At 45.2% G+C, this 144,179-nt stretch overlaps 3 protein-coding genes and 1 long non-coding RNA gene across 9 annotated transcripts; 1 reads left to right on the forward strand and 3 right to left on the reverse strand.

The window, feature by feature from the left end:
- Positions 1-4,800: 4,800 nt before the first annotated feature.
- Positions 4,801-17,846, reverse strand: LOC139225882 (uncharacterized). Its single transcript, XM_070856744.1, has 6 exons — positions 17,700-17,846; positions 16,242-16,410; positions 14,005-14,098; positions 8,895-9,054; positions 8,647-8,799; positions 4,801-6,962 (listed from the first exon to the last, which is right to left on the reverse strand). Exons 2-6 carry the CDS (start codon positions 16,382-16,384, stop codon positions 6,787-6,789), a joined length of 726 nt encoding a protein of 241 aa, XP_070712845.1. The 5' UTR covers positions 16,385-16,410; positions 17,700-17,846; the 3' UTR covers positions 4,801-6,786.
- Positions 17,847-18,114: 268 nt separating this feature from the next.
- Positions 18,115-56,747, forward strand: stub1 (STIP1 homology and U-Box containing protein 1). 2 transcript variants are annotated; one of them, XM_070901007.1, is made up of 8 exons: positions 18,194-18,393; positions 21,016-21,066; positions 36,925-37,123; positions 39,162-39,327; positions 44,990-45,080; positions 49,164-49,220; positions 51,612-51,728; positions 51,819-56,747. In XM_070901007.1, the coding sequence occupies exons 1-8, from the start codon at positions 18,280-18,282 to the stop codon at positions 51,942-51,944; spliced, it is 921 nt and encodes a 306-aa protein (XP_070757108.1). In that variant the 5' UTR covers positions 18,194-18,279; the 3' UTR covers positions 51,945-56,747. The 2 variants fall into 2 exon arrangements, with proteins under 2 accessions (XP_070757109.1, XP_070757108.1); XM_070901008.1 differs by lacking the exon at positions 21,016-21,066 and having other exon boundaries at positions 18,115-18,393.
- Positions 45,506-57,933, reverse strand: LOC139281080 (uncharacterized). Its single transcript, XR_011596818.1, has 4 exons — positions 56,258-57,933; positions 50,818-51,192; positions 46,478-46,594; positions 45,506-45,844 (listed from the first exon to the last, which is right to left on the reverse strand). It is a non-coding gene; the product is annotated as an uncharacterized lncRNA (long non-coding RNA).
- A 36-nt stretch (positions 57,934-57,969) lies between these two features.
- Positions 57,970-87,181, reverse strand: jmjd8 (jumonji domain containing 8). 5 transcript variants are annotated; one of them, XM_070856747.1, is made up of 10 exons: positions 87,037-87,074; positions 80,688-80,945; positions 78,810-78,899; positions 77,390-77,438; positions 75,379-75,475; positions 73,939-74,007; positions 67,888-68,007; positions 64,922-64,989; positions 61,293-61,427; positions 57,970-59,854 (listed from the first exon to the last, which is right to left on the reverse strand). In XM_070856747.1, the coding sequence occupies exons 2-10, from the start codon at positions 80,705-80,707 to the stop codon at positions 59,774-59,776; spliced, it is 729 nt and encodes a 242-aa protein (XP_070712848.1). In that variant the 5' UTR covers positions 80,708-80,945; positions 87,037-87,074; the 3' UTR covers positions 57,970-59,773. The 5 variants fall into 5 exon arrangements, with proteins under 5 accessions (XP_070712848.1, XP_070712846.1, XP_070712847.1 ...); XM_070856745.1 differs by lacking the exon at positions 80,688-80,945 and having other exon boundaries at positions 87,037-87,181; XM_070856746.1 differs by lacking the exon at positions 87,037-87,074 and having other exon boundaries at positions 80,688-81,109.
- Positions 87,182-144,179: the final 56,998 nt, after the last annotated feature.

Consider the following 144,179-nt stretch of genomic DNA (forward strand, 5'->3'; position numbering starts at 1 on the left):
GGCACCATGGAGCAAAAACCTGCTCTCCTCTCCTCAGGATGACAGCATTTGTCCTCCCACCCTGCCACTCTGCCAGGCGGATTGCAGTTGCCTGTCAGCCAGCCTATCCTTCTAGGCCCAGAGCTGCTCTAGGTCCCTCCTGCAAAGCCATCTGCAGTCTCCCCCGCTGAAAATCAGCAGCCTTCCACCAGCCATGCTGCAGCTGCTGGGGGAGCACTGCATAGAAGCACTAAATTAAGCAAAGGAACATGCAAGAGATACACTAAGGGAATGCACAAAGGCGACGTGGATGAAGGGACCGGTGTATTGTCAAATTTGTTGACAATACTCATAATATGATTGGGCAGAGTCAACATGGTTTTATGAAAGGAAAATCGTTTTTGACAAATCTATTAGATTTTTTTGAGGATGTAACTAGCAGGGTAGATAAAGGGGAACCTGTGAATGTAGTATATTTGGATTTTGAAAAGCTATTCGATAAGATGCCATATAAAAGATTATTACACAAGTTAAGGGCTCATGGGGTTGAGGATAATATATTTGCAAGGATAAAGAATTGGTTAACGGATAGAAAACAGAAAGTAGGAATAAACATGTCATTTTCAAGTTGGTAGGCTGTTACTAGTGGGGTGCCACAAGGATCAGTGCTGCAGCCTCAGCTATTTACAATCTATATTAATTACTTAGATGAAGGGACCGAGTGTAATGTATCCAAGTTTTCTGGCTGGAATTTTGCCTACTTTGGTGGGTCCAGTATGGGCGATGGCTATGGCAGGTCGTGACCCCGTTGCTGGTTCCATCCTGCTGCTGAAAATGATTTTCCCTTGAAAGGGCCTATTAAGCCTACCCTGCCCAATTAAATGGAGTGGGTCTGGTGGCATCATTCATGATGTGTTTTCAGCCAGGATCATTAAAGGGACCATGGCCACATTAGATTTGACATTTAACCTAACATAGTGCTATCAGCGTACTACAGCATTGGAGTGCTGCAAACACTGAAGAGACCTCCCCAGGTGACCAAATCAGCTTGGCTGCAGATTGCAGAGGAGGTCACAGCAGGGATGTAGTCAGAAGGATCTGGGTGTAGCGCCGCAAACATTTCAATTATCTTATTAGAGCAGAAAATATTAGTACAAAGCTGCACTCAACTTCATCCTGCTGTGCCACTCATTACATCCCCATCACTCTGCCTTCCCCTCCTGCACATCCTTACTCACACCACAGAGGGCTTTAAACTAATTAGTAGGGGGGAGGAGGGTTCAGGTTAGTGAAAATTTAAAAAGTCAAAGAACAAGGAGAAGGCAATAGAGCAGGGTAGCACTAGGGGAAATGAAAACCAGAGCGTGACAGGAAGGGATAGAATGGATAAGCATAAAAGTGAATCAAAAAGTGGGATCAAAGCAGAAAAAAATGGTAACAAAACAAATTTAAAAGCTCTTTATCTGAATGCACGCAGCATTCATAACAAAATAGATGAGTTGACGGCACAAATAGATACAAATGGGTATGATCTGATAGTCATTACAGAGACGTGGTTGCAAGGCAACCAAGGCTGGGAACTAAATATTCAGGGGTATTTGACAATTTGGAAGGATAGACAGAAAGGAAAAGGAGGTGGGGTAGCTCTGTTAATAAAGGATGAGCTCAATGCGTTAGTGAGAAACGACATTGGCTCAGAAGATCAAGATGTTTAAACAGTTTGGATGGAGATAAGGAATAATAAGGTGAAAAAGTTGCTGGTGGGCATAGTCTATAGGCCCCCTAACAGTAGCTACTCCGTTGGACGGAGTATAAATCAAGAAATAATGGAAGCTTGTAAAAAAGGAACATCAATAATCATGGGCGATTTTAACCTTCATATTGATTAGACAAAGCAAATTGGCCAGGGTAGCCTTGAGGAAGAGTTCATAGAGTGTATCCGGGATAGTTTCCTTGAACAGGACTGAGATGAAGAGAAATGTCTTCAAAGGGTTGTGGATCTTTGGAATTCTCTAACCCAGAGGGCTGTGGATGCTCAGTCATTGAGTATATTAAGGCGGAGATCGATAGATTTTTAGATTCTAAGGGAATCAAGGAATAGGGGAGAAAGTGATGTTGAGGTCAAAGATCAGCCATGATCTTATTGAATGGCTGAGCAGGTCCGAGGAGTGATATAGCCTACTCCTGCTCCTAATTCTGATGTTCCCTTGCAGAAGGGTGTGAAATAGTGGAAAAATTCAGGCTAATTAACAGTCATAAATGGCCATAACCATCTTGATACCAGCCAATAGTGTTAGGGTTTTATGGGCTCGCACAGCTCATCATCATCATAGGCAGTCCCTCGGAATCGAGGAAGACTTGCTTCCACTCTAAAAATGAGTCCTTAGGTGGCTGAACAGTCCAATACGAGACCCACAGTCACTGTCACAGGTGGGACAGTCGTTGTAGGAAAGGGTGGGTGGGACTGGTTTACTGCACGCTCTTTCCACTGCCTGCGCTTGATTTCTGCATGATCTCACTGATGGGACTTGAGGTACTCAGCGCCCTCCCGGATGCACTTCTTCCACTTAGGGCGGTCTTTGGCCAGGGACTCCCAGCTGTCAGTGGGGATGTTGCACTTTATCAAGGAGGCTTTGAGGGTGTCCTTGTAACGTTTCCTCTGCCCACCTTTGCTAGTTTGTCGTGAAAGAGTTCAGAGTTGAGCGCTTGCTTTGGGAGTCTCGTGTCTGGCATGTGAACAATGTAGCCTGCCCAGCGGAACTGATCAAGTGTGGTCAGTGCTTCAATGCTGGGGATGTTGGCCTGGTCGAGGACGCTAACGTTGGTGCGTCTGTCCTCCCAGGGGATTTGCAGGATCTTGCGGAGACATCGTTGGTGGTATTTCTCCAGCGACTTGAGGTGTCTGCTGTACAAGGTCCATGTCTCTGAGCCATACAGGAGGGCAGGTATTACTACAACTCTGTAGACCATGAGCTTGGTGGCAGATTTGAGGACCTGGTCTTCAAATACTCTTTTCATCAGGCGGCCAAAGGCTGCACTCGAGGCTCACAGCTCATACAATGAAGGGGGCCACACATACCCACTGAAGGAGAGTATCTCTCTGGATGTCAACCTAGACTTGAGAGCTGGATTGTACTGCGACAATCTGGAGCAGGATTAGAACTTTGCACCCTCTGACTCAGACGGGAATCATACCAACAAGTTAAAAGGCTTTCTCCTGCTGATTACAGTAGATTTGGATTGAAAATGACCAGTTACTATTAATTTCAAATTAATATTCATTTAAGCACAATCAGCTGTATCGTATTCTTTAGTTAACGTGTCAGTTTTTGTCTGATCGCACTCCTGCGATGCCCCTTGGGATGTTTCACTATATTAAAAGTGTTATATAAATGCAAGTTGCTGTCATTGTTGTTGAAAGCTCTGCTACAAGGCATTCGATAAGGTGCCACACAAAAGGTTACTGCAGAAGATAAAGGAACGCGGAGTCAAAGGAAATGTATTAGCATGGATAGAGAATTGACTAACTAACAAAGCAGAGAGTCGGGATAAATGGGTCCTTTTCGGGTTGGCAATCGGTGGTTAGTGGTGTGCCACAGGGATCGGTGCTGGGACCACGACTGTTTACAATATACATAAATGACCTGGAAGAGGGGACAGAGTGTAGTGTAACAAAATTTGCAGATGACACAAAGATTAGTGGGAAAGCGGGTTGTGTAGAGACACAGAGGCTGCAAAGAGATTTAGATAGGTTAAGTGAATGGGCTAAGGTTTGGCAGATGGAATACAATGTCAGAAAATGTGAGGTCATCCACCTTGGGGAAAAAAAAACAGTAAAAGGGAATATTATTTGAATGGGGAGAAATTACAACATGCTGTGGTGCAGAGGGACCTGGGGGTCCTTGTGCATGAATCCCAAAAAGTTAGTTTACAGTTGCAGCAGGTAATCAGGAAGGCGAATGGAATGTTGGCCTTCATTGCGAGAGGGATGGAGAACAAAAGCAGGGAGGTCCGGCTGCAACTGTACAGGGTATTGGTGAGGCCGCAACTGGAGTACTGCGTGCAGTTTTGGTCATCTTACTTAAGGAAGGATATACTAGCTTTGGAGGGGGTACAGAGACGATTCACTAGGCTGATTCCGGAGATGAGGGGGTTACCTTATGATGATAGATTGAGTCGACTGGGTCTTTACTCGTTGGAGTTCAGAAGGATGAGGGGTGATCTTATAGAAACATTTAAAATAATGAAAGGAATAGACAAGATAGAGGCAGAGAGGTTGTTTCCACTGGTCGGGGAGACTAGAACTAAGGGGCACAGCCTCAAAATACAGGGGCGCCAATTTAAAACCGAGTTGAGAAGGAATTTCTTCTCCCAGAGGGTTGTGACTCTCTGGAATTCTCTGCCCAAGGAAGCAGTTGAGGCTAGCTCATTGAATGTATTCAAATCACAGATAGATTTTTAACCAATAAGGGAATTGAGGGTTATGGGGAGCGGGCGGGTAAGTGGAACTTAGTCCACAGCCAGATCAGCCATGATCTTGTTGAATGGCGGAGTAGGCTCGAGGGGCTAGATGGCCTACTCCTGTTCCTAATTCTTATGTTCTTATGTAATAGGCTATGCCACCATCTGACATTGATCCTTCAAAATGCTCTCTCTGCATGCTTCGCTTTGGATGACTCTCACATTTAATGAAGTTGGTGGACATGACTGACCCTGTAAACGTTCCACTGGTCTCTGGCTGTGGGTGCTTGTTTTTAAAAATCAGAGATACACATTTGTACTTTCTATTCAATTATATTTTATTAGAAACGAATGCATACATTCTCCCAATTTCATTTTGAAAATACTGCAAAGCAAGTGAGATGATGAGGCCAGTAGTTTAAAAAAAAAATCACTTTCAAAGAGTCCAGCTAAAAAAGTATGATCTACAATTCACTGTTACTAAAAGTCACAATTAATTACGGTATTTACAGTACTTGTATATAACTTCATTACAGACAGAGTGCATCGATGGTGGCAGTGTAGCTCAGGTACATGGAGCAATAGCAATTTGCACCTAATTTAATTGACAGATGGCAGGCATGAAATGGTCATACAATGGACTAAACAACAAGGGGAAAAAGTGTTACAAAGCAAAGCAGGAGTAACAGGAGGATTGTAGAATTCGGAATGGCAAAATGTTCCCAAAATGGTCAGGAATTTGGATAAAATAGCAAATTCAGTCTCAGTAAACAGCTCACCTCTAAACTGCTCAATGCTCAGAGAGTGATTCTAATGGCAGTGAATTTTCACAGGGTTTCTCTCACTTGCTGTAACTTTGGTGGAAGAGCCACGGAAATCTCAGGAAAACGGCATAAACACAACTGGGAGAACTCCTGGAAATCCATCCCAAAGAGTATAATCCAAAGAAAATGATGCAGTCTTCACTTCTTCAGATTACATGCTTCACCTGAAACTGAGCATGCACTTGAGGAAAACCAATCACACCCTCCAGACCTCAGGTTTCGGATTGTTTCACTGAAGTGAAATCTTTTTAAAAATCTAAAATCAGTGGACAGATATTTACGCCAGGAATTGCCTCCGGGGTTCTCCCGATTGGTGGCCATGACTGTGACAGAAAGCCTGGATAGACACATAAATGGGGTTTCCGCCAAAGTATTAATAGAACTGCCGAGGAAATTCCTGGCGGAAAGAAAGATCTTGTGAATGGGGCGATCAGTTTTCACAATTCACTGCTCTATAAAGCAGAATGTTCGCTCCCATTATAAGCAGGCTCTGCTGAGTTTAATATATAAAACTGGCCAAAATTATCTGTTTTCATCAAGTTGTATTGATGACACTTCTGATCAAAATCTATAGCCTGGCAAAAGCTCAAAATTTTCATGGGCACGTTTTGTGTCCTCCAGTTCAGAATCTGAACTTTATTTGTAGCTGTTTATTTTTCAACCAGAAATTAGTGCCAATATCATCTCAGCAACATTTGTTGTGAAATTATTATTTTTATTTTGCACACAAACTTGCAGTATCCATAGAATGGAAGCAGTGGGAAACAGGAAATGATTCAACTCATGATGTTGGAAATGTAATTCACCCATCTTCCAATCATTGCCTGTGATTCACTTTTGTGTGCTGCTATTTCATCTGATTTTTTTAAAAACCTGTACAAGCATTATTTTAGGTAAGCTGGAGGACAGACATGAGCACATACCATGTAACATGCAATGTATTATTCTCTGCCAAGGTGCAGCTGTTTTTAACCTGGCCTGTCCCTTTAAGAGCATAAGCAAAATTGCTCAAAAAGCATATTGAGGGGTTAGTTAGTGGCTACACATTGTTGGTGAACAAAGTTTCTGTGTAGTTGGTTATACATCTCCAAAAACACCCATTAAGGATAGGCCAGGTTATCAAGGTCAGAAGAAACCTTGATAAGAAATGACTGGGCTTCTTTAAACTGCTCCTTGCTCATTGGTAGGGCAGGCTATATGTTCAGTTGGAATTTGTTTGCCATTTTATGAGCCAATCAGGTACACATGTTACACAAACTTTGCACATTTAACACGTTCAAGCGTGACAGATATGCTAGATGCAAGAATACATAAATGGCATGAATACTTTTTATGCCGCATGATGCTGAGGGATGACAACATTGCTTGCCCTTCCTCTAGGCCCAATATCACTCCCTAGTGTCTGCCTTTACTGAAAGGGTTGAAACCCTCAGTAGTATTTGTTGCACCATCCTAATGTGTGAAGCTGCAACATATCTCTCACTCATGATGTGGCTGTTTTCATAAGGGACTGACTGACTCATCATTGTGTTTTCTGCCTTTTCACAGGTCTTGTTGCCATGACTTTTTCTTTATTCACTGTTTTGTTTTGATGCAGCACGATGTCCTTCAGCAACAAGGGTTTGATACTTTGGGCCACAGCCCAGGTCCAGAGACACTGTTCGATTCTGTGAGGGGTCCAGTCCTTCACCAAGTCATCTGTAAAAGGGGAATGCACCATTACCTCATGGCAAAACCAAGTTAATGTCATAGTACATCACTACATAATGCATTCCCTTCAACGGCAATAGCTAATAGGATTGCACCGCTGGGCACAGCCACTAAATGTCTCATAGTGGAAGGTATAAAATCGCACCGAGAGATGAATTTCAAAATTAACTGAATCTCATCAAAACTACAGCTACAGTACATATAGCGCAACCTCTCATTTACTTAGGATTATTCTGTAGAGTTTTGGTACCTGCACATTTGAAGAACAGCGTTGTAATCATCACCAATTACTACCACTACTTACACTGTAAATCTATAGCTGGGAGAAAACTTATTCTTGTTGAAATTTCTCCCATCATTTTTTTCCAAGGTATCAACTCTCGGTGAGCTGTCTCAGTGAAAGAAACTGACAGGACAGTGTGCTTGGTCAAACTAGTCCCTGAACACATGTGTAATTGATAATTGTATGATCGGAGCCTACAGCATTGGTAGAGCCCAAGCTTCGTCCTGCTTTTCCCAAATAGACCACATCATCCAATAAAACCGTATCATCATATCTGGGCAGGTCGGACTGTCAGAGATGTGGCTAAAGAAAGACAGAACTTGTATTCATAGAGCACCTCTCACAACCTCAGGACATTCCGGCCCTGAATTCGCAGTCCCTACGGGCATGTATGATGTGCGCCCATAGGGGCCCCGCAAGTTCCGGGTTTAGGCATGCAAAGCGCATCCTCTTGACAGATCGCACACAGCCGGAAATAAAGGGCCTCTGCAGATGGAGAGTTGGGCTACATGCCCAACGAATGCCCGTGAAATTCTTATGACTAATAAAAAGCAGGCACAAGGCCTACTTCCATCAGCGCAAGACTTTGAGGACACAAAAATAATTTTTTTTCAATAATTTAAACATTTAAAATTCTGTTAAATAAGGTAAGTTTATTTTTAGACTTTAAAATATGTAAATTGTTTTCAAAAAATTTCATTTTTGTTTTCAATAATTAAATTCCATTTTGATTAATTTCAAATGTGATGTTTTTAAAAATTAATTATTTTGTGTGTTTTGTGGGATATTCATAACTTATGGTGATTCTGTACACACAAAACTATGAATGGGAATACCCCTAATTTGATTAGTTGGGCCGGCCCACGTGCCTCCCAGGGACGTGTACAAAGCGCCTATGTCCCCGGAATACGTGGGCCTCTACACAGGACTTGCCCAGGACCACAAGTCTCCGAACCTCCTGGACCACCAGGAAATGGTCAACATTTTTCAGGTCGGAGGCATCTGCCCGCGGGAAGACTCTGACCGCAATTTGTGAGCCTCCAAAAAGTGTTTCACAGCCAATGTACAGCATAGACCCTGTTGTCATATAGAACAAAACTCAAAACAAGAGACCCACAATTTCAGCACCATACAGTTTGACTTCAAGTAAGGCTTCCTTACTTATCTGATCACAGCACAACAGTCTGCTGATAAGCCTCATTCAATCATCAACCGCTTCCTCTAGTCCCTGCATTCACCTTGTGCATTATACATACAGAGTAGGGCCGTTGCAAGAGAATCCTTTTAATACATTTCTGTTAAGACCAGTATATACAACGTTAACTTTTGGCATGTGCTCAGTATAATTATATTAACACACCAGCAGGAGTGAAAATGGGAGAAACTTACTCTGGTTGAGTTGCCTTGCACACACCCTCACTTTCTCCAGGTATAGGATATAATGTTTAAGCGTGTACTTGATGGGAACCAAGCCTGGGATTGACTCCACCGCTTCATCAGCCATGAATGCAGCATCCTGTGAAGCACCAGTCACCAGCACAGCTAAGCATGAGCAAGAGAAAAGCTTCCATTAGAATACAAATGTACTGCGTGAATAAGTAGCCCAAGTAATCTGACAAAAGTGTTTTCTTTCCTACCTGAGGCAGTGGCAGGTCCTACTGCTTTCAGCTTACTGATCTCTGTGATTGCAGCTGATATGTCGGGAAGGAGCTTGAAAGCTTTCCGTGTGCATGACTCCACACTATCCGTGGAATTACTCATTACCATCTGCTGCAGTCTTGGGCGGAACTTGCCTCGCTACAGGTAGTGGGGCGGAGGGAAGGGAAAGAAAAGTCGAATTAAAATGGAGTCAAGTTGAATGAATTCTAAGCTTAAAGATTTGAAGGTCAATAGAGTTAGTAAATAACTGGGTCATCTCATAAAATGAGTTCAAATCTGCACTTGCCTACGATGGCCATGCTCAAATATACAGCACAGTGTCTTCGACCATAGCATCTTGTCAGCTACTTCTACAGACATTGCAGGTTCCCACCCTGGTGTTTTTATACCCAGAGATCCTTCAAGACAAATTGACATCCCAAGACACTATGTTCCTTCAGCCCACAGTGTCCTCCCATATTTACATACATAGAAGAAAAAACAATGTATCCTAAGTATCCTAGCACAACCGGATTATCTATTTTACTAAAGTATGCTGGCATACCTACAAGAATGGTAGGCCTAATTGCAATGGTATAATATCTGAATGTAAAGATATTGCAGGGCTCTTGCACATTTTTATATTGTGGAGGAGAATAACATTCTGGAAGCTGAGTTCGATGTGTTGGGGGAAATGGGACAAACTCTGGCACATAGTATTCAACCAAGATGAGTTTACATGGAACAGAACTGAAATCGGTTGAGAGAAAAGGACCTTAGCGTTATAGTACACAATCTTCTAAAGGTTCATGACCAATACCAAGAAGCCATAGCCAAAGCAAACAGGGTATTTGGTTGTAATAACAGGGCTATTCAATATAAAACAAAGCAAACCATTTTGTCATTGTACAAGACTTTGGTAAAGACAACATTTAAAATATTGCATCCAGTTTTGATCCCCTCATATGTCCGCATGCCAGACATGAGACTCCCAAAGCAAATGCTCTACTCGGAGCTCCTTCATGGCAAACGAGCCAAAGGTGGGCAGTGGAAACGCTACAAGGACACCCTCAAAGCCTCTCTGATAAAGTGCAACATCCCCACTGGCACCTGGGAGTCCCTGGCCCAAGACTGCCCTACGTGGAGGAAGTGCATCCGAGAGGATGCTGAGCACCTCAAGTCTCAACGCCGAGAGCATGCAGAAATCAAGCGCAGACAGTGGAAAGAGCGTGTGGCAAACCAGTCTCACCCACCCCTTCCCTCAACGACTATCTGTCCCACCTGTGACAGAGTCTGTGGCTCTCGTATTGGTTCTGCCACCAAAGAACAGCCTATGATGATGATGTTGGATGATATGGAGGCTATAGAAAAGGTTCAGCGGAGGGTCACAAGAATGATTCTCAGCTTCAAAAAACCTTAGTTACTAAGTTCAAAAAGCTGGGTCTATTCACTTAGTGATAGGTAGACTTATGGGTAATTTGATTGAGGTATATAAAACAGTTAAAATACTAGATTGTGCTCCTATTGATATATTAGGGAAGACCAGCAGTCATCTATACAAGTTATGCAAGGGTAGGGCCAGATTAGGTTAGGCAGTTTCACTTTTCCCTGAAGACCTATGGAACAAATTGCTGACTTTCTGCAAACCTTCAAAAGAGCTGGACCAGTTCCTGGCTGGGATGGAGATGACATCTTATAAAAAGGTAGGTGAAATATCAAGTAATACAAGAATGGTCAATGTGGTCTCTTGGACTTGTTTTTAACAGCCAAAGGAATTTTTCAGATTTTGTTTCTCCCTTATTGGCCTGGGGTTTTGATTTGGTCTCTCCTTGGAGATGACATGGCTGCTGGTGGGTAAGGGGTATCTAATAACGATACTTCATGCATCACGCATCTGTGGGGCATGTTAGTTGGATCAGAAGTTTTTTTCTGCCCGTCATTTTTGTATATTTGTAGTACCAGGAGTGACTCCAATGAGCAAACTCTGGATATTCCCACATGGTCTTTAACCTTTACATAGCTGCGACTGTGGGCTTTTGAAATCTCGAAACGCAATGGGAAGTCAGTTTTGTTACTGCACAGACAGAAGGTAAGTCAATAGGGAAACATTATCCATACAGTAATAGAAACATAGAAAATAGCAATAGTAGGCCATTCGGCCCTTTGAGTCTGCACCGCCATTCAACACCATATTCCCACTTTTCCCCCATGCCCTTTGATGTCTTTTGTTTCTAGAAATCTATTTATCGATCTCCCGTTTAAATATATTCAGTGACTTGGCCTCCACAGCCTTCTGTGGTAGAGAATTCCACAGGTTCACGACCCTCTGAGTGAAAAGATTTCTCTTCATCTTGGTCCTAAATTTCCTACCCCATATCCTGAGACTGTGACCCCTTGTTCTAGACTTCCCACCAGGGGAAACATCCTCCCCGCATCCAGTCTATCCAACCCAGTCAGAATTTTATACGTTTCAATGAGATCCCCTCTCATTCTTCTAAACTTTAGTGAATACAGGCTAAGTCGACCCAATCTCTCCTCCTACGACAGTCTTGCCATCCCAGGAGTCAGTCTGGTGAACCTTCACTGCACTCCCTCTATGGCAAGTATATCCTTTCTTGGGTAAGGAGACCAAAACTGCACACAATACTCCAGATGCGGTCTCACCAAGGCCTTGTATAACTGTAGTAAGACATCCTTGCTCCTGTACTCAAATCCTCTTGCAATGAAGGCCAACATACCATTTGCCTTCCTAACTGCTTGCTGCACCTGCATGTTTGCTTTCAATGACTGGTGTACAAGGGCACCCAGATCCCTCTGTATGTCGACACTTCCCAAATCATCACCATTTAAATAATACTTTGTCCTTATGTTTTTCCTATCAAAGTGGATAACTTCACATTTATCCACGATATACTGCATCTGTCATGTGTTTGCCCACTATCTAAATCACCTTGCAGCGTCTTTGCATCCTCCTCACAACTCAGAATCCCACCTAGTTTTGTGCCATAATATTAATATTTCCAAGTTTGCTGACATTTGGTTCCCTCATCCAAATCATTTATTTTTTTGTGAATAGCTGGGGTCCAAGCACTGGTCCCTGTGGTACCCCACTAGTCGCTACCTGCCACCCCGAAAAAGACCTGTTTATTCCTACTCTCTGTTTCCTGTCAGTTAACCAATTTTCAATCCATGCCAATACATTACCCCCAATCCTATGTGCTTTAATTTTGTACACTAACCTCTTATGTGGGACTTTATCAAAGGCCTTCTGAAAATCCAAATACACTACATCCACTGGTTTGCCCTTATCTATTCTATCAGTTACATCCTCAAAAAACTCCAGTAAGTTTGTTAAACATGATTTTCCTTTCATAAATTCATGTTGACTTTGTTTAATCCCGTTGATATTATCTAAGTGTACCGTTATCACATCCTTTATAATGGACCCCAGCATTTTCCCTACTACTGATGTTCGGCTAACCAGTCTGTAGTTCCCTGTTTTCTCTCTCCCTCCTTTTTAAAATAGTGGGGTTACATTTGCCACCCTCCAATCTGCAGGAACTGTTCCATAATCTATAGAATTTTGGAAGATGACAACCAATGCATCTATTATTTCCATGGCTACCTCTTTTAGTATTTTGGGATGCAGATCATCAGGCCCTGGGGATTTATCTGCCTTCAGTCCCATTAGTTTCTCCAGCACTATTTTCTTACTAATAATCATTTCCTTTAATTCCTCTTGCTCACTAGATCCTTGGTTCCCTAGAATTTCTGGGATGTTATTTGTGTTCTCTTCCGATGGTAATACAGCACATTAACCCAGGCAAAATGCTGTTGGTTACAGTTTTCCTCGGGATTGTGAGGTTTAGAGCCTCCCAGTCTAAATGCAAGTTTTGTAATTATATAGCACCTTATGACGTCCTCAGGACATCCCTGTTGAGGGAGAACACAGATAAAGATTTCCTCGTGTCAATAAAGAGCCTGAAGGCATGAAACAAGTTACATCAGATTTTAATCCCACCACAGAGCATTAGTGATGATTAAAATGCAGGATTTTCTCTGCTACTGTATTGTGCTGTGTCTTAGGAGGAGGAGTACTTTTCCAGGATTTTAACATGAAAATAGAGCTCCTCCAAAGGCCTGGTCAGAGGGCAATACCTTGGCGTAACACTAAGCTACAGACCCAAATGGGTCAAGTTTGATCCTAGTCTGTGTGGATTGCAGCCCAGGGACCACGACTACCCTGTGTTTCCCTAGGTATGGAGGAGGGAACAAATAGCAGAGTCCTCACTCCCAAATGTCATGTAGTGATACACAAACATCCTGAAACATTTAGGGACTGAAATTGCCCACCGCCCAAAACAAGGCGCACCTACCGCTCTTGAAGTGTCCTGGCCGACATCAGAGAAATTCAGCAATGTGTTTTTTTTGGAGCGGGATGGAAGTGGTCTCATCATCGGGGCGGAGTGGCCGTCACTAGTGAGGCGGAAGTGCGGGTGAGATGGAGTAGCCGACGCTTGCACTGATGACGTCACCGCACTGGTGCATCACAACGTCCCTCTCCATCAGTTAAAGGGGACGGCCGCTGCGAACTCTGTAACCACTTTAGTGGCAGACATTGGGCCACCAGTAAGGGTTTCAGCTGGGCCAGCAGCCTGGCACTCAAGAGGGGGTATCAGGCTGCCCGTTGGCAGCCCAGCCGAACCCATGGCCATAATTGTAGGCCCAATCTGGCAGTCAGCCAACAAAAAAAACACACGTCAGTGCCACCTCCCCTTTAAGGGCAGCCATGCTGCCAAGCCACACAAAGGGTACCAACAGCCAAAGCAGTCAGTGGCACCAACGCTGCTCCTGCAGGGCAATTCCAGGAAAGGGACAATTTTCCACAGAGCAACTTCGGGAAGGGGTCGCCGCTGGTCGGTAAGGGGTCGGTGCATTCACGCCGCAGCGGGAAAATGTGCGGAGCGGTTCCAGACACCGCTCCAAACCTGTGGAAGGACAATTTAAAAATGCTGGCCCCTCTGCTGCTTTCAGGCGACCACGAGCCTTATAGCAAGGGGCAATTTCAGCCCCTTAACATACAAACCTGACCATGCTCACCACACTTACTGTCAGTTTCCACTCCATCAATTGAACCAGCTCGGCATGAGTCAGGAATTTCTCTACGCGACTACAGACAGCTTCTGGTAACTCTTCTTGATACCTGAATTAGAACAATAAGTATTGGCTAGATTACCCGTAATTCCATGTCACAGCAAGTATTTTAATTAACCTGCCCCTTTCCCTACCATCGGTCACACACCATTCCTAAATACATTAAAACGAGGCCCTATCTTTTTAGGATGATGTAAAATATCTCATGGAAATAAGAGTAGGGAGTTCTGCTGGTGTGCTGGCTAACAATCTTCCCTTAACCAACACCATCAAAATAGATTTATTGGTCATTTATTGGGGGTAATTTAAACCCCCAAGATTACCTGGGAAATATAGATTTGTTAAATTTTATACCCGACCCCCAACCCACCCACCTTTGGCTTAATGGAGACAGGTTGGGGAGCAGCCCGCGCTCAGGAAGTGGGTTTTTAAGGGGGCTATGTGCCTTCACTTTAACAGGTTTTTTATTTTTAAACCAACGATGGCCGGGTTTCCCGGGGCTCAGGAATTCTGACAGGTAACAGGAGGCGGGAAGGGTCAGATCCATGAGGTAAGGGCATTTACAGCACTGATTGTGGGCCAGGAGGAGCAGGAGTGTTTCCTCCAGGCCCAACAAGCTTACCTCTGTAACTCCCCATCCTCCCAACAATTTCCAACCCCCCTTCATCCTCCACCATGATCTCTGATCCCCATTTAGAAATCAGGTTCAAATGAGTGAGTTGCAGCTTTCTGAATATAAAAGTCGTAATCTCAGGCCCGAGTGCATAAATTCGAGTAATTACAGGCCAGTCAGCCTAACCTCGGTGGTGAGAAAATTATTGGAAAAATTCTGAGGGACAGGATAAATCTTCATTTAGAAAGACATGGCTTAATCAACGACAGACAGCATGAATTTGTTAAGGGAAAGTCATGTCTGACTAATTTATATAATTTTTTGAGGAGGTAATAAGGAGGGTCAATGAGGGTGCAATTGATGTAGTGTATATGAATTTTAGCAAGGCTTTTGATAAGGTCCCACATGGCAGACTGGTCATGAAAGTAAAAGCCCATGGGATCCAAGGCAAAGTGGCAAGTTGGATCCAAAATTGGCTCAAAGGCAAAAACCAAAGGATAATGGGTGTTTTTGTGACTGGAAGGTTGTTTCCAGTGGGGTTCCATAGGGCTCAGTATTAGGTCCCTTGCATTTTGTGGTATATATCAATTATTTGGATTTGAATGTAGGGGTTATGATTAAGAAATTTGCAGATGATACAAAAATTGGCCGTTTGGTTGATAATGAAGAAGAAAGCTGTAGACTGCAGGAAGATATCAATCAACTGGTCATGTGGGCAGAACATTGGCAAATGGAATTCAATCCGGAGAAGTGTGAGGTAATGAATTTGGGGAGGGTTAACAAGGCAAGAGACTACACAATAAATGGTAGGACACTGAGAATAGAAGAACAAAGGGAGTGCATGTTCACAGATCCCTGAAGGTAGCAGGCCAGATGGATAAGGTGGTTAAGAAGGCATACGGAATACTTGCCTTTATTAGCCAAGGCATGGAATACAAGAGCAGGGAGGTTATGCTTGAACTGTATAAAACACTGGTTAGGCCACAGCTAGTGTACTGCGTGCAGTTCTGGTCATCACATTACAGGAAAGATGTGAATACACTACAGAAGAGATTTACGAGGATGTTGCCTGGTCTGGAAAATTTTAGCTATGAGGAAAGATTGGATAGGCTGGTGTATAAAATTATGAGGGGTCTGGACAAGAGTAGATAGCAAGGACCTATTTCCCTTTGCAGAGGGGTCAACAACCAGGGGGCATAGATTTAAAGTAATTGGTCAGAGGTTTAGAGGGGGTTTGAGGGGAAATGAGGGGTGGTGGGGGTCTGGAACTCACTGCCTGAAAAAGGGAGGTACTGGCAGAAACCCTTGCCACATTTAAAACGTACTTGGATGTGCACATGAAGTGCCGAAACCTACAAGGCTACGGACCAAGAGCTGAATAGTGGAATTAGGCCGGATAGCTCTTTGTTGGCCGGCATGAACACGATGGGCCAAAATGGCTTCCTTCTGTGCTGTTAATTTCTATGATTTGGCAGAATAGAAAAAAAGAATAAACCAGAGACAGTTGTCTCCCTCGGCAGATGTTGTCTCTTTGCCTTAGCTGTCCTCCCTTCTAAATTATACAAGATCTACCTCTCACCATTTATCCAGCGCAGCCAATTTGCCTGCCTTCGCTCCTTTGGCAGCTGTTGTCTTTGCTTCAACCACATCCCAATAAAGAGCAAACACAGACCTCCATACAGCAGGATCCTTACAGTTATATAGTCCTCCATTTCCAGACATTGCTGCACTCACTTCACAGCTTCAACCTGTAGCATCACAGAAATTTGTCATTTAAATTCATGCTGATCCAAATTTACATGCTTAAAATATTGCTGTACTAATACCCATTAAGACTAGAACTTTAAAGATTTGCCTGGGATGAAAGAAAAACTCAGGAATTTTTTTCCCCCCTTAAACGTACAATGTGGGATCTGCATAGTGACAGAAGATGACTTAAGCAATCCTGTTCAACCTGCTCATCCATGCCTTCGTTACCTCTAGATTTGACTATTCCACGTACTCCTGGTCAGCCTCCCATGTTCAACCCTCCGTAAACTTGAGCTCATCCAAAACTCTGCTGCCCATGTCCTAACTTGCACCAAGTTCCGATCATCCATCATCCCTGTGCTCGCTAACCTAAATTGGCTCCTTCTTTTCAAATCCCTCCAGGCCTCACTCCTCCCTATCTCTGTAATCTCCTCCAACCCCACCCCAACACCCCAGAAATCTCTATGCTCCTCGAACTCTGCCCTCTTGAGCATCTCTGATCTCATTTTCTCCACCATGCCTTCAGATGCCTAAGCTCTGGTTACCTTCCTAAACCTCCTTTGTGGCAGTGTCAAATTGTGTTTGATAACACTCCTGTGAAGCGCCTTGGGATGTTTTACAAATCCCTCCATGGCGGCACCCCTCCCTATCTCTGTAATCTCCTTCAGCCTCACACCTCCACTACCCAACCTAGATATCTGCACTCCTCAAATTCTGCCCTCTTGACCATCCCTGATTTTAATCGCTCCACCAGCCTTCAGCTGAGTAGACCCTAAGCTCTGGAACTCCCTCCCTAAACCTCTCCCCCTCTCTTTCCTCCTTCAAGACACTCCTTAAAACCTAACTTTTTGACCAAGCTTTTGGTCATCTGCCATAATTTGTTCTAGGTGGCGAATTAATTTTTTTGTCTTATAACAATGCTGCAAAGCACCTTGGGACGTTTTACTACATTAAAGGCACTCTATAAATGCAGGTTGTTGTTAAAGGCGCTATATAAATACAAATTGTTGTTCTGTATGTTCGAAACTTGCACCAACGCCCAGGAAACAAAATTAGACCTCAGGTAAAACCAAATTCTGATGTTGGATGGACGTTTGAGTCGCTACACTGCAGAGTGTTCACTTTACCACAAAACTGCGTCAGATCCAAAGTCGCTGACAAACTCAAAACTTCCAAATTTCGGGCGCCAAACCGAGCATCGGCCCGGCTCCCTCTTTGTGCCAGTCATTCGCAGTTTCATACCATTGACTATTTCTGTTACTAAATGCAAGTATATAATTCATTTTACCTGTATAATTTAATTTAATTCACGAAACACGTCCACATCTACACCTGCATTCATTTGACTGAGTCTCTGATGCTGGGAAGCCGTCACATCCATTAGCAAAATGGCGGCGCTCCAGCTTCACCGGGCGGTCGCGCCCGCTTTGTGCGTTAAATCGTTTGCTCTTGTTGACGCATAGAGATTACGTCACTGTACCCGAACTGGATATCTCATCTTGAGGCGGCACATAGAGGTGACGTCACCGACTTTAAGACGTCACTCGTGGGTGGCGATGGAAGACGTCATTGAACGCGGCTGTTTACGTGATTCTTGTACACAAACAGCGCTCGCGGCTTTGGACTTTGTGAAAGCAGTTCCAATCGGCAGGGACAGCCGGGCCCAGACCCCAGGCCTTCCGCCTCTGAAGTCTGGTTAGCGAAAGAGAGTAAATCATCAGAGAGACCGCCTCCTAACGCGGCCCGTCCCCGGCCTGGGCTCGCTGCAGAGCCTTGGAGTGTACGCCTGCTGCAGGCCCGTCAGCAGCGGCAGGAAGCCGGCTTCTTCCCGCGCGTGTGCTGACTCGTCAGGGATCCGGGGAAACAGCATGTCCGGGAGCCCCGAGAAGAGCCTGACTGCCCAGGAGCTGAAGGAGCAAGGGAACCGCCTCTTTCTCAGCAGAAAGTATCAAGAAGCCGCGGCCTCCTACAGCAAGGCCATAGTGAGTATCTCGGCCAGTGTCAGAGTGCGAATACCTCCACCGAACAAACTCCCCAATAACCAACCGCTCAAAGCACAATCGCACCCTGTCACCCTCTCATTCATTCTGCTTTGTCATCCCTGCTTTTAGTATTTAGGATTTATGAATATCAAACACCAGAATAAAAGGGCAGTGGTTCATGTGACTTGTTCCGGATTAACAATCGTAGTCAGGCTTTCGCTAATTCCACATACAGTCCTCCAGTTTGTTCCTCTGCCATATTCAATGCTGCTGCAACGTAAACCTCTGATGACTCAAAATCTAGCGTGTATAGCATTTATTCTGTGCATATATATATATTTCCCAATGTATTTTCCATATGTACCCTGTACTATAAATTGCAACAGAAATTACAAAACTGGTCCTCAGTTGATGACAATCTAAAGATATGTTTTTAAACTTGTTGCATAATTATAGGGCCTGTGATAGAAGACTGAGTGTTTTTGGAGATCATCTATGAAATGTGTATGTTGGGGTTTGTGTGATCATAAGCTACCTAAGATTTGTTCTTCGTTGTTTAAAATGTCATCAGAATCATTGTGTCACACTGTTGTAACAGGCTCCAAATTCTCTATCTGTCTAGTTTCCCTCAGCCATTTTAAGACTGTAGCCTTAGTATATGATCTATGAATGTACACTGCTATTTGTGACTCCAGTCTGGTTTTAGTCTATAGTTAATTAGCTGGCCAGTTGGTGTGTATATGTGTTGGACCACAATAATGTCGAAGAGAGATGATTCATTTTGCATCATTTCCACATGTGGCTGGGTATCTGGGTCTTTTTTTTACAGTGATGCATGTTAATCAGTAATTGACAGAATGCCAAAATCATGGGTGAAGTCTTAAAGATATGCACTTAAGGGGCACAATGTCATGACGTTGTTGATAAATCTTTTAGGCTATGTGAACATTAGATGCAAATTGTGCTCGATTTGTTTTTTTTTTTACAAACAATACATGGTCATTCTACCTGAAACACAGTACATAGCATTTTTTGATGAAGACCTCATTATTTCTGCATACAAGCTAATGATTCTTATTAGCACAGATTGAATAACAAAAATCAATTCTTTGTTGACTATTTTTTCACGATGCAACGTTTCCACCACTTGTTCAAGTTTGAAAATGCTCTGTGATGTTTCGACTCTTTAATTGAAGTGTTGGACATCTCCCTCCCTTTGCTTTGTCCACGATATCGCGAAACAGGGTACTACTATGTTTTAACATACAGAATTTGAACTTTTTCTTTAGATTATTTTGCACTGTCCAGAGATTACTGTTAAAACGTTAGTCTATTTTTTTAAGATGCTCCTGTCACCCTCTGGATTATCTGCACTGAGGGGATAGTAAGCCACTTGTATATTTTATTGCCCCATAGAAACCTGTGGAATAGGATTAGGTTTGAGGTGGGTATGAATGTGCTACTACCATTTGCTGAGGAACAGGACTAAGACATTCAACCCCATGATCCTCAACCCTCCAACTTCTAAACTCAAAGGAGTACAAACTAAATTTATGCAACCTATCTTCATAATTTTATCCTTAAAAAGAAAGGCTTGCATTTATATAGCACTTTTCACGACCAGCGGACGTTTCAAAGCGCTTTACAGCCAATTAAGTACTTTTGGAGTGTAGTCACTGTTGTAATGTGGGAAACATTTTATAAATCATTCTGGTGAATCTGCGCTTTACCCCCTCCAAGGCTGTCCTGAAGTGCTGTGCCCAAAACTGAATGTAGTACTCCAGATAGGCTCTGACCAAAGCTGTCAGCTGAAGCATCACCATCACTTTTGTATTCCAACCCTCTTGAGATAAAGCCCAACATTCCATTACCTTTTTTGATTGCTCTTTGTACCTGTGCACTAGCTTTTTACTGATTTGTGTGCATGGACACCCAAGTCCCTTTGTTCTCCACAGCTCCAAGTCTTCCCATCAACAAAATATTCTGATTTATCTTGCTCAGATTCAAAGTGGATGACCTCACATTGAACTGCATCCGCCATAGTTTTACCCATTCACTTAGTCTGTTTATGCCCCTTTGTAACCTCCTGCTCCCAACTACATAACTCACTGTGCCTCCTATCATAATGTTGTCCCACACTAAAAGTGGCAGCCCAGGTTTTCACAATTCTTCCTTTTTTATAAATTTTTTTTTTAAAGCTATAGTTAGAGCCTATTTTAATTAGATTGTGTCCTAAAGTCTAACCAATTTGTCTCCTAAACTTGGCAGCCAAATACCGTGTGAACTCCTTAGAATCTCTTGGCTGGGGAAGGAACAAAAATGTGATGTTTTGATAAAATGTCTTGCTAATCCTGCTCTGGTGCGATTTTAGACTGTATGGTCTGTATCTGAATAAATAGCATACAGTGTGTCAACTTTTATAGCACATGTGTGGACCATTGAATTGTTATTCAGTGGTATTTCATTTGTATAATCTAGGTATGAAGATTAGGTCTTCTTCCCTATGCTGTCTCATCAGTGTTCCCAAACTGTGCGTTGAATGATTTGTCATGGAGCCAGTCTAAGCTTCTATCTCCGTGGCTCACTGGCACTATAAATATAAATATTTTTTAAAATCGGCAGGTCAGGAAGGAACTGAAGCGGAGAGAGTGCCCCTGTTGCTGGTGGAGATCGGTAAGGTTGCATGCTGGCACTGATGAAATCTTACTTATATTCTGGTAATATTTAGAGTGGAGAGTGACAGCTAGAAACACAATTATATATTCTGAAAATATACAGCAAGACTTTGCGTCTGTGTGCCTAATATTCATCCTAGCTATGATGTTTTCAATGTGATGGACAAAATCTTCTGGCGAGAGAGGCAAACGATGGTTCACACAAAGATGTGGGTGGTATGAAATCAGCCATCACATTAACAGCACAAGACGGAAAGTGATACAGCTATAAATTTTTCTATTTAATTTACACTACCCACATGGCTGATGACAATCTTTGATTATGGATTTATCACACGTGCTAGCAGGATTTGCACAAGTTGCCGTGATCTCCTTGGATACATTCCATATCGGGCAACTTTCCATGAAGTATCCTTGGTGATTCCTTTCACAGGTAGTACCTGTATCACCAATAGCACTGGGTTGCATGATAATTATAGCAGATATAGTTTCAGAATAAAAATGATATACATTGATTGGCCAGTATAAACTCCGAAAAGAAGATTTTCTATAAAAGTTTACATTCATTCTGTTGAATTAAATGTACCCCCAGTTAAAATTTATTATCTTAATTTTTGTTAGGTAAGGGTATTAAGGGTTATGGAACGAAGGTGGATTGACGGAGTTAAGATACAGATCACCCATGATCTAATTGAATTGCGGGACAGGCTCGAGGGGCTGAATGGCCTATTCCTGTTCCTATTAAACATAGAAACATAGAAAATAGCTGCAGGAGTAGGCCATTCGGCCCTTCGAGTCTGCACCACCATTCAATAAGATCATGGCTGATCATTCACCTCAGTACCCCTTTCCTGCTTTCTCTCCATACCCCTTGTTCCCTTTAGCTGTAAGGGCCATATCTAACTCCCTCTTGAATATATCCAAAGAACTGGCATCAACAACTCTCTGCGGTAGGGAATTCCACAGGTTAACAACTCTCTGAGTGAAGAAGTTTCTCCTCATCTCAGTCCTAAATGGCTTACCCCTTATCCTTGGACTGTGCCCACTGGTTCTGGACTTCCCCCAACTTCGGGAACATTCTTCCTGCATCTAACCTGTCCAGTCCCATCAGAATTTTATATGTTTCTATGAGATCCCCTCTCATCCTTCTAAACTCCAGTGAATACAGGCCCAGTCCTCATATGTCAGTCCTGCTATCCCGGGAATCAGTCTGGTGAACCTTCGCTGCACTCCCTCAAAAGCAAGAATGCCCTTCCTCAGATTAGGAGACCAAAATTGAACATAGTATTCCAGGTGAGGCTTCACCAAGGCCCTGTACAACTGCAGTAAGACCTCCTTGGTCCTATACTCCAATCCCCTAGCTATGAAGGCTAACATACCATTTGTCTTCTTCACTGCCTGCTGTACCTGCATGCCAACTTTCAATGACTGATGTACCATGACACCCAGGTCTCGTTGCACCTCCCCTTTTCCTAATCTTCTGCCATTCAGATAATCTGCCTTCATGTTTTTGCCACCAAAATGGTTAACCTCACATTTATCCACATTATACTGCATCTGCCATGCATTTGGCCACTCACCTCACCTGTCCAAGTCATCCTGCAGCCTCTTAGCATCCTCCTCACAGCTCACACTGCCACCCAGCTTAGTGTCATCTGCAAACTTGGAGATATTACACTCAATTCCTTCATCTAAATCATTGATGTATATTGTAAAGAGCTGGGGTCCCAGCACTGAGCCCTGCAGCACCCTACTAGTCACTGCCTGCCATTCTGAAACGGACCCGTTAATCCCGACTCTTTGCTTCCTGTCTGCCGACCAGTTCTCTATCCACGTCAGTACATTACCCCCAATACCATGTGCTTTGATTTTGAACACCAATCTCTTGTGTGGGACCTTGTCAAAAGCCTTTTGAAAGTCCAAATGCACCACATCCACTGGTTCTCCCTTGTTCACTCTACTAGTTGCATCCTCAAAAAATTCTAGAAGATTTGTCAAGCATGATTTTCCTTTCATAAATCCATGCTGACTTGGACCGATCCTGTCACTGCTTTCCAAATGCGCTGCTATTTCATCTTTAATAATTTATTCCAACATTTTCCCCACTACTGATGTCAGGCTAACCGGTCTATAATTACCCGTTTTCTCTCCCTCCTTTTTTAAAAAATGGTGTTACATTAGCTACCCTCCAGTCCATAGGAACTAATCCAGAATTGACAGACTGTTGGAAAATGATCACCAATGCATCCACTATTTCTAGGGCCACTTCCTTAAGTACTCTGGGATGCAGACTATCAGGCTCCAGGGATTTATCGGCCTTCAATCCCATCAATTTCCCTAACATAAATTCCCACCTAATAACGATTTCCTTCAGTTCCTCCTTCTCACTAGACCCTCGGTCCCCTAGTATTTCCGGAAGGTTATTTGTGTCTACCTTCATGAAGACAAAACCAAAGTATTTGTTCAACTAGTCTGCCATTTCTTTGTTCCCCATTATAAATTCACCTGAATCTAAAGAAGGAAAGTATAGAGGGAGGATATTGGAAAATAATCCCCTTGCCTGAAATTTCTTTGGTGTGTTTTATTTTAAAATGCCAATTTTTCTTTTGATATGGGGACCTCCAAGCACTATCTCCCTCCTTGCCAGGCTGCTCCCCTGACATCTGTTACACAGATAATTCAGCCAGTAATGTGGTGTTCCAGGGTCTGGTGGATTAGGAGAACCTCAAACTGCTTTAAACTTGCACCCTGTCTTCCCTGTCATTTGCAATGGAGCTGCCTGGCGATCCACCCATAATTAACATCTCGAGGATCACCATGTCAGTGATTAAACAAAAATATCTCGGAAGAGTATTTTCTATAAAGAGGAAGTACTTTGAGCAAGATGTGCCTCCCAATAAACTTTCCCTGCTGTTTACATTTATAGAGCCTTGGGAGGTTTAAATACATTTCTGATCACCCTTGTTTGAACTAATATAACCAAGACATTACTTGGTAGAAGCAGTTATAGAATACAGGGAGACAGGTAAATCATATGTGGATTGTGTCATGCGTGTGAATATAGCAGATTTTGTTGCATTTAATATCAGCTGTTATTTAGTTGAAGCAAGCAGTTGTGCCCTTTGAACAAAAGCCAGATGTGTTTTGTATAACAACTAGCCTCCTTGTTTGACATGATTCAGCATAACCACCTGCTACTGTCATGAGCTGGATCCAGTGCCGAAGATCCCGCTGGGATAGTGCTCTGTTCTGTTTTTTTTTACTCCCAGGTGCCTATTATTAATATTACAGTATTACCATATTCAGTAATTGGTTGACAGATGCTCTAGTTTTTGTAATGAAAGCCTCAAAATATAAATTGTAGAATCTGCTCAAAAAGGATGTGAAGTGTACGTCATGCATGGAAGATATGAATGAAAAGTCATTTATCCAAATTTGCTGATGACACAAAGATAGGCGGCATTGTAGGCAGTGTAGATGAAAGCATAAAATTACAAAGGGATATCGACAGATTAAGTGAATGGGCAAAACGTGTAGGAAAATGTGAAGTCATCCACTTCTGGTTAAAAGCTAAAAACAGTGGAGGTCCAATGAGACTTTGGGGGGGCAGTCAGCTACATAAACACATACAAAAGATAATTTAAAAGGCTAATGGAATACTGGCCTTTATATCTATAGGATTAGAGTACAAGGGGTAGAAGTTATGGTGAAGCTATACAAAACTTTGGTTAGAACACACCTGGAGTACTGTGAGCAATTCTGGGCACCACACCTTAGGAAGGATACATTGGCCTCGGAGGGAGTGCAGTGTAGGTTTATCAGAATATATCCGGACCTCAATGGTTAAGTTACGAGGAGAGATTACAAAATTAAGATTGTATTCCCTAGAATTTTTAGACGGTTAAGGGGTGATCTGATCCAAGTTTTCAAGATATTAAGGAGAACAGATAGGGTAGATAGAGAATTCTAGGACTTGGGAGCATAGTCTAAAAATTGGAGCCAGACCTTTCAGGAGTGAATTAGGAAACACTTCTACACACAAAGGGCCCAAGTTTCGAGCCGCGCCTAAAACGGCGCAGTCCCGACCTGGACGCCCGTTTTTCGTGCCGCAAAGTGCGCCTAAAAAAAACTTTCAGATTCTGCAGGTCGTTTGAAGCTCGGCGCAGCGCAGCACGAGCTGTAGGGGGCGGAGCCAGGTCCCTGCGCTGAAAACAGTGCCGGGACCTCTGCACATGCGCGCTACAGTGGGCGCGCATGTGCAGTAGCTCCAGGCGGCCAAAACTGTGTGGGAGGGGCCGAAGCACGCAGCCCCTAGCCCTGGCCGAATGGCCTCACTGGGGCTGCGTGAATAAGACTCCTCCCACGGCCAGCTCCTGCTTCCTCCCGACTCGACTCAACTCCCGCTTCCCGCCCCCCGCCTCCGGACCAGACCTGACCGACCTGACTCCCGCCCCTGGACCAGACCCGACACCGACACCGACCCGACCTGACCTCCCTCCCCCCGACCCGAACCGACCTCCCTCCCACCACCCCCCCGACCCCGACCCGCGCTCTCCCCGACCCGACCCGCGATCCCAACCCGACACAACGCCACCTACCTGTAAATCTGGTGCTGGGGACGGGCCCTGCCCGAAATCTTGGGCCATGCCCAAAGTCTCGGGCCCGGCCCGTTCAGCCTCCCTCCCCCTTCTCCTTCCCCCCCCCCATCTCCTTCCCCCCCCCATCTCCTCCCCCCCCCCATCTCCTGTCCACCTCCTTTACCCCTCCTTCCCCCCCATCTCCCTTCCCCCCCATCTCCCTTCCCCCCCCATCTCCCTTCCCCCCCCATCTCCCTTCCCCCCCATCTCCCTTCCCCCCCCATCTCCCTTCCCCCCCATCTCCCTTCCCCCCCCCATCTCCCTTCCCCCCCCATCTCCCTTCCCCCCCATCTCCCTTCCCCCCCATCTCCCTTCCCCCCCATCTCCCTTCCCCCCCCATCTCCCTTCCCCCCCCATCTCCCTTCCCCCCCCATCTCCCTTCCCCCCCCCATCTCCCTTCCCCCCCCATCTCCCTTCCCCCCCATCTCCCTTCCCCCCCCATCTCCCTTCCCCCCCCATCTCCCTTCCCCCCCCATCTCCCTTCCCCCCCCATCTCCCTTCCCCCCCCATCTCCCTTCCCCCCCCATCTCCCTTCCCCCCCCATCTCCCTTCCCCCCCCATCTCCCTTCCCCCCCCATCTCCCTTCCCCCCCCATCTCCCTTCCCCCCCCATCTCCCTTCCCCCCCCCATCTCCCTTCCCCCCCCATCTCCCTTCCCCCCCCATCTCCTTTCCCCCCCCCCCATCTCCTTTCCCCCCCCCCATCTCCTTTCCCCCCCCCATCTCCTTTCCCCCCCCCATCTCCTTTCCCCCCCCCCCATCTCCTTTTCCCCCCCCATCTCCTTTTCCCCCCCCATCTCCTTTCCCCCCCCCCATCTCCTTTCCCCCCCCCCATCTCCTTTCCCCCTCCATCTCCTTTCCCCCTCCATCTCCTTTCCCCCCTTTCTCCCCCCCCTTCTCCTCCTCCCCCTTCTTCCCATCCCTCCCCTTCCCTCCCTCTGCTCCCCCCCTCTCTCCCTCTACCCCACTTCTCCCCCTCCCCTCGCTGTCAGAAACACAGACACTGACAGACAGAGAGTGAGAGACACACACAGACAGACAAAGAGATAGAGACACTGACAGAGACACAAGGAGGGTGGGGCATCCCAGCACGCTGTTGGAGCGCTCCCGGTGCTGCAGTCGGTAAGTAGAAAATGTTTTATTTATTGATGTTTTAAAAAATTATTTCTTATTAATTTTTTTTGATTTTATTGGTTGATTTATTGATGTTTTTATCATTTATTGTTGATGATGGCTCTTTATTTGTAAAACTGAAGTGTTTAATGTTTGTAAACTTCCCTTTAAACCCCCCCCCCCCCCATTCCCTACGCCTGATTTGTAACCTACGCCTGATTTTCTAAATGTAGACAAGGTTTTTTCGAGCGTACAAAAATCTTCACTTACTCCATTCTAAGTTAGTTTGGAGTAAGTTTTCACTGCCGAAACTTTGAAAACAGGCGTAAGTGGCCGGACACGCCCCCTTTTGGGAAAAAAAATTCTGTTCCAAAGTGAAACTGTTCTAACTGACTAGAACTGGAGCAAACTAAATGGTGAGAATTCCGATTTCTAAGATACTCCATTCTACACCAGTTGCTCCTAAAAATCAGGAGCAAATCATGGTGAAACTTGGGGCCAAAGGGTGGTAAAAGTTTGGAACTCTCTTCTGCAAATGGTAATTGATGCTAGATCAATTGTTTCATTTAAAATCTGAGATTGATGGCTTTTTGTTAACTAAAGGCATTAAGTGATATGGGCCAAAGACGGGTATATGGAGTTAGGTCGCAGATCAGCCATGATCTCATTGAATGTTGGAACAGACTCGAGGGGCTGAATGGCCTACTCCTGTTCCTGTGTTCCTAATTATACCTAGCAGATGTCCTGTAGTGCTGCATGTGGGGATTCGTGGGCTGCCAATCAAGCGGACTGCTTTGTCCTGGATGGTGTTGAGCATATTGAGTATTGTTGGAGCTGCACTCATCCAGGCAAGTGGAGAGTATTTCATCACCAGCCTGACTTGTGCCTTGAAGGTGGTGGAGAGGTTTTGGGAAGTCGGGAGGTGAGCCACTCGCTCCAGAATATCCAGCCTCTGGCCTGCACTAGTAACCACAACATTTATGTGGCAGGTCCAGTTCAGACTTTGGTCAATAGTGACCCCCAGGATATTGATGGTGGGGGACTTGGTGATGGTAATACCATTGAATTGATTAGCATTTTTACTACACCCCATTTACCACACCTTGTGCTGCTCCTGATTTAAAAAATGTTTTTAATAACCTTGATATTTAAAAATGTTACTCCTTTAGATTTATTCCTCCTTTTGCAACTGTCGAATTTTAACTTATCTGTTTTTAAGCACCTTTTTGCTGCTAGGAAGTTTATTTTTGTTTTGTGCTGCTGATGTCTCTAAATCTCTGGGTGTGATTTTTTTTTTACAAGGCATAACTACCCTGATTTTTAGAGCGAATTACTGGCCTCAGTTTTTTTTGGAGAGATTGATTTACTTTACTTTTATAAAACTCTTTCTGCGCCTATCCTGCTCATCTAAAGATATAGTTTGTGCGTGTGTGTGTGCGCAATGTAACATTTGGTCACAAGTAGAAGGTTATACATTGAAAACTTTTATCACAGTACCTCTGGTGTAGTAGGTGTAGTAGCTATTGCAGGTAAATTGCAAAAAAAACTATTATAAATAGGATAGCGAGGCACTAGAAGATGCAAAAAGGATTTGCAATGATATTGCAAGAACGGAAATGTTATAACCATCAGGAAAGACTGAACAAGCTCGGGTTCGTTTCTCTAGAAAACAGAAGGCTCTGGGGTGATCTAATAGAGGGCCGTTTAAAATTATGAAGTGGCTTCATAGCTAGACGTAACGAAGGCGTTTCCATTTGAGTCATAAATATAAAATAGTCATCAATAAATCCAATACGGAATTCAGGAGGAAGTTCTTTACCTAAGAACATAAGAAAAAGGAACTGGAGTAGATCATTTGGCCCTTCGAGCCTGCTCCGCCATTCAACAAGATCATGGCTGATCTTACACCTCAACTCCACCTTCCCGCACTATCCCATATCGCTTAATTCCCTTTGTTTCCCAAAATTTATTGACCTCAGTTTTGAATATACTCAGTGATTGAGCATCCACAGCTCTCTGGGGTAGAGAATTCCAAAGCTTCATAATCCTTTGAGTGAAGAAGTTTCTCCTCATCTCATGGCCGACCCCGTATTCTGAGATTGTGACCCTGTGTTCTAGATTCCCCAGCCAGGGGGGACATTTTCCCAGTATTAACCCTGTCAGGCCCCTTAAGAATTTTATATATTTCAATCAGATCACCTCTCATTCATCTAAACTCTAGGGAATATAGGCATAATCTATGCAATCTCTCCTCACAGGGCAATCCCCTTATCCCAGGAACCAGTCTAGTGAACTTTTGTTTCACTCTTTCCTTAAGTAAGGAGACCAGAACTGTACACAGTACTCCAGGTGTGGCCTTACCAATGCCCTGCATAAATGTAGTAAGACTTCTTTACTCTTTGTAACAAAAGCTAACATACCATTTGCTTTCCTAATTGCTTGCTGTACCTGCATGCTAATTTTCTGTGATTCATGTACAAGTGCACTAGATCCCTCGGAGTGCAAACATTTTCCAGTCTCTCTCAATTCAAAAAATATTCAGCTTTTTTTGTTTTTCCTACCAAAGTGGATAACTTCACACATCCCCACACTGTATTCCATTTGCCTACTCAGTCAACCTGTCTATATCACCCTGTAGCCTCTTTGCGTCCTCCTCACAGCTTGCTTTCCCACCTTACTTTGTATCATCAGCAAATTTGGATACATTACACTCAATCCCTTTATCTAAGTCATTAATATAAGCACTGATCATAGAAACATAGAAAATAGGTGCAGGAGTAGGCCATTTGGCCCTTCACCACCATTCAGTAAGATCATAGCTGATCATTCACCTCAGTACCCCTTTCCTGCTTTCTCTCCATACCCCTTGATCCCTTTAACCATAAGGACCATATCTAACTCGCTCTTGAATATATCTAACGAACTGGCATCAACAACTCTCTGCGGTAGAGAATTCCACAGGTTAACAACTCTGAGTGAAGAAGTTTCTCCTCATCTCAGTCCTAAATGGCTTACCCCTTATCCTTAGACTGTGACCCCTGGTTCTGGACTTTCCCCAACTTCGGGAACATTCTTCCTGCATCTAACCTGTCCAGTCCCGTCAGAATTTTATATGTTTCTATGAGATCCCCTCTCATTCTTCTAAACTCCAGTGAATACAGGCCCAGTCGATCCAGTCTCTCATCTGTCAGTCCTGCCATACGGGAGTCAGTCTGGTGAATCTTCGCTGCACTCCTTCAATAGCAAGAACGTCCTTCCTCAGATTAGGAGACCAAAACTGAACACGATATTCCAGGTAAGGCCTCACCAAGGCCCTGTACAGCTGCAGTAAGACCTCCCTGCTCCTATACTCAAATCCCCTAGCTATGAAGGCCAACATGCCATTTGCCACCTTCATCGCCTGCTGCACCTGCATGCCAACCTTCAATGACTGATGAACCATGACACCCAGGTCTCGTTGCACCTTCCCTTTTCCTAATCTGCCACCATTCAGATAATATTCTGTCTTCATGTTTTTGCCACCAAAGTGGATAACCTCACATTTATTCACATTATACTGCATCTGCCATGCATTTGCCCATTTACCTAACCTGTCCAAGTCACCCTGCAGCCTCTTAGCATTCTCCTCACAGCTCACACTGCCACCCAGCTTAGTGTCATCTCCAAACTTGGAGATATTACTCTTAATTCCTTCATCTAAATCATTGATGTATATTGTAAATCATTGATGTATATTGTAAATCCTTGCGGTACCCCACTAGTTATAGCCTGCTAACCCGAAAAAGTCCCGTTTATTCCTACTCTCTGTTTTCTGTCCATTAACTAATCCTCAATCCATGCTAATATATTATCCCCAATACCATGAGTCCTAATTTTGTTTAATAACCTCTTGTGTGGCACCCTATCGAATGCATTTTGAAAATCCAAATACACTACATCCACTGGTTTAGGTGGGTGGCCACTGCATCTGGGCATTGGCTTAGACGCCAATGATGCTCCCATGTGCGAGGGATGGAGTCAGAGAGATTTGGTTGGTGGCTACCTCTCGGTGGCCGGGCTGCTCATTCTCCAGCTCAGCCTTTTGAGAACCAGCGTCATTCAGTTGACCCAAACTAGGCTATTGTCCCATTTCTGCACCCAACAGAGAGCCACAGATGGGGGAAGTGAGCAATATTAATGAAAAGCGCTCAATCCTGCAAAATCCACTAGGAGAAACAACTGATCTGTTGGTAGGTTCGTGGGAATTTAAAAAAAATCACAGGCAGTGCCAGCAACATTTGTCAGCAGAAGTGCACTGGATTAATGGGCAGCTTCAACTCCCTGCAGTACTGCCTTCCTCCTTCAGTAGGGACCTGTCGTATTGTAGATTCCTGAGGTGGGACTCAACCAAAGCAAGAAAACAGCACTGCTGTGAGTAGGAGCTGCCTGTTCCTACGGTCCCGGCAAAGCTGGTAACACTGCTGGTAATTTTGTTTCATTGCCAGAAACCCATTGGCAGATCATCTGTTTCCATTGGTGGGAAGGGTTAAAAGGAAGGACTCTGTGGAGAGCGTGCCTGATTTGGACTGTGTTGGACATTCCCAGATTACAGTACCTACCTTAGCCGGTACTTTAGTTCTCTGGAGATCATTCCAAAATTTGGACTGCAGTCTTTTTCTGAGGCCATCTACTTCAACTGAAGTACTCTGTTGATTTTCTCTTGCATCAAGACATAATGGGCTGAAGTTTAGGCTTTTTGATTTTCAGGGCGAAAACGGAGACTGGGTGGAAAAGTTACCTGCCGGGAATAGTTTGCGCTTTGGTAAGGAAGTTTCGGCATCTGGGCCCTGCGTCAGGGGATGCAATGTGAAGGGGGGAGTTGTACAATTTTCGTGACGCAAGGATGGGAAACTTGCGAACTAAACTGTGTGCGCTCCGAGAGAGACCTGAGAGGGGGGGGAGCTTTCCACAGAAACATTGCCCATACCACCACAGCACAAATCGCTAAAAAAATTGAGAAAGCAAACACTGGCACTTACCTTTGGAGTACTTTACCATAGTCGCCGGCTATGCTGGACCACTCTGATTTCCCAGGTGGTCATTGAGGGCGGACGGATCGGGCAAAATCCCAAAGTACTGATGGTGTTGCAATGAGAGGCGTTGCACACCTGGCACCGCTCTTCCCGGCAGTGCTGCTCAGCACCGTCGCAAAACGGGACCAGAGGATCGCGACGTGGCGCAGGAGACCTGAACGCTGCCTTTCACGCCGCTCCGGGGCGAAATCCGGAGCGAAAATCCACCCCAATGTCTCAGTATCCTCAGAATGCTGACACATTTCTGACATTCGGTTTGTGGAAGGAATTGTTCAGATGAATGCTGTCATCAAATGATTTTCTATGTGGAAACTTGATGCACCAACTATTATTGTGGCACTGACGGGCCCAGTCAACCCACCTCACCTTCCAGCTCCATTGGCTTTCTTTGCGACCATCATTGAAGCACCGGCAAAAAAATACGTCTGGTATGAAAATGGAGGAATTATCAGCTGCAGATCTAGATCTAGATCCAGAGATCTGTACCAAATGTTATTTGACCAGCTTAACATGTAGTTGGCATGTTGAGCATCACAAAGGGTGAAATAACCAATGGCCTTTTGATCAGATGACATTTCCATGACCCTGGGATTAACAGCTTACTGTTGCATGGAGTTTTTAATAATTTCAGTCTTCATTATCTTTATAATTCACAATCCATTTCATAACTAAGATATTATCCAGCTCTGTTTTAAGGAATTGATCAATGAATCATTACCTATTTCTAATTGCAATCTGTATGTCTATTACTCTTGTTTTTGATTGGATAATTGTACAGTCATGTATTCTAATCCTATGATCGCAGCTTAAGCTAAATAACCTGATTGCATTCACATCATTCATTTTAAAGACCTGGATCATATCTTCTCAGTCTTTTCTCCAAGGAAATAAATTCTGCCACATTATCATCATAATCATTTGAGTACTGGGATCATCCTTGTTATTCTTTTGAGAATTCTCTCCAAAACATCAATGGGGTCAAATTTTGGCCTGAGTTGCTCCTATTTTTTGGAGCAACTAGTTTAGAATGGAGTATCTTAGAAATTGCAATGCTCGGCATTTAGTTTGCTCCAGTTCTAGTCAGTTAGAACAGTTTCATTTTAGAACAGATATTTTTTTCCGAATGGGGAGTGTCCGGCCACTTACACCTTTTGCAAGTTTAGGCAGTGAAAATTTACTCCAAACGAACTTAGAATGGAGTAAGTGTAGATTTTTGTACACTCAGAAAAACCTTGCCTACACTTAGAAAATCAGGTGTAAGGAAGAGAGATGGGGGGGTGGGGGAAGGGAAGTTTACAAACATGAAACACATCACTTTTACAAATAAAGAGCTATCATCAATAATAAATGATAAATAAATTAATCAATAAATCAAACAAAAAAATGAAAAAAATTAAAAAATCAATAAATAAAAAATTAAGTTTTTACTCACCGACTGCAGCACCGAGAGCTCTCCAACAGCGTGCTGGGACAGGGACCCCCCCAGTGTGTGTGTCTCTCTGTCTTTGTCAGTGTCTCTCTCTCTGTCAGTGTCTCTGTGTTTCTGACAGCGAGGAGGGAGAGGAGAGGAGAGGGGGGAGGCTGAACGGGCCCAGCCGACGAGAAGAAGCCGGGCCGAAGACTTCGGGAGCTGGGGGGGGTGGGTGGGTGCGGGAGAGAGCGGGAGCTGGGGGGGGTGGGTGGGTGCGGGAGAGAGCGGGAGCTAGGGGTGGGGGGGAGGGGGGAGAGTGCGGGGGCGGGAGCTGGGGGTGGGGGGGAGGGGGGAGAGTGCGGGGGCGGGAGCTGAACTGGGGGGGAGGTGGAGGAGCCAGAGCAGCAGCTCGAGGGAGGTGCAGTCCGATCTTCGCCACCCCAGTGAGCCCATTCGGCCAGGGCTAGGGGCTGCGTGCTTCGGGCCCCTCCCATACAGTTTCGGGCGCCTGGAGCTACTGCACATGCACGCACACTTTAGCGCGCATGTGCAGAGGTCCCGGCACTGTTTTCAGCGCCAGGACCTGGCTCCGCCCCCCTCAGCTTGTGCTGCGCTGTGCCAAGGGCCTGGATCGACCTGAGAGAGTGGAGAATACCGAAGTAAGTTTTCGGCGTGGTTTTGAGCGCGGAAATCAGACGTGGCTTGCGGGGCTGCGCTGTTCTAGGCGCGACCCGAAACTTGACCTCACTGTCTTTTTTGAAGATAATGTGCTCAAAACGCCAAGCAATACTATAAATCTGTCCTTGCTGATTGATTATATAGGGTTTTAAAAAAAACTTTTCTGTATCTAGTCAAATGCCCTTGCATTGTTTGCCAGGGTTTGAGTAGCCTTTCTGATAGTGATTATGTATTGCCGACATGCATTTAGTGAATGATTAATAATCACCCACAGATCTTTATTCTGTTCCATCTTTCCAATTCTAAGAAACATTTGTTGCCAGATCTTTGTGCAAATGGGCTTCACCCAATTCTATACCTTGTTGGCCTATTTCAAAACTATGACAACCAACAGGAAGCTTAAAAAAAATCCCACTAGAACTGTGCATGCGCAACTACTTCTGGCTCATTGGTAGTAGTCGCGTCCTAACTTTAATTATGTCTTCAATTTATGATCAGTCTGCTAAACGGGAAGTTGATATCTGGGGAGGGGAGGGGAGGGGGGGTGGCAGCAGAGGAAGGAGAGGGAAGATGTCTGAAAGATGGAATCAGGTCCTGTCCATTTGAACTTTTTTTTAAATTAAACATTTTGGAGAATATCTGAGATGGTTTCACATGATGAGCATGGGTAGCCATGGATACAGAACCTTAGCAAATGCCCTATGATGATCCAAGTATAATACATGCACTTGTTACTGGTCACTTGCCAATTTTAGGTTGGATTTATACAGTAACTGTTGGAAACTCAGACTGACCTCCTTTGGAAGGTTTAACACTTAGAATCATAGAATGATACAGCACAGAAGGAGGCCATTTGGCCCATTGTGCCTGTGACGGCTCTTTGGTAGAATTATCTCATCAATCCAACTGCCCTGTGTTTCCCTATAGCCCTGTTAAATTTTATCCAAGTATTAATCCAGTTCTATTTTTGAATGGTGCTATTGAATCTGCTTCCACCACCCTTTCAGGCAATACAATCCAGATCACAACAATTTGTGTAAAAAAAATGCCTCCTTAAATCGCCTCTAGTTCCTTTGCCAATGACCTTAAATCTGGGTCCTGGGGTTACTGACCCTCCTGCCATTGGAAACAGTTTCTCCTTATTTACTCTATTAAAACCATTCATTATTTTGAACGCCTCTCTTAAATCTCCTCTTAGCATTCTCTTCTAATACCTCAGTGCTTTAATACACTGCCATCTTTGAGCTATACATCTACTTTTGAATTTATATATACTAAAAACTACTTTTTATGGACGTAAAAGCAACTGTATGTGTAAATTTGTGGGACCAATCCTTGTATATCTTGTACTATACATTCTAAATGAACATTAATGGTGTCATATAAAATTCTTCTAAGCATTTCCCTACAACCCTCCGAGATCTTTGCGCTCCTCCAATTTTGGGCCCTTGATCATCTCTGATTTTCTTCGCTCCACCATTGACAGCCGTGTCTTCAGCTGCCTTGGCCCTAAGCTCTGGTATTCCCTCCCTAAACCTTTCCACCTCTCTCACCTTCTTTAAGATGTTCCTTAAAACTTACGTCTTTGACCAAGCTTTTGATCATCTGCCCTAAAATCTCCTTGTGTGGCTCGGTGTCAAATTGTGTTTGATAATTGCTCCTGTGATATGCCTTGAGACCTTTTACTATGTCAAAGGCGCTATATAAATGCAAGTTGTTGTTGATAGACCAGTTGTATAATTTCCTGACTTATGCATTGTTCCTTTTTATGAATGTTGGGATTATTGTGCTTGAGCCATCCTACTGTTATCGGGTATAGTCTCAGATACTTGCAGCACTACTAAAATACTAAAGGAAATATAAATCTAGACTTATCCCAATGACTACATGAATGGGATTCGATTGGAATTTTTGATATCACAATGAATGTCCAACACAATATCTGGTCCTAGCCTGTATCTGCCTAGCAGTTCTAAAGCACAAATGATTGTGACAGGGGCTGACACAGGGGCATCAGTGAGTGTATACATCTCTTCCTTTATAACATAGCAGATTGTGACAGGTCAGTAGAAGACATCTGTTTACTGGAGCCTAACGTATTTTTCAAGAATTTCAGGTTGTATCATGTCTAGTACAGATGCCCAGTGGTTGTAGACTTCAGTCCTTGGATTGACTTTGTCACTCCAGAACAATGTCATCGGGAAGGATCCGATTGTAAACTTCTTCTCACTAACTTCTTTGAAACTCCATCAAAATAGAATTACACATGGGACTCAGGTTATCAGCCTGTTTCCTAATGCCATGACTTTTCTTGCACATTTTACAACAGTCAAGCACTTTGGGAAATTATCTTTACAAATTTTCAATGCTGTCAAGAGACGACATCATTGGATGATTGGGTCAAATTCCTGGGATATATCTAAAAAGAATGCATTCTTGACAGAAAATTCCTGGATGGAAATGGAAGGTTTTCATTTATAAGCCACACAGGAAGGAATCTTGAACCCAGGTAAAAAAGGCTTCTTTCCCATACCATTTTTCTTTCTTCTCCTTTCCCAAAACAAAAATTCAGAGAAAACATACTGATCTGGGACCCAATGATTTGGAGGGGGTTCCACGATGCTGTAAGACACCAGCTTGTCAGTCATTGGAACCTAGATTGCCGTCTAATCCTTTGTTACCCATACAACATTTTCCTATGCTTTGATTTAAAAAAAATTATACTTTCTGCCATTGCCTGAAAAAGCAACATGTGAAATGGTAGAACCTGGTAATCGGTGATTTCTGATTAAGATTTCAAGGGAATTCACTGTCTTTTATTATAATATAATGATCTTTCTGTGTGAAGCACTGATTTCATTTTTTGGTACTGTTTAGTTTGCAAATTGGAGCTGTAACTTTCCAGTTTACCTCATATTTGCTTCCATGTCTTGGCTTTGTTTTTCAGAACCGTAACCCATCTGTGGCTGTGTACTACACAAACAGAGCTCTGTGTTATGTGAAGATGCAGCAGTTTGACAAGGCCGTGGCAGACTGTAAACATGCCCTGGAGTTAGACAGCCAGTCTGTCAAAGCCCACTTCTTTCTGGGACAGTGCCAACTGGAAATGGAAAATTATGATGAAGCTATCGGCAACCTGCAGCGAGGTCAGGGGTCCTGCTTTTGGTCTTCATAGCCAATCATTGCACAAGTGTTTACTGAACTGAGTCAATAAAAATAATGAGGGAGCTAATCTTTGTAGTCCTATGGTTAAGAGCTGCTAGAGATTGGGAACTCAGCATGTGGATGATTACGGGTGCAAATCGTGCCACTGTAAAGAGCTGGTCATGTGACTTGAATCTGTGTCCTTGATTGTTGACCTAGCAACAATTTCAGTGCTTTAAAGTTTTCAATGAAACTTTTTATGTTTGCCATTTAAGTGCTGCAATGACCTTAGAAAGTGATTTCCATTTATTTTCTTGAGATTAGCTTTCCACAATGCAAGAACATACCAATGCTTCCTTAAAACTACATTTTTAAATTAATTGGGCCTCCACTGTTGCACTTAAGACTTTTATATAAGTACATTGGCTTTTTGTAATGAATATTTCTACTGTGTCCTTTGATTAAGTAAGATAATCAAAACTCAGTTCTGCTTGAGATATTTGCAGTCTGTTAGCTGTGCTCAACAAGGATAAGGATATCAGTGTTGGGGAGTGAAACACTTTATCACGCCAATGTCCAGCATTTCCAAGATCAGGTATTGTACAGGCTAGCTGCAGTGTAGGGCTCGTTGTGATCTGTCTCAGCAATGTGCTCATCCTCAGAAGACCAACTCTAATACACCACCATGACATTTTCTATCCCAACCATCAGTGGGTGTCTCTGAATGACACTACCAGATGTGTGTAATTTTGATTTATGGTTAATTGCTTAATGGAGCCGTGTTGAGATTGCTTCTAAATAATTTCATAAAGGACCTAATAGCTACGCTCCGAGAGGAGAGACCTTTATCCCATCAGTCTGGTAGATGAGAATAAGAAAGGAATGAAAGCATAACTTACTTCACTATGAGCACTCCTCAGGGCCACTGGCAAGTTACCTCATCAGGACCTTTTGCACTCGTGAAGGGTAGTTCCAAAGACATGTCACTCAGTGATGTGACCAAGTCAAATGTTAATCCCCTGATTAGTTGGAAAATGGTTTCAAAGACCAATTTTCCAACCAGTCAGTTCCCAGGTCCAGGAATGAGTGTGGAATGATGAGAGAGAAAAACAAATACGTTTTAAAAAAAAAATGATGTAAGATTTAAAACAAATGTTGAAGCAAAGAAAATACAGAGCAAAATCTAATAAAATGGAAGTAAACTTTAAACATTTTATAATGAAATTACTTTGGAAACTTTAATACTATTCTTAGTGTAATAGAGTTGTATCTGCCTCTGTGTGCATGTGTGTGTGTGTATGTGTCTGTGTGTGTGAACTGAAGCTTTAAATTAGGTCACTGTGCCAAGTAGCACAAGTGGTTTAAGGGTTAAATTTATTATCTTTGCAAATCCTTTTTCACCGACAGTTGGGTGTTCTGTACAAGCTTAGAAAAAGTCATATTTATGCCAAGACACTGGTGCTGTAATCTGGTCGACATATGGAGCCACATCATTGTTGGGCTGGTGAAGAGATTTACTAAATATGTTTTTTTTTTAAAGTACATAGGTGCGTATATGTTGCGTGCGTAAATGTGCACTGATTTTTTCCTTATTTAGATATTCCATGGCATGAGCCCATATGAAAGGGTAAGTGAATAGAAAAGAGGAGGAACTTGTAACCATTCTGCAAGTATTCAATTTGAGACACTATTGTTAGGTTACAATTTTTTTTAAAACCCTTCTAAATTGACACACTTGTAAATTCTGTTCCTGAGATTTTAAAGGGGATATTGAGTGATCTTTAACGGGCTGTTGTTCTTGATGAAAATTAAAGAGATCATGGGGTGAGATGCTGTTGGTCACAGAGTAGTTGTTCTGAACAGACCTTTATCTTAGTAAAGTTGGATTCAGTTCCTTAGTTCATAGTATGTTAAAGTATGAAAAATGTAAAATCTGTTAAGTAATGGCTGCCCTTATTTAAGCCCTGCTCATTCTTGGGAAGTTAAGGTAATTTGTTGCTTTCTGTTTTTATAGCTTGTATACAAACTCCCTTTTTTCAGCTTATAATTTAGCAAAAGAACAAAGGCTGAATTTTGGGGATGACATTCCAAGTGCTCTGAGGATAGCGAAGAAGAAGCGATGGAACAGCATTGAAGACCGAAGAATTCAGCAGGAAAATGACCTCCATGACTACCTCACCAAACTGATCCTCTCAGAAAAGGAAAGGTATGTAGTGGTTAATTTTGAGTGCCTCAGTTCACAGGCCATAGAACAACTAAATAGGCTTAATTTCTAAATATTTTGAAAAAGCATGCTAAATTTTATGCACACTGTTAGGGATATTACTGGGAAGGGGGTGGGATGCAGTACAACACTTTTACCACCTGTTGCCAGCAGTGTGCACTCTCAGGGCAGGTACGTTGGTGGTTCCATGCATGGAAAAGCTTGCTCTACACTGATAACCCCAAATATAGCACTTTGTGACAATTCCACTTCCTATGCAACACGTTCCTCAGATTGTTTGCGATGAAATCAGATAAGCAATTCTGCTGCCAAAGGCATGCCACTACAATACCGTAGTATTAACCTACAGCCAGTGGAAGTATCCATCTCGGCAATCCCAAACTGCATTTGATTGATGTGATTTGCAGATTAATGGTAGGCATTTTATTTCAATCGTACCATTGCTACCAGACCACAACCATGTGCGATTCAAATTCACACTAACAGCATTTTGTTTTTTTCCCTTCAGATTTCTAAGATTTCAGTTAGGTTTCCTACTGCTCTTTTGGTATTAATTCCACACATTCTGTTGGTGCCTTATGCACTATGAATTGTTGCCGGGAATGTACTTGCACTAGTAGATCATATCATTGTACCTTGTTTAAGCAACTCAACAACATGTATCTATATAGCACCTTACAGGAGAGCTCGGACATGTGTTATGCTCCTCCTGTACCATGTGGGAAGTCAGGGACGCTTCCGGTCCTGATGACTATGTGTGCGGGAAGTGTATCCATCTCCAGCTCCTGACAGACCTCATTGCGGAACTGGACTGCGGGTGGATTCACTCTGGAGCATGCACGATGTTGAGAATGATGTGAATAGCACATTTAGTGCGTTGGTTTACCGCAGGTAAAGAGTCCACAGCCAGATAGGGAATGGAAGACCAGCAGGAAGAGCAGTGCAAGGAAGGTAGTGCAGGGATCCCCTGTGGTAATTCCCCCTGCAAAACAGATACACTGCTTTGAGTACTGTTGAGGGGGATGACTCATCAGGGGAGAGCAGCAGCAGCCAAGTTCATGTCACCGTGGCTGGCTCTGCTGCACAGGAGGGCAGGAAAAAGAGTGGGAGAGCGATAGTGATAGGGGATTCAATTGTAAGGGGAATAGATGGGTGTTTCTGCGGCCGCAACCGAGACTCCAGGATGGTATGTTTCCTCCCTGGTGCAAGGGTCAAGGATGTCTCGGAGCGGGTGCAGAACATTCTGAAAAGGGAGGGTGAACAGCCAGTTGTCGTGGTGCATATAGGTTCTAACGATATAGGTAAAAAACGGGATGAGGTCCGATGAGATGAATTTAGGGAGTTAGGAGTTAAATTAAAAAGTAGGACCTCAAAAGTAGTAATCTCAGGATTGCTACCAGTGCCACGTGCTAGTCAGAGTAGGAATTGCAGGATAGCTCTGATGAATACGTGGCTTGAGCAGTGGTGAGGAAGGGAGGGATTCAAATTTCTGGGGCATTGGAACTGGTACTGGGGGAGGTGGGACCAGTACAAACCGGATGGTCTGCACCTGGGCAGGACCGGAACCAATGTCCCAGGAGGAGTGTTTGCTAGTGCTGTTGGGGAGGAGTTAAACTAATATGGCAGGAGGATGGGAACCTATGCAGGGAGACAGAGGGAAATAAAATGGAGTCAGAAGCAAAAGATAGAAAGGAGAATAGTAAAAGTGGAGGACTGAGAAACCCAAGGCAAAAAACAAAAAAGGCCACATTACAGCAAAATTCTAAAGGGGCAAAGTGTTAAAAAAACAAGCCTGAAGGCTTTGTGCCTCAGTGTGAGGGGTATTCGGAATAAGGTGGACGAATTAACTGCGCAGATAGCAGTTAATGGATATGATGTAATTGGCATCATGGAGACATGGCTCCAGGGTGACCAAGGCTGGGAACTCAAGGATATTCAGCATTTAGGAAGGATAGACAGAAAGGAAAAGGAGGCGGTGTGGCGTTGCTGGTTAAAGAAGAAATTAATGTAAGGAGGGACATTAGCTTGGATGATGTGGAATCGGTATGGGTGGAGCTGCGAAATTCCAAAGGGCAGAAAACGCTAGTGGGAGTTGTGTACAGACCACCAAACAGTAGTAATGAGGTTGTGGACAGCATCAAACAAGAAATAAGGGATGTGTGCAATAAAGGTACAGCAGTTATCATGGGCGACTTTAATTTACATATTGATTGGGCTAACCAAACTGGTAGCAATGCGGTAGAGGAGGATTTCCTGGAGTGTATTAGGGATGGTTTTCTAGACCAATATGTCAAGGAACCAACTAGAGAGCAGGCCATCCTAGATTGGGTGATCTGTAATGAGAAGGGACTAATTAGCAATCTTGTTGTGCGAGGCCCCTTGGGGAAGAGTGACCATAATATGGTGGAATTCTTTATTAAGATGGAGAGTGACACAGTTAATTCAGAAACTAGGGTCCTGAACTTAAGGAAAGGTAACTTCGACGTTATGAGGCGTGAATTGGCTAGAATAGACTGGCAAAGGATACTTAAAGGGTTGACTGTGGATAAGCAATGGCAAACATTTAAAGATCACATGGATGAACTTTAGCAATTTTCATCCCTGTCTGGAGTAAAAGTATAATGGGGAAGGTGGCTCAACCATGGCTAACAAGGGAAATTAAGGATAGTGTTAAAGCCAAGAAAGAGGCATATAATTTGGCTAGAAAAAGCAACAAACCTGAGGACTGGGAGAAATTTAGAATTCAACAGAGGAAGACTAAGGGTTTAATTAAGAGGGGGAAAATAGAGTACGAGAGGAAGCTTGCAGGAAACATAAAAACTGACTGCAAAAGCTTCTATAAATATGTGAAGAGAAAAAGATTAGTGAAGACAAACGTAGGTCCCTTGCAGCCGGATTCAGGTGAATTTATAATGGGGAACAAAGAAATGGCAGACCAATTGAACAAATACTTCGCTTCTGTCTTCACGAAGGAAGACACAAATAACCTTCCGATTGTACTAGGGGACAGTAGGTCTAGTGAGAAGGAGGAACTGAAGGATATCCTTATTAGGCGGGAAATTGTGTTGGGGAAATTGATGGGATTGAAGGCCGATAAATCCCCGGGGCCTGATAGTCTGCATCCCAGAGTACTTAAGGAAGTGGCCCTAGAAATAGTGGATGCATTGGTGATCATTTTCCAACAGTCTATCGACTCTAGATCAGTTCCTATGGACTGGAGGGTAGCTAATGGAACACCACTTTTTAAAAAAGGAGGGAGAGAGAAAACGGGTAATTATAGACCGGTTAGCCTGACATCAGTAGTGGGGAAAATGTTGGATTCAATCATTAAGGATGAAATAGCAGCGCATTTGGAAAGCAGTAACAGGATCGGACCAATTCAGCATGGATTTATGAAAGGGAAATCATGCTTGACAAATCTTCTGGAATTTTTTGAGGATGTAACTAGCAGAGTGGACAAGGGAGAACCAGTGGATGTGGTGTATTTGCACTTTCAAAAGGCTTTTGACAAGGTCCCACACAAGAGATTGGTGTGCAAAACCAAAGCGCTGGTATTGGGGGTAATGTACTGACGTGGATAGAGAACTGGTTGGCAGACAGGAAGCAGAGAGTTGGGATAAAGGGATCCTTTTCAGAATGGCAAGCAGTGACTAGTGGAGTGCCGCAGGGTTCAGTGCTGGGACCCCAGCTCTTTACAACATACACTCAACTCCTTCATCTAAATCGTTAATGTAATAGCTCCAAGTTTGCGGATGACACTAAACTGGGTGGCGGTGTGAGCTGTGAGGAGGACGCTAAGAGGCTGCAGGATGACTTCGACAGGTTAGGTGAGTGGGCAAATGCATGGCAGATGCAGTATAATGTGGATAAATGTGAGGTTATCCATTTTGGCGGCAAAAATGCGAAGGCAGAATATGATCTGGATGGCGACAGACTAGGAAAAGGGGAGGTGCAACGAGACCTGGGTGTCATAGTTCATCAGTCACTGAAAGTGGGCATGCGGGTACAGCAGGTGGTGAAGAAGGCAAATGGTATGTTGGCCTTCATAGCTAAGGGATTTGAGTACAGGAGCAGGGAGGTCTTACAGCAGTTGTACAGGGCCTTAGTGAGGCCTCACCTGGAATATTGTGTTCAGTTTTGGTCTCCTAATCTGAGGAAGGACGTTTTTGCTATTGAGGGAGTGCAGCGAAGGTTCACCAGACTGATTCCAGGGATGGCTGGACTGTCATATGAGGAGAGACTGGATTAACTGGGCCTTTATTCACTGGAGTTTAGAAGGATGAGAGGGGATCTCATAGAAAGGTATAAGATTCTGACGGGAAGAATGTTCCCGATGTTGGGGAAGTCCAGAACCAGGGGGCATAGTCTTAGGATAAGGGGTAGGCCATTTAGGACTGAAATGAGGAGAAACTTCTTCACTCAGAGTTGTTAACCTATGGAATTCCCTGCCGCAGAGAGTTGTTGATGCCAGTTCATTGGATATATTCAAGAGGGAGTTCGATATGGCCTTACGGCTAAGGGAATCAAGGGGTATGGAGAGAAAGCAGGAAAGGGGTACTGAGGTAATGATCAGCCATGATCTTATTGAATGGCGGTGCAGGCTCGAAGGGCCGAATGGCCTACTCCTGCACCTATTTTCTATGTTTCTAGTTAATGTAGAAAGTACTTCCCAAGACACTTCACAGACATAATCAGACAAAAATAGAGACAGCTGAAAAAAGTGATATTAGGAAGGGTGAGCAAAAACTTGGGTCAGTTTTGAAGAAGGTCTTGCAGGAGGAGAGGGGGTGAAGGGGTTTAGGAAGAGAATTCCAGAGCGTTGGGTCTAGGTGGCTGAAGTCATGGCAGCTAATGATGGCAGAAATGGAGAGAGAATGCATAAGGCAATATATTTTGGTGGGGTGGGGGGGTCTGTTAGGGTTGTGGTGCTGGAGGAGGTTACAGAGATGGGAAGAGTGAGGTCATGAGGGGTTTAAACTAGGTTGCCTGCCTTTTCCTCTGAAGGCCACAAACTGCAGAGATGTGGGAAGGGTGAGATCACGGAGGGGTTTTAGCTAGGTTGCCTGCCTGTTGCTCTGAAAGCCACAAGCTGCACCGTACTGTGCCAGATTAAGAGCAGGTGGTTCACAACCAGTGATGTGTAAAGTGACAACTCCTCTGATCCCTTTTTAAGGGAGCATTTTAAAAAAAAAATTTCCAGAAAAGCGGCAGAGTAAAATCTTCACGGGTCCAAGCCATAACCCTAACCTGGACACTCGGGTTCCTGATCGGCCTGGCGTACTACTGCCGATGATGTGCCAGCTGATAGGAGGCTCAGATTTTGTGAACTCCTTGCATTAGGAGTCCTTGATCCGACCTCACCTTACATAGCTAATCTTGCAAGTAGTGGGTAGGGGCTTTGCTACCTTTACAAGCTCATGTAGAATCTCCACCTGAAGTGTCTTAATACACTCCCGGTGGCATTATGGTAAGAGTACGCAGGAAGGGCCCTGGATCTTTGACCTCATTGACTTGGGACCCTACCAAAATCAAAGCCGTTTTGCTGCCCTGGTGATCGGAAGTAAACTCTTGCAGTAGATTACTAGGACAGGTTCTAGTGTGTGGGGATTTGCTGGTAGTTATAGTATTTTTTTTCATCCAACAGAGAAGTGGAGCAATGTAAACGAAAACTCCATGAAGAAAACATGGATGAGTCCCGAACAAGAATGGAAATTGCAAAGATAGAAGCCAGACATGTAAGGTCTGCTTTTCCTTCTTGTTGGTGTTTACTGTTCGAGCACTAAAATGGTACAATCTTGGGTCTTCATGAATCCGGTGAAGGAATGTTGTGGTTCATAGTTGAGATTATTTGAATGGTTTCGGGCCAAACACTTGGCCCCTTTTATTCTATACAGATCCATACCTTGTTTCATAGCTTGGGAAATTATTTTTTCTCTTTTATATTAATAAATAGAAAACTGGACATGTGCATTACAGTTCAGTTTTCTTGTGTTAATGGCTTCACGACAGGTTCTGTAACCAGACAGTACCTGCAATGAACTGAGTCAAGGTGCCCCAGGTCTAACAATTAACCCTAATCATGGCAAACTGCTTCTTGGAAAATATATATGATGTCCACTATGTTCAAGTGTCAGTAAAAATCACATTTAGATAATTTTATACAGGCTAAATATTTAGATTTATTTACAATTAAAATTATTCACAGGGTCAAAAACAGACACAATATTGGATGAGAGGACCTGAATTAGTCCATGAAGTGTTATTATATCCTTTTTGGAATGTTCCCGTTAATTGCTTTTCTTGGGTTGTTAGAATGGAGCAGCTTTTTCGATGAATGAGATGCACTTTCATATGTTCCTTGGTAAATTGAATACAGTCTTGAACTGTATCTTGTGGGATAAGATGTTACACGTGAGCTTCAAATGCTGACAGAGCCGGATGTCCTCGTGCTCGAACTAGGACATTCACCCAATGGATCCACTTTGATGTAAAGACATTTCTTTTAAGAAGTCAAACAAACAAAATATTAAATCTTGACAAGCAATGGGATAATGTCCAGTAACGCATGAGTTTACTTCATTTTAACAAAGCGAGCAACACCCTAAAGCTACGTATCAGTATAATGAATGCTGCATCCATCAATATTTTAATCATGATAACTCTTCAGAGAATCCTGTCGTCAAATAATTTGCAATCATTAACCTTGCCTGCTTCATGCAGACTGACTGTCTTGAGCTCACTAACTTGTATTTGGCAAAGGAGCAGTTTTTATTTTAACCCCTTGCTATTTAAACTAATAGAAAACCAAAGGCAGAGATTCCTATTTTATATGATATGTACAGGACTAAAGTATACAACTTTAGCCATGAGATTAAAGAAAGAAATTGCTTCCATTTATATAGCACATGTCACGTCCTTGGGACATCCCAAAGCACTTTACAGCCAATTAAGTACTTTTGTAGTGTAGTTACTGTTGTAATGTAGGAAACTGAGTGACCAGTGCATTTGAATCTTTGTTTCTTCATCAATATCTAAAATATAATTCAGTCCTTAAGGGAGTTAATATTGAATGTTATATTGCAGTAATACTGCATTTAGTGTTGGAAGATGGTGTGTTTTGGGGTTCGTTTACCTGTTTTCTACTTGTAGATATTTTTGACTTTTGTGCTTCAGACGATTCTCCAAGGTAAACCCTAGCTCTCTACTTCCCAGAGAATGTTTTCACTTGCTCTGATATGTTGTAGCATCCCTGGGATAACAAACAGAAAACCATTTTCTGATGCTTAACAGGCTGGTTTTATCCCAGTCTTTGAAAGGCAGCAGAATGGTGCTGCACTAGACTTTGTTTTAGGCTTTAGCTGTCAAACAAATGTTAAACAGTACAGTAATACAAGAAGTAAGACAAAGGTCCTCCACCAGCCTGTCCTCGCGGCACAGTACTGCCCCCCAGTCATCAAGATCCACGGTGTGGCCCTGGACACCGTGGACCACTTCCCATATCTCGGGAGCCTCCTATCAACGAGCAGGCATCGACGACCAGATCCAACACTGCCTCCAGTGCGCCAGTTTAGCTTTCGGCCGACTGAGGAAGAGAGTGTTTGAAGACCAGGCCCTCAATACTGCCACCAAGCTCATGGTCTACAGGGCTGTAGCAATACCTGCCATCCTGTATGGCTCAGAGACATGGACCATGTACAGTATACACCTCAAGTCGCTGGAAAAATACCACCAACGATGACTCTGCAAGATCTTACAAATCCCCTGGGAGGACAGACGCACCAACATCAGCGTCCTCGTCCAGGCCAACATCCCCAGTATTGAAGCACTGACCACACTCGATCAGCTCCGCTGGGCAGGCCACATAGTTCACATGCCAGACATGAGACTCCCAAAGCAAGCGCTCTACTCGAAGCTCCTTCATGGCAAACAAGCCAAATGTAGGCAGCAGAAACGTTACAAGGACACCCTCAAAACCTCCCTGATAAAGTGCGACAACCCCACTGACACCTGGGAGTCCCTGGCCAAAGACTGCCTGCCCCAAGTGGAGGAAGTGCATCCGGGAGGGCCTGAGCACCTCGAGTCTCGTCGCTGAGAGCATGCAGAAATCCAGTGCAAGCAGCGGAAAGAGCGTGTGGCAAACCAGTCCCACCCACCCCTTCCCTCAACGACTATCTGTCCCACCTGTGACCAAGTCTGTGGCTCTCGTATTGAACTGTTCAGCCACCAAAGAACTCACTTCAGGAGTGGAAGCAAGTCCTCCTCAATTCTGAGGGACTGCCTATGATGATGATGAAGAATACAAGAAGTGAATAGTAGCAGTAACAAAACATATATGTTTATAGTGGTTAAACTTTGTTAATTTGTATAATGATAAATAATTTGCAATTACTTTGCTAAAGCTACAGAAATTATCTGGGATAGCTAATTCTCTTCAGATGTTCTCTCTCCAAAGGTTCTAGATCAGTGTCAGTGATTTGCTAAAGGTAGTTGTGGGAGTGAGGGTTCACATTACCTGACCTCGCTTTTCGTTCTGGGCTATCTGTGAGACTAGCACATGATGAGTTTAAAGTTAAAACCGCTTTCTGCTGAGCAAGGGTTATAAATTGTGTAAGGGGATTTTAAAGCCAATGTATCTGTACAGATCAGAAGTCTGACCTGCGTGCCTATCGGGTCACTTGTGTATACGGTAATAAATGATGGGAAGAGTTTATGACGGTGATAAAATGAAGAGTTAAGTATCTGTTTAGTTTATGTTGTTCTGTTGTCATTTGAATGTATATTTGATGTTACATGATTTATTGGTGGTATGCATGGAATGTAGTGATCAAAGATGAAATTTGAGGGAATGATTGTTTAACAGCTTGCTCTCATACTGGAATGGTGCAGTATGAAAGGACCTGAGCGCTCATATTGGTTTTGTGAAGTATGAAAAGACCTGTGGATCTCACTGATTGTGGATAGTGTGAGGTTTCAATGAAGTCCTAATCCTACATTGCTACAACTGAGCATGTGTGTAATCTGGAGTTTAAAGTAACGAGACGAAAAAGAACAAGAAAGCAGTCAACGTCAGCCTGATAAATACCCCTGAAACAGTAACTGGAGCTTCATAAATTTTAAATACAGTCTACTTGTTTTAAAGTTCCTTAATTCAAATCTGATAATTCCCATTTTTTGTTAATGAACATTACTTAATTCAAATTATTGGATAATTCAAATTTTTTTGTGCAGAAAACCCACTTCCAGTTATCCAATGTAGACTGTGCCCGTAACACGCAATCAGACACACGACATTGCACAGCCTATATTTAATTTAATCCTTGGTTCCTCCCTCAAGCAAACTGTCTGGTGACCAACTGAACAATCATTGTATATTATATGATTTCTGTGGTGAAGCTGGATTTAGCCCTTTAGTTTGTGACAGAATAAAGAAGCCGAAACTAAATTAGTGCTTGATTTTTGCCGGCAACTTCATTGGCTTCTTTACCACTGGCTTTCAAATCTGCCCTTCTGCCTCCCTGCCTGTCATTTTCCCCTCGTAGTTGGATTTTTTCATTGTTTGCTTGACCACTGTGCAGAGAACAAATGAAAGAAAAACAAACCTAAGATTTGCTGCACAAGCAGATGAGTATATCACTTACGAATATGTAGCAATTTATTTTCATCCCTTTTGTGTGTAATCACAGAAATACATGGCATTTTCTGTTTTGTCTTGCAAATCTATCCTGCATCTGTGCCTTGTATGGTAATGCATAGCTGACAATTATGATTTGCTGTGCTTATGTTCATGCTTAACTACTGATTTTGCTTGTATTTCACAGGACAAGTACATGAATGAAATGGATGACTTATTCTCCCAGGTAGATGAAAAGAGAAAGGTAGGTTGCTGAATGGGGAAATTAGAGATTGATGGATGCTTCCAACCACTATGTATCCAGGACACGCTGATGCTAATTTTTATTGGCATCAAACATTCATTATTAATAGAACCCAATTCCCCAAATGCATTCATACTGTACAAAGTAGGGTCCAGGAGCTTGTATGATCAGCATGAGCGGTAAAGAGCAGTCAAGACATTCTGTGTACCACCAACCAGGTAGATTAAAAGAGAATTGGTTGATGTTTTTTTCTCAATTTATGTTTGCCTCTCCTAGGGGGCGGGGGTAGTTGATAATGCATGTTGGTTGCACCATGTCGGGTTGGAACAGTCTTGATGGACCTTAACGGTCTTTTCCTGTTCTTTTTCATATGTTTGTATGCATTTAATAATATGCTTTTAAGTTTTTCTTTGTTTCCCCTTCTAACCTCAAAAGGTAGAGAAAGAAAACAAAGCAGGCAGGCAACAGATGTAGCAATGGGGCAGTGAAGAGGGAAAAATAAAGTGGGGGAATCTAGGTGACAAATGAAAGGAAACCTAAAATGAAAGAACATAATATGGTAATTCATTATTGGTGGTGGTGCTTCACCATATAACTAATTCCTTATCTTGTTCATGCTTGTGCTTTTGAGGAAGATGTGGTTTGCTGTCTGTTGGCTAGGCCGTGATTAAAATTCACAAATTGGAGGATGAATTGACCAATGTTGCTCTACACCCCCAACAGCCAGATCAGCACCTGCATTGCTAGACACCTGGAAATGGGTTGCCTATTAATACTTGCAACTGGAGACTGATTAAAGGCCCAGAATCCTGACGGAGATTTTGTAACTTAAAGCAATGGTAGAGTAGCAGCTTCTGAAAACTCTATTCCATCCCCATTTTCTGAACTTTGGATGAGCAAAATAATTAGAAATTGCAGCTACAGATTTTTATTTGCAAATATGCAAATGTCACTACCAGCCACTAATCTATAAAAGACCAAATTTGAGCTACTGTGTACCAGTGGAAGTGCATCATTATTTGATCTGAGTGCATCAAGCTAGCTTTCAGGTATTAAACTTTGTCTAAAACATGATCTTCCATTTTCTGTGCTATTCAATCTAGCAGCAGGTACATGAAAATCCAATTAGATATAATTCAACTGCCACTGATAGTATGAAGTTCTTGTGACTGCACTAGTTTAAAATTATCTGATCTTAAATGTGCTTCTAACACCAAGATTTTGAGCCCTTTCTAAATTCGGTATAATTTGACCAGATTTGAGATGCCAATCATAGATGTGTCTATTGTAGCCTTGCCAAATTTTGTCAATTGCTAAATTTTACCTATACATTTCTGTCAGACTCACTATTTAATTGTGTACAATTTAAGATGGTTCTCGAGTGACTGTTATGACTGAGACCATAATATGCGACCATATTAAATCATAATTGTTCTGATGAAAACAAATGAATCCAGCCACATCATTTTTTTTTTCAGTTCCCTCTATTTGCATACGTGACTCACAGATGACCTTCTGATAGGTCTTTGCTGATGGTGATTTTATTTTTAAAAACCCATTCTCTAGTCCCAACATTTTCTGTCAGGAAGCATCTTACCTGTGCAAGCCACCTTGCTTTAATAAACTGAGATTGGCAGCCTCATGATGTTGAAAATTATGGGCGTGAACCAATTGCTGTGGATTTTTTTGTGCTAGATACACTACTTGACTTCAGTGTTAATGACCACTCCTGTAAGTAGACCTGATGTTGACCAGCACTGAGGGAGTTCCACATCGTTGGAATTGCTGCTTTTTGGATGAGATGTTAAAAGGCCCCATCTGTATGTTCAGGTGGACATAAAAGATCAGATGGCTCTATTTTAACACAGAGCATGGAATCTTTCTGGTTTCCTGGCCAACATTTATCCCTCAACTGATATCACCAAAACAGATTAACTGTTCACTCGTCTCGATGTTGTTTGTGGGCATTTGCCTATAAAATAATATTGACTATACGTCAAAAGCAATTCATTGACTGTTAAGCACTTTGGAAGTGAAAGCTGTTAAATAAATTCAAGTCCATCCATCCAGTCTCTTTTTTAAAAAAAAAATAGTTGTTTTCAGAGTGAAATAGACAGAATAATATACAATTGGAGTTATTACATAGGTGATTTAATCAAAGGATTTTGTTTATACAGTAAATAATGGGAACTTGGGATGAATTTAAAAGCTGTAAACTAATCTCAGTTTGCTACATATAGTTGCAACAATACCTGCACTGACATTAATTATGACAATCACTGTTTATTGAGTGATTAACAGCTCACTAGGAAATAATATATATTGTATTTAACAGAAATTGCTCTGTTATTGCTATACTGTGCCTAATGTGATCCACTCTGTTCTGTGTAGAAGCGAGATATTCCCGACTACCTTTGTGGAAAGATCAGCTTTGAGTTGATGAGGGAGCCATGTATCACACCCAGTGGGATCACATATGACAGGAAAGATATAGAGGAACACCTTCAGGTAGGGAAAATTGATAAACTGTGACATTTGTGGCCATTTACTGTACGTTAAACACATGCATTTAATCTATATATATATTCCCTTTTTCAGCGGGTTGGCCACTTTGATCCTGTGACTCGAAGCCCTTTGACCCAAGAACAACTGATTCCAAATCTGGCCATGAAGGAGGTAATTGATGCATTTATATCAGAAAATGGCTGGGTGGAAGAATACTGAACTGGATTTGACACCATCAGGACTTGCACATTTGCACTGCAGCAGTAACTCGATGACTTGTACTAACCAGATGAGTGAGAGTGAGCAAGCCACGGAGACCGAGTGAGGGAGAGGAAAGGGATGTGCAGGGGACGCTTGTGGCTCTGTACCTGAGGGGACACTTATAATTTTGCTTGTATTTAAATTTCTTTACGTGCATGTATATAAATCTCATTTGCCACACAAAATCTGAACCTCGAACAATTATTAAAGTGTTACTGGCTCTTTAATAATGCTTGGTGCAGTGGGGGTAGTCTCTTTCACACAGTTTTTGGTTTCTTTGTCTATTTTTGTCTTTGCGTATGAAGGACGAATGAATTGAGTTCTTCTCTGGGAGCTATTGAGATGTGTTTTTTGATTGCGAAATATTCAGAAATGAAAGTCCCTCACGTCAAGGGCACTTGAGCAGCCTGTATGACTGAACATGTAATTTGTGTCCTGTATTTACATTTCAGAGGGCAGATTTAAACTTGTTTTATGCACAGTTCATATTTAATTTCTCTTCTCCCCCCCCCCCCCCCCCCCCCATTAGATTACCTTGCTGCCGTAATGCTTTGCCTTTCAGCTGGTACAACCAGCAGGAACCCAGATCCACACTGCAGAGTTCTCCATGGTTGCTGTCAATACTACACTCATCAGCTGTTGTATCTCAAGATTGCAGTGTAGGATCCGGTTAGAATTTATGAATGATTTTAGTACTGGTCTTGGGTTCGCTCTAGACAGGTGGTATGCGTCTACAGGGAGTGCGGGATGGGTGTGAGCCAAAGACTTTTCTGGAGCTGCTATTCGTGGCCGCATCCTAATCTCTGACTAGTCAACTGCGGATTGGACATGTGGTTTGTTTCCCTCTTTCCTGAAATTTCTATGGGTCCCTAATTAATCAGTGTACGCCTGCATGGCATGCCTATAATAAGATTAGGAGCCCCAGGGACAAGAGCTAGTAGCCTGTGAATTGGGGACCATGCCTGTGTTTAAGTTCCTAGAAGTTGTGACTAGACATTGGAGACTTTTTCTTGCAAGTATTCATGGATCATTTTAGATTAGCAACTAAAGCAACACTCACCTGTCTGTGCCTACAGTAACGTGCCCAGTATAAGCCATTCAGCGTAGCTTGTCCATTAAGGACAAACTAATCACTTGCAGCAAATGTGAATACAATGCCTGCACATGAATACTGAAGCAAAACTTGGAATTCCAAGGTGTGTAACTTATTCTATAGATCTTTGGAGTTTTCTCATCCCTCTTTTAAATAGGAAGATAACTGTTGGTGAAAACTACAAATCTTAATCATTTGCCCATGTATTATTTTTTTTCTATCTTAAAAAGTTTCTCAAAAAAGTGTGCTATTAGCCCAGGCGATCCCTGACTTGGGCGTCTTTATATCAGTATTTCATTTATTAAACCGATGATTCCTGACAATTTTATTTCCTTTTGATACAATTTAGAAAATCAGAATATATTTAGAATACCTGAATGCAAATATTGAAATATTCGTGCTTCTAGGGTGTTAAATTCCTTTAAAGAGAGTATTGGTAATACAATTATAAATAATGGGAATTTTGATTATGTAAATTATTCAGCTCTGTAACTGCCAATATTGATATCTCTTATTCCACCCCCCCCCCCCCCCCCCCCCAATTGCTTATCTGTGATGTTGTAAACGGAGATAGTTGTGCCACACCACAGCAAAACAATTGTTTCAGCACTGGTGGCATCCAGCTGCTTTGAAGCATTGATGGGGTGGAGGCAGATGACCTACACGCATACCCCCTGGGGGTGTAATGGCTTTGGTTTACTTCCGCTTCCACTGGAAGTTTGATCCCTGATTAATCTATGGCCAGTGTATGTCTGTATGGTATCCTGAATACGATCAGAACTCTAGTATAAGAAATTACTTTTGTCTTGTGTACCTGCTTTGGGTTGCATGGGATATTCTAACTTCATATACAGTTGCTCTATTAGCTTCGTGTATTATTTGGTTTTAGTTGATCATTGTATATAGTAAATGTACACTTTTCATTTTAATTCATATAGTGGGGGTAAAAATGACTGGAGACTGCAACTGTTATGATTTCTGTTCAGTTCCACTTTGAAGATTAAATGGTTGATCTATTGGTTTCCAGCCAGCTGAGAGGTCTTCTTTGTGTTTTGCTTATGCTTTATTAAATAGTCACAGTATTAAACAGTTCAGTTCACATTGCACTGTGCTAGTTCATACTGTATGTAAATTGGGTTGGGATGCAATCTAAAACATGGCTCAAATTACTCGTGTACCTCAAACTGTACAGAGAATACTTCACTGCACCAATGTTAACTCAAAAAATGTGTGTCATTTCTTTGCGGTCCTCTTGCAGTCAGAGAATGTAACTGGTCTGACTTGCTGATTTATTCTGTACCATGGAAGGGCAGGTTTTCAAAACCAGAACAGGCTGCCTCACTTTTATAAAAAAAAAGAAATTCCCTCTTATCCACCTCCCATCACCTCATTTCATCAACACTATATATAGTCCAGAAAGGAGGATGGCCTAACCTACAGCGCGTTTTCTGAATGCTGTCCTGATTGCTGATCACTGTCTGAGGATAGTGATCCTCAGAAGACTTGGCCAAGACCAGGAAACTTGGCCGGAAAAGGAATTCGAGTGTGAATCCCAGCCACGTATGGAACAAACTAATTAAGTCCTTGCTCTACTGTTGTAGCTTCTCAAACATGCCCAAATGTAATCTTTCATGAACTGTATTCTAGACTTGTAAACTTTCTGAATGAGACATTTTAAGTCACTTTTGCTGTGGATTAGAGACTTCTATCTAATTAGCTGACTGCGAGGGAAAACTTTCTCTTATTCTGGATTGGATTTAATACCATGTCTGTAAGACTTGAAGAGTCAATGTTTGTTTGACAATGTGTTGACTAGTCATACTGGTTGGAAAGTTTTACATTCTGTAATGAATTCCAGAAGTTATTAATTGACGATGTTACCTGATCAGTATCTGACTAGGAGCAAAACCACGTGATCTAATAAAGTAACACAAGTTTCTTCTACACATCCATGGGAGGTATTAATTTGTGTTTAATATTCTGTGATTTTCTCTTTGTGCTTGTATGTGAAGAATGTATTTGGAATCAGAAGTACTAAAATTTTTTTAAAGTTACTCCCTTTTGGGTTTGCTTTCATCTCTTCTGTCTCTTCCGCCATCCCCAGCCAGAGGCAGGCACATCACCTCCCAGACTTCTGATAACGCTGACCCATTCACTAAGGTGTTTAAGAGTGATCTGGAGGGAGGTGTTCTTCAGTTCTCTTCCTATCCAAGGCTGTCCATTTCAATTGTGAATCAGGAGTGATGTAGGAGTTACATTGGATTTAATAAGTATTAAATTGGGTTCTTCAAGTCTTGTCTGTGTTCATTGCGTTTGTTGTGACGTAGTTTTGAGTGGGGTGAATAGTGTATATATTGTGATACACAAGGTATCACAATTGTGTGGGACAGGCTGAGGGTCTTTTTCTGTCTCATTATTTGTATGAAAGAACTCTGTCCTCAGGGTGACCAAACTGCTGAAACTCCACCTTGAGTCTGCACTGAGGCGCAAGGCCCAAATCTGCAGACATGTTTTGGCACATGTAGTGGTATCAAGCAGACAAATGTTGATCTGTATGAATTAGAAATGGAGTAACGTGATTTTAATCTTCCATATGAAAGGAATATTGAGATAGGGTGCTAGAAAACCTTGGTGAAATACTATTTGTGTGGTCGTGGAGGTTAAATGTTTAGATACGAAGGTCTGGATTTCATTCATATCAGTTTTTTTCTAGTGAGATTTATTACCTCACTTGTACTCTTCTTGAAGAACAGCAATTCTATTTGGAGTTAATTACTGTACATTTGTTCAATAAGTTGTCTTAATCCAGTACTGTCCCAATGTGATGACATGAGGTGCTGCCCATGATTTCCTCGGTTCATGTTACTGTGATACAGAAAATGCAGAATAAAGACTATACCCTTGTGGCAGGAGTGGTATGCTTATGGGTGGTTACTGAGAACCGGATTTGAAGTTATTTGAAGGTAGGAGTCTGGACTCAAGTTCAGTAGTAAAGAGGAAACTTTAGAGAAGAAATTAACTTAATCTTCCTGCTCAGGCCACTTTATGACACCTTGGTTTTGACTCTTAGTTTCCTCTGAGTCACACAGCTCTACATGCTGAGAATGAGGCTTCTTACTAGGTTTACAAACATTCTTCACTGGAGTGGTCCAATGCATTTTTAAAATAACATTCTTACCTTTTCCTGCGATCTTTCTCTTGAGAAAGTGATTGTAGATCACGTGAATGTCTGACAACTGGCTCAATGGTCTATCAGAGTCTGCTTGGTTCACTATTGTACCCATCCTTGTGTCTCTGAAGTACGTGAAATTGAAATGCAAAAGCAGTAGATAAAAGCAACACAGTAAAGCCTTTGAAAAGAACCATGGATATTTTTCACTTGTAGCTAAGTATTAGTACAGGACAATAAGATTCATAACTAATAAGTAGGGGAAAGAAACATTTTAAACACTCAGAACATGCGTCTCAAAACTGCATAGTAACAATTTGCCATCTAATATTTTCACTGGTCCACGGTTACATTGGTTGGAAGAGGAAGCTATGTTGTAATAATACATTGTTATTTGAAGGCGTAAAGGAAGCATGTATTGTAGACCATTCATTAACTTTTTTTCAAGAGGTTGCTCACTTGTAAAAGAGTGCCTAGCAAATAAATTGTTGCAATGACAGTAGTGTTGGAATTTTACTTTCTCCCAAGAGCTTCTGCTTAAGTTAAACTTTTACACAGATTAATTTGTATAAAGCATACACCTGCGGCTTTTTAGGCATATTTGCACAATGCTGGGATCATAGATTAGGGACAAATGACTTAACACATAGTGACTTCTTCCCACCCTCACCATCTGTTATTAGGAGCTGAGCATTTAATTTTGATTCTTCCTGGAATGAGGTATTAACTTGTGAACAATACAATATGCTGTCATTTATTCACTCCAGATGGGATTTAATGCCAAAATGGGTTTAGGTCAGAACCTGTGCTAGAGTAGACTTATCTCCAATCTGTGCTCCATTCAATTGCAGTAGGATTAGTAAATGATTCCTTGGTGTAGATATGATTTCCTCCAGAGATTACTTTTAATAAGAAGACTTTGATTTGATGAACTACTGATATTTCAGTCACCTGTCTGGCAGATAAATAAATTAATTATTTGCAACTGTTTATCCCATGGTGTCCAAACTTTTTGTCTTAGTGGGTCACTTAATTGCTTGCCCTGGAGCTCCATATAAACAATTACAATTCAAAACACTAATTCATGGTAATAAGGGTGTGAACTTAGTAGTCAACATAGGGGTTGGTTCAGTTTGAGAATTTATTAAAAGTTAATTGTGTTGAATACTATTGGGAAGGTGAGGTGTGCCAAGTGCAGTGTTCTGGAATATGATTGGGGGCAGGTTTTGGATAGTTGAAAAATTTGTGTATAGTTGTATTTCATGGAATTTGGCAAGGTCAGGGGTCATTTTTATTAGTAAAAGGCGGTAATAACATGACTGATTCAATGATTTCTTCTTGGGCCATCCCTTGAATCGAGGATGACTTACTTCCACCCCAAAAAGGGATGAGTTCCATGAGTTCACAGGTGTTTCAATGAAGGACCTAATATTCCAGGTCCCGAACTACAGGTAGAAGGGTGGAAGATGTCTGTGAGGATTTTTTTTAATGTGTGGTGACCGTTGCACAACAGCCACCATACGGACTTGACAAGAGCTTGGTCTTGGTCCAGTGGTAAGGATTAACCAAGATGATCGGAGACCAGCTCTGCTGCACGGACCTAGTGCGCACACATATCGCAGTGTGGACTGGCCTATGCTGCCCTTGGGGCCCACCCCTCTTCTGGGGTCTTTTTTTAAAAACCCACCCCCTCCCCCCCCCCCCCCCCCCGCAGTTCGCCGATTTTCTCCTCTCTCCCGAGATGCAGTCTCCTTTGCTGGGCTGAGGTTTCTCGGGTACCGGCTGTTGTGCTGCACCTCACCCAAGAGGCTGATCTTCGTGTATAATAAGAACATAAGAATTAGGAACAGGAGTAGGCCATCCAGCCCATCGAGCCTGCTCCGCCATTCAACAAGATCGTGGCTGATCTGGCCGTGGACTCGGCTCCAATTACCCGCCCGCTCCCCATAGCCCTTAATTCCTTGAAACCCTTAATGAGCCTTGAAAGCTTATTTACTGATACTTCAGTCAGTCACTTGCATTTCTATTTCTCATCTACATACTACCCCTCGATGGCATCAGAAAACATGTCTAGTTCCACATGTATGTTGGCAACACTCCACTCTATCCCACCATCACCTCTCTTGACCTCTCCAATGTCTCTGCTTTGTCAGAATGCTTGTCCAAGATCCAGTATTGGCTGCGCAGAAATTTCCTCAAACAAATATTGGGAAGACTGAAGCCATGTCAGGTCCCTGCCACAAACTCCATTCCCTGGCCACCATTTCCATCCTTCTCCCTGGCAACCGTCTGAAGCTGAGCCAGACCGTTCGCAATCTTGGTACTGTGGTTAACCCCAAGATGAGTTTCCGACCACATAGCCGCTCCATCACCAAGGCTGCCTGCTTCCACCTTTGTAACACCACTTGACTTCAACTCTGCCTCAGCTCATCTGCTGCTGAAATACTCATCCATGCTTTTGTTACCTCTAGACTTGGCCTCTCATCTTCCATCCTACATAAACTTATCATCCAAAACTCTGCTGCTCATATCTTAACTCGCACTAAGTCCCGTTCACCCACCACCCTTGTGCTTGCTGACCTACCCTGGCTTCCAGTTCGGCAACGCCTCAATTTTAAAATTCCCATCCTTGTCTTCAAATCCCTCTTTGGCCTTGCCCCTCCATATCTCTAACCTCCTCTAGCCCTACAAGCCTTTGAGATCTTTGCGCTGCTCCAATTCTGGCATCTTGCGTATCCCCAATTTTAATCGCTTCACTGCAGCCAGCGGTGCTTTCAGCTGCCTTGGTCCTAAGCTCTGGAACACCTGCCTAAACCTCTCATCCTTTCTCCTTAAAGCCTACCTCTTTGACCAAGCTTTTGGTCATCTGTTCTGATATTTCCTTCTGTGGCTCAATGTCAAATTTTGATTGATAACACTATTGTGAAGCGTCTTGGGACATTTGGCTACGTGAAAGGTGCTATATAAATGCAAGTTGTTAACAAATGCAATGCACTAGAACAGCTTGTCTTCTAACCTTTGTTGGAAGTACATTATCAGGATCATGCATCTAGCCTTGTTGCTAACTAAAGGCATGTTTTATTTTATGTCTTATTTTAAATGCTTCCCTATAATGGATCCCCCCCAAGTGGCCCTGTTCACGACCTTCTCAGGAAGTGATGCAAGGGGTAACTACGCCAACAGCAAGCGGATGCATTTCATTTCCTAAAAGGCAAAGGATATGCTGCCAGGAAATATTCATAAATTAGGAGACGGCATAATATCTGCAACAATCCTAGTTACAGTGGAATCATTTAGTTAGCATGTACACGGCTTGCAGTAATTACTCATGATTTTGTGGGAGGGAAAAGCAGAGCTGGTCGGCCATAGTTTGGACACCTCTGGTTTACCATTTTGAATTCTAGCATTGAAATAGTAATCTAACATCAATAGAGATGGGTATTTTCTTCAGTCAATCTGGATGTATATTGCTGACATCTCTTAAAAGTCTCTGGTGAACAACAATCATATGAATTTTCTTTGCGTTCATCCTAAAAATGTGGAAATGAAGACACTGGTGTCAATATTAAGGGTTGCATGCCACCAGCGATCTGGAAAATACAGCACCTGCAACAGGAAGAACAAGTGTCAATGAACATTGAAAAGGTCTCAATGCAGGTAGAATATGACACAAACTAAATGAAATGTGCTTTAGACCCAGTGCACTACCGGATACAAGATAGCAGAGATGTCAACCTTTAAGAATTGAAATCAGTAAAATCTGTTATCTCACCTACATGGTCATTATTCTTATTATAAGAATGCCTTAACATTGAGTTTTGAGAAGATATTTGACTCTGTAATCATCACAACCAACCCCATATTTTTTTCTTTCCTCAGCTGCCTAGCCCCACACTCTGGAGTACCATCCTTTAAGTCTCTTAGAGCCCACCTCTGTGACCAAGCTTTGGGTCACCCCTCTTAATATCTCCTCCTTTGACTCGGCGTCCATTTTTTCCCCCTTAAATCTCGTAAAACATCTTGATGTCTTTTTTCTACAAGAACAACTTGTATTTATATAGCACCTTTAACGTGGTAAAATGTCCCCAAGGCACTTCCCAGGAGCATTATCAAACAAAATTTGACACCGAGCCACATAAGGAGATAATGGGGCAGATGAAGTAGGTTTTTCAGGAGCGTATTAAAAGGAGGAAAAAGGTAGAGAGACTGAGGTAAAGAAACCAGAGCTTAGGGCCTTGGGTAGCTGACGGCACAGCCACTAATGGTGGAGTAATTAAAATCAGGGATGCTCACTGGAATTTAGAAGAATGAGAGGGGATCTCTTAGAAACTTATAAAAATCTGACGGGACTGGACAGGTTAGATGCAGGAAGAATGTTCCCGATGTTGGGGAAGTCCAGAATCAGGGGTCACAGTCTAAAGATAACGGGTAAGCCATATAGGACTGATGAGGAGAAACTTTTTCACCAGAGAGTTGTGAACCTGTGGAATTCTCTGCCACAGAAAGTTGTTGAGGCCAGTTCGTTGGACATTCAAAATGGAGTTAGATGTGGCCCTTACGGCTAAAGGGATCAGTGGGTATGGAGAGAAGGCAGGGGTGGGGTACTGAGATTGCATGATCAGCCATGATCATATTGAATGGCGGTGCAGACTCGAAGGGCCGAATGGCCTGCTCATGCACCTACTTTCTATGTTTCAAGAGGCCAGAATTAGAGGAGCGCAGATATTTTGGAAGGTTGTGGGGCTGGAGGAGATTAGAGATAGGGAGGGGCGAGGCCATGGAGGGATTTGAAAATGAGCAGAATTTTAAAATCGAGGCGTTTCTTAACCGGTAGCCGATGTAGATCAGTGAGCACAGGTGTGATGGGTGAACGAGACATGGTGAGAGTTAAGACATGGATATCAGAATTTTGGATGACCTTAAGTTTACGGAAGGTAGAAAGTGGGAGGCCTACATTAAAGGCTCTCTTATAAATTCAAGTTTTTGTTGTCCTTGCTAATTGCCCGTAACTGCATTGTATAAAATGTACATTGTTTTAGCTCACCTCTCCTGGGTATATAGTGCACTCCATTGGTTTGTCCCCTTCTGATAAATGTGGGTACGTGTCAAACATCCATGAGAGGGTAGTCATATTTGGGTGAAACTCTGGTGTTTTTTCCGGTGGGTAAAGAAACCAGCGCTGTCCAAAATATTTAAGAAGTAATTAGAACAAATGGATTGACCCAGAACATGAGTATTTATAAATCAGTATTCAGGTACAATTCACTAACACTAACGGACTAATAGTCAAAAAGTGTACAACTTTCTGAAAAACAAAATCACAAATATCTTGTACAAGCTCATATCAGTAAAATCTACTGACATTTACTAGTGTTTATTTAATAATCTACTAGCTTATCACAAAAACTGATCAATACAAGACGACTGTCTCATTAGCCCATTGGCCAACTGCCTCCCAATAAAGGTGACAAACCTGAATAAGTAATAAGGAATGCTGGGAGCAGACGCTGAGATACAATTGGCCGCGATTTCGCCAACAGTGGCGAGAGAGGTCCAGCTGGCATTGGTGGCGTATGGGGAACGCATTCTCGGCTCCGTCCTGCCCTCTAAACACAATCTTCTGTTGATGGAGCTTGTTAAGCCCGCCCTGTGAGTTTCCGGCCTATTAACAGGAAGCCAGTCTGATGACGTTTCCTTAAAGGCACCGTGGCCAACTTTTTTTTTGACACTTCTGTCAAGCGTTGTACAGGAATGAGGTGCTGCAAACACTGATAAGCACTGCACAAAGGTGTACAACTGCGCCCAGGCTCTCCCATGACTTCCTCCAGATGTTTATGGAGGGAGTGGCAGCACGCAGGGAGGTTCTCTTCCCTTCCAATGAACAGAAGATACCTTCCCAGTACACCAACTTAGCTCGGTTACACATTGCACAGGAGGGCACAAGCAGGGATGTAGTCAGAAGGACCTGGCTGCAGTGATGCAAACATTTCAATAATCTCAGTAGATCACAAAACGTTACTGCAAAGCCACACTCAACCTCATCCTGCTGTGCCACGCATCACATCCCCATCACTCTGCATTCCCTACCCTACTCCTGCAAATCCGTACTCACACCAACTGACCTTGCACCTCCACCCATCCCTCTTTATCTACATTATCACTTCCTCATCTCACTAGCCCCTTTCATCCTTGTCCAATCATACTAACTAACAACACACAAGAGTAGGCATTTGGGTGTTTAAGCCAATGTTCAGTACAGTTTCTGCTAATGTGTTGTCAAACACTGAAATCTTTACTTTGAACACTTTGTGTTCTTGAACAGATTTGTGTGCACCTTTGGAAGTGGCTTAGTGAGTTGTAGTGAATGGTCAGATATAGGAGTATCTTGCACAATGGTGATGAGTGTGAAAGGAATGGCTTGGACACTGCAGAGATGCTTTATGGAGCTGGTGTGGGGTGGTGCCAACCTGGCGCATCATGTGGCAGCCAGCGTGTACAGAGTCAAGTTAAGTAAATGTGGCCATGGTGAGGCCGTCCCTGGCCTCCTGGGCAGCAATGTGGTCAGGTGCTGATGCCCTATGTCCTGTGCAGCAGCAGGTGATTGCGGAGAAGGTTGGTGATGCTGGTGTGTTTAGTGATGTTGGTGTTAGGGCTGATTGTGGTGGGATTCTGAGGACCAAGGTGAGATTTTTTCAAGGGCACCGTTGCTGCTGGATTAGATGGCAGGTGAGGTTGAGATGACAGAAGCGATCGGTCAATGGTGAGAGGTTTCTCCAAGGAGGTGATAGTGAATAGAGAGTTCACTGCAAACACTTCCAAGCTGCATATAGCTCAAAAGTTTCTTCCAAATCCTGAAGGCTTCAGCTTCTGACATTGGAAAGTGAACAGCTGTGAAATGGTAGCTTTTATACTACTACAGCAGCTGTCAACTAGCCAAAGCAATGGAGAGTCACTGAGAACCCAACACACTTACCTGGCATGAAACCCAAGAGACGGGAAACTCGTTGAAAACTTGATAAAATAATTAAGATCTGAATAAAATCCTTTTAAATACCTTTAAATGACCTCTTAAGCTTCTTAATTGACTGGTCGCCGCCTGGTGTCGAGTCTGCGATCCGCACGCAGAGCCAACAGTTGAGAAACTGACACGGAAGTCTGATCAGAACGGACTTCCGCTCCTCTGTCAATCAGGGCCATTTTGACAGGGGGCCCGCCTCCAAACCTGCACTCGCAGGGCTGGGACGATTCCGGCCAATGTGTGAGCCTCAGAAACACCAACATTGCAGTTTATGATCAGCAGGCCATGTTTATCTAAAAGCTGCAGTTGTCTCTGCCTCCAGTGTTCCCTGTAGCAAAGCATTCCATCCTCAGACAACTCTGTGCGCAAGGAAATTTCTCCTAACCTCTACTTTTTAAACTGGTGACTCCTTGTCACCATCTCCCCAACCAGAATAAATGGTCTTTCCCCATTCAGTCCATCAAAACCCTTCATAATTGTTAAATCCTCTGCTCTAGTGGAAACATTTTAAGTATCTTGAGGCTCATCTCATTACTACAGATTTTCAACCTTGATATCATAGAATCATAGAAATTTACAGCACGGAAGGAGGCCATTTCAGCCCATTGTGTCCACGCCAGCCGACCAAGAGCTATCCAGCCTAATCTCACTTTCCAGCTATAGTCCATTGCCCTGTAGGTTACGGCACTTTAAGTGCACATCCAAGTATTTTTTAAATGTGGTGAGGCTTTCTGCCTTTACCACCCTTTCAGGCAGTGAGTTCCAGATCCCCACCACCTTCTGGGTGAAGAAATTTCCCCTCGTATCTCCTCTAAACCTCCCCCCAATTACTTTAAATCTATGCCCCCTGGTTGTTGATCTCAAGGGAAACAGGTCCTTCCTATCCACTTTATCCAGGCCCCTGAATTTTATACACTTCAATCAGGTCCCCCCTCAGCCTCCTTTGTTCCAAAGAAAACAGACTCAGCATCTCCAATCTTTCCTCATAGTCAAAATTCTCCAGTCCAGGATATCATCCTGTTGAAACTATGCTGTACACTCTCTGTGACTTTAATGTCCTTTCTTTTATGGGGTACACAAAACTGCATACAGTTCTCCAAACTGTGGCCTAACCATTGCCTTGTACATATTTATCATAGCCTCTTTGCTCTTGTACTCTATATGTAAAACCCAAATGCTATTAGCCTTTTTTATGGTGCACATACCTGCACAGGCACTTTTAAGAAATTATACATTTGAACTCCTAGGTCATTCTGTTCTTTCACACCCTTCAGCATCTTTCCATTGAGTGTATGCTCCCAATCCTTGTTTATCCTCTTAAAATGCATCATCTTACACTTCTCCGTAATAAGTTGCATCTGTCACCTGTCTTCCTAACGAGTTATGACAGTTTGAAAGGTACTGGCTGAAAGGGTGGTGGAAGCAGATTTAATAGTAACTTTTCAAAAGATAATTGGATATATACTTAAAAAGGAAAAATTTGCTGGGCTATGGGGAAAGAGTGAGACCTAATTTGATAGCTCTTTCAAAGAGCCGGCATAAGCATGATGGGTCGAATGACCGCTTTCTGTGCTGCATGATTCTATTTCTAATAATGTTTACAACGATTCTGCTTCTGCAGGTACTGAATTCCATTGAGGACTTGAAATTCTCACCTTTCGTCCGTATATAACTTCGGAATATCCTGCTCCGTGCCAGTGGAATGGCACTCCTGTACCTGCATCTGAAAGCCAATCCCCAACCCCAAAAAACACTTTTTAATTTCTTCTTCATTCCATTCCAAATTATATACAATCAAGAGAATGAGAACAAATTCATCAACAAGTCCATGTGTGCTGACCCCGATAACATAGATTTTAACATGCTTTCTTCATACCCTTTATGGATATGCTTGTTTGAAACAGCAGAATATTACTGAAAATGAAGATCCCCCCACTCCCAGGATTAAATCAGTGCTTTAATAGAGGCTAGGATTGGCATAGCAAATAATTTTCACAAATAATGAGGCCTCTCCCAGATTAAAGCCTCACCACGTTTTTTGTCATGAAGATACGCCCTCTTTATTAATTTCTCCCAGTGACTCCCTGGTTTCCACATACCACTTGCGTGCAGACAAGCAACTTTCTACCTGCAACTCTCTGAAACCAGCCAGCATTTGAGCAAGAGCAGCCAGAGGGAATACAACCCCTTGATTTTCCCATCCTCCCTTTCTGGAGGTATTGAGTCTCCACTACACAGAAACAGGCCATTCAGCTCAACCAGTCCATGCTGGTGTTTATGCTCCAATCGAGCCTCCTCTCAATCGTTTCAACCAATTCCTGTAGTAGCGAGTTCCACATTCTCCCCACTCTGGGTAATGGAGCTTCTTCTGAATTCGCTATTTGATTTCTTGGTGACTATCTTATATTGATGGTCTCTAATTATGCTCTTCCCACAAGTGAAAACACCCTTTCTGTATCTACTCTATCAAAACTTTTCATAATTTTAAAGATCTCTATTAGGTCACCCCTCAGTCTTCTCTGTTCAAGAGAAAAGAGACCCAGCCTGTTCATCCTTTCCCAATAAGTAAACCCTCGCATTTCTGGTATCATCCTTGTGTATCTTCTCTGCGCCCTCTCCAATGCCTCTATATCGTTTTTATAATATGACGACCAGAATTGTACGCAGTACTCCAAGTGTGGTCTAACTAAGGCTCGATACAAGTTTAGCATAACTTCACTACTTTTCAATTCTAGTCCTCTAGAAATAAACCCTAGTGCTTGCTTTGCTTTTTTATGGCCTAGTTAACCTGTGTTGCTACTTTTAGTGATTTATGTATTTGTACTCCAGTCACTTTGCTCCTCTACCCCATCAGACTCTCACTCGCCAAGTAGTGTGACCTCCATATTCTTCCTACCAAAATGTAATACCTTACATTTATCTGTGTTGAAAATGTTATAATTTGCCAATTATATGTCCATTCTGCAAGATTATTAATCTCCTCCTGTAATTTGTTGCAGTCCTCCTCTGTATTGACTATCCCCCCTCAATTTGGTGTCATCTGCAAATTTAGAAATTGTGTTTTTGATTCCAAAGTCTAAATTGTTAATATAAATTGTGAACAACAGTGGCCCCAGCAGTGATTCTTGTGGAATACCACTTCTCACCTTCTGCCACTGTGAATAGCTACCTTTACCCCTATTCTCTGCTTTCTGTCTTAAAGCCAGCTAGCTATCCATTCTGCTACTTGTCCCAACGACTCATTCTCTGACCGTATTCATTAGTTTATTATGTGGTACCTTATCAAAAGCCTTTTGAAAATCTAGATAAATTGCATCTACTGCAGTGTGCTTGTCTACTCTCTGTTACCTCTTCAAAAAATTGAATGAGGTTGGTCAAGGAAGACTCTCCCTTTTGAAATCCATGCTGCCTATTCATTATTATATTTTTGTTTTCTAGATGTTCTATTTTCTCCTTTAGTAGGGATTCCAAAATTTTACATAGCAAAGATTGGCCTTCCAGATATGTGGTATCCCAGACAAGACTACTACAGGTTGAACCTCCCTTATCCAGAACCACCCTTCATCCAGAACCATTCCCGCCCACCAGGTGGCGCATGCGCAGAACTCCGACATGAACAAATTGAAGTCCTTCCTCGCTGCCGATTGCCGCAATCGCTGGCCTGACCCCGTGATCTACTGCCCCCTTCACCCCCCCCATGATCTCTCTGCCACATTCCCAGCCCCAAGCCAGCGAGCCCTGATATCCCCTTGCTCAGTACCTGTAACATGACCACCTCTCGTCCAGAAAAATTCCTTATCCAGAACAGGCCAGGTCCTGAAGGTTCCAGATCGAGGTTGAAGTTCAACCTGTACCAGAGGTTAAAGCAGGCTGGAACTGTCTGGTAGGCCATTCGGTTCTTGTTTCAACCAGTCCTTGTAGCATTGCCTCTTGTAATCAGCTACGTGGTCATTGGCCACTCCTGATCTCTCGAGATTAGCAAAAGACTGAATTATATCTATTGATTATTGAGATGGTCCAATCTTGTGAACATCCCTGCTTCAATTCATGTTCCATTGTTGGATACGTGCTCCCAGCTTTGCTTTCTGTAAGCTGCTTCATTTTAAATTTTAAAATTTCATATTTGAACCTCTTTTCTAATATTATCAGCCTTGCTGCTTTACTGCTCCTATTACCAGCCCAGGCCTCAGTCTTCCTGTGTCCAATGGCTCAGACTCAGTGGTCTCACTGTTCTTGCTCCCACAATTGGCTCTGATCAAGTGGCTTTGGGCTCACTTCTTCACCATTGGTTTGATCCCCAGGGCTTTGCTGCACCCATTCCTGCCAACTTGAATCTCGCAGCCTTGCTGCTCCCTTTCATGTTGGACCTGTGGCCTTCTCAAGAAAAAGTTAGTTTCATACTTGAATCAGTTTGAAGTCAGTCCTTTATAAATTATATCCAGATTTACTACTCCATCCAAGTCATTCTCTGCTTGCCACATCCATGTGTTCTGGCCACGACATTAAAAAGTGTTTTATTTTTTGGCTTGAACATATGCAATATTACACATGGCATAAAAATGATCTATCGTTAATGGGTTTATCTTGTTCAGAACCAACAGTTCAGAAGCTGTGGACTAACCTGCTATCCCAAAGCTGTAAGCTCCTCTGGCCCCAGGTAGCTGGTATGGAGGCTGGATGTATGTTCTGAAGAGCGAGTCCCACTCTGTGAAATTGTTATCTCCAAAGAAGTAGAATGTATCTGTTCAATCAGGAAACATCACAAATACCATTTAAACAGTTCGTGAAGGCAGGCCTCGATCACCAGACTTACAGCTGCCCCACTGTAACTGTACGTTCAGCTCAGTGACTTATGATAAGTGGATTCGTGGGAAACACGCTTATAGTTTAGTCAACACTATGCTCGTCTTTAGTAGGCGGTGCGGTGTGCTGGAGACCTATCTGATGTAACACAATACTGGTGGCATGCAGCTCCAGTTCCCCCGTGCCAATAAGTTTTTGATCTTGGCCACATTGCCTCGGGGAACGCAAGTGCCTCCCCACAGACGCAAGAATAAGCTCAGGCTGCTCTCCTGCTGATCAGAGCAGAGTGGTATTGATGGAGGCTCGGAGGCAGATAACCAGACGACGAGTTATGCATGGCCCATTGTGATACAAAAATATACGTTACATCTTCATTTGAAATGATTCTTGTTAAAAGTGAGTTGTGAGGCAAGTTGTTATGGTATCAGATGTGAACTCTCTTTTAGAAACATAGAAATTTACAGCGTGGAAGGAGGCCATTTTGGCCCATCGTGTCCGCGCCGACCGACAAAGAGCCACACGGCCCTTGGTCAGCAGCCCTGAAGGTTACATATAAACCCATGAACAATGAACAATGGCAGACAGGTAAAGAGCATCCGGCCCAACCAGTCCCCCTCACATAACTGCGATATCACATGTATCGCAACATTTTACACTCCACCCCAGCCGGAGCCATGCAATCTCCTGGGAGAGGCAAAAAAAAGATAAAAACACAGGCCAATTGGGGAAAAAAAATCTGTGAAAATTCCTCTCCAACTCATCCAGGCAATCTAAACTAGTCCAGGAGATTACCCTGGCCATATTTGATTCCCTGCAGTAATTACCACCGTATCTATGCCAGCCAACAAGAGGTTATCCAGTCTAATCCCACTTACCAGCTCGAGGTCCATAACCCTGCAGGTTACGGCACTTCAAGTGCCCATCCAACCACCTTTTAAACATGGTGAGGGTTTCTGCCTTTACCATCTTTCCAGGCAGTGAATTCCAGACCTCCACAACCCTCTGCATGAAGAAGCTTCCCCTCAAATCCCCTCTATACCTTCCACCAACCACCTTAAACCTATGCCCCCTCATAAATGACCCCTCCACCAAGGGAAATAGGCCCTTACTATCCACTAAATCCAGGCCCCTCAAAATTTTATACACCTCAATGAGGTCTCCCCTCAGCCTCCTCTGTTCCAAGGAGAACAAACCCAACCTATTCATTCTGTCCTCATAGCTAAGATTCTCCATTCCATGCAGCATCCTCATAAATCTCCTCTGCACCCTCTCCAATGCAATCATGTCCTTCTGGCGACCAGAACTGCATGCAGTATTGCAGCTGTGGCCTAACCAGTGTATTATACAATTTAAGCATAACTTCCCTGCTCTTGGGCCGAAATTGATGGCCTTACCGCCCAGCCGCCGAGATCCGCCGACATTCCCCTCCGGCTTGTGCCCAGTGCCAGTTTACACTTGGGCCTGGAGCGGGTGGGAGGGGAGAACTGCCCACTGACGTCAGCGGACGGTCAAGTGGCGCAAGTGATCTACCGCCCGCCGAGATGCCAGATTGGTGCGGGTGGGAGTCGGCGCGAGGAGGGTGGTCTAACCCCCAAGGTAAGTTTACAAAACTGAAAAAAAAGGTTAGTGAACTTTTTAATAAATTTTTTTTCATAGCGACTTACCTTAATGGGTTCCCCTGAAGGTCATCCGGGTAATTAAAAAAAAAAAATTCCAATCATTTTTATTTGAACGTTTTCGACCCTCCGTGGGCCCCGAGTCCATCCTTGGCGGCACTTTGGCCGCAAGAGCCTTTGCCACCGAGATTGGGAGCTGCCGCCCACTCCAGCCCAGTTTGATGGCGTACGTCGCTCATTTGCCGCCTGCCCAACATTTAAATTATTTTTCATCAATTTCCCGCCCAGTCTCTCGGCGGCCTTTTGGGTGGGACTTGGCCTTCAAGTTCGGCCCCCTTGTATCCTATGCCTCGGCCAATAAAGGCAAGCATTCCATATGCCTTAACTACCGTATCCACCTGGCCTGCTACTTTCAGGCATCTGTGGACAAGCACTCCAAGGTCCCTTTGTTCATCAACACTTAATGTATATACCCTTATTAGCCCTCTCCAAATGCATTACCTCACACTCCTCCAAATTAAATTCCATTTGACACTGTTCTGCCCACCTGACCAGTAGATTGATATCCTCATGCAGTCCATGAGTTTCCTCTTCATTATCAACCACGCAGCCAATTTTAGTGTCATCTGTAAACTTTTTAATCATACTCCCTATATTCAAATCTTGAATGCCTCCCATTGTTCCGACACTAATTTACCTTCAAGTAGCTGTTTCCAGTCCACTGTGGTCAAATCACTTCTCAACTTAGCCAAGTTAGCTTTTCCCCAATTTGGGACTTTTATTCCTTGTCTATCCTTGTCCTTATCCAGAACTACCTTGAATCTGACTGAATTATGGTCACTGGCACCCAAGTGCTCTCCCACTGATACCCCTTCCACCTGCCCAACCTCAGTCCCCAAAACTAAATCCAGAACCGCCCCCTCCCGTGTTAGACTTGTTACATACTGACTAAAAAAGTTCTCTTGAATGCATTTTAGGAATTCTGCACCCTCTGTACCTTTCACACTATATTTGTCCGAATCAATATTAGCATAGTTGAAATCCCCTACTATTACTGCCCTATGGTTTTTGGACTTAACAGAAATTTGCCTACATATTTACTCTTCTATCTCCCTTCCACTGTTTGGAGGTCTATAATACACGCCCAGCAGTGTGATTGCCGTTTTTTTATTTTTCAATTCGACCCATATGGCCTCATTTGATGATCCCTCCTCACAGCTGTAATAGTTTCTTTAATCAATACTGCGACAGCCCCACCCCCCGCCTTTTTACCCCCTCTCTGTCCAGGAATATTGAGCTGACAAACCTGCCCCTCTTCCAGCCATGTCTCTGTAATGGCTATAATGTCATACTCCCAAGTGTCTACCTGTGCTCTCAGCTCATCCGCCTTATTCGCCATACTCCTTACATTGAAGTATATACCATTTAGCACAGGAAGACCTCTTTGATTACTACTTACTAACCCTTGTTTCCTCTGTCTTGCAGATTCACTTTCTACATTCTTGCTATCCAATTTCAGCTTTACTTCCTTCCCTATTGAATTTGTTCTCAGGTTCCCATCCCCCTGCCAAGCTAGTTTAAACTCTCCCCAACAGCACTCGCAAAACTCCCCGCGAGGATATTGGTCCCAGCGCTGTTGAGGTGCAACCCGTCCCATCTCCCCCAGAAGCCATCCCAATGCCTCAGGAATTTAAAGTCTTCCCACCTGCACAAACTCTCCAGCCACGCATTCATCCTCTCTGTCCTTCTATTCTTGTACTCATTAGCACGTGTCACCGGTAGTAACCCGGAGATTACCACCTTTCAGTTTCAACCCTTTAATTTTTCTCCTAGCTCCCTAAATTCTGCCTGCAGGACCTCATCCCACTTTCTACCTATATCATTGGTCTCGTTATGGATCATGACCGGTGGTTGTTTACCCTCTCCCCCCAGAATGCCCTGCATCCGCTCTGTGACATCCTTGACCCTGGCACCAGGGAGGCACCACACCATCCTGGAGTCACGTCAACGGCTGCAGAAACGTCTCTCTACTCCCCTAACTATTGAATCCTCTACCACTAAAGCTCTTTTGTTCTTTGTCCCTCCCCCCTGTCCAGTTGACTGACCCATGGTGCCTTGGACTTGGCTTTGGTTGCACTCCCCAGAGGCACCATCACCCTCACCGGTGCTCAGAAGAGAATATCGGTTGGAAAGCGAGAAGGATTTGGGGGTGGGGGGGAAAGACGACAACAAACTCCTGCACTACCTGCCTCGCATTCTTCCTCCATCTGGTGGTCACCCACTTCCCCTCTGCCTGCATGCTTTTAAGCTGCGGGTGACCACATCCTGAAATGTGCTATCCACGTAGCTCTCAGCCTCGCGGATGCACCGTAGTGACTCCAGCTGCTGCTCAAGCTCTGAAACGCGGAGCTGGAGACACCTCCTGCACACATGGCTGTCTAGGCTGCGCGAAGCGTCCAGGACTTTCCACATGCCGCAGGATGTGCACTCTACAGGACTGAGCTGCCCTGCCATCCCTCTAATTAGACTTATCTGTTATAAAAGTGAAAGAGAGATACTTATCAATCAACCAGTCAATCATACCTGCCCGGACGAGGGCTGAGAGCGGGCAGAGGTTGGAAACGCAGTTTGGAGCCGAATCTGAAATCAGGGGCGCAGGGCGTAACGCACTCGGCAGCGGGAGGCCCGGAGGTCGGCGAGGAGCGGGAGGCCCGGAGGTCGGCGAGGAGCGGGAGGCCCGGAGGTCGGCGAGGAGCGGGAGGCCTGGAGGTCGGCGAGGAGCGGGAGGCCTGGAGGTCGGCGAGGAGCGGGAGGCCGGCGAGGAGCGGGAGGCCCGGAGGTTGGCGAGGAGCGGGAGGCCGGCGAGGAGCGGGAGGCCCGGAGGTCGGCGAGGAGCGGGAGGCCCGGAGGTCGGCGAGGAGCGGGAGGCCGGCGAGGAGCGGGAGGCCGGCGAGGAGCGGGAGGCCCGGAGGTCGGCGAGGAGCGGGAGGCCCGGAGGTCGGCGAGGAGCGGGAGGCCCGGAGGTCGGCGAGGAGCGGGAGGCCTGGAGGTCGGCGAGGAGCGGGAGGCTCGGAGGTCGGCGAGGAGCGGGAGGCCCGGAGGTCGGCGAGGAGCGGGAGGCCTGGAGGTCGGCGAGGAGCGGGAGGTCGGCGAGGAGCGGGAGGCCGGCGAGGAGCGGGAGGCCCGGAGGTCGGCGAGGAGCGGGAGGCTCGGAGGTCAGCGAGGAGCGGGAGGCCCGGAGGCCGGCGAGGAGCGGGAGGTCGGCGAGGAGCGGGAGGCCCGGAGGTCGGCGAGGAGCGGGAGGCCGGCGAGGAGCGGGAGGCCCGGAGGTCGGCGAGGAGCGGGAGGCCCGGAGGTCGGCGAGGAGCGGGAGGCCCGGAGGTCGGCGAGGAGCGGGAGGCCCGGAGGCCGGCGAGGAGCGGGAGGCCCGGAGGTCGGCGAGGAGCGGGAGGCCCGGAGGTCGGCGAGGAGCGGGAGGCCCGGAGGTCGGCGAGGAGCGGGAGGCCCGGAGGCCGGCGAGGAGCGGGAGGCCCGGAGGTCGGCGAGGAGCGGGAGGTCGGCGAGGAGCGGGAGGCCCGGAGGTCGGCGAGGAGCGGGAGGCCCGGAGGTCGGCGAGGAGCGGGAGGCCTGGAGGTCGGCGAGGAGCGGGAGTCCTGGAGGTCGGCGAGGAGCGGGAGGCCTGGAGGTCGGCGAGGAGCGGGAGGCCTGGAGGTCGGCGAGGAGCGGGAGGCCTGGAGGTCGGCGAGGAGCGGGAGGCCTGGAGGTCGGCGAGGAGCGGGAGGCCGGCGAGGAGCGGGAGGCCCGGAGGTCGGCGAGGAGCGGGAGGCCTGGAGGTAGGCGAGGAGCGGGAGGCCCGGAGGTTGGCGAGGAGCGGGAGGCCGGCGAGGAGCGGGAGGCCCGGAGGTCGGCGAGGAGCGGGAGGCCCGGAGGTTGGCAAGGAACGGGAGTAAATCTGCTTTGCACCCTCTCCAATGCAATTACTGCCTTCCTGTAATAGAATATCTGCATTTACACGTGTTATTGATTCACTTAATGTCCCAAGTTTGAACGATAATTCTGGAACTGGCAACTGATGTGATGTATTCATTTCAAAATATGACTTGAGTCAAAGTGCAGGAACTTCCTGTTGACCTATTATTCTTTCTTTGTCTGTTATGTCCTCTGTATCCTACTTGGTCGTAGTGTGTATAAAGGTACGGCTTTTGGAATCAATAATGTTTTAGTCAGAGTTACATGATCAAAGAAAAACTTACCACTACCCAAAGAATCTAAAGACTGAGGCTTCATCATGTGCTCAACATATTCTTTAAAAGGAACATCAACTGTGAGGAAGAGAAGGGAAACTATTTAGTTACAGACATGCCAGAGCAGAGAAAGAACAGTTAGAGAGGACAGTGCACTGCTTCACCTGGAGAACCAATGTACATACCCTGAGTGGTGGGCACTTGGCGTCATTCCCCCCACTCTGCTTCAATTAGCTAAGCTCTGTGCTCAGGACAGGATGAAAGTTGGGAAATAAAGCAGGTCTATCAGACACTTTGAGTGGGGAGGGCGAGAGCTTGTGTTTATATTTAATTTCATGACAAATGCAGATACTCTATTGATCCACAATGTTTTACACTTACATTTTGGGGGGAGGAAGTTAAGAAAAGAAAATACTAGAACAAGTATTGCATAGTGCTGGTTTGGTTCACATTTAATTCATAGTAGCCCCTTGACTCACTGGTGACTGAAACACTCTTTATGGAGTCCTAATAGGCCCACATATTATAGTGGTCAGACAAGAATGTGATGGACCCCTGGAGAGGTAACAAAATATTGTTCTAGCCATGATGTTTCGCACATACACTTTCAATAAATTCAGTGAGAAAACGGTGTGTATTAACAAGGGTCTACTGACAAAAACTATCACAATGATTGTAACAGTGAGAAAGACTGGTCATCCAGCGGGACACTGAATGGAGAGTGAGCCAACCAACACTATTCTTGAACCTTCCAGAACACTGGCAGGGAACTGTGAATAGGTCACTTGCTCACACCTTGCATAGAGGAATTGATGTATGGAATTGGCGGGGAAGGGGAGGAAGAGAAAAATACGTCACAGTACAGATTATGGACAAAGAGGCATTAAGCATCTCAATGTACACATATATTTATACATATATGATTTAGATTTGGACATAGGGAGCACGAGATCAAAATTTGCTGACAACACAAAAAAAGTAGGGAGTTTGCCAAAGAATGAGGTAATACATTTTGGAAGGAAAAACAAGGAATGAGAGTATGCACTTAATGGAAAAAATGCTGAAGGGTGTGAATAAAGAGACACTTAGGAGTTCAAATTCATAATTCCCTGAAAATGCAGGCAGATAAAGGTCATAAAAATGACCAAAAGCATTGTGTTTTTTTTAAAAAAGAGACCATTGTATCTTTCAAAGGAAACATGGATAAATATTTGAAGTAGAGCAATATACAGGTCTATGGGGAGGGAGTGAGGCTGTGGGATCAGTTTTAGATTGCTTTAGCAAACAGCTGATGCAAGCATGATGGGCCAAAAACGTCTAGATACAAAAAAGGGAGATGCAAGCAAAATATATTGAACTAATTCATTGGAGAAACTGTAAGGGCACAAGGTTAGAATTATATTTAGCCTACAAAGGGATATGGAATGTGTGTACTTAAAGCATATGTACCTTTCTGATAGGAGTAGGTGTTTGCTGTGCTCAGTCTCACCAGCCGATTTCCAAACTCCCGCATAAGATTTTGCTTTGAGCAGAGAGCCCGGAATTGCTGCAAAATACAAACACACAAAATGCCAGGTCACAGTACAGCTTTCAGAAAGGGTTTGACATTTCACTGTTTCCAGTCGGGGTATCTGACACTAATAACTGCTGTTGGTTTAATAATGACATCCCCACATGATGTGTGGAATAATGGATTGGCTTGGGAGTGAATAATAAGACTATAATTTAAAAGATGAAAGCAAATTACATCATGCACCATATAACAGAAGCTTGAGTACGAGATTAAAACTTGAACATGAGATTAAATTACAGCCCTGGTGTTAAGTGTGCAACTGTGCATCCACTCAACAGCAGACTACAATTATATATGTTTCTGTTTAGCACAGCAACAGTTAGCAAGTGGCTGATGTATTAGGCTGGCTTTGACTGCATCTTGAAGGGAGTCCCAGAAAACAAACTGGAGGCCATTTTCTTGAAAACACAAGAAAAAAAGAGCTGTCTTTAGTGTTTCAAGAAACCAACCTTGCAAGATTGCATTGTCTTCACTGGAGTGGGGGGGGGGGGGGGGGGAGGGGGGAAGGGATGGGGAGCTGCTCCCGTTTCTTCTGATCCCAGTAGTTCTAGTAGATGTTAAAGATTCCATAGAATGTCCAGGACAACATCTGTCCCTCAAGCCACACCACCAAGAACAGTTTAACGGGTCAATCATCTTATTGACATTTGTGGGAGCTTGTTGTACACAAAGTGGTTGCCATGTTCACTTACAAAACTGTGACTGTACTTCAAAAATACTTTGTAGTATGTGAAGTGCTTTGGGATGTTTAAGAGATGTGATATTGGCGCTATTTAAATACGGTTTCTTTTGTCTCTTGAGAGTGCAGCCTGGGTAGGATGGCATTGTTGTGGTCATTATGTGCCCATTTGTTTTATTTAAATCCCCAATATACAAGCCAGAATCCGACAGCAAGTTGTATAGTACACTTAACCAGCACAGGGTGACCACACCGATATAAAACCTAATGCTGAGAGGTAACCATTACTTATCAATTATGCTATTAGTGTGACATTTCTACTTCTCAAACTCTCTGAATTTTTGAGTCAATGCTGAATTAGATGGCAGTTTAATGCTGGGAATTCATACCCTCCAGATACCACTTTAGATACTAACATAAAAGCGGGACGAGCATTGCTTGAATGGGCTCCAAAAAGCCCCCTGAACTGAAAGAATGCTATTCAAGCCCAGTAGATCATCCAGTTCCAAAAGAAGGGATTTTCACCCCATATGGCTGGCCAGGTACCAGAAGTACATTACAAAACACTGATGAGGCCTCAGCTGGAGTACTGTTTTCAATTCTAGGCACCACACTTCAGGAAGGATGGCAAGGCCTTTGAGTGGGTGCAGAAGAGATTTACTAGAATGGTACCAGCGATGAAGGACTTCAGTTATGTAGAGAGACTGGAGAAGTTGGGGTTGTTCTCCTTAGAGCAGAGAAGGTTAGGAAATTTGATAGAGGTGTTTAAAATCAAGCATGGTTTCGAGAGAGTAAGCAAGGAGAAGCTGTTTCCAGTGGCAGAAGGGTCATTAACCAGAGGACACAGACTTAAGGTAATTGGCAAAGTAACCAGAAGCGAGTTGTTGTGATCAGGAATGCAATGCCTGATTCAATAGCAACATTCAAAAGAAAATTGGCTAAATACTTGAAAGGAAAAAATGTGCAGGGCTATGGGGATAGCTTTACCCAAGAGCAGGCACAGGCAGGATGGGCTGAATGACGTCCATCTGTGCTGTATTATTTTATGATTCTAAGTGATAGTACAGAATATATGCTCCAACACTTATTTGCTTTGAACACACACTTCTATCAAACATGAACTATACTGAGTACTTCAAGATGCAGCAAGATTTCTTCTCACTCAGTTACATTTGGACAGAAAACAGCCAAGTTCAAAGGTCACTCACCTCATTGTGTGTGATTCCTCGGATAATCACTGGCTTAGAATATGCATACCTGTAAAACATGACATTTTTACATTTTACCTTCACTTTAGGATTGGAACCATCCAAACATTTTATCTTCATTGGCTACTAAATATGAGAAAGGGGGGCACATATAAAGTTTAAATCAATACTCCCATTAATTTGCATTTTTTTTTAAAGTTGTTGGTATGAACTGAGCTTGGTCTCATTTAGGATTTACCCATCAATGAGACAACAATTCTAAGAACAATCATTTTCAAACGTATAGGCCACAAAATTCAAACATGAGAAACTAGGACACGAGAAATACAAACACAAATAGCCCATGGACGCCACTTGGGCCTTTCACCCATTTCACATATAAAACTGATTCTCCTCAGTTTAATTCCTCGTCCTTATTGTTCGTTTCCCAAGTGTTCAGAGAGCACACGTTTGCTGCAGTGGTGACTTTGGCAATGATTGCCATAAGTTAGATCATTGTGTGCCCCGGCCCTCCAGTGGCGAATTTAGACCAACATTTTCTGGAGAACTAATTGGAATATCGCAGCGAGCATAGCAACAAATCAGAAGCAACGCGGTCAATGGCCAATGCATTGATCTCGTCGCTGAAGGTGCAGCAGAAACATTTCTCATTTTATTTATTTCTCATTTTAATTTCAGGTCGGCGTGCAACAAAAGGCCACGGACTCTTTAAGGGCAGCTTTTAAGTGGCGCTGTAATAAAAATAACTGTCTGTGATCAGGGTTTTGCTTGCATTCATGGTTAGTAGATATGAATATCTCTTGCAAAGCACCAGGCTATGTCCCAAGTCAACAGCTCTGTATGGGTCAGGGGAAACATCCAGCTTGTAAATGCTTAGATTGATTCCCGATAATTACATGCTAATTTGGATCAATAGGTAAGAATTGTACGTGGCATGTGCAGAGCTCCACAAAGACTGCCAACCCCTGGGAAATAAACCAGCTTGCTTTCTCAAACACGATTCCATAAATCACGCTACTGCCAAGTCTCCAGCGCTATCCATTTTCAGTTTAAGTGGCAGCGGCGTGAAGGATTGCTTATATGCGCCAACATGGTGATTGCCAGAGGTTTCAATGAAGGCAGAGCTATGATAATCGCTTTCTATCTGTTTTCGGCGAGAGGTAACGGCAAAGCAGAGCGGCGCAAAAGTCCCAAGAAATTATTGAGTGACGCAAGTCGCTCACGCCATAATTTTCTGGAACATCTGCGCTAGAATAATGGTGTCCACCCTAGTTTCAGCAAATTCCAGGACAATCAGATGGAGGTGCCTGAAGCAGATGACACTGATTTGGAAATGGGGCCGTGCTCAGATGAGATGTACTTCAAACTCCAAGAGGGGAGTGGATTGCTAGGTGTGCTTTACTTAGCTCTAAAAACATACCGGTGAAAAAATTCAGAATAAGTCAAAGAGTCTCTCACTTCCATGTTGCAGGGCCCTTTGCCAACTATCTGCGTGGAGTGGTCAGTCTGCCTGCAAAAGTGAAGTGCAAAAATGTTGGATCCAAGTTATTGGACATTACAGTTGGCAAACCTGATTAAATCATTCAGTATGATAAATTGGCAACAGATATCCAGAAGTCTGTAATGTGACCTGGGTTTGCCTACAAAACAACAATGACTTCAAAAGTAATTGATTGATTGTGAAGCACTTTGGGACATCCTCAGGACATGAAAGAAATTGCAAGTTTCTCTTTCTTTTGTTAGATACTCAAGACCCTCAAAGCATGACTGGTTTCCAAGTGACATCTGCACCTCAAAACCAAATTTGGGCCACTTAACTCACTGGCAAATATTTAATTATATACACCATATATTTAAAATAGTTATACCATTCACATGGATATACCTGTACAGACCACTGTTATTTTACAGAACTGTGGGCCTAAGTTTCGGCTCGAGTTGCTCCTATTTTTTTGGAGCAACTAGTTTAGTTTGGAGTATCTTAGAAATCGCAATTCTCGGCATTTAGTTTGCTCCAGTTCTAGTTAGTTACAATAGTTTAGTTTTAGTACAGTTTTTTTTCAAAAGGGGGCGTTACCAGCCACTTATGCCTGTTTTGCAAGTTTAGGCAGCGAAAAGTTACTCCAAACTAACTTAGAACGGAGTAAGGGTCGATTTTTGTACGCTCAGAAAAACCTTGCCTACACTTTATAAATTAGGCACAGGTAGCGAGAGATAGGAGGGGGAAAAGGGAAGTTCGGGGATTTTACAAAGCATTAAACACTTCACTTTTACCAATAAAGAGCCATCATCAATACTAAATGATAATTAAATCAATAAATCAATCAAAAAAACATTTTTAAAATTAAAATTAAAAATCAATCAATAAATAAAAAATTAAAAGTTTCTACTCACCTACTGCAGCACCAAGAGCCCTCCAACAGCCTGCCGAAGAGCTAGTCGGGTGGGCCCCGCTGCCGAAGAGGTGCTGCTCGGGCGGGGCCCGCCGCCGAGGTGGTAAGGGCAGGCAGGCCACTCGGCCCAGGATAGGGGCGACGTCCCTTCGGCCAGGGATAGGGTCGTCCAGAGACAGGATGCGCTGGAAGGGCCAGGAGCTACTGCGCACGCGCGCAGCCGCCAGCACTCTTTTTGGCACAGGGCTGTAGCTCCGCCCCCAGCTGCTTGTGCTGCGCTGCGTTGGCTGTGAAACAGGCCTGCTGGACTCGGAGAATCGCGAGGTAAGTTTTAGGCGCTTTTTTAATTCTAAAAAATAGGCGGGCCTCTCAGAGTGCGCCATTCTGGGAGGACATCCGAAACTTGGGCCCTATATGTGTATAATTTATTCAGCCTTGGGGCCTGGGAATATTTTCCTATAATCAATTCAGATTCCTGAAATGCCACAGGCAAAGTTCCCAAAGCACTATTATATAATAATCTGCCAGAGCACTCATCTACATTTCTAGCATTGTGACTCACAGGTACTGTAAAAAGAAATCTTTAAAATTAACAGTTCAGAAAGAAACCAAAACAGTTTGTTCCTGAAATGGAAAGACATTAGCAACGCCAGTGCTAGCAAACCAATAATCACAAGAACACAACAGTTCAAACACCCGAACTAATTTCAAGATTCCAATCAAAATACACAGTAATTAGGGTTACACTTGCTCATCATTTCTAACTGTAAATCATTGTTAATGGCAGGATAAAGCAGCCCACTTGATTGACACCCCATCCACCACCTTCAACGTTCACTCCCTCCACCACCGGCGCACCGTGGCTGCAGTGTGTACCATCTACAGGATGCATTGCAGCAACTCACCAAGGCTTCTTTGGCAGCATCTCCCAAACCCGCGACCTCTACCACCAAGAAGGACAAGGGAGGCAGGCAAGTCACACAACATCCTGACTTGGAAATATAACGCCGTTCCTTCATCGTTGCTGGGTCAAAATCCTGGAACTCCCTCCCCAACAGCAGTGGTGGAGTACCTTCACCACACGGACTACAGCAGTTCAAGGTGGCGGCTCACCACCACCTTCTCAAGGGCAGTTAGGGATAGCCAATAAATGCTGGCCTTGCCTACATCCCGCAACGAATAAAAAAAAATTCAAAGTGACAGACAAATTCTTCTGGAGAGGTGAAAACTGCTTCATATAGTCTTAGGGCATTAAAGTTCACTCTACAACTACAATATACTAAAATTAATTAACATAATAAATCTAAACTTGCCTCTATTGTGTTTATGCAACACATGATTGGAAGAGAATATGCAATAGCAAATTGATAAATATGAATATTTACTACATTAGTGAGCATGATGTAGCCATGGGGTTGTGAGATATTTGGTAACACCAATCACAACATAGAAACATAAACTGTACATTAAATGCTTTGCCATCATGTAGCACACATATATAACTTAAATATACTTGTGCAAAATTTGGCTTACCGACCATTGTCTGAATACTGCATGGAAGCTTTCATTACAAAACTCAGAAAGGAACTAATCACTGATTGTGATATAGGACCCAAAACTCTATGACATCAAGGAAGCTGGTCGATCATAGAGTGGGGCTTTTAGCAACATGTTTCTGGTTTATCAAATCTTTAGTATTTATTACACAATTGCACAATAGACAACTGGCCAAGGAATTACAGGCCGTAATTCAATCAAATAGTTCAGACAATTTTGTAAAGCATGAGAGTGAAGCATTTAATATTTGCAGAACCTATCATGAAAAACAGCTCCTGGGGATTTGGAAGGTATATTCGCAGTAGGTGGCTGTAGCTTGAGAACAGAAAACACAAATGGAAGAAGTTTATAGTGATGTACAAACAAACAAAAAGTGGAGATAAGAAAGTCTTCTGCAGAGAATCTGTTTTGTTGACACTAGAGCCACAGTAGGCAAACCACTGTGCATTCTTTGCATCCTTAGCTCAGTGGTAGCACTCTTGCCTCCGAGTCAGGTTGTAGGTTCAAGTTCCACTCCAGAGACCTGAGCACATAATCGAAGTAATCATTGCCCTCTCCGAGCTCATTACATGCATAAAACCCACCTCCTGCTACATTAACCCCATTCCCACTAAACTGCTGACCATCCAACTTCCTTCCCAGCCCCCATGCTAGCTGCAATTGTAAGTACTTCCCTCTCCTCACCTACTGTCCTACTCCCTTTCAAAACCACAATTATCTCCCTCAAAAAACATACCGTTGCACTTTCTGTTCTTGTACCCCATCTCCAATTTCCCTCTCCACTACTAAGTCCTCCACCTCGACATCACCCGCCTCTGCCCCATTTCATCTGCTGCTGAAATGCTCATCTATGCGTTTGTCACCTCCAGTTTTGACTATTCCAATGCTCTTCTGGCCAGCTTCCCATCTTCCAACCTCCATAAACTTCAGCTCATCCAAGCCTCCTCCCGTCCCACAAACACCCCCGCCTAGCAAGCGAACTTTCTCTGGCCTCTTGCACATCCCCTACCTTCACCAATCAATGGTGGCCGTGACTTCAGCCACATGGCTTCACACTGGAATTCCCTCCCTAAACCTCTCCATCCTCCTTGAAGACTCTCTTTAAAACCCACCTACTTTAAAGGTGTTATATAAATGCAGGTTGTTGGAAAGCTTTTCCTACATTGACTTGAGTTTTCCCCCACTTCCAGGAGATTGCATGATGTGAGGTAAAGGGCAGGGCAGGGGGTAGGGGATGTCCCTGGTCTATGTGTCTGCACTGTGTAGATGGAGCTGCCATGCAGACCGGATGTTTTTTTTCCCCATCCTTTGTTTCACATGTTATTTGTCTTCCAACACCTGGATTCCTCTGCCAACAGGACCACGTTGCTCTACTGACTACACTGTTTGATTCAGTTGCTGTGACTTTGCTCTGCTTTTCAGTTGCTTCAAGTCTTAAGCTGCTGAATTCTTTTCACCAATTGGTTTCCAATCTCCTGGACTTTTCTGGGCATCAAGACTACGTTTCCGCTTTGATCGACGGTGACCTCCAACTTGCGTCAATTTCGCCATCATCTTTCTGCACCGCTACCGACTCTCATTCTTACGACAACAACCTCCATTCTTGAACTCGCTACCCTTCAAATAGCTTCTGGACTTCACTCGCCTGCTTTGGACGGCGGTTCGTCAATGCTCCGCGCTGGCTCCAGCTTGCTTACATCAGCTTCATCCATCCACAGGACCTCTGATTTTTACCCTGGTCACCCTACTATTGTCTCCAACTTATTCCCGGCTACATAATTACTACATAACCAAGCCTATGTAACCTGAGCTTTTCCCAGTGTGCATTCACGTGCGCACTTTGGCTGCCGCTCCGGACCCGACCCATTCATTGCTTTTTCTACTTTTTTTTCCTCTTTTCCTTTTCTCTCTATCTCTCCCTGACCGCTCGCTCCTGTCGTCATGCCTCCTTTCATCTTTCCTCTCTCAGATACTCTGCCCTCCCAAATCCCTACCCTAACCCTTCATTACTCTTTGATTTTCCTACTCTCCTGTCACTGTTCCAGGCTTGACTCCCTCCTTGATAAACCTACAGCTTCCTTTAGTGCCGCTCTTGGCATCCTACGAAGGCCCCTTCGAGGCACTCGACGCTGCCTCCATATGGGCAGCAACCCTAACTATCCCATCCTACTCTTTTGCCGACCTTCCCATTCAGTTGGGGGCTAATCTCGCCAATCTCCTCACCGTCCAACTCACCACCCACCCTGTGGACGCTGGCAGTGGTCAACCCTCACCGTCCCTCTCCCTCCAGACTGTCCGTTCACTTGTGACCAAGGCCCTTGCCATCCATGAGCTTATCGTGGATAATTGCATCGACATCATGGCCCTGACGGTTGAGGAGCAATGACACCTTACCCTTAAATGAAGCTTCCCTGCCTGGCTATACCTTCCACCACTTACCTCGCTCAGACTGCTGTGGTGACGATGTGGCTCTCATCAGCAAATCACACCTTGGTCTATCCCCCTACTTCTCCGGCACTTCCTCTTCCTTCGAGCATCTCACCTTATTCCACCCCTCTCACCTCTTATTTAAAATTCCTGTTCTCTATGCTCACCCAAGTACCATAACATTTTTGATATCTTCACTGCTTTCCTCATTCAGCCTCCCCACCGAGTTACTTCTCATCCTCGGTGATTTCAACCTCCATCTCAATTCTTCATGCTCTCTCTCCTCTGAGTTCACTACCCTCCTATCCTCCCTTAATCTCTCCCTTCATGTGAACTCCCCAACCCATATTCACGGCTTGACATTGCCATCTCTTGTGGTCTTGCTATTCTCACCATGTCAATTGCAGATAAGGCCATCTCTGACCACTTCCTTGTATCGCTCTCCACCCACATCCCCTTTCTCTCACCCAACCCTACTTCCTTCACTGTCCACCCTTGGAAAAAACTCTCTCCAAACTCTCTTACAACTATTCCAGGATCATTCTGGCATGCAAAGATAATCCCTCTCAACTGCTAACCGTCTTCGTAAACCCCTCTCCCCTGTCTCCTCCACCCTCACCTCCGACAACAAGTGTGAGGAGCTCATGGACTTCTTTGTCTCCAAGACGGAGATCATCCGTTCTGCTGCCTCTGCCACTTCCCTTCCCTCCCCTAGCCCACCGGGCCAAACTTCCTCTAAGGAAGCCCTGAAGTCGCAACTTTGTCCAGTTTCTCTCCGATCTCCCCCTTTGACCTCTCCACACTCATCTTGTCCATGAGACACACTTCCTGCTCCCTCGACCCTATTTCCACCAAACTGCTGACTACCCAACTTCCTTTTCTGGCTCCCAAGTTAGCTGACTTTGTTAACTGTTCGCTCTCCTCAGATACTGTCCTCCTCTCCTTCAAATCTGCCGTCATCACCCCTCTCTTCCAAAAAACAACCCTTGGCCTCACTGTCCTTGCAAACCACCGCCCCATTTCCAATCTCCCTTTCCTCTCCAAAGTCCTTGAACATGTTGTCGCCTCCCAAATGCATGCCCATCTTTCCCGGAACTCCATGTTTGAATCCCTCCAACCGATCTCCGCCCCTGCCACACTATTGAAATGCCTCTCATCAAAGTCACAAATGACGTCCTTTGTGATTGTGACAAAGATAAACTATCCCTCCTCGTCCTTCCAACCTGTTTGCAGCCTTTGACACAGTTGACCACGCCATCCTCCTCCAATGCCTCTCCACCATTCCACCATCGTCCAGCTGGGTGGGACAGCACTCGCCAGGTTCCATTATCTATCTAACTGTAGTCAGAAAATCACCAGCAATGGCTTCTCTTCCCACTCCCGCATCGTTACTTCTGGAATCCCCCAAGGATCTATCCTTAGCCCCCTCCTATTTCTCATCTACATACTGCCCCTTGGCGACGTCATTCGAAAACACAATGTCAGTTTCCACATGTACGGCGACGACACCCAGCTCTACCTCACCACCCCCACCCTCACCCTTACCCTTCTCAACCTCTCTACAGGCTCTAAATTGTCAGACTGCTTGTCCGACATCCAGTACTGGATGAGCAGAAATGTTCTCCAATTAAATATTGGGAAGATAGAAGCCATTATCTTTGATCCCCGCCACAAACTCCGTTCCCTAGCCACTGACTCCATCCCTCTCCTAGCATCTGTCTGAGGTAGAACCACACTGTTTGCAATCTAGGTGTCATATTTGACCCTGAAATTAGATTCCGACCACATATCCGCAGCATAACCAAGACCGCCTATTTCCACCTCTGTAACATCGCCCGTCTCCGCTCTTAACTCAGTTCATCCGCTGCTGAAACCCTCATCCGTGCCTTTGCTACTCTAGACTTGACTATACCAATGCGCTCCTAGCTGTCCTCCCACATTCTATCCTACGTAAAGTTGAGGTCATCCATTGGTGCCCGTGCCTTCTGTTGCGTAGGCCCTAAGCTCTGGAATTACCTGCCTAAACCTCTCTGCCTCTCTAGCTCTCTTCCATCCTTTTAGACTCTCCTTAAAACCTTGGTGTGCTGATATACCGATTCATAAAGGTGACGCAAGTGGATAAGACCATAAACAATAACAACTTGTATTTATATAGTGCCTTTAACGTAGTAAAATATTCCAAGGTGCTGCACAGGAGTAATACAAGACAAAAATGACACCGAGCCACAAAAGGAGAAATTAGGGCAGGTGACCAAAAGCTTGACCAAAAGAGGAGTGTCATAAAGGCAAAGAAAGAGAGGTAGAGAAGTGGAGAGGTTTAAGGAGGAAATTCCAGAGCTTAGAGCCTAGGCAGCTGAAGGCACTTCTGCCAATGGTCAAGTGATGAAAATCAGGGATGCACAAGAGGCTAGAATAGAAGGAGCGCAAAGATCTCGGAGTGTTGTAGGACAGGAGGAGGTTACAGAGGTAGGGAGGGGTGAGGCCATGGAGACATTTGAAAACAAGGATGAGAATTTTCAAAAATTGAGGTGTTGCCAGACTGGCAGCCAACGTAGGTCAGCGAACGTAGGTGTGATGGGTGAACAGGACTTGGTGCAAGTTGGGATACGGGCAGTAGAGTTTTGGATGAACTAAAGTTTACAATGTAAGGTGGTAGGCTGAAAAAAAATGTGCATTGGAATAGTCAAGTCTAGAGGTAAGAAAGGCATGGATGAGGGCTTTAGCAGCAAATGAGCTGAGGCAGGGACAGAGGTGGAGATGTTATGGAGGTGGAAGTAGGCAGTCTTGGTGATGGAGCGGATATGGGGGTTGGTAGCTCAGCTCAGGGTCAAATAAGACATCGAGGTTGCGAACAGTGTGGTTCAACCTCAGGCAGTTGCCAGGGAGAGGGATCGAATCGTTGCTGGGGAACAGTGTTTGTGGCGAAGACCGAAGACAATGTCTTCCCGATAATTAGTTGGAGGTAATTTCTGCTCATCCAGTACTGGATGTCGGACAAGCAGTCTGACAATTTGGAGATCGCGGAGGGGTGGGGAGGTAGAGCTGGGTGTCGTCAGCGTACATGTGGAAAGTGACGCCGTGTTTTCGAATGATGTCGCCAAGTGGCAGCATGTAGTTGAGAAATAGGAGAGGGGCCAAGGGCTAGATCCTTGGTGGGGGGAACAGCTCCTTACAACTTTATCATTGATGCTTCCATGCCTTGGGCTATAACTAATTTCCGGGATCGAGTAACGCTCCACCCCACATGATCAGAGGAGGAAGTTCTCTCACCAGCCTCCGTCCGTCTCCAGCTCTCCGGGTGTAGCCGCGGCCAGCAGTGCCACTGCGAGCAGGGCCCTAGGCGCGCAGCGCTCCATCTGCCGCGCTCAGCACAGCCCGCCGCTCTCACCCGGCGCCGCCACTTTCAGGAGAGACAGCACCCGCCCGCCACTCAACCACCGCACGCACGCACGTAGCACGCACGGCGCCGCCCCAAGAGGAGGGGCAACGTGCCCGCAAAGCATCACGGGAGCTGTAGTTCACCCCCCGCCCCAGCGTGCGTACACTTCCCATCGCACACCGCGCGGGGCGGGATCACACCGTGCATCATGGGAGCTGTAGTTCATTCCTCCCGTCCCTTCTACAAGCAGACGCTTCCAAGTATTTTTGCCATAGTTTTGCAGAACTCCATGAGGATTTGCTGTTGCACATTTCATTTGCATTTCATATAATCATCCTTCGTACTAGAGTCGAAGTATTTAGGCATGATTTATATCATAAGTTAGATGGAAGTGAACATTTGGCCCCTCATAGTTCATCCATTCAAAAATACCCCATAGTTCCCTGATCACTGCATCCATCTATAATTTTTTAAATCTCAACCACCATACTCAGAAGTCTGTTCTATGTGTTCATTAATCTTTGCACTGTCCCTGTCCCCTTCAAAATCACCACCCGAGAGCAGAAAAGGTTAAGAGGAGATCTAACAGGTATTCAAAATGATTAGGGAGTTCGATAGAGCAAACAGAGAAACTATTTCGTCTGCCAGGTGGTTCAGTAACCAAAGGTCACAGATTTAAAATAATTGACAAAAGAACTAGAGGGGAATGAGGAGAAATTTCTTAACACAGGGGTTGCCAAGATCTGGAACACACTACCTGCAAGGATGTGGAATCAGATTCCATAGGAACTTTTAAAAGGCAATCAGACATAATTGAAGAGGACTAATTATGGGAAAAAAGCTGGGGAGTGGGACTAATTTGAACAGCTCTTTCAAAGCGCCAACACAGGCATGGCAGGCTGAATGGCCTTCTGTGCTGTAACATTCTATGATTCTATCCTATAAGTCATCACCCACTACCAAGAACACCCACATTTGACACACCCTGGCCCCCCTAATCTCCCTTTCCTCTCTCAGGTCCTTGGGCATGCTATTGCCGCTCAACTCTATGCCCATCTCTCTCAAAACTCCTTGTTTGAATCCCTTTACTCTGGCTCCCACCCATCATATAGCACTGAAGCAATCCGAGCCAAATTCATGAATGACATCTTCTGTGACTAACCATGGTACTGAAGGATTTTGTACTTTTCAATACCAGTTTTAAGGAAACTAAAGGATTAGCTAGAAATCTGGATTAATTACCTGTAAAGGGAGCTGAGTTTGGTTAAAGTATTAATTGAACAAAGGAACTGTTAAACTGACCACAGTGGCACGCTGGAAAGGTTGGCCAGATTTGTGAAGTGTTATTCAGGCTGTCTGGAAGGCTACGAATAAAGAGGCCTTGAAAGACTGGGAAACGGTCCTAAACAGCAGGTGCTGTTTGGTAGCATCAGTCTTGTATCACCATGAGAGAGAGAGAATGGACAGTTACTGAAAAGTTTGTTTTTGTCAGCAAGAATGTTATAAAAGCTGCCATTGTAAAGTGAATGAAGGAGTCAGTCCACGAAACAGACCAGAGGAACACTACGTAGGATGTCGATGGATTATTAATCGCTCAGTCTTCCGAAGCAGAAGAATTAGCCATTCTGAGCTGCACTTCTGATTTAAAGGTTGTATGAATCTCCATCTGTAAAACTTGTATTTTAATTGTAATAAAATCAATTGTTAGAAAAGTTTAAAGCCTTGGTTGATTTTGTCTCTGATTACCCTAAAGAGCAAAGAGAGTTAAAACAAAAACACTACAGCATGTTATCCCTCCTTGCTAAGATTTGGCAGATGGAATACAATGTCAGAAAATGTGAGGTCATCCACCTTGGGGGAAAAAAAACAGTAAAAGGGAATATTATTTGAATGGGGAGAAATTACAACATGCTGCAGTGCAGAGCGACCTGGGGGTCCTTGTGCATGAAACTCTTTCCCAAAAAGTTAGTTTGCAGGTGCAGCAGGTAATCAGGAAGGCGAATGGAATGTTGGCCTTCATTGTGAGAGGGATGGAGTACAAAAGCAGGGAGGTCCTGCTGCAACTGTACAGGGTATTGGTGAGGCCGCACCTGGAGTACTGTGTGCAGTTTTGGTCACCTTACTTAAGGAAGGATATACAAGCTTTGGAGGGGGTACAGAGACGATTCACTAGGCTGATTCTGGAGATGAGCGGGTTACCTTATGATGATAGATTGAGTAGACTTGGTCTTTACTCGTTGGAGTTCAGAAGGATGAGGGGTGATCTTATAGAAACATTTAAAATAATGAAGTGGATAGACAGGATAGAGGCAGAGAGGTTGTTTCCACTGGTTGGGGAGACTAGAACTAGGGGGCATAGCCTCAAAATACGGGGGAGCCAATTTAAAACCGAGTTGAGAAGGAATTTCTTCTCCCAGAGGGTTGTGAATCTGTGGAATTTTCTGCCCAAGGAAGCAGTTGAGGCTAGCTCATTGAATATATTCAAATCACAGATAGATAGATTTTTAATCAATAAGGGAATTAAGGGTTATGGGGAGCTGGCGGGTAAGTGGAGCCGAGTCCATGGCCAGATCAGCCATGATCTTGTTGGGTGGCGGAGCAGGCTCGAGGGGCTAGATGGTCTACTCCTGTTCCTAATTCTTATGTTCTTATGTTCTTATGTTCTTATTAATGTTGGGGAAGTCCAGAACCAGGGGTCACAGTCTAAGGATAAGGGGTAAGCCATTTAGGACCGAGATGAGGAGAAACTTCTTCACCCAGAGAGTGGTGAACCTGTGGAATTCTCTACCACAGAAAGTTGTTGAGGCCAATTCATTAAATATATTCAAAAAGGAGTTAGATGTAGTCCTTACTACAAGGGGGATTAAGGGGTATGGCGAGAAAGCAGGAATGGGGTACTGAAGTTGCATGTTCAGCCATGAACTCATTGAATGGCGGTGCAGGCTCGAAGGGCTGAATGGCCTACTCCTGCACCTATTTTCTATGTTTCTATGTTTCTATTGCCCTCTTCACAAAATTGACTTTCTTTTCTCCCCAGATCTGTGGTTCTGCTCCTATCAAGATGAAGCAATAGCTTCTGTTCCTAATCCCACACTATCACCTCAAGAATCCCCCAAGGACCTATCATTGCCCCCTCATTTTACTTTATCCATGTGCTGCTTCTCAGTGACATCATTTGCAGATACAGGGTCATCTTCCAAATGTCTATATCACTATGAGTATTGTTGATTCCACAATCACGTTGGACTGCCTGTGTGACATCAAGTCTTGTTTGAGTCACAACTTCCTTCAACTGAACATGAAGAACACTGAAGCTATCATTTTTTGTGCTCACCATAAACTCAATCCCACTATTAGAATTTCCCCCCTCCCTGAACCCCGAGTTGAATTTCATAGCCCACATCCTCGCCACCAGCAAGTGCGCCTTATTTCCGCTTATGCAACATTGCTCACCTCTGGCCCTACCTCCGATCCCCTGGTACTGAAATCCTCATCATGCTTCTGTCACCTCTAGACTTGATTTCTCCAATGCTTCCATTGCTGGCCTTTCATTCCCTACCACCCATAATCTCCAACCTGGCCAAAACACAGCTGTCCACATTCTGTCCAGCTCAATCCCACTTGCCCATCCCACTTGTCCTCACTAACCTACATTGTTTACTTACTGCTCAGTGCACCCAATTTAAAATCTTTGTCCTCATGCTCAAATCCTTCCATGGCCTCACTCTTTACTGTTCCTGCAACCTTCTATAGCCATAGAACCCTTCCATACCATTTGGTCCTCCGACTCTGGCCTTCTGTGCAACTCCCCTTCTTTTACTCCACCAGCGTCAGCTGTGGCTCAGTGGGTGGCACTCTTGCCTCTGAGTCAGAAAGTTGTGGGTTCATGTACCACTCCAGGGACTGAGCACAAAACTTCTAGGCTGACACTCCAGTGCAGTACTAAGGGAGTGCTGCACTGTTGGACATGCTGTCTTTTGGAAGAGACGTTAAACTGAGGCCCTGTCTGCTCTCTCAAGTGGATGTAAAAGATACCATGGCACTATTTTGAAGAAGAGCAGGGGAATTATCCCTAGTGTCCTGGCCAATATTTATCCCTCAACCACACAACAAAAACAGATTATCTGGCCATTGTCACATTGCTGTTTGTGGGAGCTTGCTTGTGTGCAAATTGGCTGCCGCGTTTCCCACATTACAATAGTGACTACAAAAAGTACTCAATTGGTTGTAAAGCACTTTGAGACATCCGGTGGTCATGAAAGGCGCTATATAAATCCAAGTCTTTCTTTTTTTTATCAGTGGCAGAACTTTGAGTCACCCCAACTCTACTCTCTGGAACTCCTACCCTGACTAATCTCTACACCTTTCTACTTCTCTGTCTTTTAAACCACTCTCAAAATCCATTTTTTTGAAATAGCCTTCAGTCACCTCTCCTAACCTTTCTCCCAGAGCTTGGCATCCATTCCTCTAACGTCTCTCTGTAAAATGTCCTGGGCTGTTTTGTACCTATTATGTTGCTATATAAATGCAGGTTGTTACTGTCGTTGGATGTCTATAGATCCTCTAATGCCGCTGATGGACACTTCTCCATCTCCTTGGTACAACAGCCATTTAAACTGATGTATTACCTCATTCTCTAGCGCATAGCCTTCTTCACATCCACTGCTGGATTCTTATTTGAAATAAAAACAGAAATATCTGTTGTCATCTTACAAGAGAAAAAGTTCATGTCTTGGGGCATATCTTTCATCAGAACCCTTCGTCTATTCTTATTTGGCTGAGCCACACCAATTTCAACTGTTTTGCTGCTAGCAGTGAGTTGTAGCTCTATCAGACTGTGAAAAACAATTTATGTCACAGAATAACACCAGTCAACTCCCTTCAAGCACATGTAACAGCTCCAAGAAGACATGTAAAAAGGCTGACCAGACAGCTCATTTTACATAATCGACCAGGGACATTGTTTTGGGATAAGTACTTGCACCTGCACTCTTATAAATCCCACCCAATTGTTATATAGCCCACCCTCAATTATAAGACTCTCAGTGATAAAACATCAGGCACCCCACCCTCAGTTCTAATATCATTTTGATTACCCCTACCTTCATTATAAGGCTCTCGGTTGTAACATTAACTCAATATGTTTCGCTCTCTAATAATGATGTCTTCTAACACTACCCTTGTTATAAAGTTTGGTTCCAGCTTTTCGAGGTTCGATTTTCTACTATTGTTAAACATTCAATGTAATAAAGTTTGCCTTATTATAACAAACACAGTGCCTGTCACTGCTGCTGAGGAGTGTGTCTACGTTTGAAATGTTTTCTCAAGATAGAAGAGCAAGTCGTGATTTAACTTGTAATATTTAAAAGTGCAGCATCACTAGGTCAGAAAAAGAATGCATACACGTGTCTGTTGCTATTCTTGTAGTGCCTCTTTTTTCCCTCCCTTTGCACTTTGTTACTTTATCTCCTTTCAGAAAGTCACCTTCCCAGCTAGGTTTTGAGGGGTAAGATACCGAGGCCCCGAACTTGGTGGTAGCTAAGTTCCGCCCCAGTGCTGCCCAAAGGACCGCTGAGATACCTGACGGTACTTTGGGTGGGAGTTTCGTAGAAAAGTCCTGGAAAGACCGCCTGGTGGCAAAACAGCGACTTATGCCCTGAATATGGGTGGCAGCGGGCGGGAGCTCTCAATGTCGGCAGCAAATGCAATCCTCGACAAAGTACCGCTGAGGATTGAGTTGGGCCCAGGGAGGGGGGGGGAACATATAAAATTAAACATTTCCAAGAAATAAAAAAAACACTAGGGGACCTCATCCACCTGAATCGCTGGAATAAAAATAAAGAAAAGAAGTTTACGAACCTTTTTTTGCAGGTCTTCTTACTTACCGTTGAGGTTAGATCTGCCTCCACGTGGCGGTCCTTCTCCTGCTGCAGCGGACTCCTGCCCGGAACAAACTGGCAGCTCGGCGGGCGGGAGGACACTTATGTGAGTTGTGCGTCAGCGGGCGGTTCCCAGCCGTCTTCCCTCCTCGCCGGTGGGAGGCCGCCACCTAACTTGCACGGAGGGGAGACCGCCCAGAAAACTCGGCGGCAGTGGGCGGCAGCGGATAGTGAGTGCACCAAGTTCGGGGCCTGAGTGACATCGAGTCAAGTCAAGGCTTTGGCTGAAACATGACACAGAAAATGTTCCACCATTCCTTTTGGGGTCCTCTTGCAGCATTACAAATAATGTCACTGCTGTTAGTCTTTCATGTTTCTCAGACATTAGCATTTCATATCGTGTCCCTCTGGCCTGCTTGGGTTTGGGTTCTGATTGGGTTAGGGTTTTGATTTTTCCACAGAAATAAATAGTAAACATGTTTTATTCTTTCAAGGAATGAAAGAAATTTAGCCTTTGCCGTGTCTAGTGCTCAGCACTCAGTGGTTGTTAATCTTACTGTATTGTTATCATAATTGATGCTATCTGGTGTACAGCCGTGTACAGGCCTGCCAGCTGCAAGTCTAGACCACTGCAGGTCCCGATGCACTTTCACCTTTAATACTCCAGAATAAACTAATTTGGGATTCTGTGTACCGGTGCGTGTGTGGCACAAATTTCCCAGTTATGCACTGGCGCATCTTGATTGTAACATGGCTGTTGCGGGTAAATTTACTTCTTAGTCTGCCAACATACATTATACTAATATAAAATCAAAATACTGTGGATGTTGAAAATCTGAAGTAAAAACAGAAAATGCTGGAAATGCTCAGCAGGTCGGGCAGCACCTGTGGAGAGAGAATTATACTAATGCTGATGCTCCACTCACAAGTCAACCCTAACTCACTCCATTGTTGGAGTTGATTGTCATTTCACACTGCTATTATGAAAACAGATGTGGATATATGTTAGCAGTAAGTCTGTGTAGTCATACTGCAGTGGGCCAAGATTCCAGTGCACAGCACTGAAGGGTGATAACCTCACATTTCAGAACCATACCTTCACTTCAAGGGAAACAAATGGCACGGTACAAGCCCACTGCAGCTGACACCTGCTGCTCAAACTCTCTCCCCTGTCTCACCTCACCTGGCATTACCGAATGGGATTCAAACGTTGTCCCTCTTTCATGCCACCTGGCACCTCTGGATAGCGCCCACTCCAGTACTTCTTGCCATCTCGTATTACTGCATTGCATTCAAAACCTCCCCCTGCTGAATGCCAACCAACAATACTGAAGGGCAGTCAAACACTCACCCATGCCCAAACAGTCACTGATATGTAAAATTTCTGGATTAGATGTGATGAATTATTGGCTAAATACCAAATAAAATTATGGATCGTTTCAAACTGCTGCAGTACCACAGGGTACCTCCTGGTGGCGATGCTGATAATGAGATCTTACTGTGCTGAACATTGTCACCATCAGTGATACAAAGCCCTGAATACGGACACTTTACTGTAGAGCAATTCAAATGTGTTATTTTCCTGATTCGGTTTACTTTGTTTAATGATATTGTGGATCTACAGTAACATGCCACCATGCAACAAAAAAACTGTTGCTTAAAACTGAATAACATTTAGGATACACAAAGCAATAGGATTGTGCTATCATGGGATCAATTAGTTGGGCAGCACTAAGGCTGCACAATTGTGGGGCCGGCTAGAAAGAAAGGACTTCCATTTATATAGCGCCTTTCATGAGCTCAGAACATCCCCAAATGCTTTAGAGCCAATGAAGTACTTTTGTAGTGTAGTCACTGTTGTAATGTAGGGAAACGTGGCAATCAATTTCACACAGCAAGGTCCCACAAACAGCAATGAGATAAATAACCAGGTATAATCTTTCTTTTAATATGCTGGTTGAGGAGTAAATTTTGGCCAGAATTACCCTGCTCTTCAAATAGTACCATGTGATCATTTACATTCACCCATGTGTGGACACACACGACCTCATTTTAACATCTCAATGGACAGATGGCACCTCCAGCAGTGTAGCACTCCCTCAGTACTGCACTGAAGCGATTGGCCTGGATTACATGCTTAAGTCTCTGGAATGGGGCTTATGAACCCATGACTTTCTGGTTCAGAGGCAAGAGCACTACCAATGAGCCAAGGCTGATTACTATCTAGGCACTAGTATCTAGAACTACTCTGTCACATAGAAACATAGAAACATAGAAAATAGGTGCAGGAGTAGGCCATTCGGCCCTTCGAGCCTGCACTGCCATTCAATGAGTTCATGGCTGAACATGCAACTTCAGTACCCCATCCTGCTTTCTCGCCATACCCCTTGATCCCTCTAGTAGTAAGGACTACATCTAACTCCTTTTTGAATATATTTAGTGAATTGGCCTCAACAACTTTCTGTGGTAGAGAATTCCACAGGTTCACCACTCTCTGGGTGAAGAAGTTTCTCCTCATCTCGGTCCTAAATGGCTTACTCCTGATCCTTAGACTGTGACCCCTGGTTCTGGACTTCCCCAACATTAATAAGAACATAAGAACATAAGAACATAAGAATTAGGAACAGGAGTAGGCCATCTAGCCCCTCGAGCCTGATCCGCCATTCAACAAGATCATGGCTGATCTGGCCGTGGACTCAGCTCCACTTACCCGCCCGCTCCCCATAACCCTTAATTCCCTTATTGGTTAAAAATCTATCTATCTATGATTTGAATATATTCAATGAGCTAGCCTCAACTGCTTCCTTGGGCAAAGAATTCCGCAGATTCATAACCCTCTGGGAGAAGAAATTCCTTCTCAACTCGGTTTTAAATTGGCTCCCCCGTATTTTGAGGCTGTGCCCCCTAGTTCTAGTCTCCCTGACCAGTGGAAACAACCTCTCTGCCTCTATCTTGTCTATCCCTTTCATTATTTTAAATGTTTCTATAAGATCACCCCTCATCCTTCTGAACTCCAACGAGTAAAGACCCAGTCTACTCAATCTATCATCATAAGGTAACTCCCTCATCTCCGGAATCAGCCTAGTGAATCGTCTCTGTACCCCTTCCAAAGCTTGTATATCCTTCCTTAAGTAAGGTGACCAAAACTGCACACAGTACTCCAGGTGCGGCCTCACCAATACCCTGTACAGTTGCAGCAGGACCTCCCTGCTTTTGTACTCCATCCCTCTCGCAATGAAGGCCAACATTCCATTCGCCTTCCTGATTACCTGCTGTACCTGCAAACGAACTTTTTGGGATTCATGCACAAGGACCCCCAGGTCCCTCTGCACCGCAGCATGTTGTAATTTCTCCCCATTCAAATAATATTCCCTTTTACTGTTTTTTTCCCCAAGGTAGATGACCTCACATTTTCCGACATTGTATTCCATCTGCCAAACCTTAGCCCATTCACTTAACCTATCTAAATTTCTTTGCAGCCTCTCTGTGTCCTCTACACAACCCGCTTTCCCACTAATCTTTGTGTCATCTGCAAATTTTGTTACACTACACTCTGTCCCCTCTTCCAGGTCATCTATGTATATTGTAAACAGTTGTGGTCCCAGCACCGATCCCTGTGGCACACCACTAACCACCGATTTCCAACCCAAAAAGGACCCATTTATCCTGACTCTCTGCTTTCTGTTAGCCAGCCAATTCTCTATCCATGCAAATACATTTCCTCTGACTCCGCGTACCTTTATCTTCTGCAGTAACCTTTTGTGTGGCACCTTATCGAATGCCTTTTGGAAATCTAAATACACCACATCCATCGGTACACCTCTATCCACCATGCTCGTTATATCCTCAAAGAATTCTAGTAAATTAGTTAAACATGATTTCCCCTTCATGTATCCATGTTGCGTCTGCTTGATTGCACTATTCCTATCTAGATGTCCCGCTATTTCTTCCTTAATGATAGCTTCAAGCATTTTCCCCACTACAGATGTTAAACTAACCGGCCTATAGTAACCTGCCTTTTGTCTGCCCCCTTTTTTAAACAAAGGCGTTACATTAGCTGCTTTCCAATCCGCTGGTACCTCCCCAGAGTCCAGAGAATTTTGGTAGATTATAACGAATGCATCTGCTATAACTTCCGCCATCTCTTTTAATACCCTGGGATGCATTTCATCAGGACCGGGGGACTTGTCTACCCATTAGCCTGTCCAGCTCTACCCCCCTAGTGATAGTGATTGTCTCAAGGTCCTCCCTTCCCACATTCCCGTGACCAGCAATTTTTGGCATGGTTTTTGTGTCTTCCACTGTGAAGACCGAAGCAAAATAATTGTTTAAGGTCTCAGCCATTTCCACATTTCCCATTATTAAATTCCCCTTCTCATCTTCTAAGGGACCAACATTTACTTTAGTCACTCTTTTCCGTTTTATATATCGGTAAAAGCTTTTACTATCTGTTTTTATGTTTTGCGCAAGTTTACTTTCGTAATCTATCTTTCCTTTCTTCATTGCTTTCTTAGTCATTCTTTGCTGTCGTTTAAAATTTTCCCAATCTTCTAGTTTCCCACTAACCTTGGCCACCTTTTACATACTGGTTTTTAATTTGATATTCTCTTTTATTTCCTTGGTTATCCACGGCTGGTTATCCCTTCTCTTACCGCCCTTCTTTTTCACTGGAATATATTTTTGTTGAGCATTATGAAAGAGCTCCTCAACAGAGACGGGACCAATGTTCTCACGGGCTGTTTTGATAGTACGGTTGGGAGGGCTTTAAACTAGCTTGGCAGGGGGATGGGAACCCAGGAGAGGGCTCTGAGCTAGTTAGGGTGGGTGAGAGCTCGGATGAACAGAACCCCAAGAAAGAATGCAAAAGGCAGGAGGCAACAGAGCAGAGTAGCACTGGGGTAAGTGTAAACCACAAGGTGATAGGAAGGGGCAATATGTATGAATATAAAGGGGCTGCAGGAGGGGTCAAAACTAAAAATCATGGTTTAAAAACTAGTATTAAAACACTTTACCTAAACGCACGCAGCATTCGAAACAAAGTAAATGAGTTGACGGCACAAATCATTACAAATGGTTAGGATTTGGTGGCCATTACTGAAACGTGGTTGCAGGGTGGCCAAGACTAGGAATTAAACATACAGGGGTATCTGACAATTCGGAAAGATAGACAAGAGGGGAAGGGAGGTGGGGTAGCTCTGTTAATGAAGAATGATATCAGGGCAGTTGTGAGAGACGATATTGGCTCTAATGAACAAAATGTTGAATCATTGTGGGTGGAGATTAGAGATAGTAAGGGGAAAAAGTCATGAACCAGTTACGCACAGAACTGGTTAGCAGCTTCATGGGTCAGTCAGTCACACTGAAAGAAAGAAAGACTTGCATTTATATAGCTCCTTTCACGAATCACTGGATGTCTCAAAGCGCTTTACAGCCAATGAAGTACTTTTGGAGTTCAGTCACTGTTGTAATGTGGGAAACGCAACAGCCAACTTGCACACAGCAAACTCCCACAAACAGCAATGTGATAATGACCAGATAATCTGTTTTTGTTATGCTGATTGAGGGATAAATATTGGCCAGGATACCGGGGATAACTCCCCTGATCTTCAATATACTCCACCTGAGAAAGCAGGGCCTTGGTTTAACGTCTCATCTGAAAGACGGCATCTCCGACAGTGTAGCACTCCCTCAGCACTGCAATGGAGTGTCAGCCTAGATTTATGTGCTCTGCAGTAAGATTGGATTAGTTCAGTCACATAGCAGTGGAATTTTAGAGTGTGTGTGCTTCAAAGCATAAAAGCTCTGCATTTAGCTTTTTCATATATTTTTTTAGCTGGACCCAGTATTATAAATTGAAACTGGGTTTCTGTTTGCTAAAATAAGTTTCTTTAGTATTTGTGTATAGGGGAAGTGAGACAAGTACACAAACACCATCTGGAGAGATGTTGTCCGGTGCAGGGAGAGGGGTACGACTTAGGTCGTTGCCTGTAAGTAGAACCTAATCAGCTCAAGGTTGTTTGGCTAATATTGCCATTTAAAAAAAAATGATAATGCAGGCAAGTTTGCCACTGTGAAAGTAGACAGGGGCTAGTTGCCTATGATTGCTCCAATTAAAGGAGTACCATGCCAGATGAAAATTCCAATAAGCTTTGTTTCAGGCTTGACCGAATCACCAATCCTCCAAACAATCCTCCTCCTATGTAGTGTCAGCTGTGGCTCAGTGGGTAGCACTCTTGCCTCTTGGGTCCGAAGGTTGTGTGTTCAAATCCCACTCCAGGAACTTAGAGTGCAAAAATCTAGGCTGGCACTCCAGTGCAGTACTGAGGGAGTGCTGCACTGTTGGAGATGCCATTTTTCAGATGAGATGTTAAACCAAGGCCCCATCTGCTCTTGCAGGTGGATGTAGAAGGTCCCATAGCACTATTTCAAAGAAGAGCACAGGAGTTATTCTTGATGTCCTGGCCAATATTTATCCTTCAATCAATATAACTAAAACAGTTTATCTGGTCATTATCATATAGCTGTTTGTGGGAGCTTGCTGTGCACATTGTGGCTGCTGTGTTTTCCACATTACAACAGTGATAACACTCCAAATGTATTGCATTGGCTGTAAAGCGCTTTGAGACATCCGGTGGTCGTGAAAGGTGCTATATAAATGTAAGTTTTTCTTTCACATCCCGTCCACTCAAGTAAGAAAGATAATTAATGTAATTACTTGCCTGTTGAGAAAAGGGCAGGAACTTTTTCAAAAGAAAGTGTGAAGGGTCTCCTTTGATCTGGAGTGTTGAAAGACTGCTTGCTTAATCGAAGTGCAGCAGGCTTGCCTTCTTCTGTAGTTCAATTTTTGGTTGCTTCCAAAGATTGGGCTCGGCTGTGTGATGAAGGCAAGGCATCCCCTCACACATACAAACATCAGTACCAGGAATTCTTACATTGCTTTGCCTATGTAAAGATTATGCTGTAAAGAAGATATTTATAAACACTTCTGGATTGAATCAATCTTTATAATTAAAACCCACTTCTTTGATCCAATCTTTCGTCACACCCCTAAATATTTCTTCAGGCTCAGCATCCATTTTTGCCTTACGATGCCTCTGTGACGCGCTATGAGTCATTTTTCTATGTTAAAGATGCTATATGAATGCAAGTTATTGTTGTTTTGTAAATATTTATACTATCAGCCTCGCTGTAATTTTTGCATCTTTGTAATCATAATTCTTGTAAATAAATCTAACTTACAGTTTCAGCCTGACGGTTATGGGTCTCTCAGTGTGGTGTTTTTCTACTTTTTGAAGTGCATGGTAGTTAAACCGTGCAACCTCCAGTGTGTAAAAAGTCAATAAAGGAGTAATTGGTAGTGCTTTGGGCACTACCTCTGTGGGCAGAACACATAAGGGTATACATTTCTGATTATAGCAGCCACCAGTTTGCCTGTGGAAACTGCATGAATGAAGAGATTTAGGAAATAGCCCGAATTGTAACAGCCTTCACACAGGAGAAGAAAAAGTACTGCAAATAGACAGAAACAATCTGCTATGAATTGTGTTCAATGAGAGCTGCATAAAAGATGTCATTCTCACCACGACCAACAACTGGTAAATCAGTGAATCCAGCAAACAAGCTTTATTGTGAGTATTCTCAGGGCACAGTGTCAGCACTTCCTTGGGAGGGCCTGAAGAAAATCCAGCAGGAGAAAATTAAAGGCTGTCTATCTGACAAAGAGTTCCATGATCTTCAGTTGTAACAAGAGAAAACCACTGTGGAGCCATTTATCTCATCTTATGTAAGTTTAAAACGGAATTTGACTCAATAATTATGAAGGAGGCCAAATCAAAAAATGTTTCCATACTTCAGTCACCTCTAGCCCACAGATGTGTTGCTATGAAATACCCCACTACGCTAGTCCAAGCATATGTCACAAAGTAGTGCCTTCTCTTGCCTTTACCCAAGCACGTATCATCCTGCAGGGTTCCTGCCCCATGCCGGCCTAACCCTGAGCCATAGCCCTGCATTTCTTGCCTGCTCTAACCAAGGATATATTGTCCTTCAATGCCCCATTATGCAGTCCCAGAAGATTGATGATGGTCTTGCATACGGAACCCTGTAAAACATTGTGTAGATACAGGAGTAGGCCATTTAGCCCCTCAAACCTATTCTGCCATTCAATTGAGATCACGGCTGATCTGTATTCTAACTCCATTCACCTTGTCTTGGCTCCATATCCCTTAATACCCTTGGCTAGCAAAAATCTATCGATCTCCCGTTTATAATTATTATTTGAGCTAGCATCTACTTCATTTTTTGGAAGTGAGTTCCATACTTCTACGACCCTTTGGGTGAAGAAGTGTTTCCTAACGTCGCTCCTGAATAGCCTAACTCTGATTTTAAGGTTATGTCCCCTTGTATTAGACTTCCCTACCAATGGAAACAGTTTCTCTCTATCTTCCTTTCAAAATCCATAAACTTTAATTAAATCACCCCTTAACCTTCTATATTCCAGGGAATACAAGCCTAGGTTATGTAAGCTCACCTCATAATATAACCTTTGGAGCCCTGGTAACATTCTGGTGTATCTGCGCTGCACGCCTTCCAAAGTCAATATATCCTTTCTAAGGTGTGGGGCGCAGAACTGTGTAATATTATGGTTGATCTGCCAGAGGCCAACAGTGATGAATGGATAGTAGAGGTAGCCAACCAAAGGAAAGGCACAGAAACAAGAGCATACATCAAGTGGATGTGAAAGGCTATTAGCTAAAATCAATCTTCATACAAGTGAGTGGACATCAATGTCTTGAATTAGGTAAGAATGATGGAAATATGTGTACACCGTTTTTTATATATATTATTTGTTATGAGATATGGGCAATGCTGGGAAGGCCGCATACATTGGTAATTCCCAAATACAAGCAGTGCACTGTAACAGATAAGCATGATGGGTACATGAGTCCTAATGGGTAAAAGGGGGGGTGGATACTTCAGCTTCAGGTTTTCCTGTAGCTCCTAAGACAACTGATGTCCATAATTAGGCCATCGTCAATGATGGAGATATGGACAAAATCCCAATCTCTGTCCTGCCCCATGTTACCCCTTAGTAATTAAATGTTAGACTGTTGTTGGGTCCGCTTATTGAATAAATATCAGACCTAACAGAGTGGTTATTGTGATGGTTGCAAAGTAACTGAATCTGCCTGCTGAAAAAATATATATCCAATTAATCTCTGTTATATATCACCACATTAAATATGATTAAAATGGCAAACATTGCAAAAATAAAGTATAGCCTCATCAGCAGATTAATATGGCACTATGGGGTCTGAAACGAGTCGCACCTACCATTTTCGGAGTGTTCCATCCACCCAATGCATGGGGCAGACAATCCGGAGAAATTCAGGTCTTGGAGGTTGGAGCGGGGCAGATGTGATCTCATCATCGGGGCAGAAGTGAGGTCAGGCCGGAGTAGCTGCCACAAGCGGGGTGGAAGTGGGGGGCAGGTCGGAGTAGCCACCACTAGCGGGGCGGAAGTGGCTGACACGCCAAGTCATCAGTGCTGACATCATCGCGCTGGTACGTCACAACGTCGCACCCCTTCAGTTAAAGGGGACAGCTGCTGTGAACTCTGCAGCTACTTAAGTGGCAAACACTGGGCCACCAGAGGGGGTGCCAGCTTTATGTCGGCCGAACCCGTGGTCATAATCGTCGGCCTGACCTAGCAGTCGGCCGACAATAAAAAATAAAATGGAGTCGCCGGCAGTGCCACCTCCCCTTTAAGGACGGCTGTGCCACCCAGCCACAGAAAGGGTACCGACGGCAAAAACTGTCAGTGGCACCGACCGGCGGCGCTGCCACTCCCGTGGGGCAATTTTTGAAAGGGACAATTTCCCGTGGGGCAATTTCGGGAAGGGGTCGCTGCCGATCGGTAAGGGGTCAGCACATTCATGACGCAATGGGAAAACGGGCGGGGCGGTCCCGTACACCGCTCCAAAACTGAGGAAGGGCAATATCTAAAATGGCGGCCCCTCCGCGGAGACTCGGCGGCCAGTCTGCACCGACCCGTGGACGCCAGTCTCCGCGGAGGGGCTGCCATGGGCCTTATTGAAAAGGGCAATTTCGGCCCCTATATATAGTGATATCATGGAGGATGTGACATTTTTGAAAGTACGAGAAATAGAATATTACTAAGGTTCCAAAGGGAGTGGTCATCCTATTGGTGATGGATAATGGGTAAACAGCAAGAGTTTAAATCATCACTGCAATCATTAAATCATTAGTGTATTCCAGCACAACAGCAGGGAATGTAGCCACAAGCATCATGCATGTCGTCTCCTGGTCTGGCCTGTGCTGCAAAGAGTTTACAATCTTGCTGTTAAGTATCGAATAACTCCACGAGGCTAAGTAAAGTGAGCTACTTCAGGCATGACCTTACTCCAGTTTATTTATTCTCAAAATGAGGATTCAACATGGCTGCCAACATTATATACACGGCTTGCGCCTGTCTGCCGGTGACCATGCGGACTCCGACAGTCACGCCCTCCGGTGGCGGGTACAACCCAGTTAACATACATAATATCATTCCCCCCAAAGTCCTTGGTACATGTTGTATTTACAAGTTGAGACAATCCAGGGCCTTCCACTCCCTGGTTGATCTTCTCAGTTCGAACCCAAGCTTGGGTGAGTTAGTAGGACCATTGCTGTATTGCGCAGCAGTCGGTCTGACAGGACTGTCGCAGATGGTAGGTTCGTCTTCATGAATGACACAAGGGTCAACTGATGGTTGGATGTGTGTTGGTTGGTCGATGATGATGTCACCTTCAATTTGTTCTGGGTTGTCTGTGAATCGCAGTTTGGTTTGGTCGATGTGCCTCTTGCACGTTTGTCCATTTAACAGTTTGACCATAAACACTCTGTTCCCCTCCTTGGCCAAAACCGTGCCAGCAACCCACTTTGGACTTTGACCATAATTCAGGACAAACACAGGGTCATGAACAGCAATGTCACATGATACGGCCGCGCGATCATGGTACCATTGCTGCCGTTACCTTCTGGTTTCAACATGATCATTGAGATCTGGGTGTACAGGGAGAGCCTGGTTTTGAGGCCTCTCTTCATTAACAGCTCGGCAGGAGGGACCCCGGTGAGCGAGTGGGGTCTCATCCGGTAACTGAGCAGAATGCGGGACAAGCGTGTCTGTAACGAGCCGTGAGTCACGCGTTTTAGGCTCTGCTTAATGGTTTGGACAACCTGCTCCGGTTGACCATTAGACGCGGGTTTGAAATGCTAGATGCCATTACGGGTCATAAACTTGTGGAATTCCGAACTGGTGAAACATGGTCCGTTGTCACTGACAAGGACGTCGGGCAGGCCATGGGTGGTGAACATGGCCTGGAGGCTTTCAATGGTGGCTGTGGACGTGCTGGATAACATGATTACGCATTCAATCCATTTGGAGTAAGCGTCCACTACCACTAAAAACATTTTGCCGAGAAAGGTGCCGGCAAAGTCTATGTGGATCCTTGACCACGGTTTGGATGGCCATGACCACAGATTCAGCGAGCCTCCACAGATGCGTTACTCAGTTGCATGCAAGTGTTGCACTGAAGCACGCATGACTCCAAGTCCGAATCAATGCCGGGCCACCAAACGTGAGACCTGGCAATGGCCTTCATCATGACAATGCCTGGGTGGGTACTGTGTAAATCTCGCACAAAAGTTTCCCTGCCTTTTTTTGGCATAACAACATGATTACCCCATAACAGACAATCAGACTGAATAGACAATTCATCTTTGCGGCGGCTATAAGGCTTAATTTCATCCTGCATTTCCCTGGGAATGGCAGACCAATTTCCATTTAGGATACACCCTTTTACGCTTGACAGTACAGTATCCTGGCTGATCCAGGTCCTAATTTGGCGAGCCATGATGGGTGACCCCTCGCTCTCGAAGGCATCTATGACCAGCAGCAAGTCTGCGGGCTGCGGCATTTCCACCCTGGTTGTGGGCAATGGTAGAAGGCTAAGCGTATCAGCACAGTTTTCAGTGCCTGGTCTGTGGCGGATGATATAATCATAAGCGGATAATTTCAGCGCCTATCTTTGGATGCGGACGAGGCATTGGTGTTTATACCTTTGCTCTCAGAAAACAATGAAATGAGCGGCTTCTGGTCTGTTTCAAGCTCAAACCGAAGCCCAAACAGGTATTGGTGTATTTTCCTAACCCCATATACGCATGCTAAAGCCTCTTTCTCTATCATACTATAGGCTCTTTCTGCCTTAGACAGACTTCTGGATGCATATGCAACTGGTTGGAGTTTGCCTGATACATTGGCTTGCTGGAGCACACAACTGACCACATATGATGAGGCGCCGCAGGCCAGCACTAACCGCTTACATGGGTCATAGTGTACCGGTAATTTATTGGAACATAGCAGGTTCCTGGCCTTCTCAAAGGCTCTGTCTTGAGATTTGCCCCAAACCCAGTCGTTACCCTTTCTCAGCAACATGTGCAAGGGCTCTAGCAATGTGCTCAAACTAGGTAGAAAGTTACTGAAATAGTTGAGAAGACCCAGGAACAAACGCAGCTCCGTCACACTCTGGGGTCTGGGTGCAGTCTTGATGGCCTCTGTCTTCGAGTCCGTAGGCCTGTTGCCATCTGCTGCAATCTTTCTCCCCGGGAATTTGATCTGGTGCCATGAAAACGTACATAGAGCGTTTTAGCCTGAGTCCCACTCTGTCCAGACGACGCAGAACCTCTTCCAGGTTGTGCAGGTGTTCAATGGCATCGCGACCGGTGATCAGGATGTCACCTTGGAACACGACGGTTCTCGGGACGGACTTCAGCAAACTCTTCATGTTTCTCTGAAATATGGCTGCTGCTGAGCGAATTCCGAAAGGGCCTCTGTGGTGTATAAACAGACCTTTGTGTATATAAACAGTCCTTTGTGGTATATAAACAGACCTCTGTGCGTGTTGATGCACGTCAGTTGTTTTGAAGATTCGACCAGCTCCTGGGTCATGTAAGCTGAGGTCAGGTCCCATTTGTTGAACAACTCCCCCCCCCCCCCCCGCTAACGTTGCAAACAGGTCGTCAGCCTTGGGTAACGGGTACTGATCCTGTATCGAGACTCGGTTGATCGTTACCTTGTAGTCGCCGCAGATCCTGACCGTGCCATCACTTTTCAACATTGGACTGGCCCATTCGCTGAACTCGACTGGTGATATGATTCCTTCCCGATGAAGTCTGTCCAGTTTGATCTCGACCTACTCCCTCATCGTGTACGGAACCGCCCGAGCCTTGTGATGGACGGGTCTTGCATCCGGGCCTAGGTGGATCTGCACCTTGGCTCCGTGAAGTTGCTGATGCCTGGTTCGAACAACAAGGAAAACTTGCTCAGCACTTGAGCACACGAAGCGTCATCCGCTGATAAGGCTTTAATATCTTTCCAGTTCCATTTTAATTTTCTCAAGCCAACTCCTGCCGAACAGCGTTGGGCCATTGCCTGGAACGATCCACAACGATAAATCATGCACAGCTCCATCGTATGATACCTTTACTGCCGCGCTGCCAATGACTGGTATGAGCTCTTTGGTGTAGGTACGCAGCTTCACATTAATTGGGCTCAGTTTGGGTCTTTTTGCCTTAGTGACCCACGGCTTTTCGAAAGCCCTCTGGCTCATTATTGACTGACTCGCACCTGTGTCCAATTCCATGGATACTGGAACCCCATTTAATTTAACGTCCAGCATTATCGGAGGACTTATGGTAAAAGAATGTACCCCATACACTTCTTCATCTTGTATCTCAGGTTGAGTTGCCTGTGCTGCTTGATCCACGCTGAATCGATCATTCTCAGCCATATGGTGTGTCGCAGCACGCTTGCTCGGTTGCAGACACAATCGCTGAAGGTGCCCCATTGTTGCACAGCCTTTGCACAAATATTGCTTGAATCGGCATTGATGGGCCCAATGATAGCCCCTACAATGCCAACAAGGTGAGATTTGATTCACCCCCGACGGTGGACTTTGAGCAGTTACAGGTCGTCCGAACACGGACGAGTAGGCCCTGCCATGTGCAGCTCTGCCTGCCAACGATATTATTTTATGCACAGTACTTGCTGGTGAGTTTCGATGCTGGGAAGATATCTGTTTCGAGTTTTCGTCCGTGGACATGCATGCCTGGACGATCGTGATGGCCCTGCTCAGGTCTAGAGATTCAACAGCCAGCAGCTTTCGAAGGATGACCTCATGGCCAATGCCAAGCACGAAAAAGTCCCGCAGCATTTCCTCCAATTCAGCCCCAAAGTTGCACGGCCCAGCGAGACGTCTCAGGTCGGCGACAAATTTTGCCACGTCCTGGCCCTCGGAACGATTGTGAATATAGAGATGATACCTCACCATGATGATGCTTTCCTTCGGTTTAAAGTGGTTCCGAATCAGCGTACACAATTCATCGTAAATCTTACCCGTTGGTCGAGTCGGAGAAAGTAGATTCTTGATAAGGCCATAAATGTTTGACCCACAAATGGTGAGGAGAACTGCCCTGCGCTTAATTGCGTTATCGGTTCCTTCTAATCCGTTGGCTACGAAGTACTGGTCGAGGCGATCAGTGAAATCCTCCCAGTCTTCTTCTTCCACGAATCTCTCCAAAATTCCAACAGCCATGGTTGCGTGAAAGCTCATATTTTTAACTCGTCGCCAATTGCTAAGTATCGAATAACTCCACGAGGCTAAGTACGGTGAGTTAGTTCAGGCATGACCTTACTCCAGTTTATTTATTCTCAAAGTGAGGATTCAACATGGCTGCCAACATTCTATACACGGCTTGCACATGTCTGCCAGTGACCATTAGGACTCTGACAGTCGCGCCCTCCGGTGGCAGGTAAAACCCAGTTAACATACATAGCACTTGCAACACTTTTATATTATTATATTCATTATATTCATTATAAACATTATATTCCTTCTCTACCCATCAGCTCCAGAATATCCACAGATTACATTAGAATGGATAATTCTTGAGATGTCACCAAGCTTTAGGTATATGTGGCATCCTCCTGCTCCAACTCCTGAGTATGTTTCAATCTAAATGTTCTTACAACTAGCACGCGTCAATCACACCTACAGACATCGAAACCCACAGTGTCGAAAGTATTAAAAAGAAAGCCTGTCATCTTTGGCTGATTGTAATGACCTTGAGGACCAGGCCTCTCCACAAAATAGCTGCCGATCTGTAGAGAGCTTCCCTGACACTAACCTCTAGCTCATCCCATGGTGTGCCTATTTCGGCTACTTACCCACAGGGACATCTGAGCAGTGGCTTTGAAAGGAGGTCATGTTAAAACACAGCTCCACTTTAGCCGCTAAACATAAGAACATAAGAAATAGGAACAAGAGTAGGTCATACAACCCCTCGAGCCTGCTCTGCCATTCAATAAGATCATGGCTAACCTGATCATGGACTCAGCTCCACTTCCCCACCCGCTCCCCATAACCCCTTATCCCCTTATCTTTTAAGAAACTGTCTATTTCTGTCTTAAATTTATTCAATGTCCCAGCTTCCACAGCTCTCTGAGGCAGCGAATTCCACAGATTTACAACCCTCTGAGAGAAGAAATTTCTCCTAATCTCTGTTAGAAACATCGAAACATAGAAAATAGATGCAGGAGTAGGCCATTCAGCCCTTCGAGCCTGCACCGCCATTCAATGAGTTCATGGCTGAACATGCAACTTCAGTACCCCATTCCTGCTTTCTTGCCATACCCCTTGATTCCTCATAGTAGTAAGGATTACATCTAACTCCTTTTTGAATATATTTAGTGAATTGGCCTCAACAACTTTCTGTGGTAGAGAATTCCACAGGTTCACCACTCTCTGGGTGAAGAAGTTTCTCCTCATCCCGGTCCTAAATGGCTTACCCCTTATCCTTAGGCTGTGACCTAGGATATCTGGTTCTAGACTTCCCCAACATTGGGAACATTCTTCCTGCATCTAACCTGTCTAAACCCGTCAGGATTTTAAACGTTTCTACGAGATCCCCTCTCATTCTTCTGAACTCCAGTGAATACAAGCCCAGTTGATCCAGTCTTTCTTGATATGTCAGTCCCGCCATCCCGTTTTAAATGGGCGGCCCCTTATTCTATGATCATGCCCTCTAGTTCTAGTCTTCCCCCATCAGTGGAAACATCCTCTCTGCATCCACCTTGTCAAGCCCCCTCATAATCTTATACGGTTTGATAAGATCACCTCTCATTCTTCTGAATTCCAATGAGTAGAGGCCCAACCTACACAACCTCTCCTCATAAGTCAACCCCCTCATCCCCGGAATCAACCTTGTGAACCTTCTCTGAACTGCCTCCAAAGCAAGTATATCCTTTCGTAAATATGGAAACCAAAACTGCACGCAGTATTCCAGGTGTGGCCTCATCAATACCTTGTATAGCTGTAGCAAGACGTCCCTGCTTTTATACTCCATCCCTTTTGCAATAAAGGCCAAGATACCATTGGTCTTCCTAATCACTTGCTGTACCTGCATACTATCCTTTTGTGTTTCATGCACAAGTACCCCCAGGTCCCACTGTACTGCGGCACTTTGCAATCTTTCTCCATTTAATTAATAACTTGCTTTTTGATTTTTTTCTGCCAAAGTGCATGACCTCACACTTTCCAACATTATACTCCATCTGTCAAATTTTTGCTCACTCACTTAGCCTGTCTATGTCCTTTTGCAGACTTTTTGTGTCCTCCTCACACATTGCTTTTCCTCCCATCTTTGTATCGTTAGCAAACTTGGCTATGTTACACTCAGTCCCTTCTTCCAAGTTGTTAATATAGACTGTGCTCTACGTCATAGTTTATCTATGGGAAATCAGCTAGATTATTAAAAGAGCTATTTGGGAATAGTCTCCAGGCAGTCATTTCATTGAAATGTTCATCGGATAATTGTAACCCATGCCAGGTTCAGTTTTCGCAATTTATGATGCTATCTGAACCCTTCGATAAGAACACTGGCTGGTAATTCCTCCTCTCTATCCACATTCTCCATTTAACACAGCGTCAACTATGAGAGACTGAATGAATGTAACAGGATAATGGAGAGGAGTAGACAGTCCACATCACCATAGTACACCGACTCTGTGGAATAGTTTATATAAATATCATCTTTTGCTTCTTTTAGAGGATGACTCATGCCATTTCACAGATTTCCAAATGGTACCAAATCACATTGTGCCACTTAGCCATTAGATGGCGCTTTGAAGTAGCTAAAACAGTAAATTGCCTTGTGCAGTTCGCAGCAGCAGATTACTCTGGGGTTGCATGCAGAATCTCAATAACTAGTGACGACTAGTTGATGCAATTCAAACCAGACGGCCGTGACTTCCAAAACATGACCAATGCTCCCACACTTTTGCCTGTTTTATCTGATCATTTCCCAGTATATCTATCAGCACAACCACACCCAGAAACATCAAATAACTCCAAACATTGTTTGTGGTGTTCTCATTTGTGTGTGCATCTGTCGGTAGACTTTGGATCCGAGATGATAATCCAACATTTGTATTTGATGCATCTTTCTGTTTCTTTGCCTCAGCCTCTATCACTGGCCACCTAAGCTTTGCGCCGTGGCAAAAAAGCAGGATTGCAGATTCCCCAGGAAATGATGCTCTGTTGGGCACTTTATTCAGGGGTTCTGATGCAGAAGGAGTGCCGCAGTACTAGTCATGGGAGACTATTTCCTCTGTGTGCAACGGGCAATTATATTTCAAATCCATAATGTTGTTCTATATAAAGAGGCTTGTGATTTCAAAAGAAAGAACAAACATGTATATAGCGCCTTTCATGGTCTCAGGACGTCCCAAAGTGCTTTACAACCAATGAAGTACTTTTGGAGTACAATGTAGGAAATATAGCAGCTAATTTACGCACAGCAAGGTCCAGATTGTTTTGTAAATTGCCACAGTTGGTTACGAACTGACAACCGCCGGGTTACTGCTCCTGTACCATAATCACATGGCTTTGATTCATCTTTTAAAACCTGCAGAAATAGCAGCCTATTTCCCATTTTCTCTTTCTCTGTCGAGATGGCTGACCTCAGCTTGCCCCTTCCCGGAGCAGCATGGCTTAGGCTGGCAGCACGCTGGAGTTGAACTTGTGTCCCCTGCACTGTGTGTTGGTGCTCAAACATGCTACATTGTACGTTGTCTGACTCCCAACCTATGTTTGTTTGGTAAGAGGCTGCCCAAAGCTCGGTGTCTGGAAGCTTACATTTGCACCACAGGCTACATGCAGACCTCGTTTTCTATATACGCCGTACAGGTGGGGTAGAACCTTCAAGATTCTTAGGGGGCAATTTTAATCTAACCCGCCCATTGGGACACTGATGGATTCGGGTGCAATGCTGGTTTTACACCCCGCCCGACTTTACTCTCCATTGAAGTCCTGATCCTGTGGGCCCCCCGCCTGCTGGGTTAGGTTAAAATGACCTCTCTAGATTGTAGTTATACTATGTGCTTCTGGAACTCTCATCATCATAGGTGGTCCCTCGAACAAGGATGACTTGCTTCCACAAGAGTTCACAGATGTTTCAGTGAAGTACCCGATGTTCCAGTCCTGAACTCCAATTGAAGGATGGAAAATGCCTGTGCGTGGATATTTTTAACGTGTGGTGACCGTTGCACATCAGCCATCACACGGGCTTGACAGAGCTAGGCAGCAGGCGTTGAAGAAGGCAAATGGCAAGTTGGCCTTCATAACGAGAGGATTCGAGTATAGGAGCAGGGAGGTCTTACTACAGTTGCACAGGGCCTTGGTGAGACCACACCTTGAATATTGTGTACAGTTTTGGTCTCCTAATCTGAGGAAGGACATTCTTGCTATTGAGGGAGTGCAACGAAGGTTCACCAGACTGATTTCTGGGATGACAGGACTGACATATGAAGAACGACTGGATCGACTAGGCTTATATTCACTGGAATTTAGAAGAATGAGAGGGAATCTCATAGAAACATAAAATTCTGACGGGATTGGACAGATTAGATGCAGAAAGAATGTTCCCGATGTTGGGGAAGTCCAGAACCAGGGGTCACAGTCTAAGAATAAGGGGTAAGCCATTTAGGATCGAGACGAGGAGAAACTTCTTCACTCAGAGAGTTGTGGGCATGTGGAATTCTCTACCACAGAAAGTTGTTGGGGCCAGTTCGTTAGATATATTCAAAAGGGAGTTAGATGTGGCCCTCACGGCTGAAGGGATCAAGTGGTATGGAGAGAAAGCAGGAATGGGGTACTGAAATGCATGATCAGCCATGGTCATATTGAATGGTGGTGCAGGCTCGAAGGGCTGAATGGCCTACTCCTGCACCTATTTTCTATGTTTCTATATTTCTATGTTTCAGTGGCAAAGGTTAACCAGGATGACTGGAGACCTGCTCTGCTGCACGGACCTAGTGCGCACACAACAGAACTTAAAGAACTCTAACCAGTGTGAAATGACATTCTGGAGGGATGAGATTACACTTCAGAGTTTGGGGCCTCAACAAGGACAAACATCAGCAACTTGCATTTAAGTAGCGTCTTTAACTTAGTAACTTAGTCTTCAGGCGCTTCACAGGAGCACAATCAGACAAAAATCGACACCTCAGGGCTCCTTTGCATTAATGTGCACCCCAAATAAGATGTGTTGACACGAGAATGGCCATATTGTTGCTGCCTGTGTTACAGCAACACGCGATGCTGTGGGTCGAATCTATTGTTGGGAGAGGCTATTGCAGCAGCAGCTGAAACATCAAAAATAATGGATACAGAACACGAAAGATCGCTTTGTTTCACAGTTTGGACTGCAAGTGGCCTCTTGTATCTGACTGATTGCAAACACATGTAGAATTTATTGCGTAGATTGGATAATACCGGAGGATTATGGGACTGAGAATGATAACACACATGGACATACCATCAGAGCCCGAGGAGGGATCTCTAGCAGCGGCTAATCACTTCAGTTTCAAGATCTGTTCCTTTATTTAGCATCCAGGCTTGGCTTCCTCGAGTTTCTGTGTCTGTAAGTGGAGAAGTGAGCTCAGGGCTATAAGCACGAGGAACAGAAACAAAATTCATATCAGAGCTCGCTAACCCAGTTGGCATAATAATGCTTTCAGCGGCAAGGCATCTTGGACAGACACATGTAAGATAACTGTCAAATATCTGACTTGGTTCTGTGATGATGGAGGCTGGCGATCTGAGTACTGCCTCCTGGGTCCAGAAACCATTTTGCACCAGATTGCAGCATATCACGAGCTACTCGAGGGCATTCTGACTAATACTGCCGCTCACCTCTGCTAAACATGATATATGTCGGCAATCCTTCATCAGCCTGCCTGCTCTGGTGGGAGTTAGCTCTCCATTTGCTTTAATCAGTCTGCAGCCCTATATATTCCGGCACAGGGCCAGTGGGATTGCTCACTACACGCTAGCGTCAAAAGTATCTGAATTTTATCCCTCCTGTCTCATTTTAGAAAATGATCTATTCTCTCTGCTATTTTAGGCACCTTTCCCATGTATTTTCTGACTGAGTGAGTGGGTGGGTGACCTACTTACAGAGCTGGCACCAGCACGATGGGCCAAATGGCCTCCTTCTGTGCTGTATGATTCTATAGCATAGAAACTGGGTGCACTTGCACCTCCTGTTAGTGCCCCCGGGAGGTGCTAGCGGGGCGCAAATGAGTTTGCGACCGGATGCGGCACTGACGACGACTCCTGCCATATTGGGCGGCAGTTTAGCGGTGGCACTATGGCGTTGCACCCCGATCTCCTGCGCCTCGAGATAGTGATTTTATCGGCGTGCGCATCCCCCCCCATTAGCGCCCCTGACCCAAAATTCACTTTCGCCCCCTGCAGCAGCGCCGAGCGAAAACACCGGCAAATGCAGGAGGCTTGGATCGGGTGGCAGGCTGCTACCGGGGCGCTGATTAAAGGTGAGGTGGTCGAGGTAAGTAAAGAAAAAACTTGCCTTTGCTGCTGACGTTTCCTTCCATGTTCTTCGCAGTGTCCTGCCCGCAATCGTTCAGCCTGGCAATCTGCTGATGGCGCGGGTCTGCCGCTCCCTTGGTGGTCCAGGCAGGTGTTTTTGAAGTTGCAGAGCCTGCAGCGAAGGCCCTACCCTTTACGGGAGGGAAGGGGCCGTTATACGCGGCACGCTGCATGGCCCAGTGTGCAGCGCTGCTGAAGTGTGCACCCCGTTAGCACTCCAAGGAAATGGAGTGCTTGATTTAGTGCTCCACTTCCTTCCTGGAGCGCTAAAGCCAATTTTTTGAGAGCGGGGAAACATTAGCGCCTGGCGCTAAGTTTGCCGTCTTTCAAATTTACCGCCCCCCCAAACGAGACGATAATCAATTTCTCCCCCAATGATGTCTCTGCTCTTTCCCTCTGTAACTTACATAAAAATATGCAATACTCTGATGTAGCCATTCACCTTCCTTTCTCTACCGCACCCCCCCCGTTTCCTTTCTTGCGGAGTAGTTTCAACCCCCACCCCCCCGCCCCCCCCCGCCCCCATACCCTCATGGCACTCCAGTTGAGATCAGGCTCATACTCTGAGTGGACCCCAGAAACCAATCCGCATCCTGCCGCACTGCAGCATAATCTATAGACAGTCCGACATGGCACCAATTCCAGGGCCAACTCTTGGCTGCTGGTTGTGAGCATGGGCAGTACTACCTGGACATGGACATTTCCAGTTGGACCCTGGCTATTTATCATCTACAGATAAGATTATATTCCTTGGAGGAAATCCAGAAACTGTTACAAGAGCATTAATAACATCCTCAGTATCCTCCCCATTAAACAGAACTCGAGGGAACCCTCTCTAGTTGCAGAACTTTTTATAAAGAAATATACTGTTGGCAGCATCACCAGACCCTGAGAACTAGGCCAGCCTTTCTATTCCGATAGCCCTGATGTAGAGATGTCTTCTGTGGTTTGTCCTTTAATTCCCTTCCTTCCAGTACTCATTAATATAATTCCCTGCAGAATATTGTAAAGAAGGTCCCCTCAGCTTTCACCATCTCAGGAACATTTTGTTGCCAAGTTTGAATGGAGCGTAGGACAAAAACAAAAGCAGTTTACTCAGACAGAAGCAGAGCAGATTATCATTCAGTACTGCGTGGGCCACATGCCATGTTGCAGACCTGTCTGATATGCTATGCTGCGAGTGACCTCAATAACACATAAAGAAAGACTTGCATTTATAAAGCACCTTTCACAATCTCAGGACACCCCAAAGCGCTTTACAGCCAATGAAGTGCTTTGGAAGTGTAGTCACTGATGTGATGTAATATCATCCAGCCTGGCTGCACTGTGGTAGGTGGGTTTTAGTATCTTATACACAGATACATCCATTCCTGCCAATGTCTGGATCAGCTTTAGCTAGGTTTGCCAGCCCTCAAGGATTGTCCTGGAGTCTCAAGGAATGAAAGATTAATCTCCTGGACACTACTGCAAACAACCTGGAAGAAAAATCATAGAGAAATTAAAAGATGGTGCGATTTTTTTTCATTTTCTTTGAACACTTTATTTATCAAAATATTGGAGATGAGTAAAAGACTATTTGATTGACAGTCAAGAATCATCCAATCAGGTAACAAAGAGTCTGTTCCCTTTCCAATGATGTGGGAAGGTGGGCGCTGCGAGTATGGACATGTCAGGCAACCAATGGCGGGAGTGTGGGGGTGGGTTGGTTGAAGGCTGGAGGTCATGTGATGAAATCTCCAGGAATATGTCCAATCATAGCCGGCAGTCCTCAGGAGGTGACAATTCTGTAGAATATATTTGAACCCTATGAGGACTGTGTTACATTTCCAGTAATATATATGTAATCAAGGGCAGTACTATATTGTTTTGAACAGGCCTTTCCCGAATACCATGAATTCAGAGTGAGATGCCACAGGGCACTAGAACTCATTTCATGGACTGGTGGGATGTGAAGTTCTACCTGTGAATCCCAACATCTCAGATTCCTGCTCTAGTATATGAGTACATAACTTGGAGTTACTCGGAGAAAGGAATCCCGGGTTCCATTTGAATGGATTTGGGACACAGCTCTGTATCCGATTTAGTTATAGTGCATAAGTTGCACAATTGTATCATTTGCCACTTGGATAGAACGAACAGTCAAGCAAAGTGGATTATAAAATGGTGACTGATGCCCCGTTGAATGGGTATCTGTGCCATAGACATTTCATTCACACAATGTGGAAATATATGAGGGGAAAATGGCATTGCAGTAGAGATATAGGTCAATACCACCCTGTGAGGATTCTCTTCAAACCGAGGCTGATGTTGATGAAAGTGTTAATAGAAAGTCCCGAGTACCCATTGAATATTCTATTTTAAATAATAAATTCAGGGAAATATTATTTTGAATTACGGCTCTGTGATTTAAAATTTTTTATGGTAATCAAAAATCTGTTGGCCATTATTATGGGCTTGTTCTATCTTTATTATAAATGACAAAAGATTTTAGCATTTTGTTGTATAAGCGGTGACTGTGATCCAGGACAAGTAAAACACAGTTAAAATGAGTCATTATTAGAAATTACTGTTGGCAAAATCAATTGGAACATGCTTAACCTGTTTGTATAACAATATTGTAGCAGAGAGACTAACCCATTTAAATTAAACAGATTGGGGGTGAAATTGCCCCTTTTTGAGAGATCTGTTAACGACTCCGGGGCAGCAAGACACTTTTTGCCCGGAGGGGGGAGGTGCTACCGGCTCCCGGAAAATTGCCCGGGAGTTTGCGGAGACGCTGTCATGGCAGTGGTGCGCCATGTGGGTAGCGCCCCGGGCCGCCGTGCAACCGACTATGACGTCAACGCCACGCGCACCGACTTCTTTCTGCCCTGCGGGGGAAATTGCCCCGCGGCCCGCGAGGCTGGTGTGAGCGGGTGTCATCGTAGTCTTTTTGCTGACTCTTGGCTAGCTGACCTGTTTTTTTTCCCCCGGTCCGGACCGCCATCGGCAGCCCGGCACTCCGTATTGGGTGCAGCCCGGCACCACGATGCCCTGCTGGTCCAGCTGGGGCCATTAGAGGCCTTGCAGAGTGCACAGCGGCCCTCCCCTTTAAGCGAAAAGGGAGGGGCGTTGAAGCGCGTCAGCATTCCACGGAACATCCGCCTGGTACTGCACAACTTGAACTGATGGTGTCGCTGGAATCGCCCCTAAAGGCAGCGGAGCGCGAGAGATTGTGCTCCACTTCCTTTGAGGGGCGGTATACCCCATTCAGCAGTCGGGGCGGGACTTTTGTGTCGGACGCAGGATGTCCCGCCCCGAGCGAGTTACTGCCCCCAATCGGGACGCAGGGCAATTTCGCCACCATTAACTCCTCCATTAAGATAGAAGATAGAAGAATGTGATATGAATACGATAAGGCTGCGAAATACATCACCTTCGTGCCAGTAGTTGTGGCCGGTTTTCTGGCCCGTGCTGGCCCCTATCTTGTTGAGAGCGATAGCGTGGGCAGTATGCATAGTGGGCAGATCATGCGTCAGTCAGTGTGTAATGCTGAACAGACACAAGACCTGCCATTTTGAAAGTTTTTGGACGTTGCCGCTCTATTCCATGCCCTCTCCTAAACTTGCATGAGGGACCCCCCCAACTAACATTATTTAAAGGGATATATCCAACTTGCAAGTAAGCTGATTATTGCTTTTGTACTGGCTCATGCAGAGGTTGCAGGATTACTCGGTTGTTAAAGTGTGCAGGGAGTGCTGCTGCATGTTGGAAGGCGTTGGCTGCTACTGGAAGGCCTCTGACTGCACCACTTACTCCCAGTGATGGGGGCTCTAGTTGCAGGCTCCCTCACGCTGTAGCACGACAGGGAGACGGAGCAGAGGCAGCAAAGACCAGTTGCTCGCAGAGGGAGGAGGAGGGCTCTCGGCATAAGGCCTTACCCACCTCGGGCCTTCAGGGAGCATTTCTCCTACCTGCACCTAAGCCGGGTCCACTTCATCAAGGAGGTAGTCACAGAACTCTGCCATCCCTTGCAAGCAGATCTGCAGCCTCAGAGCAGGATGATGACGGGGGAGAAGCAAGAGGAGGAAGTAGCCTGCAAATTCACCTTCCGGACGGACTGTCCGTGAGCACATCAACAGACTCCAGTTCCCCTGAATGAAACCCCAGATCGCCCGTTTCTCAGCACTTCCCCACCTTACCCTCCCTCTGACACGGAACATCACAGTGCCTCTTGGGAAAAATACTGAAATGAAAGCTACCACAAAACATAATTTATAAACGATTCAATCCAATACTACATCACCAAGTCAACTAATTACTCCTGTGCATTCCCTTAGCACCTGCCTTCCGTGTGCCTTTGCCTGTCCTAGTGCTCCTATGCAGTGCTACCCCAGTGGCTGCAGCATGGCTGGTGGAAGGTTGCTGACCTTCAGATGGCCTTGCAGGAGGACCGCGAGCAGCTCTGGGCCTAGAAGGCCCGGCTTCAGACTGCACCACCTCAGCATGGGAGGCAGTCTGAGCTGGGTGGCTGACAGGCAGCAGCAAGGGCACTGGCGGAGTGCTGCCATCCTGCGAGAGGACAGCAAGTTTGTGCTCCACAGAGCCGCTGCCACTCCCCCGGGATGGTGCCTCAGAAATCGTGGTAATGTGTTTGAGGACAGATTGCTGCACTGCTGTGAGACCCTGCAAGCTCCTTTCCACACTGATAAACACAGCCATGATGGCAGCAGCCTGAGCTTGCAGGCAGCATGCTGAACATGCGTGAGAGCAATCTGAGCTTGCGTTGCAGCACTCAGACATTGGGTGTGGAGATTTCAAAACAAACTGTTCCAGGAAGTTAGTACTCTTGAAAACATCCTGCTATAATGAGAATACCGCTTTAAACAGTACAAGTGTTTTAAGATAAACACTTCAGTGCAATAAACAGAATGCACTTAAACTGTTTTAATGGGCCCAAGTTTCCACAAGGAAAAAAACGGGCGCCCCTCCGAGCTGTGCGCCCGTTTTTCGCGCCTAAAACGGCGTCTAAAAAAATCCTCGGTATTCTCCACCTACTTGCAGGTCCTCTGGCCCTCGGCGCAGCCAGCATGAGCTGTAGAGGGGCGGAGCCAGGTCCCGGCGCTGAAAACAGTGCCGGGACCTCTGCACATGCACGTTACAGTCGACACGCAAGTGCAGTAGCTCCAGGCGCCGAACTGTGTGGGAGGGGCCCGAAGCACGCAGCCCCTAGCCCTGGCTGAATGGCCTCACTGGGGCTGCGTGAATAAGGCTCCTCCCACGGTCAGCTCTGCTCCCCGCCCCCGACCACCCCCCGACCCGACACCCGCTCCCCCGCCACCCCCCCGCCGACCCAGACCCGACCCGACACCCGCTCCCCCCCACCACCCCGCCGACCAGACCCGACCCGACACCCACTCTCCCACCCCCCCCCGACTGACCCGAGCGCGCTCCCCCCTCCCCACCCCCCCCCGACTGACCTGACCCGACCCGCGCTCCTGTTCCCCGACCCGACCCGACCCGCCCCCGCACTGGACCCGACTCCCGACTCCCGACTCCCGGACTGGATCCGATCCGACCTGACCTCTCCCTTCCTCACCCCCCCCACTCTCTCTCTCCCCCCCCCCCGCTCTCTCTCTCCCCCTCCCCCCGCTCTCTCTCTCCCTCCCTCCCCTCTCTCTCTCTCCCTCCCCTCTCTCTCTCTCCCTCCCTCCCCTCTCTCTCTCTCCCTCCCCCCTCTCTCTCTCCCTCCCCCCTCTCTCTCCCTCCCTCTCCCCTCCCTCTCTCTCCCCCCCCTCTCTCTCTCCCCCTCCCTCCCCCCCTCTCTCTCCCTCCCTCCCCTCTCTCTCTCTCTCTCTCCCTCCCCTCTCTCTCTCTCCCTCCCTCCCCCTCTCTCTCTCTCCCTCCCTCCCCCTCTCTCTCTCTCCCTCCCTCCCCCTCTCTCTCTCTCTCCCTCCCTCCCCCTCTCTCTCTCTCTCTCCCTCCCCCTCTCTCTCTCTCTCCCTCCCTCCCTCCCTCTCTCTCTCTCCCTCCCCCCCCTCTCCCTCCCTCCCCCCCCTCTCTCCCTCTCTCTCTCTCCCTCCCCCCCTCTCTCCCTCCCTCCCCCCCCCTCTCTCCCTCCCTCCCCCCCCTCTCTCCCTCCCTCCCTCCCTCTCCCTCCCTCCCCCCCCTCTCTCCCTCTCTCTCTCTCTCCCTCCCTCCCCCTCTCTCTCTCTCTCTCCCTCCCCCTCTCTCTCTCTCTCCCTCCCTCCCTCCCTCTCTCTCTCTCCCTCCCCCCCCTCTCCCTCCCTCCCCCCCCTCTCTCCCTCTCTCTCTCTCCCTCCCCCCCCTCTCTCCCTCCCTCCCCCCCCCTCTCTCCCTCCCTCCCCCCCCTCTCTCCCTCCCTCCCTCCCTCTCTCTCCCCCTCTCTCTCTCTCTCTCTCTCTCTCCCCCTCCCGCTCAGCGGCACGAACGGCTGCAGAATTCTCCCTGGCTGAAGCACTTTCACACAGGTAGGAAGATGGTTTATTTAATCTTTTCTTGGCTTATAAATGTTTATTCAGGTTGGATTTATTTGTATAATATTTGTATAAGTATAAATAAGGATTTATTGTCAAATTTAATGAGTTCCCTTCCCCCCCCCTCCCCCCCACCTCGTTCTGGACGCCTAATTTGTAACCTGCGCCTGATTTTTTAATGTGTAGAACAGGTTTTTTCAGTTCTACAAAAATCTTCACTGGCTCCATTCTACTTTAGTTTGGAGTACATTTTCACTGTGGAAACTTTCAAATCAGGCGTCAGTGGCCGGACACGCCCCCTTTTGAAGAAAAAATTCTGTTCTAAACTAGAACTGTTCTACCTGACTAGAACTGCAGAAAAAAAAATGTGGAGAATTGCGATTTCTAAAATAGTCCGTTCTCCACCAGTTGCTCCTAAAAATCAGGCGCGAATCATGTGGAAACTTGGGCCCAATATTTCTGAGGGAACAAAGCTCACCCAGCTACTGACCTCAGTGAATCAGCAATCCTCCTGGATAATTTCTTCACATCATTCACCCATTTACAATCTATATTAATGACTTGGAAGAAGGGACTGAGTGTAACGTAGCCAAGTTTGCCGACGATACAAAGATGGGAGGAAAAGCAATGTGTGAGGAGAACACAAAAAATCTGCAAAAGGACATAGACAGGTTAAGTGAGTGGGCAAACATTTGGAGTATAATGTTGGAAAGTGTGAGGTCATGCACTTTGGCAGGAAAAATCAAAGAGCAAGTTATTATTTAAATGGGGAAAGATTGCAAAGTGCTGCAGTACAGCGGGACCTGGGGGTACTTGTGCATGAAACACAAAAGGATAGTATGCAGGTACAGCGAGTGATCAGGAAGGCCAATGGTATCTTGGCCGTTATTGCAAAGGGGATGGAGTATAAAAGCAGGGGAGTCGTGCTACAGCTATTCAAGGTATTGGTGAGGCCACACCTGGAATACTGCGTGCAGTTTTGACTTCCATATTTACGAAAGGATATACTTGCTTTGGAGGCAGTTCAGAGAAGGCTCACTAGGTTGATTCCAGAGATGAGGGGGTTGACTTATGAGGAAAGGTTGAGTAGGTTGGGCCTCTACTCGTTGGCGTTCAGAAGAATGAGAGGTGATCTTATTGAAACGTATAAGATTATGAGGGGCTTAACAAGGTTGATGCAGAGAGGATGTTTCCACTGATAGGGGAGACTAGAACTAGAGGGAATAATCTTAGAATAAGGGACCACCCATTTAAAACTGAGATGAGGAGAAATTTCTTCTCTCAGAGAGTTGTGGATCTGTGGAATTCGCTGCCTCAGAGAGCTGTGGAAGCTGGGACATTGAATAAAATTTAAGACAGAAATAGACAGTTTCTTAAACAATAAGGGTATAAGGGGTTATGGGGAGCGGGCGGGGAAGTGGAGCTGAGCCCATGATCGGATCAGCTGTGATCTTATTGAATGGCCGAGCAGGCTCGAGGGGCCGATTGGCCTACTCCTGCTCCTATTTCTTATGTTCTTATGTTCTCATTTCTCCACCTGCTGCCAGGTGTACCCATATTTCGTGATTATATTCAGCCACTTTGTGTGATTTGATCCTGGCACTGTCTCCTGATCCTGGCACTGAGGGCTCTGGGCTCAGTCTGCACACCACCTGATGCTCTGTAAAGTATGGCTTGTATGTTGTTTTAGCAAAGAAGGGCACTTTTTTATATCAGCCCTGCTGTCAGTATGACCATATGGTTATTTACATGAGCTAATGGCTTTTTGTGGCTTCTTTAATTGGTTGTAACCGTGGTTATGATTGGACTGCAATTATTAAGTGACTTAAATTTCTGCCTGCAGCATAACAGATTCCAAGGGGAAGTTGATTGGTTCAGCAGTGAATGGATGTACTTAAGCATCTTTGGGATGGTTTCCTACAACAACAACAACAACTTGTATTTATATAGCGCCTTTAATGTAGTGAAACATCTCAAGGCGCATCACAGGAGTATTAGGCGCTAAAAATTTGACACGAGCTGCAAAAGTAGAAATTAGCACAGGTGACCAAAGGTAGGTTTTAAAAAGCATTTTGAAGGAGAAATGAGAGGCGGAGAGGTTTAGGCAGGGAGTTCCAGAGCTTAGGGCCTAGGCAACAGAAGGCCTGGCCACCAATGGTGGAGTGATTACAATCAGGGATGCTCAGGAGGGCAGAATTAGAGGAGCGCAGACATCTCGGGGGGTTGTGGGGCTGGAGGAGATTCCAGAGATAGAGAGGGGGCGAGGCCATGGAGGGATATGAAAATAAGGATGAGAATTTTGAAATCGAGGCGTTGCTTAACTGGAAGCCAATGTAGGTCAGCGAGCACAGGGGGTGATAGGTGAGCGGCACTTGGTGCGAGTTAGGACATGGGCAGCCGGGTTTTGGATCACCTCTAGTTTACATAGGGTAGAATGTGGGAGGCCAACCAGGAGTGCGTTGAAATAGTCAGGTCTAGAGATAACACTGGCTTGGATGAGGGTTTCAGCAGCAGATGAACAATGTTAAAGGCACTATATGAATGTAAGTTGTTATTGTTGTTATGCTGCAGAACTCTCAAAATGCCTCTACAACTAACAGATTTTTGGGCAGTGCAGGAAGGTTTTCGTCATCCTACTTATTCCATAATACATCTGACTTGGGAATGTTTAATGCTGGCAGCAAGTTTAAAAAAAATTGTTATTCCATTACCCAGCTCTTGCCTTAAATGAGAAGAAAAAATGTCAACCGTATTTTTTTTAAATCAAAGCCTTGGGATTTTTCTTTCCCTTCATTTGTTCGTTTCCTGTTGAACCCCAGACCACCTCGGTAAGAAATGAATAATTAAAGATGATCTGAGGATTCTGATATTTTCCACTCTACTTTCTCCTGGCTGTTTATTCATTTTTTAGTCTCTCCCAGAGAGGCTGAATGAAATTTTAATAAGTGCGGATTTGAAGGAGCTCTTCATTGGCGTGCGCTCACTGTTCTTGCCCTCACGCAGCACTGACAGTTTAATGGTTATCATTTGTTTGGAGACGGATGGAGCTGAAAATACTGAACCTTGAATAGGCTGGCGCGATTAAAAATAAAGACAGCTGGGACAATGGCTGGCCTCTCTTTGCACAGGGAAACAAAGAGGAGAGGCAACAATCATTCCCATCAAGTTTCAGCAATGTTTGCTTTCGTGTCCCTTCTCTCCAGGTCTGTGTGTGCAAGTGCTGACGCTAATGGTTTGAATTAAGCTGATCCTGCACATATAAACAGTGGGTGGACCCGAGAATCAAGAGCAGCTGGGCCGAAAGGGGCATGAATGAAATACACTCACACACACAGAAAGAATTAATTATTCAGAGTGCAGCTTACCCTGCGTTATCAGACTAAATGTACTGCATGTTTTTTTCGATGAGTGTGTTCGGGGTCCAGCAGAGTGCAGCTTCAGATTCAAAATCTGTTGCCAAACATCCTCATAGAACCTGTTTCTCCCTCCTGAATATATGTGGCCTCATAAAGCATAACATTGTTTGTATATTGTTACAATCACCCACTTAAGTCTGACCAGAATTTATGTATTTGCACAGGCAAGTTGTGTACTGTGTACCACAGCACTGTGTATATATGAGTACAATCAGACCTCATGCTATCATTGCATAGTTTAGCAATTTGTGCAGTTAGGCCCCGTACTGTATCTTTATGTCATAATTTTATGAACAGTAGTCTGGCCTGGTGTCTGCAGCTCTATTCATTCACAGAGTTCAAGCTAAAAACTGAATGGACACAGTGCAATATTTACTAGCTTTTTGCAATGTTTGGGGTAGAAATGTGGGCGGGCTGGGCCGAGTGTGGGGCGGGGTTAGAGGTCAGGGGGATCGGAGGTTCAGGAGTGAACGGAGGCTGGGAGTTGGTGTAGAAAGCTGGGGGGAGGGGTGGTGTTGGAGATCGAGGGAGAGGGGTTAGGTGTTGGAGGTCAGGGGATCAGAGTTGACTGGAGGCTGGGTGGGATCGGAAGTCAGGGGAACTGAAACTTTGTGGGGGGCAGAGGCTGGAGGCCTGGGGGGGGGGTGGGGTTGGGGGCCAGGTGGTGCCCTCCTGTTCCTCCTGGCTCCACATATATTTTTAAAACTTACCTTGCTGGTAACAGGCGGTCCCAAGGTCTGATTTTCCGGAGGGCAGTTGGCACTGGCATGAACTGCTTCAGGACAAAGCAATCTTGCAGTGGGGGCCTCACACAGGCATTAGAGCCTATATTTGCATGCGCAAAGATCCTAATGCCTGTTTTCGGCATGGGCACTGGACGACAATATTTTGTCCTTTCTAAATATGGCAGGCATCGCACCTCTGGCCAGAAATTTGTATGCACTTCCTGTGCCAATGAGCGCCCAGAAATGTATAGGCTTTGGTATCTGCATAGGCCAGGGCTGTATATCACACTGGTTAACTCATCCAGTTCATCTTATGAAACTTCTAAGCTCCTGGTTTTGGGAAGCCCAAAAAAGAAGCATCAGAGACTTTACAAGTCAACATTTTTGGAAAGGTACAAATGTCCCAGGCTTGATCCCTTCCTGAATAAACCCGCAGCTTCCCTCTGCCTCTCTATACATTCTCTGAAGCCCACTAATTGAGACCCACATTGCTACCTTCTGACGAGCAGCAACCCCAACTGCCCAATTTTCCTCTCTTGCTGGCCTTCCCACCCAGTGCACCCGTTGGGTTCACTGTGCTCCTGTCCTCCCTTAATCTCTCCCTTCATAGCAACTAAAAACTAGTGGACAGGTACAAAAAAGGTAATGGAACGTTGGCCTTTATCTCAAAGGGGCTAGACTACAAAGGGGTGGGAGTTATGTTGCAGTTATATAAAGCTCTGATTACACTCGGTTTAGAGTGCGCCATCCAGTTCTGGGCACTTCACCTCAGGAAGGGTATATTGGCCTTGGTGGAGGTGCAGTGCATATTCACTAGAATGATACTGAGGCGAAAAGGATTAAATTATGAAGACAGGTTGCATAGACTGGGCTTGTATTCCCTTGAGTATAGAAGATTAGGGAGTGATCTAATTGAGGTGTATAAGACGATTAAAGGATTTGATGGGGTAGATAGAGAGAAACTGTTTCCTCTGCTGAGGGAATCAAGAACACGGGAGCATAACCTTAAAATTAGAGCTATGCTGTTCAGGGGTGATGTCAAGAAGCATTTCTTCACAAAAACTGCAGTGGAAATCTGGAACTCTCTCCCCCCAAAATGTCAAAACTTTGATTGACAGATTTTTGTTAGTCAAGATTATTAAGTGTTACAGAACCAAGGAGGGTAGATGGAGTTAAGATATAGATGAGCCATGATCTAATTGAATGGTGGGACTTACTTGCAGGCTGATCAGCCCACTCCTGTTCCTATGCTCCAATGTTCTAAACAGTCACTCTCTTCCTCATATTTACGGCCACCCTCTTGACCTTGCCATCTTACTTGGTCTCTCCTGCACTCACGATCTGCTCAATCACATTCACACGTCCACCTTCGATGCACTTGACCCCAGTAGTACTGTTACTCTCTCCCAAAAAAACAGCAAAGGAGAGAGGAAGAAAGAGAAAACAAGAAAGAAAAGGAATTACATTTATAAAGCATCTTAAATGTTGTTCAAAATGTACCAAAGCGCTTCACATCTAATGGATTGCTTTTTGAAGTACATTCACTGTTTTCTAGGGAAACATGTCCTCTAGGTTGTGTACAGCAATGTCCTATAAATACCAATGAATTGAATGATCAGGTACTGTGTTTTTGGTGGTGGTTGAGGGAAGAATGCTGGACAAGACATGAGAGAAGTTCTTCAAATAGTGCCTGGAGTCTCTTGTCCACCTTAACCACTGGAACAAGCAGACAGGTCCTCAGCTTAACATCTCATCTGAAGAATGGGACCTCTGACAACGCAATACTCCTTCAGCTTTGCAATGAAGTATTAGTCTGGAATATGTCCAGGAGTGGGGCTTAGAAGATGTTGCATAGAATGTTGCTCAGTACAATGTCTGACCAATAAAGTCACGTGTGAAACTGCATTCAGCAGAGCTTGATATCTGCAATCATACAAGAGTGGAATAAACAATATATTCAGCAGCTTCCATGTAGTGGTTTATTATTGCTGTAAGTATTGCAATAGTTTATGTAGAATTATGTATTACATAGAATCTACAGCACAGAAACAGGCCATTCGGCTCAACTGGTCTATACCTCCTCCCATTCCCCTTCATCTAACGCCATTAACATATCCCTCTATCCCTTTCTCCCTCATGTGCTTATCTAGCTTCCACTTAAATGCATTTTTGCGATTCGCCTCAACTACTTCTTGTGGTAGTGAGTTCCACAATCTTACCACTCTCTGGGTAAAGAGGTTTCTCCTGATTTCCCTATTTGATTTATTGGTGACTATCTTATATTTATGGCCCCTAGTTTTGGTCACCCCCACAAGTGGAAACATATTCTCCATATCTACCTTAATCAAACCTTATTAAAAAACAATATTTGTTGAAGCATTTAACCTAATGTGGAAGTCCTTTTTCTTGCATTGAGCAGAGGGTGATGGCTGTAACGTTCTGATGCCAGTGATACTATCAGTTGGCAGGTGGTTGTTAAGCATGCATGAAGGAATGTCTGCTCCTGCTGCTTACCGAGACATAGTGGGAGGCTTGCTTCATTCAATTTTATTTTAGTACTGGTTTTATGATTTAATTACTGTAGGTAATTAGAGATATATCGACAGTTTGGTTTATTTGACTGTATTAAGTAGGTAATTTTTTAATATAGTTATGATGGGAAAGTAAATTATTTACTGTCATCTGGGTTGTGTGAGCATGTTTTGTTTGTGTTATTGATGCCACAAGGAGCTCAGCTGTAGATCTGAGAAACAAGTTGCTATGGTTACAACTGGTGCATGCTGATGTTGAGAGTGTGCATTCAGCTTTTGATATTTTGAACTGTCGCTTCTGTGTGGGAATGTAAGGCCATTTGACAAGGGCCTTAAAAACAGATATACAAGGTTAAGCACTTGCCCCTCTAATGGGGGGGGGGGGGGGGGCTCATGTGGGGTTAAAAGAGATGTGCACATTGTTGCCCAAGGATTACAGAGTCACTGTTGGAGCAACAGGAGGAGCAGGAAAATAGGTAAGTCAAAAATTCCAGTTGCCCTACCAATGTTATTTTGTGTGTAACCAATTTATTTTATATTCCATACCAATATTATTTTGACTGCCCTACCAATGTTGTTTTGTTTCTGGTGGCCCTATTACACCATCAGCTCACATGCACAGATTAAGTTCCACATCCTACAGAATGCAACAGCATAGAAAGTGGCCACTTGCCTATCAAATCTGCACCAATATTTTTCTCCACATGAGCCACTTAACCTAATCCCATTCTCCTGTTTGTTTCCTATCCCCTTTTAGTATCCCTCTTTGTCAAGGAACTATCTATCTCCCTTTTAAAAGATTTTTTGAACTTGCTTCAACAATGGTTTAATTATTTTTGTGACCTCTCATTGCTGTCTTGCTGACCATTGGAAGCAATCTAACACTATTTACCCTTTTGTAACCCTCAGAATCTTGTAAATCATTCCTTAATCTTCTCAACTCCAGTGAAAACCGTAAACAATCTCCCTATTCTTGTCTATTTTTGGATAATTAAAATCTCCTACAATCATAATTCTATTGTTAATAAACATTTTTTGAATTTGGTGACAAATCTTCTCCACAATTTCCTTTCCATTGTTTCATGATCTATAATATATTCACAACAATGTGTATTATCCCCTGCTATTCAGCTCAATGTAAAGGACTTCTGTTTGGACTACTTTTCTGCTTAAATCCTTATATTCTACACTATGATATTGTCTCTAAATAATACACGAGAGCACATGAAATAGGAGCAGGGGTAGGTCATATGGTCTCTCGAGTCTGCACTGCCATTCAATAAGATCATGGCTGAACTTCTACATCAACTCCACTTTTCTGCCCTATCCCCATATCCCTTAATTCCCTTAGTGCCCAAAAATCAATCTGCTACTCCCTCCCCTTTCTTCCTTCCATATCCCTCCTGAAAGTTTTATACCCAAGAATATTTAACTGCCATTCCTGACTGAGCGATCATGCTTTGGTTACTGCTATTACAGCATGATTTTCTATTTTAATCCTGGACTCTAGTCCCCCAATTTAGTTTCTTATATCCTCTGCATTAATATATATACATTTTAGTTTGCATTTGTGCCTTATCATATCATGTTTCACTTACATTGTATAAATTGTGTTATTTAATCAGATTTCCATCACTGGGAGAGCTTGTGAAAATTAGCTGACCTAAGCTCCCAAGCTGCTCATATTTTGCTCTATTCTGTTCTATACTCCTAATATGAAACACATTCATTAAGTCTAGTATTTTTTTGAAATATCAAGTGATATCCCTGGAAGTACAGCCGATCTATCCTGCCTACCTCTTTGATCCGAATGATTTGCAGAAATCTTGTCCTCGTCTCCTTTGTGCAAAATCCCCAAACAATTAGTTGAACATGGGAATTGTCTCCCTTGATTAAGACCTCAGTGGGAATCCATTTATGTAATAAATCTGGGGAATAATCAACATTAGTCTACCTCACAAAATAAAATGTTGACCCTTCCTAAGATTAGTTACATAAATGGGATTACAGAGGTAATGATAAAGTGGTATGCATTTAATTGATAACAAGCAACATCACATCACATAAATTTGTACAAAAAGAAAATACTGCGGATGCTGGATCCGAAATAAAAACAGAAAATGCAGGAATCTCAACAGGTCAGGCAGTATCTGTGGAGAGAAACAGAGTTAACATTTCAGGTCGAAGACTCTTTATCAGAACTCTTTAGTTTTGGCCTCTAGTTTTGCTCTTCCCCACAAGTGGAAACATTCTCTCTGTGTCCACTGTATCAAAACCTTTCATAATTTTAAAGACCTCTATTCGATCACCCCTTAGCTTTCTCTTTTCAAGAGAAAAGAGACCCGGGGGCCGAAATTCAGCCTCCCGATAAGGGCTGTTACTGCTGGAAAGCAGGGGCCACGCAGCGGTGTCGAATGGCCGCCGCTCGCGGAATTCTCCTCGGTGATTTTTCTGGTGGTCCCCACTTCCATCCCGACGTTGCTGAACCCATCCTAAGTGTATCATCAAAGTGCGCACCGCCAATTTCCCGCACCGCAAGCAAAATTCACTTCAAAAACATCTTGCGGCCGCCGCTCGGTGCCCCTGACAGTTTTTTCTGTTGATGCACTGTGTCTGCAGTGTGTGTAAAATGGAGGTGCGGCCGCCATTAAAGGGGAGGGCACACTGCCGCGCGCGGCCGCCACCTTATTTGTTTTTGTCGGCTGACTGCCAGGTCAGCCCGACAATTAAGGCCGGGCCGCCAAAAGGCAGCCTGACACCCCCTCTTGGGTGCCAGGCCGCTGGCCTGGCCGAAACTCTCTCTGGTGGCCCAGTGGACCTAACTAAAATAATTGCAGAGCTCACTGCAGCTCTCCCCTTTAAGGGGAGAGATGTGGTGACGTGCCAGCGTGATGGTGTCATCAGCGCTACACTGATGACTGACAGCGCCGGACACTCCGCCCGTCCCCCACTTCTGCCCCTCTTATGACCGATCGTCTGCTCTCTATCCCATTTCCACTCCCATTATGACCAACTTCCGACCCGCTTGAAAAAAAAAGACAAAGAGCTGAATTTCGCGCAAGAGGCCATCACATTCATCGTGGCAGTGAAAACACAGGAAAAACGCTAGCTGCGACCTGTTTCCGGCAGAGATGAATTTCTACCCCCCATCCTGATCATCCTTTCCTGATCGTACATGTCATGTATGTAACCGCTATGTAACACCACTGCAATACGTAAGCAATGCACACCTTGACCACAGGGGGTGAACTTGTGGGAGACACTCCTTACCTGGTCATCCAGGTATATAAAGGGAGGTCCCACTCAGGGTCATCACTTCTTGGTCCTGTGAATAAAGGTTCAGGTCATAGAGTGACCTTTTCCATAGAATGTGCCTCTTGTGGGTTTTGTGCCATTGAGTAAGGACATTACATTGGCGACGAGAAACGGGAATCAACGACCCACGAGAATGGCCACTGGTAGCACAGAGGAACGGTACTGTGTTGGTAAGGACTGGGACAATTTCATTGAGAGGCTCCAGCAAAGCTTTGTCATGAAAGAATGGCTGGGAGATGCAGCGGCTGACAAGCGAAGGGCCCATCTGCTGACCAGCTACGGACCTAAGACTTACGCGCTCATGAAGGACCTACTAGCACCGGAAAAGCCGGCAGACAAAATCTTTGAAGAGCTCAGCAAACTAATCGGTGAGTACCTCAAACTGGCGAGCAGCATACACATGGCCCGACACAGGTTCTATACCCACCGACATCGTGAAGGACAGAGCATACCAGACTTTGTTGCGGACCTCCGGCATTTGGCCAGTCTCTGTAAGTTCACAGACGCCTGCAGGGGGGAGATATTAAGGGATTTATTTATTGAGGGCATCGGTCATGCGGGGATTTTCCGAAAGTTAATTGACTTTGGAAGCGGCTGCGTTGATAGCTCAGACTTTCATGGCGGGGGAGGAGGAAACCAAAATAATATACGCCGCAATTCTGCCTCCAATGCGGCGGGGGATCAGGGTCAATATCATAGACACAACTCAGAGCCCCGCAGGCAGGCAAGGGCAGTTTGACACAACCCAGGCAGCAATAGACCCCAGAGTAGGTTTTCAACAGAGACAATGGCAGGCTGAACGGACATTTACGCCATCACAGTGGACAATGTGGTCCGGGATGGGGCCATTAACACCCACTAACAGGACACTCAAGAGCAGTCAAAGGGACAATCAGCGAGGAATGCCGGGTCATAGCTCCTTTGTTCACAACAATGGGAATCTCGGCTCATGCTGGAGGTGTGGGGGCAAACACTCTGCCCGGACTTGCAGGTTTCAACAATTTGTCTGCAGAAATTTCAACCTCAGTGGCCATTTCGCTCGAATGTGCAGGAAGCCTGTAACCAGACTAATTTACGAGGCGGATGGACCAGAAGAGAGGTCTGTGATGCAGGATGACTCTTGGGGCAAATCAATGGACGCTGAAGTTCAACGGGTTCATGTAGCAAACATTCACAGCTCATACACCAAAACGCCACCAATGATGACGTTTTATTAAACGGCATCCCTTTACGCATGGAGCTGGACACGGGGGCCAGCCAGTCACTCATGAGTGTTCAACAATTCGAAAAGCTATGGCCACTCAAAGCCAGTAGACCCAAACTAAAACGCATTGAGACACAATTTCGGATGTATACCAAAGAAATCATTCCAGTACTAGGCAGTGCAATGTTGGCGGTCACACACAATGGATCAGTGAACCGGCTGCGGCTCTGGATTGTCCCGGGCAATGGTCCCGCACTGTTGGGGAGGAGCTGGTTAGCTGAGATGAACTGGAAATGGGGGAATGTGCACGCAATGTCATCTGTGGAGTGAAGTTCGTGCTCACAAGTCCTACAACAATTTGAGTCACTATTCCAACCTGGCGTCGGGATGTTCAAAGGTACCAAAGTAGTGATACGCATCAATACGGACGCCAGACCAGTGCACCACAAAGCCAGAGCGGTGCCGTATGTGATGCGGGAGAAAATTGAGAGCGAATTGGACCGTTTGCTGAGAGAGGGCATCATCTCGCCCATTGAATTCAGTGACTGGGCGAGCCCCATCATTCCCGTCCTAAAAGCGGATGGTTCTGTCAGGATCTGTGGCGATTACAAGGCCACTATAAATCGGGTGTCCCTACAAGACCAATACCCGCTCCCGAGAGCGGAGGATCTTTTCGCCACGCTGGCAGGTGGCAAGCTGTTTACCAAGTTGGATCTCACTTCAGCCTACATGACCCAAGAACTGGCCGACGAATCTAAACTACTGACCACCATCACTACGCACAAGGGACTGTTCGTTTACAACAGGTGCCCGTTTGGCATTCGATCAGCGGCCGCAATTTTTCAAAGAAACATGGAAAGCCTGCTTAAATCCATTCCTGAATCGTATTTCAGGACAACATCCTCATCACGAGTCGTGACACCGAGGAACATCTCCACAACCTGGAGGAGGTGCTACGCCGACTAGACCGGATAGGCCTGCAACTCAAGAAGTCTAAATGCATGTTCTTAGCTCCTGAGGTTGAGTTCCTGGGCAGGAGGGTTGCTGCAGATGGGATTCGGCCCACCAAATCCAAAACAGAGGCGATTCGACGAGCCCCCATGCCCGGCATACCATCGGAGTTGCGTTCATTTCTGGGACTCTTGAACTATTTCGGGAACTTTCTGACGAACTTAAGCACATTGTTGGAGCCGCTTCACGTGCTCCTGCATAAGGGTTGTGATTGGTTTTGGGGGGGACTGTCAAGAACGGGCTTTCAATTGGGCGTGGAACCTACTTGTTCAAATAAGTTATTGACCCTGTACAACCCCTGTAAGAAAATGGTTCTGACATGTGATGCATCGTCCTATGGGGTTGGGTGCGTGTTGCAGCAGAGTAATGCTGAGGGCCAACTTCAACCTGTGGCTTATGCTTCCAGGTCGCTCTCTCAAGCAGAACGGGGATATGGGATGGTTGAGAAGGAGGCACTCGCATGTGTCTATGGTGTAAAAAAAAATGCATCAGTACCTTTTTGGCAGGAGGTTCGAATTAGAAACGGACCACAAGCCGTTAACATCCCTGTGTCAGACAGCAAGGCCGTCAATGCCAACACGTCAGCTCACATACAGCGAAGGGCTCGCATGCTGGCTGCTTATGACTACTCCATCCGGCACCGGCCTGACACCGAAAATTGCGCTGACGCGCTCAGCAGGCTTCCACTGGCCACCACCGAGGGGGTAGCAGAGCAAAGCGCTGAGATGGTCATGGCCATTGATGCCTTTGACAGCGCAGGCTCCCCCATCACAGCCCGCCAGATCAAAATCTGGACAAACAGAGATCACCTCCTATCTCTGATTAAGAAATGTGTCCTGACTGGGGATTGGGCGCCCGTACACGGAGCATGCCCTGAGGAGGTCAGACCGTTTCACAGGTGGATGGATGAGCTCTCCATCCAAGCTGACTGCCTACTATGGGGCAGCCGGGTAGTCATGCCCCAGAGGGGCAGGGAGACATTCATCAGGGAACTCCACAGCGAGCATCCAGGCATCGTGCTGATGAAGGCCATTGCTCGGTCACATGTTTGGTGGCCTGGAATTGATTCAGACCTGGAACACTGTGTTCACAGGTGCACAACGTGTGCCCAGCTGGGTAATGCCCCCAGGGAGGCACAGCTCAGCCCGTGGCCCTGGCCCACCAGGCCATGGTCACATATTCATATAGACTACGTGGGCCCGTTCATGGGAAAAATGTTTCTTATTGTGGTAGATGCGTACTCGAAATGGATCGAGTGCATCATTTTGAATTCGTGCACGACATCCACCACTGTGGAGAGTCTACATGCGATCTTTGCAACCCACGGCTTGCCGGACATCCTTGTTAGCGATAATGGCCCATGTTTCACAAGCTACGAATTCCGGGAGTTCATGTCGGGCAATGGCATCAACCATGTCAGGACAGCACCGTTCAAGCCGGCCTCCAATGGCCAGGCGGAACGTGCGGTCCAAATCATTAAACAAGGCATGCTCAGGATTCAAGGACCCTCCCTTCAATGCCGCCTATCACGCCTCCTGCTGGCCTATAGATCCCGACCGCACTCGCTCACGGGGGTCCCGCCCGCTGAACTACTTATGAAACGAACACTCAAAACTCGGTTGTCCCTCATTCACCCAGTCCTGACCGACATAGTTGAGGGCAAGCGCCAGTCCCAAAACGAGTACCATGACCGAAATTCAAGGGGGATATGTATAGAAATAAATGACCCCGTATTTGTCCTCAGTCATGCCGTGGGGCCCAAATGGCTTGAGGGTACTGTAATAGACAAAGAGGGGAACAGGGTCATCGTGGTTAAACTTAACAATGGGCAGATATGCCGTAAGCATCTGGACCAAGTAAAAAAAAGATTCAGCATGGACATTGAGGAACCCGAGGAAGATCATGAGATGGTGCTCACACCACCGCCAGTGAACGAGCAACAAGAACATTCAGCAGCATGCACAGTCCCGGCAGTCAGCCCGGACAGGCCGGAATCACTACAGGTGACAGACACTCACGCCAAGGCTCAACAACCAGTGCCCCAACTGCGGCGCTCCATGAGGGAGTGTAGACTATCTGAAAGACTTAACCTATGATCCCAATAAGACTTTGGGGGGGGCGGGGGGAGGTGATGTCATGTATGTAACCTCTATGTAACACCACTGCAATACTGTGTATACTTCAGCAATGCACACCTTGACCAACAGGGGGTGAACTTGTGGGAGACACTCCTTACCTGGTCGTCCAGGTATATAAAGGGAGATCCCACGCAGGGTCATTACTTCTTGGTCCTGTGAATAAAGGTTCAGGTCATAGAGTGACCTTGTCCATAGAATGTGCCTCGTGTGGGTTTTGTGCCATTGAGTAAGGACATTACAGTACAACCTCACAGTTCTGACGAAGGGTCATCGACCTGAAATGTTAACTTTGTTTCTCACCTCAGATGCTGCCTGATCCGCTGTGATTTTCAGCATTTTTTGTTTTTATTACATAAATTTGTATGCTGTATTTATCAGAGTTCAGCACCACTGAGAATATTTGGAGATGAATCCACTTTACATTCATCATCAATTAGACATTTACCACACTGTGGAGGAACTGAAATCTAATTCTGAATCATTTACCTAGGATGACATAGAATATACAGCACAGAAACAGGCCATTCGGCTCAACCAATCCATGCCGACGATTATGCTCCACTCAAGCCTCTTCCCACCCTTCCTCATCTAACTCTATCAGCATAACCCTCTATTCTCTTCTCCCTCATGTGCTTACCTAGTATTCTCTTAAATGGAATCATGCTAAGCCCTGAGGTAGTGCGTTCCACATTCTCACCACTCTCTTTGGGCTCAATTTTCCCCAGTGATTTGCATCGTTTTTTTGGAGCAGGCTGCTTTCTTCACCCTAAGTTAAAAAACCACAGTTTCCCCAATCAATTTGCACCAGTGTAACTCAGTTAGTTACGTTTTTTTTCGGTAAGTTTTATTTTCAGCCAAAGGGGGCGTAGCCTGCCACCCACGCCAATTCTGGCCAGTTAGGCAAGCTTGGCCAGCTGAGAGTTACTCTAGTTCTGCTTAGGCCAGCGTATGTGGCCTCAGAAAAATCTTCTGGAGAGTTAAAGAAATCGACACAGGTAAGAAAATTAGCGCAGGTAAGTGCAGCAGATGCCTGGACAGCAGCAGCAGGAAAGGTAAGAGAGAGGGGGAGAGAGAGGGGGGAGGAAGAGGGGGTGGGGGGAGCCTTTCGGATGTAGTTAGGTGCGGGAACCGGGAGGGAGGAGGCCATTTGGCCTGGGATAGGGGCGGGGGAGCAGACCGGGAGGCCAGTCGGCCTGGGCTAGGGGCAGGATAGCGCATCGGCAAGCCCTTCGGCCTGGGCTAGGGGCGGGAGAGCGTATCGGGAGACCACTCGGCCAGGGCTAGGGGTAGGAGAGCACACCGGGAGACCACTCGGCCAGGGCTATGGGCGGGAGAGCGGACCGGGAGACCACTCGGCCAGGGCTAGGGGTAGGAGAGTGGACCAGGAGACCACTCGGCCAGGGCTAGGGGTAGGAGAGCGGACCGGAAGACCACTCGGCCAGGGCTAGGGGTGGGCGAGCACACTAGGAGACCACTCGGCCAGGGCTAGGGGTAGGAGAGTGGACCGGGAGACCACTCGGCCAGGGCTAGGGGCGGGAGAGTGGACCGGGAGACCACTCGGCCAGGGCTAGGGGTAGGAGATCACACCGGGAGACCACTCGGCCAGGGCTAGGGGTAGGAGAGCGGACCGGGAGACCACTCGGCCAGGGCTAGGGGTAGGCGAGCACACCGGGAGACCACTCGGCCAGGGCTAGGGGTAGGCGAGCACACCGGGAGACCACTCGGCCAGGGCTAGGGATAGGCGAGCACACCGGGAGACCACTCGGCCAGGGCTAGGGGCGGGAGAGCGGACCGGGAGACCACTCGGCCAGGGCTAGGGGTAGACCACTCGGCCAGGGCTAGGGGTAGGAGAGCACACCGGGAGACCACTCGGCCAGGGCTAGGGGTAGGCGAGCACACCGGGAGACCACTCGGCCAGGGCTAGGGGTAGGAGAGTGGACCGGGAGACCACTCGGCCAGGGCTATGGGCGGGAGAGCGGACCGGGAGACCACTCGGCCAGGGCTAGGGGTAGGAGAGCGGACCGGGAGACCACTCGGCCAGGGCTAGGGGTAGGAGAGCGGACCGGGAGACCACTCGGCCAGGGCTAGGGGCGGGAGAGCGGACCGGGAGACCACTCGGCCAGGGCTAGGGGTAGGAGAGTGGACCGGGAGACCACTCGGCCAGCGCTAGGGGTAGGAGAGTGGACCGGGAGACCACTCGGCCAGGGCTAGGGGTAGGAGAGCACACCGGGAGACCACTCGGCCAGGGCTAGGGGTAGGAGAGCGGGACCGGGAGACCACTCGGCCAGGGCTAGGGGTAGGAGAGCGGGACCGGGAGACCACTCGGCCAGGGCTAGGGGTAGGAGAGCACACCAGGAGACCACTCGGCCAGGGCTAGGGGTAGGAGAGTGGACCGGGAGACCACTCGGCCAGGGCTAGGGGCGGGAGAGCGGGACCGGGAGACCACTCGGCCAGGGCTAGGGGTAGGAGAGCACACCAGGAGACCACTCGGCCAGGGCTAGGGGCGGGAGAGCGGGACCGGGAGACCACTCGGCCAGGGCTAGGGGTAGGAGAGCGGACCGGGAGACCACTCGGCCAGGGCTAGGGGTAGGAGAGCACACCAGGAGACCACTCGGCCAGGGCTAGGGGCGGGAGAGCGGGACCGGGAGACCACTCGGCCAGGGCTAGGGGTAGGAGAGCGGACCGGGAGACCACTCGGCCAGGGCTAGGGGTAGGAGAGCACACCGGGAGACCACTCGGCCAGGGCTAGGGGTAGGAGAGCACACCAGGAGACCACTCGGCCAGGGCTAGGGGCGGGAGAGCGGGACCGGGAGACCACTCGGCCAGGGCTAGGGGTAGGAGAGCGGACCGGGAGACCACTCGGCCAGGGCTAGGGGTAGGAGAGCACACCAGGAGACCACTCGGCCAGGGCTAGGGGTAGGAGAGTGGACCGGGAGACCACTCGGCCAGGGCTAGGGGCGGGAGAGCGGGACCGGGAGACCACTCGGCCAGGGCTAGGGGTAGGAGAGCGGACCGGGAGACCACTCGGCCAGGGCTAGGGGCGGGAGAGCGGGACCGGGAGACCACTCGGCCAGGGCTAGGGGTAGGAGAGCACACCAGGAGACCACTCGGCCAGGGCTAGGGGCGGGAGAGCGGGACCGGGAGACCACTCGGCCAGGGCTAGGGGCGGGAGAGCGGGACCGGGAGACCACTCGGCCAGGGCTAGGGGCGGGAGAGCGGGACCGGCTTTAATAATTGAAGGTAAGTTGCTGCAATATATTTTAATGTGTTTTTAAGTTGATGCAATGTATTGAAGGTGTTTTTAAATTGATGCAATGTGTTTTAATGTGTTGGGAGCTGGCTGTATGTTTCACTTTGCAGCCTCAGCTCGCATTGTGTCCCTGGTTACCATGGCAGCCTGATCTTTTTGGTGCAGATCAAAGCTCCACCCCCAAAACTAAAGGACAGGTTAGGCCACGCCAAAATGAAGAAATCCAATGGGGAAACTAAGAACATTTTTATTTGGTGTACTTGGGCCCCCCAAAAATGGGCGTAACTCTTCAAGTACGCCAAAAAAAAGCTTTGGGGAAAATTGAGCCCATTGTTCTGAATTCCCCAATGGATTCCTTGGTGACTATCTTATATTGGTGGTCTCTAGTTTTGCTCTTCCCCACAAGTGGAAGCACGCTCTGTGTGCCTACGCTATCAAAATCTTTCATAATTTTAAAGACCTCTATTAGGTCACCCCTCAGTCTTCTCTGTTCATCCTTTTCTGATAGGTACAACCTTGTAGTTCTGATACCATCTTTGAAAATCTTTTTTGCACCCTCTCCAGTGCCTCTCTATCCTTTTTATAATACGGCGACCAAAACTGCACACAGTACTCACAGGGGGTGAAATTCATTGGGGGTGATAACATTTGGGATCCACCCCTCCTGCAGCCGCTGGTGTTTTCGCCTGGCGCTGCTGCAGGGGGCGAAAGTGAATTTTCGGGCCGGGGCACTCACGGGGCGATGCGCGCGGCGAGGGCGTCACGATGTCCAGGCGCAGAAGACTGGGGCACAAATCCATAGTGCCATCACTAAACTCTCGCCTCATATGTCATTATCAGTGCCGTGCCCAGTCAGTAACTCATTTGTGGGCGCTAACAGGAGACGCAAATGAATTGAATTTCTAGCCCCAAGTGTAATCTAACCAAGGTTCAATACAAGTTTAGCATAACTTCTCTATTATTCAATTCTGTCCCTCTAGAAATAAACCCTAGTGCATGGTTTGCTTTTGTTATGGCCTTATTGGCCTGCATTGCAACTTATAGTGATTTGTGTATTTGTATTCCCAGATCTCTTTGCTCCTCTACCTTATTTAGATTTTTATTTTCCAAGTAATATGTGATCTTTTTCTTGCCAAAATGTAATACCTCACACTTATCTATGTTTAAATTAATTTGGCAGTTATATGCCCATTCTTCAAGTTTGTTAATGTCTTCTTATAATTTATTGCAATTCTCCTCAGTGTTGACTATCCCTTCCCAATTTAGTGTCATCCACAAATTTAGAAATTGTGTTTAAAGTCTAAATCGTTAATATAAATTGTGAACAACCGTGGTCCCTGCACTGATCTTTGTGGGGCCCCATCTTCTGCCACTCTGAATAGCTACTCTTTATCCCTACTCTCTGCTTTCTGTCTTTCAGCCAGCTAGCTATCCATTCTACTAATTGTCCCCTGACTCCACATGCTCTGACCTTATTCATTAGTCTATTATGTGGTACCTTATCGAAGGCCTTTTGGAAATCTAAATATATTACATCTACTGCATTATGGTCATTATTGCCTAGATACTCCCCTACCTGCCATTAGTTCCATTATCTGCTCTGGTTCATTTCCCATTGCCAGATCCAGTAGTGAATCCTCCCTTGTTGGGCTTCTTATATATTGGGTTAGAAAGGGGTCCTGTACACATTGTAGGAACTCCATTTCCTTTTCCCCTTTAGCTACCTCTTCTGGCCGATTAATTTTGGTGTAGTTGAAATCCCTAATGATTATTATTCTATGTTTTTTACTCAGTTCCCTAACTTGTTTGCATATTTCTTCCTCTACCTCCCTTCCACTATTAGGTGGTCTGTAGACTACCCCTATTAGTGTGATTGATCCTTTTTTAACCTCTCTGTCCACATAGATTCTGTTTCTGTCTTACTGATGGCTGTCTTACTTTTTACCAGTTATTGGGTTATGTTTATGCTTTGAAATTGTGCTGAATTATTGTGCTGAATTATTGAATATTTTAATACATTTGTATGAAACTCCCCAGAGTCTCATTTAATGTCAAAATAATGAAAAAACAAATATCCAATGATTGCATTAATATGTTCATTACTAATATTACACAGTGATTTCCGGCATTGGTGATATCGCACTGGTGTGGATGATCACTTTACTGAACAAAAGACACAATCATGAGTATGATGGTGATTCTCACCAGGGGATATTGCATTCACCTGTTATATATTGCACTTATAGTACAAATGCGGTAAAATGTTTTTGAAGTATGAACTTCACAACTATATTACGGATGTAATATGCCTTCAATTGCTACACGATGTGGTATTTTGAAATATCAACAGAAACATGGCACTGCTTGAAGAAAAACAACAGGGAAGGAATTGCACTACATATATGTACTATAAATAATAAGTTATACAAGTAACCTTACAGAAAATTTGGGAAAGTAAGACGATTAGGTTGAGGGTGGATAAGCAATGGCAAACATTTAAAGATCACATGGATGAACTTCAGCAAATGTACATCCCTGTCTGGAGTAAAAATAAAACTGGCAAGGTGGCACAACCATGGCTAACAAAGGAAATTAAGGATAGTATTAAAGCCAAGGAAGAGGCATATAAATTGGCTAGAAAAAGCAACAAACCTGAGGACTGGGAGAAATTTAGAATTCAACAGAGGAGGACTAAGGGTTTAATTAAGAGGGGGAAAATAGAGTACGAGAGGAAGCTTGCAGGGAATATCAAAACTGACTGCAAAAGCTTCTATAAATATGTGAAGAGAAAAAGATTAGTGAAGACAAACGTAGGTCCCTTGCAGTCAGATTCAGATGAAATTATAATGGGGAACAAAGAAATGGCGGACCAATTGAACCAATACTTCGGTTCTGTCTTCAGGAAGGAAGATACAAATATCCTTCCGAAGGTACGAGGGGACAGTAGGTCTAGTGAGAAGGAGGAACTGAAGGATATCCTTATTAGGCAGGAAATTGTGTTAGGGAAATTGATGGGATTGAAGGCCGATAAATCCCCAGGGCCTGATAGTCTGCATCCCAGAGTGCTCAAGGAAGTGGCCCTAGAAATAGTGGATGCATTGGTGATCATTTTCCAACCGTCTATCGACTCTGGATCAGTTCCCATGGACTGGAGGTTAGCTAATATAACACCACTTTTTTAAAAAGGAGGGAGAGAGAAAATGGGTAATTATAGACCGGTTAGCTTGACATCAGTAGTGGGGTAAATGTTAGAATCGATCATGAAGGACGAAATAGCAGCGCATTTGGAAAGCGGTGAAAGGATCGGATCAAGTCAGCATGGATTTATGAAAGGGGAATCATGCTTGACGAATCTTCTGGAATTTTTTGAGGATGTAACTAGCAGAGTGGACAAGGGAGAACCAGTGGATGTGGTGTATTTGGACTTTTAAAAGGCTTTTGACAAGGTCCCGCACAAGAGATTGGTGTGCAAAATCAAGGCACATGGTATTGGGGATAATATACTGATGTGGATAGGGAACTGGTTGGCAGACAGGAAGCAGAGAGTTGGGATAAATGGGTCCTTTTCAGAATGGCAGGCAGTGGCTAGTGAAGTGCCGCAGGGCTCAGTGCTGGGACCCCAGCTCTTTACAATATATATTAACGATTTGGATGAAGGAATAGAGAGTAATATCTCCAAGTTTGCTGATGACACTAAACTGGGTGGTGGTGTGAGCTGTGAGGAGGATGCTAAGAGGCTGCAGGGTGACTTGGATAGGTTAGGTGAGTGGGCAAATACATGGCAGATGCAGTATAATGTGGATAAATGTGAGGTTATTTATTTTGGGGGCAAAAACACGAAGGCAGAATATTATCTGAATGGCGGCAGACTAGGAAAAGGGGTGGTGCAATGAGACCTGGGTGTCATGGTTCATCAGTCACTGAAAGTGGGCACGCAGGTACAGCAGGCGGTTAAGAAGGCAAATGGTATAGAAACATAGAAACATAGAAAATAGGTGCAGGAGTAGGCCATTCGGCCCTTCTAGCCTGCACCGCCATTCAATGAGTTCATGGCTGAACATTCAACTTCAGTACCCCATTCCTGCTTTCTCGCCATACCCCTTGATCCCCCTAGCAGTAAGGACCTCATCTAACTCCTTTTTGAATATATTTAGTGAATTGGCCTCAACAACTTTCTGTGGTAGAGAATTCCACAGGTTCACCACTCTCTGGGTGAAGAAGTTCCTCCGCATCTCGGTCCTAAATGGCTTACCCCTTATCCTTAGACTGTGACCCCTGGTTCTGGACTTCCCCAACATTGGGAACATTCTTCCTGCATCTAACCTGTCTAACCCCGTCAGAATTTTATATGTTTCTATGAGGTCCCCTCTCATTCTTCTGAACTCCAGTGAATACAAGCCCAGTTGATCCAGTCTTTCTTGATAAGTCAGTCCCGCCATCCCGGGAATCAGTCTGGTGAACCTTCGCTGCACTCCCTCAATAGCAAGAATGTCCTTCCTCAGGTTAGGAGACCAAAACTGTACACAATACTCCAGGTGTGGCCTCACCAATGCCCTGTACAACTGTAGCAACACCTCCCTGCCCCTGTACTCAAATCCCCTTGCTATGAAGGCCAACATGCCATTTGCTTTCTTAACCGCCTGCTGCACCTGCATGCCTTCATAGCTAGGGGATTTGAATATAGAAGCAGGGAGGTCATACTGCAGTTGTACAGGGCCTTAGTGAGGCCTCACCTGGAATATTGTGTTCCGTTTTGGTCTCCTAGTCTGAGGAAGGACGTTCTTGCTATTGAGGGAGTGCAGCGAAGGTTCACCAGACTGATTCCAGGGATGGCTGGGCTGTCATATGAGGAGAGACTGGATCAACTGGTCCTTTATTCACTGGAGTTTAGAAGGATGAGAGGGGATCTCATAGAAACATATAAGATTCTGATGAGACTGGACAGGTTAGATACGGGAAGAATGTTCCCGATGTTGGAGAAGTCCAGAACAGGGGACATAGTCTTAGGATAAGAGGTAGGCCATTTAGGACTGAGATGAGGAGAAACTTCTTCACTCAGAGAGTTGTTAACCTATGGAATTCCCTGCCGCATAGAGTTGTTGATGCCAGTTCACTGGATATATTCAAGAGGGAGTTAGATATGGCTCTTACAGTTAAGGGGATCAAGGTGTATGGAGAGAAAGCAGGAAAGGGGTACTGAGGGAATGATCAGCCATGATCTTATTGAGTGGTGGTGCAGGCTCGAAGGGCCGAATGGCCTACTCCTGCACCTATTTTCCATGTTTCTATGTTTCTAATTAGAGGAGAAGTTTCAGGCTATGAATATAAGCAACCCAAGCTTCACTGCTGCGTTCTATGACATTATTTGAATTCCTTGCTTGGATTGTTTCCTTGTATCTCCTGGAAAGTTAGCCATTATCTTCGGTATATTAGAACGATAAAATGATGGAGTAGATTTTTGGGGGGCGAAATTCGGTCGTGCCCCGTTCAGGGCAGTAACTTTTCACTTTTAGAAAATTTAGCGCCCGGCAAGATGCCTTGCCAAATTGCGTGAAATTCAGTGTTTTCACCGCGGGAGTGAAGGGGGCGATAACTGAGGCGCTAATGGCCTCAGCTGGGTGCCGCAGGGGTGCTATTCACAGCCACTTAAGAGGTGGGCACCGGAGGGACTGGAGTGCATCATCACGCCCGGCAACCAAATTTTAATTTGATTTTACGTTTTAAAGTTAATTTGTTTTAAATGCCGGTGCTTTTAGTGTCCCCTTCCCTTTTATAGGGGGCACTGGGGAAAAATTGTGATTTTAGTGCCCAAAAAAAAAAACAAAAAAAAAAAAAGAAAAAACACAAAAAAAAACACAAAAAAGGGGGGAAAAAAAAAGGGCCTTGTAAATGTCTGGAGTGTCACCCAGGTCGGGTGGCACCGTTTAATGTTTTATGTTTTCACAGATAAACTCAAAAGAGTTTCACAGCCACTTACCCAATTTCAGCTGAGTTCCATTCAGCAATCAGCCTTCAATCCTTGACTCCAGCTCGATCTGGCTCGTAATCATTTGAAGCTGCTGCAGCTCGTTTTCAGCATTG

Source organism: Pristiophorus japonicus, chromosome 15, assembly GCF_044704955.1.
Source record: "Pristiophorus japonicus isolate sPriJap1 chromosome 15, sPriJap1.hap1, whole genome shotgun sequence".
NCBI lineage: Eukaryota > Metazoa > Chordata > Chondrichthyes > Pristiophoridae > Pristiophorus > Pristiophorus japonicus.

Bases quoted from the DNA above. Each gene is read 5' to 3' on its own strand.
- LOC139225882 (XM_070856744.1), bottom strand. From the start codon at position 16,384: ATGTCTGGAAATGGAGGACTATATAACTGTAAGGATCCTGCTGTATGG. The intron at 14,099-16,241 runs GTGAGAGGTAGA...GTTCTAATTCAG, and splicing joins TTGGCTGCGCTGGATAAATG to GTATCAAGAAGAGTTACCAG. The intron at 9,055-14,004 runs GTAAGTGTGGTG...CACTACCTGTAG, and splicing joins TGATGGAGTGGAAACTGACA to CGAGGCAAGTTCCGCCCAAG.
- stub1 (XM_070901007.1), top strand. From the start codon at position 18,280: ATGTCCGGGAGCCCCGAGAAGAGCCTGACTGCCCAGGAGCTGAAGGAG. The intron at 18,394-21,015 runs GTGAGTATCTCG...TAAAATCGGCAG, and splicing joins CCTCCTACAGCAAGGCCATA to GTCAGGAAGGAACTGAAGCG. The intron at 39,328-44,989 runs GTATGTAGTGGT...TTCATCCAACAG, and splicing joins ATCCTCTCAGAAAAGGAAAG to AGAAGTGGAGCAATGTAAAC.
- jmjd8 (XM_070856745.1), bottom strand. From the start codon at position 87,122: ATGGAGCGCTGCGCGCCTAGGGCCCTGCTCGCAGTGGCACTGCTGGCC. The intron at 74,008-75,378 runs GTACATATGCTT...TCTTCCTCACAG, and splicing joins CACCTACTCCTATCAGAAAG to TTGATGTTCCTTTTAAAGAA. The intron at 59,855-61,292 runs GTGAGCTAAAAC...TTCCTGTTGCAG, and splicing joins GCACTATATACCCAGGAGAG to GTGCTGTATTTTCCAGATCG.